This window comes from Mirounga leonina, unplaced genomic scaffold (assembly GCF_011800145.1).
Source record: "Mirounga leonina isolate KUSES-001 unplaced genomic scaffold, KU_Mleo_1.0 Mir_91, whole genome shotgun sequence".
NCBI lineage: Eukaryota > Metazoa > Chordata > Mammalia > Carnivora > Phocidae > Mirounga > Mirounga leonina.
Window position 1 is genome coordinate 26679845 of NW_023270839.1, and position 118865 is coordinate 26798709.

The 118865-nt window shown below is 39.4% G+C and overlaps 1 protein-coding gene, 1 long non-coding RNA gene and 1 pseudogene across 3 annotated transcripts; 1 reads left to right on the forward strand and 2 right to left on the reverse strand.

Moving 5' to 3' along the window:
- Nucleotides 1-31600: 31600 nt before the first annotated feature.
- LOC118003563 lies at nucleotides 31601-33474 on the reverse strand (annotated as a pseudogene).
- A 1960-nt stretch (nucleotides 33475-35434) lies between these two features.
- On the reverse strand, nucleotides 35435-41963 carry LOC118003610. The gene is made up of 3 exons (XR_004677365.1): nucleotides 41887-41963; nucleotides 40602-40718; nucleotides 35435-38729 (listed from the first exon to the last, which is right to left on the reverse strand). It is a non-coding gene; the product is annotated as an uncharacterized LOC118003610 (long non-coding RNA).
- A 73-nt stretch (nucleotides 41964-42036) lies between these two features.
- AP4E1 (adaptor related protein complex 4 subunit epsilon 1) lies at nucleotides 42037-97680 on the forward strand. Of its 2 annotated transcripts, XM_034994650.1 has the most exons (21): nucleotides 42037-42280; nucleotides 44174-44245; nucleotides 48369-48492; nucleotides 52137-52210; nucleotides 52652-52773; nucleotides 55700-55859; nucleotides 57871-58037; nucleotides 61278-61351; nucleotides 66129-66251; nucleotides 66562-66671; nucleotides 69385-69524; nucleotides 70459-70571; nucleotides 70672-70790; nucleotides 75179-75481; nucleotides 77523-77637; nucleotides 81048-81171; nucleotides 84424-84682; nucleotides 88008-88568; nucleotides 91670-91860; nucleotides 93390-93547; nucleotides 94578-97680. In XM_034994650.1, exons 1-21 carry the CDS (start codon nucleotides 42131-42133, stop codon nucleotides 94736-94738), a joined length of 3420 nt encoding a protein of 1139 aa, XP_034850541.1. In that variant the 5' UTR covers nucleotides 42037-42130; the 3' UTR covers nucleotides 94739-97680. The 2 variants fall into 2 exon arrangements, with proteins under 2 accessions (XP_034850541.1, XP_034850542.1); XM_034994651.1 differs by lacking the exon at nucleotides 88008-88568.
- Nucleotides 97681-118865: the final 21185 nt, after the last annotated feature.

Below are 118865 nucleotides of genomic sequence, written 5' to 3' on the forward strand. Positions count from 1 at the left end.
CTTATATTTCTATATGAAATTTAGGATCAACTTGTCAATTTCTACAAAAAAGCCAGCTTGGATTTTGACAGGAATTGTGTTAAACGTGTAGGTCAATTTGAGGAGAATTGTTTTCTTTTAACAATATTAAGCCTTCTGACCCATGAACATGAGATGTCTTTCCATTTATTTAGATCTTTAAAAATTTCTTTGAACTATGTTTAATAGTTGTCAGAGTATAAGAACTAGTGTTGGGGTGGTACAGAGTGGGTTGTTGTCATTAGGATGTTTAGCTTCCCCTAATGCACATGAGTTGCATGGGGGAAAGAAGACCACCAAATAAAAATCTAGGTTCTCTTCAGACAGAACAGAAGTGTATACAGTGAGTAATTCCTTAGGCTTGATTGGTAAATTGGGAACCCACATTGAGGAAAGGGAGGCAGAACATGTTTTAATTTTTACTTTTCTTTCTCTGTCTGCTTTTTTGCAGCTTGTGGCTCTTCCAGGGTAGGGAGGGATGAATGGATGACAGGTAAATGGGCAAAGGCTGGGGCTATTTATAGTTTTCTTTTAGCTGTGGAATGCTCTCTGTGATCAAATGTCTCTCCTTTGTGGAACACTTTTATGGGTTCTTTGGCAAACCTGTCGTGGACTTCCACATACCTTTCTATGCTAAAGGTAATCTTTTCTCTGGGTAACCTTTGGTGATCTCCCCTCACCTTTTCTGTCCTCTAGTTGTAAATCTTCTCTTTTTGGCAGGGTGGAGGCAGGGGATGTGGGGGTGGGAAGGTGGGGTGGCTACTCAGTAGCAGAAAGAAAACAATTCTCCTCAAATTGATCTACACGTTTAACACAATTCCTGTCAAAATCTAAGCTGGCTTTTTTTGTAGAAATTGACAAGTTGATCCTAAATTTCATATAGAAATATAAGCAACCCAGAATCACCAAAACAATTTTAAAGAAGAACAAAGTTGGAGGACTCACTCTGATTTCAAGAACCTCAGCCAAGGTTCTTTCAGAGAGTTCACACCTCGCTACCTATAGCCAGGGTGTCCATTTGGCTCAAGGAATTCATGCACTTTTGACATGCCAAGTGGCTAAAGTGCAGTGCAACTAGCTCTGACTCCCCTCTCCTTGTCTTGTTGTCATGTAGTTCTAGCCAGTCTCCTGCCTTCAGACTTCTCCAGATAAGAATAGGCATTAAGTCTAAGACTCCTGGAATCCTTATCAAGCTCTCTCAGGTCTCCCAGCTCTGCTTTGATAGTTAGTAGCCTGGGGTAGGCCTCAGAGTTTCTGTAACTCAGCCAGCTTTCATCCAAGGAATGGATACTAGTCTCACCTGTTGCAGGCAATTCCAACATCTCTGAAGATTCTCTTGGAATTCTATGTACTTGGCTTGAGGGAGAGTGTGGAGGAGAAGAAAGAAAAAGAGCAGAGCCTTTACTAGCCTATATGACCTTGTGTGAGTTAAGAAAAGGACCTTACTCCTTCAGATACTTTACCGCCATCTGCTGGAAAATTGTTATAACACTATATAAATCTCTTATGACTGTAGGGTGAATGGTGCCCCCTGTAGTTGTGCAATGTACATGTAGCACAGCTGTAAAGAGTCTTTCTAAGAGGAAAAAAATCTCAACACCCTTTCTTCTATGAATCCCTTTCAGTGACTCCTTTTCTAGCAAATTCTTTTTTTATATGTAGATTATGTGTGATAAGGGTTTTATCTTTTTGTAAATCCCGCAAAGATGAATCTAGCGCCTATCCTCCTAGTGTGGAAATATTTATTGCCATTTATCTTCAACTCTGTGGCCTTAGATGAAATTCTGAGAAAACGGAAAAGTCTCATTTTAATTTTTGTTATTGTCATTTGTTGGCCAACTGTTAGGCAGAATGCAAAGGTAACTTACAGGAATCCAGAAATAACAGCTCTTTTGAAGCAAAGTGCAAAATATCTACAATAAACTTTCCCGCACCTAAGAAGTTAGCAGTAACCAAATTTACCTGGACAAGAATGTGTCAAAGAATTTAAAAAGTCCCAGTTTACATTTTAGAGCCAAGTATATAATTAGTGGATATTTGATGAACGAATTAATAAATGAGAAAATGAATGAATGAATAACCAAGTGGAGGTCATTTGAGAATTTGAGTCATTTCTTTTAATGCATCATGTTATTTCTGTGAGAATCTGCCCCATATCAATTGTATTAGTTTCCCAGATCTTCATAAGAAACTACAACAAACTGGTGGCTTAAAACAACAGAAATTTATTCACTCACAGTCTTGGGGCCAGAAGTCCAAAATCAAGGTGTCAAGAGGGTTGGTTCCTCTTGGAGGCTCTGAAAGAGAATTCATTCCATGCCTCCCTCTTATCTTTATCTTCTGGTGTCAGCTAGCAATACTCGGCATCCTTTGGCTTGTAGCTGCATAACTCCAATATCTGCTTCCAACTTCACACAGCTTTTCCCCTGTGTCCCTCTTGTGTCTCTACTCTTCTCTTATAAGGACATAGCCATTGGATTTAGGGTCCATCTTAAATCTAGGGTGATTTACCCCAAGATTCTTAACTTAATTACATTTGCAAAGACCCTGTTTCAAATAAAGTTGCATTCACAGGTACCAGGGATTAGAACTTGGATATCTCATTTGGGAGTGCATCATCCAACCCACTACCCAGTGAAAATCACTTATACTGTGGTCCATACCTCTGCAATACAAGTGAATGATTTTTTCCATAGCTGCTTTCCAGCAGACAGTAGGATTCTATTTGGCCAGTGCAAGTATGGCTTTGACTTTCCACCAATGTCACTACCAATCATGAGGAACACACCCATCACTGCACCCACACTAATGAGGTCATATGAGGTGTCTGGACTTTGCATGATAACAAGCTAAAGAAACTCAAATAGAAAATCACCTTGTCCCTAATATTCTGAGAGGTCAGTCATCAAATTAATTGAGAGGTAAAAAAAATGATAGTCTCTTTGAAAATATGGAGAAACAAGAGGTACACTAGAAGATTCCTTCCTTGTTAGCTCAGTGGTTTTCCTGATACTAAAAATTTTTGGAGTATTCTAATTTCTCAAAAGCCTCTACTACAAAAATAAAGTGAGAAAAATCTTGTTCTTCAGCAAATATGTGTAACCATAGCTTCTGAACTAGAATGAACCCACTAAAATACTTTCTTTTTCTCAGATATATTACCTTTCAGTGAGCAAAGAGGCCTTGTTTCTTCTCACTGAACTGTGATTCAAAGTGCCTGGCCATCATGCAGCTCATCTCAGGATCTGTATAGGCACCAGCTTCTTACCATATATATGCTTTCTAGTCTGAACGAGGGTCCTCACATTCCAACAGGATTCCTCCATGAATGACATTCATTGTTTCTTGCCTATTCCTTTTTCCTGTTGGGTTAAATTCTTCTTTCTGAATAATATTCTTTGTGTTTGAATGAAACATTTTATCAAATATACACACATGTGTAGGGAACTCTCACAAAGCCATCACCAAGATTCTAGACTTAACAATATTTTGTCAACAGTATTATGTAATTTTTTTTTTTTTGGGCTATAATATTTTAAAGAAAACCCTAAACATCATGCCATTTTATCCATACATACATTGGTATGTGCCTCTGAAAATTAGACCCATTTTCCCACATACCACACACAATACCAGTATCATACTCAGTAATAATTCTTCAGTATCCTTGAATACCTAATCTATGTTCAAATTTCCCTGTCTCAAAAATGTCTTCCTGTGGTTTGGTTTCTTTAAATCGGGATCCAAATAAAACCCACACACAAAATTAGATTATTGTGTCATTTCAATTTCCTATGCTAAAGGAAATTGACACTGTTGACATTTTGGAACAGATCATTCTTGGTGTTTGGGATTTCCTGTGCATTATAGGATGTTTAGCAGCATTTTGGCCTCTACTCCCTAGATTCCAGTAGCACTTCTCACATTAAGACAATCCAAAATGTCTCCAGAAATTGTTTAATGTTCCTCCCAGGACAAAATCATCTCTGGTGAGAATAATGATCTAGTATAGTCCTTCTTCTAAGATTCATTTACTTTTTATTTTATAGAGGGTGGGGAGGGACAGAGGGAGAGGAGAATCTTAAGCAGGCTGCGCACCCAGCTCCAATCTGATGCAGGCCCGACGTGGGGCTTGATCTCACAACACTGAGATCATGATCTGAGCCGAAATCAGGAGTCAGACACTTAACTGACTGAGCCACCCAGGCCCCCCCCCCACCTTTTTTTTTTTAATGTGACATTGACTTACAGAATAAATTAGATGAGTTGTCTTATGGAATGTCCCACATTCTGAATTTGTCTATCTCCTTATGGGATCATCTAACTTATTCCTCTATCCCTTTTTCCTGTCATTGGAAACCAGGTTAAGAGAGGCAAAGTTAGTCTCAGGCTCAATATTTTTGAAAAAAATTCTTCAGAGTTGGTGCCATATTGTATCAAATCAGGAGACTTGCATGTCTGATTGTATCATTACTAGCGATGCTGAGATGAATCAGTAGGTTCAGATGGTGACAGGCTGAGCCCTTCATTGTAAAGTTCTCCAACCCAATAACATTTACTTCATGGTTTCATTCTTTGATGAGCTCTACCTGTATCAACTATTTCATTAAACTGAATATTAGAGATTTTCTAATTCTGTGTTTTATAATTTTAAAAAATTTTAAGTTTTTCTTTAAATTCCAGTTAGTTAACACACAGTGTTATATATATATATTTTTAAGATTTTATTTATTTATCAGAGAGAGAGAGAGCAAGGGAGCACAAGCAGGGGAAACAGCAGGCAGAGGGAGAAGCAGTCTCCCCGCTGAGCAAGGAGCCTGATGCGGAATTTGATCCCAGGACCTGGGGATCATGACCCGAGCCAGACAGACACCCAAATGACTGAGCCACCCAGGCATCCCAAAGTGTTATGTTAGTTTCAGGTGTACAATATAGTGATTCAACACTTCCTTACAACACCCTGTGCTCATCACAAGTGCCCTCCTTAATTCCCATCACCTATTTCACCTATCCCCCACTCCCCCTCCCCTCTGGTAACTGTCAGCTTGTTCTCTATAGTTAAAAGTCTGTTTCTTGGGTTGCCTCTCTCTTTTTTTTCCTTTTGCTCATTTGTTTTGTTTCTTAAATTCCACATATGAGTGAAATCATATGGTATTTGTCTTTCTCTGACTAACTTATTTGGCTTAGTATTATACTCTTTAGGTCCATCCATGTCGTTGGAAATGGCAAGATTTCATTCTTTTTTAATGAGTACTATTCCATTGTATATATATGCTACATATTTATACATTCATCTATCGATGGAAATTGGGTTGCTTCCATAATCTGGCTACCGTAAATAATGCTGCAATAAACATAAGAGTGCATATATCTTTTTGAATTAATGTTTTTGTATTCTTTTTTTCAGAGAAACTTATTTATTTAAATTTTAATTCCAGTATATTTAACATACAGTGTTATATTAGTGTGTACAAACAATATAGTGATTCAACAATTCTATAAATTACTCAGTGCTCATCAAGATAAATGTACTTTTAAACCCCTTCACCTATTTCACCCATCCCCTCACCCACCTCTCCTCTGGTAACCATCAGTTTGTCCTCTATAGTTAAGAGTCTGTTTTTGGTTTGTCTCTCTTTTTTTTCTTTGTTTGTTTTGTTTTTTAAATTCCACATATTTGTGAAATCATGCAGGATTTTTAATATTCCGTTGTGTATATATACCACATTTCTTTATGTGTTTATTTTATTGATGGACATAATGGGCTGCTTCCATAATTTGGCTATTGTAAATAATGCTGCAATAAACATAGGGGGTTCATATATCTTTTTGAATTAGTGTTTTCATATTCATTGGGTAAATACCAGTAGTGGAATTACTGGATCATATGGTAAAATTATTTTTAATTTTTTGAGGAAACTCTGTACTATTTTCTGTATCTGTACCAGTTTCTGTATTTGTACCAGTTTGCACTTCCACTAACAGTGCACAAGGGTTCCTTTTTCTCCACATCTTCATCAACACTTGCTTCTTTTGTTTTTGATTTTAGCCATTCTGAGAGGTGTGAGATAATATCTCATTGTATTTCTTATTTACATTTCTCTGATGATTAGTGATGCTGAGCATCTTTTCATGTCGACATCTGTATGTCTTCTTTGGAACAAGTGTCTCTTCATGTCTTCTGCCCATTTTTTAATTGGATTATTTTTTTTTTACGTAATGAGTTGTGTAAGTTCTTTATATATTTTGGATACAAACCCATTATCAGATATGTCACTTGCAAACATCTCCTCTCATTCAGTAGGCGGTCTTTTAGTTTTGTTGATTGCTTCCTTCACTCTGCAGAAACTTCGTGTTTTGATGTAGTCCCAATAGTTTATTTTTCCTTTTTTCCCCTCTTGCCTCAGGAAACATATCTAGAAAAATGTTGTCATGGCCAGTGTCAGAGCAATTACTGCCTGTGCTCTCTTCTAGGAGTTTTATGATTTCAGGTCTTACATTCAGGTCTTTAACCATTTTGAGTTTATTTTTGTATATGGTGTGAGAAAGTGGTCAGGTTTCATACTTTTGTGTGTAGCTGTCCAGTTTCCCCAACACCATCTGTTGAAGAGACTTGTCTTTTTTTCATTGCATAGTCTTGCCTCCTTTGTTGAAGATTAATTGACCACATAATTGTGGGTTTATTTTTGGGCTCTCTATTCTGTTCCATAGATCTATGTGTCTATTTTTGTGCTGGTACCATACCATTTTGATTACGACAGTTCTGTAGTATATCTTGAAATCTGGGATTGTAATATCTCCAGTTTTATTTTTCTTTTTCAAGATTGCTTTGGTTACTCAGGGTCTTTTGTGATTCTGTACAAATTTTAGGATTATTTATTCTAGTTCTGGAAAAATGCTGTTGGTATTTTGTTAGGGATTGCATTAAATCTGTAGATTGCTTTGGGTAGGACATTTTAACAATATTTGTTCTTCCAATCCATGAGCATGAAATATCTTCCTATTTGTGTTGTCTTCAATTCCTTTCATCAATGTTTTATGGTTTTCAGAGTACAAGTCTTTCACCTTCTTGGTTAAGTTTATTTTATTATTTTTTAAAGGATTTATTTATTTTAGAGAGAGAGAGAGTGCAAGCAGGGGAGGAGAGGGGGAGGTTTCCCACTCTATCGTGTGCGTGTACTCTCTCAAATAAAATAAATATATCTGAAAAAAAAAAAACCTCTATCCCTCAGCCCCTAAGACCTATTTCCAATTTCAAAACCTCTCTAAGTGATGTAGCTTCTGCTCCCACTTATCAGCGCCACTGTGTACCATTGTGTAGGTTATGTCCTATACAAGGGCACTTGGACAATGTGGTGTGACTCAGTAAGAACTCAGAACTCAACAAGTTCTGCACTCTAAGAGTGAATCTACTCAGAGGGCGGTCCATTTTCTGATTTATGCAAAGGCACCTGATAGGTTGGTTGCCTTGCTGCTATCTTGCTTCCTGTTACGGCTTTTAGTTTCTGCTTCAGTTCTGGCATCTAGAGACTTCCTTCTCTTGCTTTTGAACTTATTTATGTGTTTAACTGTTTTGTTATTGTTGTTTGTGTTTTATCTCTATAGGTTTGGAATAGGAAGAAAAGCATTTTCATTGACTGAAGGTTATGACCTTTATTGTTACTTTAAAACAATCCATTTCTTTTGTATACCTTTTGTTCTTCCAAATTGCTTTTATAATAAAAGAAACAGGAAGAGTTAAATTATAAACCTATTAAGTTAAGAGCAAAAAGATAAGAGTCAAGTAATGAAGGGTGGATATAATGCTGGGAGCACATTTTTGCTAAGGGGAGCTCCTGAAAATGAAACCTACTTGCCTATTTCAAAGATCAAGGGAAATATGATGGACTATATTTAGGGCATATTATTTGGTAATTGGTATGAACACAAAATATAATTTGGTATTCTTTTAATTTTCCCATACAAACAAAAAGATAAACCTCTCTAAGCCCCATAACATGGAGGGGCACTATGTACTTGTTTTTCTGATATTTGAGTATTTCTATGTACAAGACTGGCTCTTCTAAGTTTGTGTCCCATTCTAAGAATGAGAACATTCCTGATTTATACAAAGGATCTGTTCCTGCCTTCCCTTGTGATAACACCTGGGAGCTGTTTTCTGATCAGTCTCACTGGCTCTATTTGAAGTGGAAATAGAGCTCTCAAGGCAAAAGATTTTAGTTTTCCCTCTGTGCTTTCCTTTACATGATGACCTAGTAAAATGGAGTTATGAATTTTGCTTACCTTGTTTGGATGGATGTGAAGGTAGAAGCCACAGCTTTAGGATCCTAAACCTGCAAGTGAAATCAGACTTCAGAAGTCATCAAGTCCTAGTTTTGAGGCCAATGGCCTTGAGTTTTTTTGTTTTCTCTTTTTGTTGGCCACAGGGCATAAGGAGAGAGCCTATGACTGTGAAAACTACCTAGAGGCCTGGCAGCTGGGAGAGTTACTTGAACGGTATGGGAAAGAAAGTCTAGTCTCCCCAGCCAACAAAAGAGAGCCTCTCTTTTCACCGGTAACTTGATCAACCTGTACATAAGGCATCTACATTCAATTTTGCATAAAGTAGCTGATTTCAGAGAAGCCAAAGTAGGAGTGAAATTAACTTGGTGAATCTCAAAACAACATTATATGGGAAACCGATCCTCCTGTTTTCAGTGGGGTAACAAAGATTACATGAGATGAGATGGATGTGATCAGAAAGAGAAGGACTAATTAAAAAAAAAAAAAAAAGGATGAGTCATGGGGTACTTTTGCAATGTGAAACAGAAATAGTTTACCTCTGTGGTTTTGTTCCCTGGAGAGTCTGGAGATGCAGGATATAATTCTCCCAACCTTAGCTCACTATCCTGGTTGTTACCTCTGATATTAGTTTCTGAAATAGTCTTGTGGGGGTGGGAGACCAGAACATAATAAGGTGTGCTACTGTCTGTCTTTACCCAGGCTCAGAGAAAGGCAACTTACATACCACGTGTCAGAAGAGATTGAAGATTGGGTCGTGATGTTTCCACGGGAACCTAGGTCTGCAAATGGGCTTGTTTAGCTTCCTTTAATTACAGGGTAGCCTAGGTATTAGCAGTTTCCCTGCTCAAGAAATTCCACTAGAAAGAATCTAGTCCCTAATAGGATTGCTGCTCCATCTAGGTCCCCCTACTCCCCCAGTGAACTCCTCCTCCAATTCCTTCATTCTTCCAATTCCCAAGTGTCTATCGAAAACTCCTACTTCTAAGTTATTGTAGAGTGCCACTTGATTCCTTGGGGAAGGAAAGCATGCAGATAGGACTGTGTGTTCTTCTAAGTTCATCTTCCACATTCTATCATATGGATTGAGTGTAACAGCATGAGTCCCAAACACATTTGCAGCAAATCCCTTTTCTCTCTTTTATTGGCCATGGGATAATTTTACCTGCAGTACAAATATAACAGCGATTTACATTTTCCTCCCAGCAATTGGCTGTAGGAATCAAATATTCTCACTAAACTATGCTCACTATATCATAGCTTTATTACGTGCCTGCCTGCAATGCAACTTGATACTCTCCTTCCTGAAAAGAATTTTATTCTTGTGCTTTCTTTGCTCTTTTCTGTATAAACTCCCTTTCATATACTTTCATGTTTTGTTGGAATTATACTGTCCTTTTCCCCTCCTTTCAAAGGCTGGGGGGTGACATGAGTTCTGTGCTCCTCCTTTTCTAGTAGATTCTTTCCCAGCTCCTTTGCTCTTCCCTCTCCCCCACTCCTGCTCTCGTCACTGGCATCCCCATCTGCTTTTTGCTCTCTCTCCTCTCCTTTGCTCAGTCTCATAGCACCCTCTAAGAAATATGTTTAGCAGGAAGAAGGTCTCTGTACACTGGTATTAATTTCTTTCTTGGCTGTATTTTTAGCTTTTGTGTAGTCTCTGAGATTTCTGCTACAACAACATTCCATGGAGGACAGCTGGACACTAGGGACAGGAGAAGGAAAGTTGGGCAAAAACAAGAAGAGCAGAGAAGGATAGGGGCCCAAGGAGACCCCAAATAAGCTAACATGGGGCAACTGGGAGTAAAACCTAAAAATAGACACCCTTTTACAATATTTTAGCATTTTAAAAAATTTCTTTGAGAGAGAGAGAGAGAGCATGAGCAGGAGGGGCAGAAGGAGAGGGGATTTCAAGCAGACTCCCGACTGAGCGTGGATCCTGCCACCAGGCTCAATCTCAGAACCCTGAGATCATGACCTGAGCCAAAATCAAGAGCCAGAAGCTCAGCAGACTATGCCACCCAGGAGTCCCTATTTTAGCATTTTAGAAATGCTTTTTACATTTGTTACCTGATTTATTAGGGGCATAGGTATGCTTTTTTACATTTTGCAGATGAGAAAATTTGGGCTATAAATCAGGAGTAACATAAATGGTGATGATGCAGCTTGTAATGGTGGAGTTGGGATTTGAGGCTTCTGACTTCAGCTCTATTTCTCTCTTCACCATTCTACAGTGCCAGGAAAGGCAAGGGGTTGAATTTAGGGAGAATTCAAGTCACCTGACAATAAACTGTGCTTTTTCACAAATCAAAAAACCAAAAAGTCAAGACGGAAGCTCTAGATTATCATGATTAACTTTCCTGTGGTAACTGGATAATTAAAAAAATTTGCCGTGTTTGTAACAGCAACAAGGAGTGAATTACTTTGCAAATTAGGAATATCCCTTAAGACTCAAACTTAATAGTCAGTAGAAGAACGAGTAAAAGTGTGGAAGAGTAAATCGGCTTAAAGATAAATATAAGATCAACTTTTAAAAATTCCTGAAGCATTGATAGCGATAGACCTAATCTCCAAGTGGGCAGAAAGCTTTGCTGCTGTCCTGTGTGGAGGCAGGAAGATGAACATGAAGACCATTTGAGGTCCCTTCCAGCAAGGCAGGTGAGGTGAACATATCAGTGGATCATTTTCACTTTTTGTGATCCTCAAATCTTACAGATTCTATTATCCTCTATTCTTTCTATGCCTCTGTGACCTGCTCATTCTGCTTTCAAGCACCTCCAGGATTGCCAGGGCAAAAACTTCAGAGCAAGGTGTTTATTGAATGGAACGTCTCTAGAAAACAGACTGCTGTGTCACTGCATTTAGAAAGCAATCATTTAAGATAGTTTTCAGGTAAATGAAAAGACCAGCACAACAAACTCATAGAACTGCCTCTGTCATCGGATCTCCTGCAGCCACTCTGATGAGAAGTGTGTTGCTGTTAGGAATCTGAGCAGAGGCTCTGGCCAGGAGGCCTCTATTTTGCTAGAATCCTGCCCCAATTTAAGGGTCAGATGGCAGTTCTCCCCAAAAATTGCTCTGTAGTAGGGCTGTATTATTAAGAAAATTCCCACAAAGCACCAGAATGTCAGATAAGAGAGCTCTTTGTAAATTAAGGAGAAAAATAAAGGACATCAGCATAATCCTATCTCTAAGCCATATCTGGATAATGTAGAAGGACTTCCAAATAACACCATTTAACTCCTTCTTTGCCAGGAGTACAAGAATCTGCACTCTTTCTCAGCAAAGCAAGTAGCAACCCCTCATGAACTTGGAGAGAACAAAACTGTGAAAAGAGGAAAAAAACGGTGGGAATAAAGAAGATGGGAAGGAAATGTTCCACTCTTAAACACCTGGGGGAAAAAAAGATTTGTAGTGACAAAATTTGCTTAAAGAATGTCCTCAACCCCACTGGGACTTAGAATCCATTGACCCTGACGTTTCTCATCACCCTTCACCTTCACTTTGTCCTTACTTCCCTCCTTCCCCAGCTTCCATTCATGAACCTTGCATATACTCCCAATTTCTTTGCCCCTCTTTCCTTTCATATTTTTACCTGACAAAACCCTAACTAATTACAATAAGTCCTACTGACTTCACACCTCAAAGCGTTGGGGAGAAATCTACAAGCATGCTGACTGGACTCAGTTAAAATTCGAAATCACGGACATCCTGTGGCCCTCCATGTTCCCTGGCTACTCCATCGTATCACCTGATCCCCTAGACAGCTACTTCACACTTGCTGCCCCTTTTTACTCTGCAGGTCGCTTTGCTTACTATCTCTTTATATGACTAATCAGAAGAAACTTCCATGTGCTCCATTACCCCAAATCCTCAAGACTCAGATTTGTTAAATCCTTGCAAAATGGCACTCAGCGGTGTCTTCACACTCCTGCTCTAGTTGTCACTTGCTTAAAGGGAAGAATATTTACTGGAAGTGAAAACCAAGGTCATACCGTCCTGGGCATGCTCCCTGGCAGCAGTGTCCCTTTGTTTTATGTGGCTGTGTCTCTTGTATTTGAAGTTTCATTTGGTGAATGCAAGCCTATGTAAACTAGGGGCCAAACGTTTGTCTCCTGCCTACATTTTGGCTGAACTACATGCAAGTCTCATGTCTCTCTGGGCCAGCTCTGGGAGGATGCGAGGTATACAGTCTGCTTTTGGTTCTCACTGCTGTTAATCCTGTGCAGCTGCTGCCCAGAGCCCTGCCCAAGGTTTGCAGACGCATGTTCCAGGAGTTGGGTTTGACCATATGGGCCAGCACCTGTTTAGGGCTGCGCACTGAGCACTGCTCTGCTTCCTGCCATCTCTCCTCACCACCTCCCACCTCTGTCTGCCAGAGGAAGAGGCCATAGGAGGGCTCAGGAAAACAATACCGGTTATATTCATAATAGCTATCATTTAACAAGCACCTTATGTGCCAGAAGGCTTACACGCCATTAGCTCACTTAATTCCCACAGCCTCATTCTAAGGTCAGTTTCATTGTCCTCACTTTCTAGATGTGAACATCTAGAGGGCCTCAGCTTCAGGTTTGTGGATAGCACCTTCTCTGGCAAGAGTACACATTTCCCCAGGCACAAGGCACAGGGCTGCCCTCATCCATTTAGATTTGTACGGAAAGAAAAGGAGACATTGCCTCTACCTCAGAAGTGACAAAGCAGGCAGAGATAAGCACAGACTTAGAAGCTAACAATTGTGTTACCAATGAGAATACCTAGCTAAGCTCTCCTCTGAGAACATCAGGGTTTAGGTTTCCTCAGAGTGTTCTCCATGACCCAGGGAGGCAACAAATTTTACTTTTTGTAGAGGGTGCAGTTAGGTCATTTCACCAGAACAAAGGTGACAACAATGAGTAGTCAAGTTTTACCACTTTCGAGACTGAAAAGCTCTCTAGCTCTGAAACAGTCTCTTTCTGAGATTCTTTAGTTGCCTGCCAACCCTCCCCCTAATCTTTTAAAAATCTTATAAGTTCTGGGCATCCTGTTGAAATAACCACATTTAAAGATTAGAAGACTGAGATTCAGAGAGGCTTAATATCTTCCTCAAAATCAGCCAGGACATGGGCCCAAATCTTAAGATATAAATTCTAGACAGTCTCTATCATAGAACACTGTAAAATTAAGCTACTAAAAACTCACAAAGAATTGAGAGACATTCCTTAACAAGGCCCCAGGTTCAACATGCCTGAATGTATTTTTTTCTGTGGAAGAGAAACTAGCCCCAATTCTCCATGCAAGTATAGCTGGAAAAATAAATACTGATCTAGTTTGTTCTTATAGTTCTGAATTCTAGATCTTAGAGCTTAGAGTCATAAGCAAATTTTAGACATTATTTAGTCCGAATCCATTGTAAATTTTAAGGATAAGGGAAAACTCAGAACAGCTTTATTTAAAACAAAGAAGTGCCTTTAGATATAATGCTATTTTCACAGACACATTATTGAAAAGTGAATCTATTGAGACAAAAATAATATTAGAATAAGATATCTTTGGGGGTGCCTGAGTGGCTCAGGCGGTTAAGCGTTGTTTGCCTTTGGCTCAGGTCATGATTCCAGGGTATTGGGATCAAGCCCACATCAGGCTCCCTGCTGAGTGGGGAGTCTGCTTCTCCCTTTCCCTCTGCCCCTCCCCAACCTGCTCATGCTCTCTCTCAAATAAATGAAATCTTAAAAAAAAAAAAGGAATTAAAAAAAAAAAGAATTAAAGAAAAGAATATCTTTGAGGCAACAATTGGTCATCTTTATGTTAAAATATCAGTTTGAAATATATTTTAGGATGAAGGTAGAGAAAAAAAGCTATTTTACAAAGATTATGAAAATACAATGAAAGTTTTGGCTTTCATACAAGGTTTGAGTTTGTTTTGTAGATTCTTCCTCATAATTAGATTTAGAGTTTAGATTATCTCATGTGACTCTCTTACAAAAACAGAAGTTTTAGCCAAGCACTGACATGCAAAATAAAAACAAAAAACTTTTCCCTTTAGGGTCTAGCCTAGCTATAGTTTTAGCTGGAAGTTCAGTAATGCACCTACACATACACAGTAATTAAATCTAGCTTCTAACAAACTTGAAGTTAAATTTTAATGACCTATTATAGCTGGCTAATAAATTGTATGTAAATGAGTCATGGATGGAGACCTTAGTTTATATAAAATGTCACAAAACAGCACTGATTGATACACTGCAAAGAAAAGAGGCCTGGAGATCTGTGTTCTAGATCTAACTCTGCCACCATAGATCGATCCTTAGCCAAATCAGTTAGCTTCTCTGAGCCTCAGCTTCCTCATTGGTAAAATATGGTGGTTACACTCAGTAATCGTAACTAATGGGTATAGAGTGCTTAAGTCCCTAAAACTCTTTTCTGTGCATGGTTTAACTTAATTCTTACAATTCCATGAAGGAAGAAGGATAGGTACTGTTACCTATATTATACAAATGAAAAAACTGAAGCTCATGAAGGCTAAAACAAACAAACAAAGACATAGAGTTTATAAACGGTGGAGCTAGGATTCAGATGCAGCCCTTTGCACACAGTTCTGTGTGGGTAGACAACAATGCCTATCACCTCTAAAAGTCCGATATAATAAAGCCGTGTTTAGTCATTACTCAATTATAACCAGACTTTTAAAGGACCTTAAACACTATTCAACAGGTACAACACGTTCTCTAGCCTGCAGGACTGAATGCTCTTAAGATTCCACTGTAGGAGGATCCAATTAAGTGCTAAGTTAATAGCCAACTTTATAGCCAAGCTAATAGAAAAGCCACATTACACTGGCTCTGTCTTGCTAGACCAGCCACTTTGAAGACTTCGTGCTGATTTATGTCCCTTGATAGTTGTTGGAATCTCAAGACTACTGAAAAAAAAAATGCATTCTCCCATTACCCTGTTACTAAAATGTGTTAAGTCACAATAGTAGCCAGAACATTTGTGGGTAAACAATGTAGAATATTCAGCTAGTTTAAGAAATGATGCTGGTTATGTGTCTCCCAGCTCTTTCCTCAGATATATGACCCCAGGCATTTGCTAAATCCTAAGAAGCCATTATTTCAGCAACTCTTGGTTTCCACTTGAAGTCAAGCCAAATATTATATTTGCATGCCATACATTTGTATTTTTCAAAGGGCTTTCACATTGGCTACTTCATTTTATCCTTACACAATGCTAATGTGTAGGCTGAAGTTTTTCTCTGTGGTCTCTAAGACAGCTAATTATTTGTTTATTTAGTCTCTGATTTTTTTACTGCTTTTAACCCACCAGGACATTACTAATGTTAAAGAATGAATACAATAGGGCGCCTGGGTGGCTCAGATGGTTAAGCGTCTGCCTTCGGCTCAGGTCATGATCCCAGAGTCCTGGGATCGAGTCCCGCATCGGGCTCTCTGCTCAGCGGGAGCCTGCTTCTCCCTCTGCCTCTCTCTCTGTGTCTCTCATGAATAAATAAATAAAATCTTAAAAAAAAAAAAAAAAAGAATGAATACAATAGGAGGTCACAGAACCTCCATGAAAATAACAGAATGAACAATAAAAGTGTGCTAATTCCACCCGAAGTTAGTAGTGCTTGTAACCAAGGAAACAACAATAATATAATAGAGCACTATGTTTCAAAAGTTGTAAATCACCCTAAAAAATATACCTAGGTTCAGTAAACAAATTTGCAAATTTGAAAGGATAGCAAAAAATTGGTAGGAATTGGCAAAAATATCTTTGTAGCAGAAATGCCAAAACACTTAAGGATTCTGAGGGAGGACAGAATAATACTAATCATTTTTAAAACATAAAATAGGAAATAATTGAACACAACTTTACCAAAACCCATGGATGTTCAACGTAAGAGAAGAGAATGTGGAGTAAGGTTAATGGGTGTTATGGTATAATCAATGGTCCTTTTTATAATAGACTTTTTTAAAAAAAGATTTTATTTATTTGTCAGAGAGAGAGAGGCAGGCAGAGGGAAAACCAGGCTCCCCGCTGAGCAAGGAGCCTGATGCGGGCCTCGATCTCATGACTCCGAGATCCCGAGATTCCAACCTGAGCTGAAATCAAGAGTCAGACACGTAACTGAATGAGCCACCCAGGTGCCTCAGTTTTCCTTTTTATAAAGAAGAAACAGGAGTGCCTGGGTGTCTCAGTCAGTTAAGCATCTGCCTTCTGCTCAGGTCATGATCCCAGGGCCCTGGGATCAAGCCCCACATCGGGCTCCCTGCTCAGCGGGGAGCCTGCTCCTCCTCTCTCTCTGCTGCTCGCCCTGCTTGTGTTCTATCCCTCTCTCTATCAAATAAATAAGTAAAGTCTTTTAAAAAAAAGAAGAAGAAACATATGCTACTATGTACTTTGGAAAAAATACCTGGAGACATATACACCACTTTATTAGCAGCAATTGCCAAGGAGAGACTATTTATTTGTATGGATTTGATCTAATCTGACACAGAAGTTCTAAATGTTCTTGAAATACGTGTGAGAGTGTTCTCTTTTAGAAGACAGTAAGCTTAATGTCCTTTAAAAATTCCAGCTGGAAAGCTACTGATCCACCTGTAAACTTACTGTCCCTTGAGACATTTTAAGTCAGTGTGTTTCAACCATGGCCCATCAAAATCTGGCTTTGTGTCTCTCATAAAAATCTAATGGATGAGGGAGAAGGAGGAGAGGAGAGAATAAGATCCAGAAGTCACAAGATGGAGGATAAGGTATTATGGTCAGATTTTTAACTTATCCAGGAACAGAGTGAGTAGCATTTTAAGTCCAATGCCAGTCATAGTGTATTTCAGAATACTCAGGGCCTCCTAACTATTTTTTATCTGAAAAGGCTCCAAGAAAAAGCCTAATTCGGTTTACTGACCCTTTGGGACCATCCTGGCTCTGGGGCTGGAGTTGTTTTCTTCATCTGTCCCCTCTGGGTGCAGTTAAGGGGCCACCTAGTGACTGAGCTGGGAATTGCAGCTTCCCTACAGTGCCCTTCCCCACCCCACTCGACCTCCCAGCTACATACTCTAGGAAGCTTGTCAGTTCAGATGTGGAATGAAAGAAATTAGGCTGGCAAAGTTCTCCCTCGTGGGAACCACCTTAACAACCCACTTTGCAAGTCTGTTTCCTTGTCCAGAATCCTCTTTCACGGAGCCTTAAATTCTCACGCTACTTAACAGGATTACCAAGGGAATAAACCGAAATTACATAAACTAGAACATGTAAGTGTAGCTTTAAAAGTTACTGTTATTGTTTTTCTTAGCCAAACCCTTGGAATAGGTCACTGAAGAGTTTTGTTAAGTGTGAGTCTGTCATAAAATCAGAGATGTTAAAGTAGGCAAGACTTGTGAAATCCGTGGTTCAAACCCTTCATTTTAAGAATGAAGAAACAGGCTCAGAAAGGTAAAAAGGAGGGACTTCATGGGGCTGTTCTACTTCCATTCATTTGTTTATTAACAGATATTGTTCACTGTATTTCTACTCAGAGCTAGGTGCTGGGGAAGCAAAGATGGATACGGCACAAGGGGCATTGTGTCCAGAGGAGAGCCAGAATTGGAAGCAAGAGAAAATGAATGTGGGAGTGAGGTGGTGGAGTTGTGGAAAGGACCTGCTCATGCTAGACCCACCAGAAACATTGGGTACGCTATAAGACAATGTGCTTTAAAAAGCACACAGAATGGGGGCTCATGATCTCAGGATCCTGAGGTCGAGCCCCCCCGTCAGTGCTCAGCGTGGAGTGTGCTTAAGACTTCCTCTCTCTCTCCCTCTGCCCCTCCCGCCCACGCTGTGGGTTCTCTCTCTCTCAAATAAATAAACAAATCTTAAAAAGAAGCACACAGAATAAACAAAATGTGGCATATCCATGCAAAGGAATATTTAGATTTAAAAAGGAAGGAAATTCTGACACTTGCTACAACATAGATAAAACTCGAGGACATGAAGCTAAGCGAAATAAGCCAGTCACAAAGGGACAAATAGTGTCTGATTCCACTTATATGAAGTATCTAGTCAGATTCACAGAGACAGAAAGTAGAAGGGTGGTTTCCAAGGGCTGAGGGAGGGGTAGATGGTGAGTTACTGTTTAACGGTAACTGGGTTTCAGTTTGGAAAGATGAGAAAGTTCTGGAGATAGATGGTGGTGATGGTTGCATAACACTGTGAATGTAGTTAATACCACTGGACTGTACACTTAAAACTGGCTAAGATAGTAAATTTTGTTATATATATTTTTTACCACATTAAAAAAATTACATAGAAAGCATCACCTCCCACAAGTCAGAATGGCTAGCATCAAAAAGACAAGAAAAAACAAGTGTTGGCAAGCTTGTAGAGAAAAGAGAAGACTCATGCACTACTGGTGGGAATGTAAATTGGTGCAGCCACTATGGAAAACAGTGTGGCGGTTCTTAAAAAAATTACAAGTAGAAATACCATATGAGCTGGTAATTCCACTGCTGAGTATTTACCCAAAGAAAATGAAAACACTAATTTGAAAAGATACATGCACTCCTATGTTTATTGCAGCATTATTTACAATAGCTAAGATATGGAAACAACCTAAGTGTCCATTGAGACATGAATGGATAAAGAAGATGTGGTATATATATACAATGGAATATTATGCAGCCTTCAAAAAATGAAATCTTGCCATTTGCAACGATGTAGATGGAACTAGAGGGTATTATGCTAAGCAAAATAAGTCAATCAGAGAAAGACAAGTATCATATGATCTCACTGATAGGAGGAATTTGAGAAACAAGACAGAGGATCATAGGGTTAGGGAGGGAAAAATGAAACAAGACGAAACTAGAGAGGGAGACAAAACATAAGAGACTCTTAATCTCAGGAAACAAACTGAGGGCTGCTGGAGTAGAGGGGGTTGGGAGGGATGGGGTGGCTGGGTGATGGACACTGGGGAGGGTATGTGCTATGGTGAGCACTGTGAATTGTGTAAGACTGATGAATCACAGACCTGTACCCCTGAAACAAATAATACATATATATTAATAAAAATAAAAGAAAAAAAGAAGATGTGGTATACATATACAATGAAATATTACTCAGCTATAAAAAAACAATGAAATCTTGCCATTTGCAACATGGATAGACCGAGAGGGTATAAAGCTAAATGAAATAAGTCAGACAGAGAAAGACAAATACCGTATAATTTCACTTATTTGTAGAATTGAAACAAGCAAACAAACAAACAATAGAAACAGACTCATAAATACAGAGACCAAACTGGTGGCTGCCAGAGGTGGGTAGAGGGATGAACAAAATAGGTGAAGGAGATTAAGAGGTACAAACTTCCAGTTATAAAATAAATAAATCACTAGGATGAAAAGTACGGCATAGGGAATATAGTCAATAGTATTGTACTAACTTTGTATTGTGACAGATTGTAACTACACTTATCGTGGTGAGCATTTGAGTAATGTATGGAATTGCTGAGTCACTATGTTGTACACCTGAAACTAATATAACATTGTATGCCAACTATAGTTTGATAAAAAAATAAAATAATAAAAAAGTTGCATTTACTGCACACAAAAAAGAAAAGTACACAGAAAGCAATGATAACTAACTATAGTTCCACACAATATGACATGGAACTCTCACAATGTTGAGCAAAGAGAGCCAGACACAAAAGGAGGCAGACTGTCTGCTTTCTATACAACGCATGTGTTAAAAGTCAGGGTCGTGGTCACCTCTGGGGGATGCAGAGACAGGACAGCATGGGCTTCCAGGGATCCGGTAATGCTTCTGTTTCTCAATCCAGGAAGGAACACTTACTTTGTAAAAATTAATTGCACTGTATACTTATAATTTGTGCAGTTTTCTGTATGTATATTAAAACTCAACCTGTGGCTATTGTTGATTTATGGGACATAGACAAACTGAAGAGAAATTGGTAGGATAGTAAGGGACTTCCTTCATAGGAGGAAAGGTTGAATATTTTCAGGATGGTTAGAGTAGTTTGGAGTCTTCAAATATCTGAAAAAGTGGCATGTGGAAGAGGAAGCCAATTTTGCTTGTTGTACCCAGAGGGGTAGAACTTGGAGGTGATGGGCGGGAGGTAGAGGAAGACAGAATTCAGGTCATTATAAAGGATGCTTCAATTGCAGGGTTAGAATGGGATCTCTCAGGAGATCACACAGTCAAGTGGAATGAGCACCGACTTCCGGGCCAACTGGAATTGGATACGAACCCTGGCTTTGCCACTTTCTCAGAACTACGTCTCTCTATCGAGTCTCAGTTCCACAACTGCAAACTGGGGTTAGTGCTAACTACTTTGATGGGTTACTTTCAGGATTAGTGATAATGTATACAACATGCCTAGAAGAGGCCTTGGCCCACAGGAGGTGCTCAATAAGTGGTAGAAATTATTTTCAGTAGAAAATTAAAGGGAAGGTAGATAATAGCTTGGTAATGTTTTAGGATATGTATTCAGGTACCAGTCCCTTTCAGCCCCAAGAATCTATGATTCTTTGTATCTTTCTTCGTAATATTCTCAAGATCATATAGCTCTTAGGCATCAAGGCTGGCTGTCCTGAGGTGGGTCTACTCTTGTGGGCTGCCTTGGGCAGGAGGGTTACTAGCAGTAAGCCACTGTCCACCAGGGCTAATTAGATGATCACATCAGCATTAGGCCCTGAGGGATAGGACCCTGCTCCTCTTAATTCTGAGTGTGCTCTGGAAAAGTTCAAAGAGGAGAAAATCCGGGAAGGTTGTTCAAGTGGTAGGCTATAAACGGGACAGGTTATAGCTTGAGGATACCATGGACCTCGGGGGTGGAGGGTAGATAGAGAATTGTTTTTAAAAAGTGGATTAAAGAAAAAATGTGAAGACAAGCTTAGCCTGCCTCACCATTTTTCAGGGTCCAGTTCTTACTGGTGGTTAAATTAATAAATCATAATGCGTAAATAAGAGATGCCACTTTGAAAACCAGTCTCTTCAGTTGTAGGCAAAAGCAGTGTACATCTGTAAAGGCAAGAAAAACCCAGGTTAGTTAGCACTTTGGGCTGAGTTTTCCCAAAGCCTCTTTCTTACCCTGACTGCAGGCTTCTTCCTGAAGGAAATGACTTGTTGGAGTGGGATTTACTCGAAGCTCCCTGCTGACCTCTGTTGAATATTTCTGCCTCAGATTTACACCCTGGAAACAAGGAGAGTTCCTGTGACCAGAGACCTGCGGAAACAAACAACCTAGAAAAAGTCTCTCTTTGTCTTAGGCATTACACACTTTGGACAGACTGACCGTTTGAACTTGTTTATTTTCCACAGCGGCTCAAATGGTATATCTTGGCCCAATCAACTTTCGTGTGAAATGAAAAATAAATAGTATGAATTTAGCTCACTAGAGCTTTGGCCTTAGCCAAATGAAAGAAATACCAGCAGCTTCCTTTTGCAAGTAGCAACTTATTTTAGCATTTTCCCTCTTCAGACTAAAGCCCTCGGTAGAAACCAACATTACAGCCCAAGCTCACACAAAACCCTCAGATTTTAGTCATATGTCTCACAAGGATGTTACATCATTTCTTAGTTTACCGAACGGAAACAATGGCATGCTCAAAATGACTAACTTGAAGAGAGGATAATGAAAGGACTATTTACAAAGGTAAACAGGGTTTGGGGGGAAGCAACAAGGGATTGGGCAGTATCCCAGGGTGAGTAGCTGCAAGCAAAGGAAAGGGAGTACAGCAGTTACTTACAGCAGTGGTTCTCAAATTTTGTGTGCATCAGAATCTTCTGGGGGGCTTGTTAAAACATAGATTGCTGGGCCTTACCCTGGAGCTTCTGCTTCAGTAGGTTTGGGGTAGGACTAGAGGAACTATTTTTCACACGTTCTCTGGTGATGGCAATGCTCCTGGTCTGGGGAAAAACTGTGGAGAAGGCTTGAGCTGTGCCCTTCATAGAGAGGTGCAGCCAACCTGAAGAGACCCAGCAGGGAGGATACTGGGGAATCTGATCCAGGCAGCTGAACCACCCTCTCTCTAATCCCCTCTGTAGCTCCACTTCAATTAAACTCAACTGGCAGCCAACAGGCCAGGGAGCCCATTGATGTTCAGAAAGTTCAGCTTCCAGAACATGGATCAGATTGGAGAGTGGATCTGGAGGAGTAAATGGAAAATATCCAGCTCTTCCACCCCAAAATATCTTCAAATACCTTATCCTCACCATTTTTTCATGCGATCTTGTATTTCCATCGTACTTTCCAGTGTACATATAACATTCATATACATGATGTAATGATTCTCACAGTAATCTGCAGGGTAGGTGGGAATGATATTTATGCTCATTTACAAATAAGGCAACCGAGGCTCAAAATTGGTGAAGGCTGAACATCTGATAACAGCTGGGATTTCAATACAAGTTTTCTAGGTCCTAATTCGGGGCTCTTGCTACCACTTCACACTTTAGACATGAGAGAATCCGGCAGTGATGCTGGTGTCCCCCCTCCAGGCTCTTGGGAAGCTGTCCGTTCATCCCTCACTGCCCCATGTGCAAGCCCCTCAAGCTGCACTCTCTTCTGGGAGAGGTGGCCTCCCTTCCTGACTGAGGAGCTCACCCCTTGCTCAAGGGCATATGGTAAATTTAGTCTCCTGGTAGAGTCATTTCTTTGGGTTATTCCCTGGTTTTCAAACTTCAGGGGCCCGGTTACTCAAAGTCTTGATTTGGAGGCTTTAAAGAAGACAATAAACTGCAGCTCTTACCCCCTTTGTGTTCAGAAGCTTTTGAGAAACAGACACATGAATTAGACATATTGAGAGAAAAGTGTTAGCTTTGATGGGAGTGAGGCCAAAGTGGAGGAGCCACACATCAGGGCTTACAACCACACTTCCTATTACTCTACCCTAGACTTCTGTGTGTTTGGGACTCAGGGTGCGGATGCAGTTGTCTGGTGGGCAGCCTGTTTCCAGGACAAGGTGCAGAAGTAGCTGAGCATGCTCAGTTCCTTCCCCAGTGCCACAGTCAGGTAAGTCAGTCCTTCCTTGGGGAGAACCTGGGGAGGATAAGCAGGAAGGCAAATGCTCTTCATAATTTTGAAGAAGTGGAAGTTTCTATTTTATGGACCTGGGAGAGAGAAAATGGCTTCCCCCAGTAACGATGCCCTTTAAGAATCTTGCTCTTAGCACTATATAAGAACAACTGATGTAATTAATTCTGTCATATAATCTAGGTACTGTATTTTTTAAAGACTTGACTCTCATTAGTACATTAGTATGGCCTCAGGCCTCAACATACTCTCACTTCTTTGGTATACCACTTTTGTTTCCTTTAACTAGATTCATTTCTGATCCCTTGATCATTTTCTACAATGCTCTGGACCAGAGCCTGCTTGAATACTAAGAAAGTTCCCATGGTTTCCTTCTGAGAAAATCCCTGCTTTTCAAATCTAGAGCCTCTCTCTCTTTCTTGTCCAGGTAGGGTAGACTATTGGGAAAAGTCCTTACAGAGATTTCCTGGGGACTGGAGTTTTAAAACAAGTGCCTGTGGGAAAATATTCTTCAACTACCGAAGGTGCTCTGTTTTTGCCTTGACTTATTTCTTAAGTTCTTTGGGGAAAAGAAAGTATTACAGGTCAAATCTTTTTATAAGTAAGTGCCACTGGACTGTCCAAATGTGTGGTATGGATTAGAATTTTGTTTCATTGACTATGACCTGAATTAGGTGAGATCTAAGCTGGGCTGTGGAGGACTCTCTTAAATAGAGGTTTTCATTGCAAAGGTACTTGTAGAGGAATTTACCTGGTAAATACCAGATCTCCTCTAGCTAATGTTTTTACCAGACTGATCCCGCCTGGGGAGCAGGAGTGGGAAAACACTGTGGACACAGTCTGCTGGCTAGTGGTCAAGGCAGAGGAAAGAAAACACAGGGAAAGGTCTGTGTGAAATATGAATCTGAGTCACGGAGGGAGAGGAAGAAAATAGCATGTGTCATTCTGAAAAAGCTCCTCTTAGGGCAGTTTCTTTTGGCTGTAATCACTGCCTCTCCCCTGGAGAGAGTCACAGGGCCTCTCTTGGCTCTTCCTGCCACATTTTCAGACTTAAAAGGAAGCCACCTTCAGGCAAATTCCCTCTCCCTCCCTCTTCGTAAGAAAATAAAAGAAAATTGAGAGTCCTGGTCTCTGAAGAACCTGGGTCAGGTTTTCAATGAACTCAGGAGAAGGCCCTGCCTTCAGGGGTTGGAAAGGTCTGCAGTCACACTGAGATTTGCTCCTCTGGTGCCCCCTTGAGTATGAGGGTGGAACTGTGTTCTTTAAAGTTTCCTAAATCCCCACCATTGCAGTCCCCAGAACTCTACCCAGTATGTCTCCTTTTCTAGGCCTTGCCTCTCAGCCTGGAGAGTTTCCTGAACAATTTCTGGTCATTCCCAAGCCTTCTCTCTTGAACTTTTTTTTTTTGGTCACTCCCTATAGGCCCTCATTAAGGTATTAATTTTTTGAAACAGATTCGTTTCTCTTTCCATTTCTGCATGCATCTCTGGTCACTAAGTCCCAGAAAGATCCTGTAGCAAACTGTCCATCAGCAACGGACAAGCATTTCTGAAATTCATTTCATAATTTTACAGTTTTATTAAAATATAGTTTACATACCATACAATTCACCCATTGTAAGCATACAGCCGATGGTTTTTAGTAAACTTACAGTGCTGTGCAACCACTGTTACTATCTAGATTTAGACATGTCCAAAACCTCGTAAGCTTCCTTAATAAGTATTTGCAGTCTATCCTCAGTTTCACCTCCAATTTCAGGCAACTATTGATCTGATTTCTGTCTCCAAAGATTTATCTTTCCTGGTCATATCATATATATGGAATCATACAATATGTCGTTTTTTTAAACTATCTTCTTTCACTTGGCACACTGTTTTCAAGGTTCATACATGTTGTAGTATGTATCAGTGCTTCATTCCTTTTTGTGTTTACAGTTATTTATGTACAGGTCTTTGTGTGAACATAATTTTTCATTTCTCTTGGGTAAATACCTAGTAGTAGAATTTCTAGGTCATATGGCAAATTTGTTTAGCTTTTTAAAAAACTACCAAACTGTTTTACAATGTGGCTTTTCCATTTTACATTCCTATCAGCAATATATAAAGATTTCCCCACATGCTCTTCAACACTTGGTATTGTCTGTCCTTTTAATTATAGCCCTAGTGTGTGTGTAATGCTATCTTATTGTGGTTTTAATTTGAATTCCTCTAGTGACTAACAATGTTGACTATCTTTTCAAGTGCTTTTTTAGCCATTCATATATCCTCTTTGGTGAAATGTGCATTTCCTCATTTTTTAATTGGATTATTAGTCTTCTCATAACTAAGTTATAAGAGTTCTTTGTGTATTTTGGATGGAACTCCTTTACCAGATATATAATTTGTAAATATTTTTTTTAAGATTTTATTTATTTATTGGAGAGAGAGAGAGAGAGAATAAGAGAGAGAGAGAGAGCACATGAGAACGGGGAGGGTCAGAAGGAGAAGCAGACTCCCTGCGGAGCAGGGAGCCCGATGCGGGACTTGGTCCAGGGACTCCAGGATCATGACCTGAGCCAAAGGCAGTTGCTTAACCAACTGAGCCACCCAGGTGCCCTGTAAATATTTTCTTGTAGTCTATGTATTATCTTTTGAACTTATTAAGAGTTTCTTTTGAAGCCCAAAAGTTGTCACTTTGATGAAGTCCAATTTATCAATTTTGTTTTGTGGATTGCACATGTCATTTTCAAGAACTCTGCCTAGCCCAAGGTCATGAAGAATTTATCCTATGTTTTCTTCTATAACTTTTATAGTTTTACATTTACATTTAGATCTAAGATCCATTTTGAGTTAATTTTTGGGTATGGTGTGAGATAAAGGTCTAATTAAATTTTTTTTTTTGTATATGGAGATCAAATTGTCCCAGCATCATTTGTTGAAGACTGTCCTTTCTCCATTGAACTGTCTTGGCTACTTCATTGAAAATCAATTGGGCATAGGGGTGCTTGGGTGGCACAGTCGGTTAAGTGTCAGACTCTTGGTTTCGGCTCAGGTCATGATCTCAGGGTGGTGAGATCGACTCCCGTGCCGGGCTATGAACTCAATGCGGAATCTGCTTAAGTTTTTCTCTCCCTCTGCCGTCCCCACCCATGCTCTCTCTCTTAAATAAATAAATCTTTAAAAAAATCAATTGACCATAAATGTAAGAATTTATTTCTGACTCTCAATCCTGTTCCATTAATACATATGTTCCATAATATATATTGCCTGTTTTTACACCAATATCACACTGTCTTGATTACTGTAGGTTTATAGTAAGTTTTGAAATTGGCTATTGTAAGTCATCCAGCTTTGTTGTTCTTTTTTATTTTTTTATTTTTATTTTTTAAGATTTTATTTATTTGACAGAGAGAGAGAGAGAGCGCAAGGGCAGGAACACAAGCAGGAGGAGTGGGAGAGGGAGAAGCAGGCTTCCCGATGAGCAGGGAGCCCGATGTAGGGCTCCATCCCAGGACCCCGGGATTATGACCTGAGCCGAAGGCAGACGCTTAACGACTGAGCCACCCAGGCGCCCCTTTGTTGTTCTTTTTTAAAAATTGTTTTGGATATTCTATATAAAATTTAAGACCAGCTTGCTGTTTGCACCAAAGGCTGTAGGAGTTTTGCATAGAATCTATATATCAGTTTAGGGAGAATTACAATTTTAACAATATTGATTCTTTCTAATCCATGAACATGGAATCCATTCACTTAGATCACAAAATTGAAGGGAGAAATACAGCACCACAATAATAGTTGGAGACTTCAATATCCACTTTCCATAATGGATAGAAATCAGAAAGAAGATGAATAATGAAATAGAGGTCTTGAACAACACTATACACCAATTAGAACTAACAGACATATACAGGACACTCTACCCAACAACAGCAGAATATACATTCTTGTCAAATGCAGATGAAATAGTCTCTAGGACAGAGTATATATTAGGCCACAACACAAATCTTAATACATTTAAAAAGGTTGAAATTACACACACATACAAAGTGTCTTTTCTGATCACAATGGAATGAAACTAGGAATCAGTAACAGAAGGAAAACCAGAAATAGGTAGGAAATTAAACAACATACTCTTAAACAACCGATCGCTCACAGAAGAAGTCACAAAGGAGATTAAAAAATATCTCGAGATAAATAAAAATAAAAACACAACATATCAAAACTTCTCAGATGCAGCAAAATAGTTCTAAGAGGGAAATTTATAACTGTAAACACATACATTAAAGAAGAAAAAGGATTTCAAATCAATAATCTAACTGTAAATATTAAGGGACTAGAAAAAGAAAACTAAACCCAAAGCTAACAGAAGAAAGGAAATAATAAAGATTTGAGCAGTGACAGATGCAATGAGGAATAGAAAAATAATAGAGGAGGAACACCTGGCTGGCTCAGTTGGTAGAGCATGCAACTCTTAATCTCAGGATTGTGAGTTTGAGCCCCATGTTGGGTGTAGGGATTACTTAAAAAAAAAAAAATCTTAAAAAAAAAGAAAAAGAATAGAGATATCAACAAAACTAAGATTAACAAACAAAATTGACAAATCTTTAACTGGATTAAGAAAAAAAAGAGAGAAGACCTAAATAACTAAAATCAGAAATGAAAAAAGGGACATTACAACTGATACCACAGAAATAAAAGGAATTATAGCAGCCCCCCCCCCATCTGTGGTTTCCCTTCCTGCAGTTTCAGGTACCTGTGGTTAACTGTTGTCCAGAAACAGATGATCCTTCTTCTGACATAGCATCAGAAAGTCAGTGGTAGCCTGATGCTACATCACAGTATCTACGTTATTCACCTCACTTCATCCCATCATATAGGCATTTTATCATCTCACATCATCACAAGATGAAGGGTGAGTACAGACAATATTTTGAGACGGAGGGAGAGAGACTACATTCACAAAACTTTTATTACAGTATATTGTCTTAATTGTCCTATTTTATTATTAGTTATTGCAGTTAAATTCTTTTTATTTATTTATTTATTTATTTTAAAGATTTTATTTATTCATTTGAGACACAGAGATACAGAGAGAGAGAGAGAGCATGAGGAGGGGGAGAAGCAGAGGGAGAGGGAGAAGCAGGTTCCCTGCTGAGCCAGGAGCCCGATATGGGGCTCGATCCCAGGACCCTGGGATCATGACCTGAGCCAAAGGCGGGCGCTTAACCATCTGGGCCACCCAGCGCCCCTGCAGTTAATTTCTTAGTGTGCCCCCAATGTATAAGTTAAGCTTGCCATAGATATGCATGTATAGGAAAAAACATATTATATATAGAGTTTGGTACCATCTGTGGTTTGAGGCATCCACTAGGGGTTTTGGAAAGTATCCCCCAGAGATAAGGAGGGGATTGCTGTGTAAAAGAATACTATGAACAACTGTATGCCAATGAATTGGGTACCCAGAAGAAATGGATATATTCCTAATAACACACAATCTACCAAAATTGAATCATGAAGAAATAGAAAATCTGAATAGATCCGTAATTAGTAGGGAGACTGAATCAGTAATCCAAAACCTCCCAACAAAGAAAAGCCGAGGACCACATGGCTACACTGTGAATCTACCAAACATTTAAAGAAGAATGAACACCAATCCTCTTCAAACTCTTCCAAAAAACTGAAGAGGAGGGAACACATCTAAATTCTATGAAGCTAGCATTATCCTTATACTAAAGTCAGACAGATACTACAAGAAAACTGCAGACTAACATGCCTTATGAACACTGATGCAAAAATCTTCAACAAAATACTATCAAACAGAATAAAATAGCACATTAAAAGGATTATACACCATGACCAAGTGGGATTTATTTCTGGAATGTAAGGAAAATTCAACACACAAAACTCAATCAGTGCAATACATCACATTAACAAAATGAAGGAAATAGCTCATCCAGATTTATAATATAATTAAGAATATGTTGGATTCACATCTGGCATTTTGCTATTTGTTCTCTATATATCACATCTTTTTCTTTTTTGGTTCTTCTGTTCCTCTTTTATTGTCTTTTGTTATGTTTAATAAATATTTTTTATCTTATTTTAATTCCTATGTTAATTTTTTACTATATTTTTTTGAATTATTTTCTAAGTGGTTCCTCTGGGAACTATAGTATGCATCTTAATGTATCACAATCTACTTCAGATTAATAATAACTGGAATAATACTAATCCAGTAAAATATAGAAATTTTGCTCCAATGTAGTTCCACTTATTGCTCCTTCATGTTATTATTATCATACATACTACATCTGTACATGTTTTAAACCCATCAATACAGTGTTATGATTTACTTTATACAATCTTTTGTTTTTTAAAGGAGTTCTTACCAAAAAAAGAAAGAAATATTATAGTGTTTTATATTTACTCTTACAGTTACCATTTCCTGTGTTCTTCATTTCTTTGTATAGTTTTAGTTAATGTCTGGTGTCATCTCCTATTAGTTTGAAGAAATTTCTCCCCCCACCCTTTTTTTAAATAAACTTTACACCCAGTGTGGGGCTTGAACTCACATCAAGATCAAGAGTCACATGCTCTACTAACTGAGCCAGCCAGGCACCCCTGAAGAAATTTCTTTAATATTTCTTAGAAGGCAAGTCTACTAACAACAAATTCTTTGATTATCTTGAAATGTCTTTATTTCACTTTCTTTTTTTAAAACAGTAAAAAGAATACAGATTTATTTAAGTTTTACATAACACAGGAGCCTTCATGAGGGAATGAAGACCTTCACTTTGATTTTTAAAGACCAGTTTTGCTAAATATATAATTCTTGATTTTTCAGTTCTGAAAATATTATACCACCATCTTCTGGCTGCCATTGTTTCTGATGAGAAGTCAGCTATTCATTGAATTGGTTTTCCCTTTTAAATGAGAATTGTTTTTCGTTTGTTGTTTCGAATATTTTTCTCTTTGTATTTTTTATCAAATGGGAGAAATCTTCAGCCATTATTTATTTAAGTATTCTAACTACCCTACCCCCTTTTCTCGCTCTTCTTCTGGGACTCCCATTACCTTTATGTTGATATACTTGGTATCCCACAGGTCGCTGAGGCTGTTTCTTTTTCTTCATTCTTTTTTCTCTCAATTTTAAAGATTGAATAATTTCTTTTAATCTACCTTCAAGTTCATTCATTACTCTTCTGCCATCTCAAATTTGTTATTGAACTCAAGTAAATTTTCAACTATTATACTTTTCAACTTCAGAATTTACATTTGGTTCTTTTTTTAAAAATAGATTACATCTCTTTATTATCTATTTGTTAAGTCATTGCTCTCATATATTCTTTTAATTATTTAAACATGATTTCCTTGAGTTCTTTGAATGTATTTATAATAACTGCTTTGAAATCTTTGTCTGCTAAATCCAACATGCGGGCCCACTCAGAGACAGTTTCTATCAACTGCTTTTTTCCCTGAGTATACATCATATTTTCCTGCTTCTCATAATTTTGTTGTTGAAAGCTGGACATTCTATTTTTTTATTATTTTTTTTAAAGTTTTTATTTAAATTCCAGTTAGTTAATATACAATGCAGTATTAGTTTCAGGTATACAATTTACTGATTCACCACTTCCATACATCATCTGGTGCTCATCACAACAAGTGCACTCCTCAATTGCCATCACCTATGTCACCCATCCCCCCACCCCACTCCCCTCTGGTAACCATCAGTTTGTTCTCTATAGTTTAGGGTCAGTTTCTTGGTTTGCCTCTCTCTCTCTCTCCCCCCCGCCCGGTCATTTGTTTTGTTTCTTAAATTACCCATATGAGTGAAATCACATGTATTTGTCTTTTTCTGACTTATTTTGCTTAGCATTATACTCACTAGTTCCATCCATGTCACTGCAAATGGCAAGATTTCATTCTTTTTTATGGCTAAGTAATATCCCATTGTATGTAAATACCACATCTTCTTTATCAATTCATCAGTTGATGGACATTTAGACTGTTTCCATATTTGGGCTATTGTAGTTGTGCTGCTATAAACACAGAGGTGCATGTATCCCTTCGTAGTAGTATTTTTGTTTTCTTTTGCTAAATACCTAATGGTGCAATTGCTGGGTCATAGGGTAGTTCTATTTTTAACTTTCTGAGGAAACTCCATACTGTTTTTCAGAAAGGCTGTACCAGTTTGCATTCCCACCAACAGTGCAGAAGAGTTCCCCTTTCTTCACATCCTCGCCAATACCTGTTGTTTCTTTTTCTTTTTTTCCATTTGAAAGTAGTTATTGATTAACTGAACAGAGTACAGAAATAATCATGGTAGATACCTTAGTTCATCCTTCTAATAAGCTTATTGATCTGGTCTTCCCTGTTGCCAGCATCTCCACCTTCTACAAAATGGGTGGTCTTTTTCTTCATTTCCCCTCATGGAGAAGATAATTTGAAGGGCCATAAAAAGTTGTTTGCTTCTTTGAAACATTTTCCAACAGAATAGATCTCATGAATCAGATCCTCCATGCAGATGATGCCATATTTACCAATCAATGTGTTATCTGTCAGGGCAATTCACTTCGTGTTGATTTTGCCATAACCACACTTGTAGATCAATTTATTCACTGACTTCAGGTTTGGGTACCCCCATGCTATATATGGTTCCACAATCCTTAGCATGTTAACTGAAGCCTTGTTGAGCTTAACAAAGGTGCCATTGAAGATCTGGCGAAGGTGAAGAAGCTGCAACATCTTTCAAACCTTTGGGCTCACACCACTGATACCTCTGATGCTGATGACAAATGCCAATTTGGTTTCTGCAGGTATGTAGAAGTTGCCAGCTTTTTTTTGCCATCCTCACCATTCAAATCTCAGTTCTGTACATCTACCTATATTCCTTGTGGTAATGGTTAGCTTTTTCATAGATAAGCTTCCTCCTTGCATTTCTTTTGGGCAAACTTCTTTCTTAAGAGTTTCTGGCACAGCAGGAACCTTCTTTTCCCTCTCTTCTCCACCCTCCCTGGTTCCAGCTGGAAAAGAGACCTGCTGTTTCTTGTGTTGTTGATTTTAGCCATTCTGACAGGTGTGAGGTGATATCTCATTGTAGTTTTGATTTGTATTTCCCTGATGCTTAGTGATGTTGAGCATCTTTTCATGTGTATGCTGGACATCTGTATGTCTTCTTTGTAAAAATGTCTATTCATGTCTTCAGGCCATTTTTTAATGGGATTATTCATTTTTGGGTGTTGAGTTTTGTAAGTTCTTTATATATTTTGGATATTAACCCTTTATCACATATGTCGTTTGCAAATATCTTCTATTTAAAAGGTTGCCTTTTAGTTTTATTGATTATTTCCTTCATTGTGCAGAAGTTTTTATTTTGATGAAGTCCTGATAGTTTATTTTTTGCTTTTGTTTCCCTTGCCTCAGGAGAGATATCTAGTAAGAAGTTGCTATGGCAGATATCAAAGAGATTACTGCCTGTGTTCTCTCTAGGATTTTAATGGTTTCATGTCTCACATTTAGGTCTTTAATCCATTTGAATTTATTTTTTTTTAAAGATTTTATTTATTTATTTATTTGACAGAGAGACACAGCGAGAGAGGGAACACAAGCACGGGGAGTGGGAGAGGGAGAAGCAGGCTTCCCGCTGAGCAGAGAGCCCAATGTGGGGCTTGATCCCAGGACCCATGACCTGAGCCAAAGGCAGATGCGTAACGACTGAGCCACTCAGGCGTCCCTTGAATTTATGTTTTGTGTAAGGTGTAAGAAAGTGGTCCAACTTCATTATTTTGCATGTTGCTGTCCAGTTTTCCCAACACCATTTGTTGAGGAGACTCTTTCTCCCCATTGCATATTCTTTCCTGTTTTGTTGAAGATTAATTGACCATGTAGCTGTAGGTTCATTTCTAGGTTTTCTATTCTGTTCCATTGATCTATGTGCCTATTTTTGTGCTAGTACCGAACTGTTTTGATCACTACAGCTTTATAATATAACTTGAAGTCCAAAATTGTGATGCCTCCAGGAAAGCTGGACATTTTAGATAAAACTCTGTAGCAAATCTGGTTTCTGATTTCTAGCCCCAGTGATAGTTGTTGCTGTTTTTCCCTTTGCTTGTTTTTTTTTTTAAACCTGCCTGGACTAAATCTGTGGCTGTCTCCCTCACATTGTGTGCTTACTGATGTCTTTGGCTTTTTAGGGGTCATCCTGTACCTGCATAGCTTAGTGGTTAGTCCAGGATTCATCAGAGGTTGTGCTCAAACACCCAGAGCCAGTAGGACTTCCATTCTCTGCTATTAGATATATGTGTGGTTTGGAGAGAACGTTCACATTTTAGGCAGTTTTCACATCTGCTTAACTTTTACTTTCCAACAGGACCTGTTATGTTTCCTCTGTGTACATGCTGCCTCTGGTTGGCCAGTGATGGATGGAGAGCCACTATCTATGACTATCTATTTCCTGATCTCTTTTTTATATTACTGGCTAATCCTTGATCAATTGCTTACCCCAATCAGGACTGCAACCTCAGGCCAGGAGATGCCACTGGATTTTTCACATTTGTCTCCATATTAAAAGAGGTTTTCATGACTTGCTCCACCTTGATAGATTACATCACCAATCAAACTTATAGGGCAGTAGAGCATGGAGGAGTAGCCTCTGGGACAAATGACACAGACCATTTTTACCTGATGTGTAGAATTTTTAATAATTGACACTTCTCAATTTGTTGTGTGCATCTGATTGATTTCTAGAGCACTGAAATGGATATTTTTGATAATTTTGCCTTATACTTGTTTTCCATAGAGAGGATTTGTTTATCTCCTTTCTTCATCAATGTGAGAAGTCTTGCCCTGAAATCCATTTTTATGTTAGATAAAACTGTGTTTATCAAGCAGGTATTTATGAGATACCAGCTTGTTGGTTGGTAAAAAATCTGTTTCATAGGTTGCAAATATTTGGGAAATGTTGAGTTAAACAAAATTAAATGGGGTTCTTTATTATAGGACTTCACAGGGTCATGAATATGCCAAGATACATTGCACATCTGTAAGAGCGGGGCTGTGAGTAGAAAAAAAGTATGCAGCATTTCCCACTTAATTTAGCCACAGAATACCTTTTACAATGAATTTCTTTTAACAAGTTAAGAAACACTGGTAAATGTTAGGACAAATGAACTGCTTAGACTTTAGGATAAATTTAGGGATTAGTTTTAGTGGAGATGGTCATCAATGGGTACTTTATATTCTCACAGATTATTGCCAGTAGTGGGGAACTAATAACCAGATGTTCTTATAGTGTGTCTTTTTTCTCATAATTCTTTCTCTGATTCTGCTTTAATCCCTGACACTCTCAGCTCCCACAAATCCCATTTCTGAGGCAAACGCATTTAATCTATCTTGACAGAGAAGGTAGAGTTGGGACCTGGATGGACCTCTGCGTTCCTAGTTCCTTGCTTCCTTCCTAAAAAGGTTTTAATTTTCCTTATGATTATAAAAGTAATATATTATCATTTTAAAAAATTCAATAAATACCAAAAAGCATAAAGAAAAATATACAGAGTAATCATAATTCCACCATCCTAGGCAACCACCTTTAACATTTCAGTATTTATGTGTCCAAATATTTTTCTATGTACACCCTTTAAGAAATGTAAAATGAGTGCTTATTAAGTGTCAGGAATTGTGCCAGGTGCTAAGAAAATGGTGGTAAACACTTGATCCCTGCCTTCAAGTTGCATTTAGTCTAGTGGGGAGAAAGACATTAAATAAATCCAGCAAATAATTTTATACTTACAAATTGTGGTAAGTGTGAGATTGACATGTATTTTGTCAAAGACAGACTCAAACCATACATACATTTTTTTTTTAAGATTTTTATTTTTTTGACAGATAGAGACAGAGAGAGAGAGGGAACACAAGCAGGGGGAGTGGGAGAGGGAGAAGCAGGCTTTCTGCTGAGCCAGGAGCCCGATGCAGGGCTCGATCCCAGGACCCTAGGATCATGACCTGAGCCAAAGGCAGATGCTTAACGACTGAGCCACCCAGGCGCACCCCCCCCTTTTTTAAGAGAGAAATCGGGGGAGGCACAGAGGGCGAGGGAGAGAGAGAATCCCAAGCAGGCTCCACACAGGGCTCAATCTCACGACTCTGAGATCATGACCTGAGTTGAAATCAAGAGTCAGACATTTAACCAACTGAACTATCCAGGCACCTCCATACATACATATGTTTTATAACCTGTTTTCTTCACTTACATCAACGTATCATGAATATTTTCCCATGACAATAAATATAGATTCTGCACTAGAATTGAGAATAAGAAAAACATGCTCCTATCCCTGAGGGTTTGGTTCTAACTGGGGAGAGAGACATATAAATAGATCATTTCAATTCAATTTTAGTAGGGGTTGTATAAGGTACAAACATGGGGCAGGGAAGGCTTCATAGGGGAAGTGACTGCTTGAGTTCTGTTTTAAAGGATAAATAGAAATTTTCTAGTTAAGAGTGGAAGAATATACCAGGCAGTCAGCATGTGCAAAAACATGAAAGTTAAAAGCGTGGCATAATTAGAGAACCGTTGGCAGCTTGATATTGCTAAAACAAAAAAATGCTAACCTAAGCTTAGTAGGGTAGAATGCCAGAGAGGCAGGCAATGGGAAAGCTACTAAGGCCTATGTCCCCTGGTAAGGAGTTCGCATTTATCCACTTGACTATTTTGAACTGAGAATAACATGATCAGATTTCTGAGATAGAAAGCTCTCTCTGAAGGGTTGGCTGAAAAGAGAAGAAATTGGTGATAGTGGGTGATAATTAGATTTTCACAATAATCCAGGACAGAGACGGTGGCAAGGGAAACAGAGCAATTGGAGATGTATTAACCATGTTATTAGGGGTAAATGGAAGCAAATTAGCTGGAGTAGGAAATCAGAATTATCGGTGAGAGCTGACAAGAGCTTCGCAGGTAAAACATGACCAAATGCTAAACTCAAGAGCAAAGGGATGAAGAAAGCTAACTGGAGTTTAGAAGTTGAGGGACTTAGGAATAGGAATAGCATAGACTAGACTCCCCTGGAGCCTAGGGGAGAGTCTGGCTGAGGACACAGGTGAGATCTGGAGCCATGGATATTTGTATGTCCTTGGAACTCCCCTTTCACGTGGTTGCCAGACACATTCCCTGGACAGCATGACAACCTTGCAGTAAGTGAGCATGAACAACTGTTGTTTGTCTTTAATGGTCCCATCAAGTGAAGGCACAGATTTTTTGGGAAAATGTTCTATGAAAGAATGATTCCCTAGAGATACATCTTGAGAAGAAGTGGGCTGAATTCTCTGTGGTCACGCGGTAGAATCTAAGACTTTTGGAGTGAAAGCTAACATGTATGTATAATATATTCCTGAAGAAATAGATTGTAGCAGTTGTTTCTAGGGAAGGGAAGTGGGCAGCTGGGAGACAGGAAGAGAGGAAGATTTTTCTCAGTACCTTTTATACATTTTGAGTTTTGAATGAAGAGAATTTAACATCTATTCAAAACAAAAGTTTTGAAAAAGGAAGCTGAGGAAATGCAGAAGAAAAACATTACCTTTTCACACATCTGTATATATTTCCAAGTGACACAGTCCTGCTTGGAAAGTGGTGGGGCTGCTGATATTCATGTGAGGAATAAATTAGTTTGACCCACTGCAGTCTTAGGACCACCGTACCTTCTTAAAATGTACTGAGACATTTCTCTGCCCTATTTTCACCTCAATGAGAGCCACCTTCCTCCCTGACTGGAAGAAGAGAGGAAATCTACTTCTAGAGGGTTTAATTTAATAGGTTCAATCCCGTCATTCTGAATGAAATGACCTGGGATAAAGGTGGAGATGGGAAAAGGAGAACGAAGAGCCCATATTTAGAGAAAAAATGGACAGTCTAAAATTACAAGCTTCAAAGAGAACATCCATATCCCTTTCATTTCATGGCAGGACTTGGAGCCAGAGTCTATGAACAGGGAGCCACAGGCAACCTCTTCATTGTCAATCCATAAAAATAAGGGGAAAATGCTCCAAGCTCAAAGTCTAGATTTAGGACTGCAATTTCAGTTCTGCCCCTAAGGTTGTGTGACCTTGGTCAAGTGGTTTCCACAGCCTATTATATCAGTATCCTTTTCTGTAATATTAGGTGATTGGATACATGGATGACACCCAAATTTCTTCCAATTTCCACATCCTATAATTCTAAATCTTAGCAAGTCTTGTTATATAATTCTCTAGCTTTTCCTACCAGGCATTTCACTTCTGGCTTTTGACATTTGTTTCTTACCTCTATTATCAACTTCTAGCTTTGCAAGATGGAACCTAGAGGAGGAATGGTAGAAATTGGTGGGGCTTCAACAATCTTTGTGCCCAGATCACACACTGGGTAGAAAGCTCTGGAAGTTGTTCCAGCAACTTCTCCTTCATAATCAGGTCAGTTGGAGATAATTTTGTCTTTTTCCCAAATTTCTCTCTTTTCTAAGAACTCTTCTGTCTTCTTCTCTTGCAACCATTCATTTTACCCCTAAACTCCTTTTCTGTTCATTGGCCTGTATTCATGTATCAATGACATGACTGACTAATACATATAATTACTTCAATAAATAATTGAGTACCTACCATGTACTAGATAGTTTTCAAACTTTTTGGTCTTAGGACCCCCTCTGCATGTTTGAAAGTTATCAGGGAACTCCAAAAGCTTTTGTTTATATGGGTTATATCTAAATATATTTACTAAATTAAAAAATAAAACAGAAAATTTTGAACTATTAATTAATTTTAAAATAGCAAAAAATAGACCCATTATATGTTAATAACTTTAAAAAGACGAAAAACAGCTATATATTCAGAACAAAAAGAATTAGGGAGAGGAATGGCACTGTTTCACAATTTTGCAAATCTCTTTACTGTCAGGCTTAACATAAAACAGCTGGATTCTCATGCCTGGTTCTTGTTGCTTTGGGGTTTGTATTAGTTTCCTGGGGCTGCTGTAACAAATTACCACAAACTTGGCTGCTCAAAACAACAGAAATATGTTCTTTTGCAGTTCTGGGGCCAGAAGTCCTACATCAGTTTCACTGGGCCACAATCAAGGTGTGGCAGGGAAGTGCTCCCTCCAGATGCTCCAGAGGGAACTTCTCTCCTTGCCCCTTCCAGAATCTGGTGGCTGCTCACGTTCATTTGGAAGGAATGAAGCCAGTCTCTTCCCCTATCTCTGCATCAACTGCTCTTTTGTGTGCTGGCTAATCTCCTCATGCTTCTTTTTTATAAGGACATTTATGATGGCATGTAGGCTTCACTGGGATAATCCAGGATAATCTCTTTATCTCAAGATCCTTAACCCAGTCCCACCAGCACAAGTTTCACCATTCACCGGTTTCAAGGCTTAGGATGTGGACATACCCTTGGGAGCCGTTATCAGCCGATTTGATGTTTATGAAGAAAATCTGGTCTCACACAGATACGCAGTTTGGGAAAAAAAGAGTATTTTTATAGCCTTTTCAAATAATTGTGGATATTCTTCTTTAGTACAACACCAAAATTCAACAAGAAATAGTCTCTTAAAGGTTTGTTGCAATGTGGAATTTGAAAACATATCAGTGAATTTTTCTCCTGGGTTACATTAAAATCACTGGGCTATAGGCACTTTAAATGATCTTTCGTCCATTCATAATTTTATAACATCATGCACTGATCATTTGGAAGATACTGGTTCACTGAGTTATAAAGATCTTCCAAATGCGGACACATTTAATTATATATGATCAAAAAATAACATTCATTAATACCACCTCCAATCTTAACAAAACAGTTCTCACATATTGGGAAATTATAAAACTCCTGGTGGCAGAAACACATTCTTCAAAACTGTAATTTTCACATGAAAGCTTACATTTTATCAGTGGCAACAAATTCAGTTATTTTCCTTGAAGTGACAGACTTGCTGTTCATTTTCAAGAAAGCTACTGTTTGTTAATAAATGAAGAAAAGTGGCTGGTTCAGCTTTCAAGTCAAACGAGTTCACAAGTGCTTTTCCCTGAGGAACCCTGGTTGTGCATCAGAACTGCTTGATGTGTACTTCCAGTTTAGTCACACACTGTATTTAAAAGGAATGTACTGGGGCGCCTGGGTGGCTCAGTCGTTAAGCGTCTGCCTTTGGCTCAGGTCATGGTCCCAGGGTCCTGGGATCGAGCCCCCCCCCCCCCTGCATCTGGCTCCCTGCTGGGCGGGAAGCCTGCTTCTCCCTCTCCCACTCCCCCTGCCTGTGTTCCCTCTCTCGCTGTGTCTCTCTCAGTCAAATAAATAAATAAAATCTTAAAAAAAAAAAAATAAAAGGAATCTACTGAGAGGTCGAGATTTAACAAAATTAAGAATTCTTATTGCTTTATTAAAGATATTCTAAGGTAAACTGGCTTTCCCCCTCCCCCAATGGGAGTGTATGGTGATGAAGAGTACAATTTGCAGCCTCTGCCTTGATTTGTGCCAAGATGCCAGCAGTTTTGCCCAATTTTGCTTTTATGCCATTAGTGCAAATATTAGCACAGTTGTTCCAGGATAAACTTACTTTAAAAAAATTGGTCAGTGAAAAAAAAAAAAAAATTGGTCAGTGCTCTATTTCAGCACTACTTGTGTTTATTGCCAAGCATTTTATAAAAGATCTTTAAGTATTAGTGCTGACACTGGATAGATACAAGCAAAGCAACAAGCCTAGCTTACATCTCATCTATGTTTATATAATTTTTTTGTTCATCTTCAAGGAAATATAATTTTGCAGATGAGATGTTATCACAGACTTTACATTTGCAACTAAATTTCTTTTTTTTTTTTTAAAGATTTTATTCATTTATTTGACAGCAAGAGAGGGAACACAAGCAGGTGGAGTGGGAGAGAGAAGGAGAAGCAGGCTTCCCGCTGAGCAGGGAACCCGATGCGGGGCTCTATCCCAGGACCCTGAGATCATGACCTGAGCTGAAGGCAGACATTTAACCAACTGAGCCACCCAGGCGCCCCGCAACTAAATTTCTAATTTATTGAGCTACTGCATCTATGGAAAGTAGCTTGGCCATGATTTCTTTGATGGATTTTTCATCCAGCAGGCATTTCCTGAGTAATGTACAGGCTTTATTAGTCTCTCAGTTATCATTTGCCCTTTTGCAGCCAGTGCAACACAATAATTTAACCTGTACGATGCTTCAGTGGGTTTTTCATTTCTGGTTTGAAAAATAACAAAAAAGCTCTGACTTTTAAAGAGCCTACTATGTTTAAAACATTCAATTCCCTTTCCTTTCTTACAGTTTCGCCCAGATTCTTCCCTTTACCTGAGTCAGAGAATCCTCTGATATTGAGGTCAATGTCATATTTTTCAGCATCTTTAGATGTGGGAAGATTGAGAAAGCAAGTCTTCTAATCTCCCTTTTGTAAGCCAACCAAAGAACCTAAAGTTAAAAAGGGTAGAGACAAAATTTTATTTTGAATAAAATATTAAATTCTAAAAGAGTAACAGTTTTAAATAAAATTTAAACGTCTAGAAACTTTTCCAATAAATTAAAAATTATTCTTGCAAAGCAAGTCGACAAAACGAACTTTTTTCTTGTGTTTCTTCATAGGTGCAAGGACAGTTTAGGGATTTCAAAAAGCCATTTATTGGGGGGGGTGATTGATGGGGTTACAGAGATTGGGTATAAGGGAAGATAGCTTGTAAGAACAGACTAGAAGTACTAAGGAAAAACAGTTAATCTCTGAAAGCGCACATGTTTATACCCTAAGCCTTAGAAGGTTCCAGAAAACAGAGGAGTACTCAAGCACACGTTTCACCAGCCAACAAAGCTCTTAAGTCAACTATCCTCTTGAACACTTCTCTGTATACTCCTTAAAGGATGAGAGCGAAAAGAGCAAACATTTAAGTAGTATTAGGCATGGAGCTTTGACTTCGTGGACCCCCTGGAAGGGTCTCAGAGACCCTCAGAGGTCCCCAGACCGCATTTTGAGAACCACTGTACCAGGTTCTGTTCTGGGTAGAAGCTGGGGTAAGAGCAATGGATAAACTATCCCCTCCACAGGGAGATAGGGTATTTCTGTAGCGGCCACTGCGATCAGCTCTGAAATGAGAAAGGACGGAGCGCCGGCTGCGAGTAGGGCAGGAGCACCCAGCCTCGTCTGCCGCGCAGTCGGCCGGGGGCGGGGGTGGCCTCGCGACCACTTCCTTCCCCTTCCCGACTGGTCCCCCAATCCCCGGAGAGGAGGGGTGGTTGGGAAGCGGCAGCGACCGCGACACCCCGGCGCGAGGAAGCCGCGGGACAGCCGCGCACTCATTCGACACCGCCAGGGTAACCAGCTCCCTCAGGGCCCGCGCCGCCCCGCCCCTCGGGGTGCGGGGGGAGGGGGTGGGGGCGGATTGGCCGCAGTGCCGCGGCCCGCGAGCGGAGGCCGAATGGGGGCCAGCAGTGTGCGCCTCCCGATGCGGTCTCGCGCGGCGCGGAGGCGTCTAAACGGAAAGGGAGACCTTGGAGGGCGAAGCGTGAGAGGGACCGGCCCCAGCGGCTACCTTAAGAGGGACCGGGCGTGAGACGCCGGGGTTGCCGTCGAAACCGGACCGTGCGGTACCTCTGTTCCTCCCCCGGAGGTCACCACCGCGCGCCGGCGGGCTAGCCGCCCTTCGCCGCGCGGACTCTCGCGCCCTCGGGCGGCCTCTCTCGAGAACGACACTGTCCTTGTCCACGCTGGACGCGAATAAAGATTTCTTCTTCAAACAAACAGGAAGTGTCTACGGAGGCCGGGCCGGCGGCGGGGCAGGGGCCGGGCATGAAGCCGGGCGGCGACCAGATCGCGGGCGGTGGCGGCGGCGGCGATGAGCGACATAGTGGAGAAGACGCTGACGGCGTTGCCGGGACTCTTTTTGCAGAACCAGTCGGTTGGCGGGCCGGCGGGCGTCAAGACGTCTTTCTCCTCGCGGCTGGGCGGCCTCGTCCGCGGCATCACCGCGCTAACCTCCAAGCACGTACGTGCTCGCCGGGCCGGGAGGTCGGGGGCGCGGGGCGGAGGCCCCCCGCGCTGGGAGGCCCGCGTCCGGCGGCGAGCCCCCGGGGCCGGCCCTCCGGCGGGGCTTACGGACTGCGTGTGTGTCAGTCGGTCCTTGCGTCTGTCTGGAAGCGTCGCTTTCCTTCCCGGACTGACAGCTGGGAGGCCGAGTTTCCACAGTTGGCCGTGGCACTGAGTCATTATTACCCGGGGCTGGTCTCTTTGATCTTTGAGTCTCCGTGTGTTTCCTGAACGTTGAAGTGGAAAAGTACCAATACGTATTCCATAGGTTGTTCGAGGATGAGATGAGCCCTCAAGCGAGTGAAAATACCGAGAGCTGTGGGAGTGTCAGCATTGTTTACCTTCTACAAAGTTTCTTTGCAGCTTCTTTCTCTCCAGTTCTTTCACACACCGGAACAGACCCTGCCCTCTGAACCTGTTGTTCAGCGTCGTTGGGGAGCTTGAGGTTCTTAGGTTAGACCAACCGGGTGGGCAAAGAAAAAGCGTTAATTCTCCCAAAATGTAAAATCTGTTATCTCAGCCTCAGATGGGCTTTGAAAATGACTAGTTATATTAGAAAGTACTAAGTTTCCACAAACTTTGATAGTTGAACGGATTGTGTAAGATACTTCGTTATGTCGTAATTTGCTCAAAACTTAATTTATGAAAGAGGTTATGTGTTAGACACTGACGAAAAAGAGTAAAACAAATTTTCTTTTCCCCAAGGGATTGGGTCCTTCATCTTGGGCTTAAGACGGGTATAAGCAATATACAATGACATATAAGTGCCCAGAGGGAAGGAATGACAGGGAGAAGGATTTTCTTCAAAGTGCCCTTGGGGTTTAAAACATTGTTTTTAAGCTGAAATAAGATGATGCTCTGCTGGATGCTGTATTTCTGCTTCACATTCAGAAATCATTATTTATGGACATGATACTGTTTGTCTTAACATTTTGTCCTTTACTAATTTCTGTGAGATTCTGAGTGAATTTTTTTTTAAATTATTTTTGGTCTTAAATTGCATTTGAAACTGTACATAAGATATCTAAATGTGGCAGAACCTCATGAGTAGTTCTTGAGTAAGCTACCTAATGGACATCTGCTGATTCAATATGTAATTTAAAGATAGCATTATGTTAGCCAAAGATGGGGCCAGTATTCAAGTGTGCTAAGGAGATGAAATTCAATGCGGGCAGTAGAAGTAATCACATTGGTGTATTTGTTGTGTGTATGAGAGAGAGATGAGAAGTGAGGAAAAGGATATGAGGAATAAGGAGAAAACAAGAGGGAAGAGTATAGCTTAAGGGAAGAAAACTGATTCCTATTTCTTCCTTCTTTCCCTATTTCTCTTTTCTATGAAGACTTTTTACTTTTATTTATTTATTAAGATCTTTTTATTTTTAAGTTACCTCTACACCCAATGTGGGGCTCAAGCTCAGAACCCCAAGATGAAGAGTTACATGCTCCACTGACTGAGCCAGCCAGGTGCCCCAGGACTTTTTACTCTTAAAGGCAAGGTGTGAGAACCTTATCCTGGACCAGTACATGAAAAATTTCTTCTCTCTCCACCTTTAATTCAAAACAAAGCAAAACAAAACAAAACAAAATATTTTCTGCTAAACTGTCCTTGAGGGGACAGTAATTAAGTGAAGGAAAGAGGAATGGTGGATTATTCTTTCCAGGAATGACTGGGAGGGTTTGGAGCAATGCCTTTAGGCTAATCTTAAGCACGTAATTTTTAGAACTGTCCTTTAAAATGATGTTTTTTTTGTTGTTGTTGAAAGTATTATGAATTATATTTTTCTTTTTAAGAAATACTGTTATAGTTTGAAAAAACCATTATTCGTGCTTTTAAATACTTTCACTTTTTTAGGAGGAAGAGAAACTAATCCAGCAGGAACTGAGTAATCTGAAAGCAACTGTTTCTGCTCCTACAACAACACTGGTAAGTTTGCATAGTCAGTGCCAGTACATTTTATATTTGAAATCTGGTCCACTATGGAGTCTGTAGTGGCGTCTAATTGATCAGTTGCTAAAATCTAATTTATCATAGTCACAATCAGTTATGGATGGTAGCAAGTCAGACATCAGCTTAAGCTTTTTATTATTGACTGGCTGCACCAGAGCAAGATTTGCTTGAGTGATGTCAATTCAATGCCATCGTGATGATAATTACATAAATGTGGCAATTCTCATGGGACCCCAGTGCTGATCTTACTGTTTTAATGTTGTGCCCTGGGAAAAGGTTACGATATATCCTTTAAGGTAATATTTTCAGTCCTGAATTGGTATATTATAGATCTCTCATTTTACTCTTCTACATCTTGGAATATAGGTGAACGAGGTAGAAGAATGGTGTTCTTGCTGTAAAATAGTGTATTGCATAACAGCTAAATCAAGTTCCAGTTATTTTAGAACTTGAGTTCCATATAACTTGATTTCTCAAACAGCATTCTTTTAGCAGCTATTTAGTGAGTAGCCACTATATGCAGACCACATAGGTCCCTACATAGTTAGATTAAGATCTAAGTTTTTTCCTTTAAATTTTCATGTGGTTTCATATAATGAGATTTTGCCAAGCGACATTATTCAGCTAATATGTAGTGAGTGCCTTCTATGTGTAAGTCACTGTGGGAGTATTCTCCCTCTTCTAATAAAAATATAGGGGTGATCATCATTTTGCATGAACACAATAGTGTACATAAATAACATTTCTTCTTTGGGGGGTTATTTTTATTATTTTATTATTATTTTATTATGTTATGTTAGTCACCATACAATACAGCACCAGTTTTCGATGCAGTGATCCACAATTCATTGTTTTCGTACAACACCCAGTGCTCCACGCAGTACGGGCCCTCCTTGATACCCATCACTGGGCTAACCCATCCCCCTACCCCCCTCCCCTCTAAAACCCTCAGAGTCTTGTTTCTCTGAGAAACCCTTGTTTCTCAGAGTCCATAGTCTCTCATGGTTCATCTCTCCTTCTGATTTCCCCCCTTCATTTTTCCCTTCCTTCTCCTAATGTCCTCCATGCTATTCCTTATGTTCCACAAATAAGTGAAATCGTATGATAATTGACTTTCTTTGCTTGACTTATTTCACTTAGCATAATTTCCAGTCCCATCCATGTTGATGTAAAAGTTGGGTATTCATCCTTTCTGATGGCTGAGTAATATTCCATTGTATATATGGACCACATCTTCTTTATCCATTCATTTGTCGAAGGGCATCTTGGCTCTTTCCACAGTTTGGCTATTGCGGACATTGCTGCTATGAACTTTGGGGTGCATATAGCCCTTCTTTTCACTACATCTGTGTCTTTGAGGTAAATACCCAGGAGTGCAATTGCTGGGTCATAGGGTAGCTCTATTTTTAAATTTTTGAGGCACCTCCACACTGTTTTCCAAAGTGGCTGTACCAACTTGCATTCCCACCAACAGTGTAACAGGGTTCCCCTTTTTCCACAACCTCTCCAACATTTGTTGTTTCTTGTCTTGTCAATATTTGCCATTCTAACTGGTATAAGGTGGTATCTCAGTGTGGTTTTGATTTGAATTTTCCTGGTGGCTAATGATGATGAACATTTTTTCATGTGTCTGTTAGCCACTTGTACGTCTTCTTTGGAGAAGTGTCTGTTCATGTCTTTTGCCCATTTTTTGACTTGAACATTTTTAAAGTCTAAGAGAATGTATATATTTCCTTTTATGATCATAGAAATATTTGGACAAATGAAGCTCAAAGCATAATTAATCTGATATATTTATGTGTATATATGTATATGTGTGTGTGTTTAGATATGTATATGTGTGTATATGTATGAAATCATTGTGGTATTTATTCATGATACTTGATAGAAATGTTAAGCAGAAATGGTATCTCTCCTTTTACTTTGTTTGATTTCCATTTTTTATAATTGACACATCTGGAGAAATAAGATAAATAGGTAGAAGTTAGGGAGCCAGAGTTTAGAAGGAAGATTTTGTAATAATAATGGACATCCAACTCTGGGCATGCTTTTTTTTTTTTTTTTTAAGAGAGAGAAAGCAAGAGAGCATGATAGGGCAGGGGCAGAGAGAGAAGGAGAGAGAGAATCTCAAGCAGGCTCCACGCTCAGCATGGAATCCCTTGCAGGGCTCCATTCCATGACCCTGAGATCATGACCTGAGCCAAAATCAAGAGTCAGATCCTTAACCAACTGAGCCACCCAGGTGCCTCTCTGGGCATGCTTTATAGTCTGTTCCTGAGGTGGTTGGGTAGAGGTTGCATGACAGTTTGTTAGAGAAATTGTAAAAAAAATTTCTGCTTTGGGGAATGGACTTTCTTCTCTAAAACTAGGAGAATAATAATGTATGCAATATAATTTTAATTAAATAGATCTCATAATGACCTTTGAAAGACTCTGAGATAAAAAGTTACAAAACTGGGGTGCCCGGGTGGCTCAGTCGGTTAAACGGCTGCCTTCGGCTCAGGTCATGATCCCAAGGTCCTGGGATCAAGCCCCGCATCCGTCTCCCTGCTCAGTGGGGAGCTTGCTTCTCCCTCTCCTGCTCCCCCTGCTCACTCTCTCTCTCTCTCTGTCAAATAAATAAATAATAATAATAAAAAAATCTTTTTTAAAAAAAGTTACAAAACCAGGGATGATACTTAATGGATTAGATGAATACTTTCACTCCTTATTGATGTGGAGGCCTTTTTTTTTTTTTTAAGATTTTATTTATTTGAGAGAGAGAGAGAGCATGAGAGAGAGCATGAGTGGGGAGGCAGAGGGAGAGGCAGGAGCCGACTCCCCACTAAGCAGGGAGCCCAACGTGGGCCCCGATCCCAGGACCCTGGGACGTGACCTGAGCCCAAGGCAGATGCCCACCGACTGAGCCACCCAGGGTCCACAGATGTGGAAGCCTTTGAAGAAGAACTTCCAGTATCTTTTAAGCTTGTTTTTTTCAGTATTTAGTAGTCTTAACATACTAATGAATTAACTTTTATTACTTTAAACATAAGTGACCTGAATTTTGTGTAATATACTAACCCTAGGTAATTTTTAGATATTAAAATAGGCTGTGGGCTTATTTTGAAACACATTTTATTTATATTTTTTATTTATGATTAAAATTTGCTATAAATATTGAGAATGCAAATATTACTATGCTAATAAAACAAGTTGTAGAATCTCCTAAAACAACTTACTAGCTTGTGTTGTAAATATTGAAAGACCCAGTTAAAAAATTAAATATTGGAATAGTAATACTATTAATGATACCATGCCCTTCAGTTCCTGATAACTGAGAGTTATTTAAAAAGAATGCCTGTAAAACAAACTATTGCATATTATGTACAGCAAAATAAATCTGAAGAAAGTTTGGGTGCAATTTGGTTTTTAAATGTAAAAATTATTTTCTTTACAAATGATTACCAACTTTTGGGAATTTTATGGATGTTTTCATTTGGCAAAGTATATTAAAATGATGTGCTCCAATCTAGAAGCCAAGTCATATTACGATGGGTGAAATTTTGTCTGAAGACCATGCGTCTCATATTATAACCAAATTTTACACAGGGACGCCTAGAATTAGAAAGAGCTATAGTTGGGGTGCCTGGGTGGCTCAGTCAGTTGAGTGTCCAACTCTTGATTTTGGTTCAGTCATGATCTTGGGGTCATTAGATCGAGCCTGGCATTGGGCTCCATGCTGAGCATGGAGCCTGCTTAAGAGTCTCTTGCTCCCTCTCCCTCTGCCCCTCACCCTGCTTGCGCACATGCACGCTCTCTCTCAAATAAATAAATAAATCTTAAAAAAAAAAGAAATAGCTACAGTTGATTTATTTTATAATGTTGCCACTAACAAGATGTTAAAATAATTTTACTATAATCAGTACTTTTGGTAAGCTAAGTTTTGGAGCAACTTTTATTTATAAAATTTGACTTCAGGTTATGAATTTATAATATGTGTATGTTTTATTTCTTCAATGCCAGGATTAAGGGATTTCCCTGTGAAATGATTGCAACATAATTTTAAAAAAATCAAAGTATTCTATTTATTTATGCAGTTACTGGATATTTTGCTTTGCAGAAAATAATGAAGGAATGTATGGTGAGACTTATATATTGTGAAATGCTTGGATATGACGCTTCCTTTGGCTACATACATGCAATCAAGTTGGCACAACAAGGAAACCTTTTAGAAAAAAGAGTAGGTATGTATGTGTGTAAGATTTTTATACTTAATGTTGCCCTTAAAGTTCCAGCAGCTATGTAAAATCAATGATGGTGGGTATATAGTGTGTTTTTAGAACACTGCCTTGTAATTTCCAAAGCTTTAGGAGAGAACACTTCAAAAACTCAAACCTATAAGTGAAATCAGTCTTACTGATCCATAGCATTTTGGAAATTTGGAGAAGATTAAAAATTGCCTGTTTTTGTGATAGTTAGATGACTATCTGTATTTGTCAAAACTCATTAAGCCATACACTTAAAAAATGAGTGAATTTTCTTGTGTGTAAATTATACCTCAATAAAGCTGATTTTAAATTCTGTCTGACCTCATCAGTTTAATGATCAAAAATGTTTCTTTATAGAATTAAAAACTGAAATTGACTTGAATAATTTTAAATATACTGTTTTTAGTTTCATAAATGTTAGCTGTGAGGATTAGAGGTATCTTTTAAAAAGTGTTTTGTCTCTTTAATCAACCTTTAGGGGTATTAGGAAATATCCTTTAAATCAAGGACTTAAATCTTTTACTCACGTAGGTTCAGCTGTGTATCAGAATTCAAGAAGGAAACATGTGAGAGTAATATAGGAGTACAACATGTTCTTTATTCAGAGGAGTTGATAGTGTCATGTTTTCAAGGACCAGCATTCTTCACAAATTATATTCACCTCTGTCAGATGATGGGGTGGGGGAGGGAGATATTTTGGTAAAGATTCTGAGACTAGGTGCACCCAGTATTCTATTTATTGAAACTCACTCCACTCTTCTAGATTTGTTGTATTCTTCCCTTCAAGGGGAATGTCCTCTGGCATCCTGTCTGTCCCTCTTTGTATTCCAAATCAAGTTTTAACTCTTCTGTGATCACTTGGGTGGCTTTTACCATCTGTCATCTTATGGTGTTGCCTTTTCATGTATTAATGTTTTAGCTCTCGAACTAATTCTAAGATCCCTAAAGGCACGGAAATTTTGAAAACAATGGTTGGTGCTCTAATTTTTTACAGCTGTTGCTATGTTGTGCTTCTTAGACTTTCATATAATTTTTTTCATTTTCTACTTAATTTAAAAAATATATAAAGTGTTATATTTTTCAAAAGTTAAGACCTTATAAAAAGGTTTAATCAAAGAAGTCTCACTTTTATCTCTAGCCGCCCTTACCAAGTTTGTTCCTTACTCCCATAGGTAACTATTTTCATTAGTTTCTTTTTTTTTTTTTTTAAAGATTTTATTTATTTATTTGAGAGAGTGAATGAGAGAGAGAGAGCATGAGAGAGGGGAGGGTCAGAGGGAGAAGCAGACTCCCTGCTGAGCAGGGAGCCCGATGCGGGACTCGATCCCGGGACTCCAGGATCATGACCTGAGCTGAAGGCAGTCGCTTAACCAACTGAGCCACCCAGGCGCCCGATTTTCATTAGTTTCTGATTAATCTTGCCATTGTTTCTTTTTGTAAAACAAGCAAATGCACCTGTATATTTGAACGCGCTCCCTTATACTAAAGATAGCATGGCTATATAGATTATTCTACACCTTGTTTAGACATCTTCATACTTTTATACAGTTGCATCATTTTCATTGGATGGATGGATAGGCCATAGTTTTTACAGGGCTCTATTGGTGGACATATGGGTTATTTTTTATTTTTTGCTTTTGTAAATAATGTTGCAGTGAATAACCTTGTACATGTGTTATTCATAGTTATAGAAATTTTAACAGAGACCTCAGAATCATTTTTATTGAGATTTATGATCGTAGGGAAATATTTTATTGCCATGCAGAGGGACATATATCTGTAGGTATCATGACATTTTTTATGTGTGCTAATGAATAGAAGTTGTTTTTTTTAAGATAGTATTTAAACCTTCTGTATGTCTTCACTCTGGTGCTATTGCCTCTTCAGCTCTCCTGAGATTTCTAGGAATAGCTTTGGTGCTTTCTCTGATGGAGACACCTTCTTATTTTTTATAGGAATATTGTTGAATAAAATACATTTCAGTACATTAGATCAGGTATTATGTTAGGTGCTTTATCTTGCGAGAGAGGAGAAGACTGAGGCTCAGAAAGGTTAAGTCACTTGTCCAAGGTCATACAGCTAATAAATGGTGGATCCTGAATGTAAACCCAAGTTTCTATAAGTCAAAGCTTGTGTTCTTATCCTGTATGTCACTCTTTTATCTCAAACATATTCCATAATCATAGTCATTATTCTGTGTCTTCTGGAACCTTTTCATCTTTTGAGTCACCAAATATTCTCTCCCCTGTATCCTGAGTGTCAAAATAGTTAGGATATTTTTTATAACAGATAGAATTAAGGTTTTTTTTGAGATGGTCTTTGAATTTGTTTATCTTCTCATACCTTGATATTGGTGACTTGGGTGTGGGTGATATTATAGCTGATCACATGAGTGCTCAGCAATCTGATAAGACTTAATCTCTTTAAATGCTCCCTAGGGTTTTTCTCAATTCTTTCTTGCCCCTGGGTATATTCTTTTTTCTTTCTCATGCTGCTACTTCTTGGTTGTGAGAATAGGTAGTTTCTAACAGCTTTCCCATGATTCCCAGCAGACACACACACACACACACACGTGTGTGGATAATGGTGGGCACAGTTGACATTAGAATTCCTAATGAGAGGACTGAAAGAATTGGGAAGAATGGAAAACAATGAGGGTGGAAGTCAGGGAATAAGACCTCAGTGTAGACTGTGTGGAGAGACAGGACAGCATAGGTATTAAAATATGAGCTAACTCCTACTGACTGGGTTTGAGTGTTGGCTCCACCATGTAATAGCCATAGACTTTGTGCAGTTACCCTTTTTGGGCCTCATGTTCTTTTGGGGAATAATAATACTTAATAGAGTTGTGAGGATTGGATGAGGTAAGGCTTGTAATGTACTGACCCATAGTAACTGTCTTACAAATGTTATCAGTATGAAAGGGTGACAAGAAAATGACTTGGAGTATCTAGAGTCCATGTACATGGCATCTGTCATAGTATTAATGTATTTCCTCAATCCTAAGATGTACTTTTTATGTTTTAATATTGAAATAAAAATGCTTACTTAAATCAGTGATTACGTTTAATGTGGTAGACGGTGCTTCTTTCCTCAACAACTGTTATTCCTTCAATAGTGTATCTTCATATTGAGAAAATAGGATATTGTTTATGGTTTAATATATGATTTACACTATATAGGTTGGTATTAGGTGGCTCATTCAATAATAACAAATAGCCAGTAACTCCCTAGTAACTATAGTAGCTATTAGATTTTGAACAGTTGTATGTTTGGCTACAAGATAGAAAATATTTTGATTGATTGTGTAGAGATATGCACAGAAGATAGAAGGCATATATTTCTTATGTCATTTATAGGACTTTAAGTTGGTACAGATAGCTTCTTTTCCACTTCATGTATATTCTGTGATACATAATTATGAAAGATTTTAGGATAAAGAACGTCTGAAATCTTCCTGAAGTTTTTGAACCTCATATTTTGCAATCTGTCTTTATAGTTACCAGTAGCTGTTAACTTGGACACTTAAATTTTTGAATATATTATTGCTTTGTTTAATTTCTTGGGAGAAGTTCATTTTTGGCAGGTAATAATGAGACTTTTCCCCTCAAATTTTGTAGGTTATTTGGCTGTTTCTTTATTTCTACATGAAAATCATGAACTGCTGCTTCTCCTTGTGAATACAGTTGTAAAGGTACTGTATTGTATGTTGGTAAATATGATGTCTTAAATTATCCTTCCAGGCAGCTGACATTTCACCTCAATCATATTGAATTAGATATTTTTGGAAGAAGCCAGACTTACAGAATGGGCTTAGAAAGATATTTTGGATCAGTTTCTGAGTTTGTAAAAAATGAGGCTAATAATAGAACTTAATCCAGTTGTAAGGGTTAAATGAAACATGCACCTGCTGCTGTTATTACGGTTTCATTTGAAAGCAGATCTCTGAAGACTTTTAGTCAGATGCCCTTTTCCAGCTGTTGTCTTTTTCTCCAGGATCCATACTGAATGTACAAATTAATTATAAAGTTAGTAGAAAACTGTTAAGTATGTAGGACCATTGCCATGTTGAACTCACTAACCCCAAGTTTCAAAATTTGCACTGAATGTTTTGTTTGCTTAATCATTACATCAGGATTTGCAGAGCACTAACCTGGTAGAAGTGTGTATGGCACTTACTATCGTCAGCCAGATTTTCCCTCGAGAAATGATTCCAGCTGTTCTTCCATTAATTGAAGATAAACTTCAACATTCTAAGTAAGTAAATTATTTTTGGATATGTGGCTATACTATATATTTCAAAACAAAAATTCAAACTAAAAAATTTATTATAACTTTAACTTAATGCTGTTAGGGTGGACGCTATTCTTTGACTGCCAGATATAATGCAAAAAATCCCTGATAGCATCGTCCTTTATTTTATGTGGGTTCGAGAAAATGCCAGGCAGATTTCTAAAGTTAAACTGAGAGGCAGTGAGGTTTAGTGTCAGGAATCCGTGGCTTTCCTCCCAGTTCTACCACTAACCAGCAGTGGTCCTGTTTTTCCTTTGGCTATATGGGGTTGGTTGAAGCATGTTAGTTTTCACAAAGTTGTTTTGAGGATAAAGTGAAATAATGGAAAAAATCTGGCAGTGGTTCAAGTACTATGAATGCAGAGCTTCAATGTATTGGGGTTGCTTTCATAGCAAAACTGCAGCGTTCAAATTCTATTTTATAGAATTATATATCCAGATAAACCTTAACTTGTAGTATTTTGCTAATCTTATAAGATTAATTCTCTTTATCAGCTTGACTTAACTTTTTCACCAATTATTTTTTTAAAAGATTTTATTTATTTATTTAAGAGAGGGAGAGTGAGAGCGAGAGTGAGAAAGCACAAGCAGGGTGAGGGGCAGAGGGAGAAGCAGGCTCTCCACTGAGCAGGGAGCCCGATGCTGGGCTTGATCCCAGGACTCCCGGATACTGACCTGAGCGGAAGGCAGTCACTTAACCGACTGAGCCACCCAGGTGCCCCGGTTTTGTTTTGTTATTTCATTTTTTTTCTGTTTTCAACCAAGCTCTTAACTTCATAACCTTTAGGGCTAGGAAGAAGTTTGCAATCACTTTTTCCTTTTTTTTTTTTTTGTGATTACAGTATTTTAGTTATATATACATTCTTAATAATTTTGTTATTCATGCAATATTTATTTTACATGTCTCTTTAAGCTAGTATTTTTAGTATTCTGAGATTATAAAATGTTGTCTTATGATTTGTATTCTTTCAGAAATTTTGGACCATGAATCTTCTGGCTAAAATGATAGCTTTTACTAAGAATTATAGAATAACTTCATAGGCTTTTCAGACTTGCTTTAGTGTTTTATTTATGTCAGATCTGTGTTCAGAACAAATGATGGCTATAGACAATTAATTACTGGAAATAAAATACTATTTTTCTTAGATAATTACAGGTTGATCTGATCATAGCAGAGCATTATTTTTATGCAATTTTTCCATATCCCCACTCTTTTGTGGTAATCAAATACTGAGCATTTGTATGAAATCCTTCTGAGAACTGAATTTTTTCCTTATTACCTCCCATGTACTCTAATTTCAAAACCCGGCCTCTCCTGTCTTCCACCAGTTAGACTTTTTGAAACTCTGCTTCTGCTGTTATGGCCATACCTAACTCCATGCAGAAGAACATGGGTAAGAGCTATAGGTAGGCCAGTGGATGTGACAAAGAAGATGTGACTTGGACTTGACTTTCGAATTTCACCATGTCAGCCTCTGTCCAGGTCTCCTGATGTCTTTTGTTAGGCCTGTGGATTCCTGAGCCTGTTGAGTGTTTGCCTTCTTTTATCTTACTTCATTTATCTACTCTCTCTCAGAACTGAAATTGGTTAACACTCAATAGCAATACACTGAGATGTAGTTTACAGCCACCATAGTATTAATAATATTAATGGCAAATCTTGTGTTAGTCTGCTTTTGCTCTCTCTGTAAAAATAATTTTCCATCATGGCATAGTTTGGCTAGGAAGATAGTGAGTTGCTTGTTAATGGAATTTAGAAGAAGGTAAGTTTGACATTTGTTAGGAATCTTATAAAAGGTATTCTTGACTGGAACACAGAGGATTGCATTGAATAATCTCAATTTTGAGATTCTGTGATTTAAGATAACAGAAATACCTAAAAGCAAATGTTTCACTTTTGTGACATTTGCTGCTGTTACGAGCACTGCCAGCATAGCCTGCAAATATGAAATATTTAGAAATAGGGATGAGTGAGAATAACAAGGAATATACCTCCTTGGAAATTACATTAGAATATAGGATTGTTATTTTTGCTTCTTGTGTGCTAGACATTATCTGTTACAAATTAAGTGTAGGGTTAGTGTATACTTTCTTCTTCATTGTTTTTTTTTTTTTTAAGTTTTTACTTATTTGAAAGAGAGAGCAAGCACAAGTGAGAGGGTGGCGGGGGGGAGAGGCAGAGGGAGTAGCAGACTCCCTACTGAACAGGGAGCCTAATGCAGGGCTCGATCCCAGGACCCCAAGATCATGACCTGAGCTGACAGCAGATACTCAACCCAGTGAGACCCAGATGCTCCTACTTTCCTCTTCACTGTAATGACATTTTTGAAACATGAGCTGGGCAAGGGGAAGAGTAACATCTTTTAATGTGAGTCTCCCTTTCTGTTGCCCTGCCTCCCTAAAGTATTTGGAATATGCTTGCCCATGGTACAAAAAAAGAAATATTAAAAGGTAGAATGTTAATGAGATTTTCAATAATAATAGACTGTTTAATATTACTAGGCAGAATTACCTCTTATAGATTAGAACTGTTGATTCTTTTCCCAGTTTCTAGAGAGATGATTTTCAAAAGTGGAATTAGGGAATTGAGGAGTTTGTTTTTCTTCCTTGTTTGTTCTGGTTTCAAAAATAATAAATACGTGCTTGTTACCAAAAATTATGTAACTAAAGATTTTTATAACGTGGGCAATTAGTCTCTTGAGGTCTTACCTCCTGGAGATAACCACTTTTTATAGTTTGGTGGATTAGAATAAAGAAATAATAAATGTATAATTCTTTCTTTTTATATTAAGGTAATAGCTGATACTTTAAAATCATCTCATCTACAGTCTTTTCAAACTAAATGCATGACAAGTCAGATGGTTTGTTTAGATTTTATTTTTTATCTTTAGGGAGATTATACGAAGAAAAGCTGTTCTGGCGTTATATAAATTCCACCTCATTGCTCCTAATCAAGTACAGCATATTCACATTAAGTTTCGGAAAGCACTTTGTGACAGAGATGTTGGGGTCATGGCTGCTTCTTTGCACATATACTTTAGGATGATTAAGGTAAGTTGGAAATTTCAGGAGGTACTGAGTAGTTGCCAGTAGAAAAATGTAATTATGGAATTAAAAGAAAACTCAGATTTTTCAGTACAATGCTTATTTAACATTTCAAGTTTTTACTGTTGACTTTTTAATAGTAATTTTTGCAAGTTGTTTGATAGCATGAGTTGTAGGCACATTACAGAATTAGTCTGTTTTTTTAAATGACTAGATTTTTTTGAGTTAACTAAAGGTGTATGGAAAAATAGTAGCTATAGAAGAAGATTGAAATTTGCAGATTTGTGGTTTTTCGAGCAGTGACTTTCTTTTAAATTAAAAAAAAATAATATGTTTATTTATTTTTAAAGATTTTATTTATTTATTTGACAGAGAGAGAGACACAGCGAGAGAGGGAACACAAGCAGGGGGAGTGGGAGAGGGAGAAGCAGGCTTCCCACCGATCAGGGAGCCCAATGTGGGGCTCGATTCCAGGACCTTGGGATCATGACCTGAGCCCATAAAAAAATATTTTATTGGGGCACCTGGGTGGCTCAGTCGTTAAACGTCTGCCTTCGGCTCAGGTCATGATCCCAGGGTCCTGGAATCGAGCCCCACATTGGGCTCCCTGATCTGCGGGAAGCCTGCTTCTCCTTCTCCCACTCCCCCTGCTTGTGTTCCTTCTCTCGCTGTGTCTCTCTCTCTGTCAAATAAATAAATAAAATCTTTAGTAAAAAAAAAAAAAGAAAAAATATTTTATTTATATATCAGAGAGAGAGAAAGAGAGAGAGCACGAGCAGGGCAGGGGCAGAAGGAGAAGGAGAAGCAGACTCCTTGCTGAGTGCGGAGCCCAACTCAGGGCCTGGTATGGGGCCTGATCCTTGGACTCTCTGATCACTTAACCATCTGAGCCACCTAGGTGCCCGAAGCAGTGACTTTCTTTTATACAACTTTATAGCTTATAGAAATGAGGAGAGCCAGTGGGGGTTGTATAAGGTATATGGACTACAGTGTTGACTCCTTACATTATACTGTGTCAAATGTTATATCTTATTTTTCCTCTAATGTTTACTAAACTTTGAAAGAGCTATTATTTCCCTTCCAAAAATGTGCCCTTGATAATTAAATAAAAATTATAGTGAAGAAGCTGATGTTTACTTTGAAGAATGTATATGTAATTTCCCCAGTCCAAGAGATTAGTCAGATAGATAAGCAAAGCACACTCACTCAGAAACACAGGTATGTTTAAATACTATAGGGTTAATTAATTTTTTTTTAAATTTATTTATTAGAGAGAGAGAGAGTGAGAGAGAGAGCGCAAGAGGGGGAAGGGTTAGAGGGAGAAGCAGACTCCCCGCCGAGCAGGGAGCCCGATGTGGGACTCGATCCCGGGACTCCGGGATCATGACCTGAGCCAAAGGCAGTCGCTTAACCAACTGAGCCACCCAGGCGCCCGGGTTAATTAATTTTTAAAAGGCAGATGCACTGATTTGGGGGAGGTTTGAATGGTTGAGTAGTCTTGACTGTGCCTTGTGCTCTTCCACCCAGAACACATTTAACTGAATAATAATAAATATATTATTTATAATTATCGTTTACATGAGAAGTCTTTTGCAAACAAATTTCTGAGATTGCAAACAGGCCTTGATATTCATCAAAGTAGAAATAACACTGCCCCTTTTCAGTATGCCAGTTCTTTTCCCTTTTTGATATAATTGCTGATATTGTCTAGTAAAATTTCTATATAAGATGTAATCACAAGAATTTATGAAATGTGATTAAGACTGTGTGGGGACAAGTATTGGTGGAAGCTTTTTGGGGGATGATACAGCTTTGGATCAGGTAGCCAGAGTAGTTTCATCAAGGAAGAAATCAAACTAATTAGATTAGAGTACTGTTTCATTAAATGTGTACATGAAACTTCTAAGTGAACATACACTAAGTTAGATTCTGTATGGCATTTTAACCAGGTCTATTTTATATTTGATAAGACATTATTATTAACAGAACATTTTTTTGTTTTGTTTTTTGGATATAGGAAAATTCATCTGGATATAAGGACTTGACGGGGAGTTTTGTAACAATATTGAAGCAAGTAGTTGGAGGAAAGCTCCCAGTAGATTTCAATTACCACAGTGTGCCGGCACCATGGTTACAAATCCAGCTCTTGAGAATACTAGGACTTCTAGGAAAAGATGATCAAAGGTGAACTGTTCTAAGTAAACTTGATACCCTGATAGCCTATCACCTAGAAGTTTCATAAGTCAGATTCTCCCAATGTTTAATTGGCTTAATAATGATAAATAAACCACTGTAAGAAGTACATAACAGGTTGCTAGGATAATCCTGGCTCTCTGCTTATCTAAGTCCTGCTCATAGGGACTTCTGAGGCTCCATATCTTTCACGAAGCCTTCTTAATCATTCTAGCTTAGGGATTGGGAAACTTTCTGTAAAGGGCCAGACAATAAATATTTTAAGGTTTGTGGGCTGTATGTTGTCTGTTGCAACCATTCAAGCCTGCTGTTGTACACCTCAAAAGCAGCCATAGACATTACATAAATGAATGAACATTGTTGTATTCCAAAAAAAACTTTTTATGGACGTTAAACTTGAATTTCATATAATCTTCATGTGTTGTGAAATATTATTCTTTTGATTTTTTTCCCCCAATAATTTAAAAATGTAAAAACCATTCTTATCCTGCAGCCATACAAAACAAACGTTTAGCCAGCATAGGCCTGCAGACTATAGTTTGCTGACTCTTGCTCTGGTTGGATGTGAGTGCTTCGTCTTAATTCATTTGTCTGAGTTACCCTTTTAGCCAATACTTTCTATTAAACTTCTTATGGGTGTCTATTCAGTTATATATATCTTTTGTAACTTTTTATTTTGCCATAGTTTTTCAAACTTACAGAAAAGTTGCAAGAAAGTACAAGAAGCTTCCTTATACCCTTTACCTAGAGACATCAGTTATTTGCATTTGTGGTATTATTCTTTCTCACTCTCTATATATGTGCATGTGTGCACACATATTTTAAAAATTTTTTCCTGAACTGGTCAAGAGCAAGTCCAACTAGATTTTAGTTTCCTTGAGAGCAAGGACCATGGCTTGAGTCCTTGATGTGTTTCTGTCTTAAGAAAATATATGCTAAAAAAAAATTTGCTAATCAGTGTTTTGACTTTATGAAAGATGGTTCTTCTCTCTGCAGTAGGGTACCTTCTAATTCTTTAGCGCTTTACAAAGGGATTGTCTTCTAGGCTCTTGCTCCTAGTAATGCCTTGTCAGTGTAATGTCAGTGTCCATGTGCCTGCGAGCTCCTAATGAGAGCTAATTGGACTGTATCACTTCTGGTACTGCTATGTTACTTTTTCCTGGGTTTCTGAATCTCAATTCCTGATGGAAACCTAAGTAAAAAAACTAGAGGTGATGGGAGTAGATATGCACATTACAAATGTTTGTCCTAATTTTATTTTATATAATCCAGCCTATCCTATTGTGTAGCTCTAGTTGGAGTTCACTGGAATTCTGTTTGTTTTTTTTTTTTGTTTTTTTTTTAAGATTTTATTTATTTATTTGACAGAGAGAGAGATAGTGAGAGCAGGAACATAAGCAGGGGGAGTGGGAGAGGGAGAAGCAGGCTTTCTGCCGAGCAGGGAGCCCGATGTGGGGCTCGATCCCAGGACCCTGGGATCATGACCTGAGCCGAAGGCAGACACTTAACGACTGAGCCACCCAGATGCCCTGGAATTCTGTTTTAAAATCATGAATTTCATAGTAATGCAACCAGACCTCACTGGTCTAAAAAGATCCAGTGACAATATGTTGTTTACTAAATTCATTAACTCATTATTTTTCTTCTTTCCTTTATCTATGAATTTGGATTTTCAAATTCATGAAATGAATTTGGGTGAATTTATGGATGAATTTGGGGAATACGTACAAAGTTACAAAAAATATGTACAAAGAGAGAGCTTACCTCCAGAGAGCTCAGTTGAATAGAATTAGGCTCAATGAAATAAACAAAGAGTGGAACTCTTATGATGTTGTGGAACATTAGAATATTTTCTCCTTTGTTCCAACTCTGACATTTTATGTTAACACAAATCTTGTGTTTCTTAAGACATGCTAAGCTCAGTGTGGCAAAGTAAAAATGTTATTTTATAACAGATTCTAATGTATTTAATGAAAGAGCTAATTTAATGGAAAAGTCTTCTTATATTTATATTCTTTTATGTCTGTTGTTTGAATATTTTCTTGTGTTTTATAGCATTCTTAGATTTAGGTTATTAATGTTGCTTGATCATGTCTGCAGATGTTTCCACATTTTCATGTGGTTAATTATGACTCCTATGCCAAACATTGGCTTTTAAAATTGAGAAACTAGACTATAATCTAGGTGTAGTATTACCAAATTTGGTGCGGGGGGAGGGTTGTAATGTCTGCTTTGTGGTTATTGTCTGGAGAAAGTGCTTATGCAATAAAATGAAGGATTTTAGAATATGGTTCTGGATTCTCACTGGATAGTTATACTTTAGTCAAGACAGAATAAAAGCACATGCACTTCAAATTAAATTTTATAGCTATATATTTGGAAAAAAGAAGTTTTCTGAAAAAGATGTAACATCATGTGTTATTTGTGTAGCCTCACATTATTTTGATCTCTTTGTTTTACAGTGTAGTTTCTCTGCAAGACTACTGCGTGTATTGTATGTTGATGGTAGTTCTTTTTTCTGTTCATGCTTTTCGAATTTGTAAAACATAGACAGAAATGCCAGCTAAGAAGCCACAGTTTCACACTGACCTCTTGCAGAGGACTTTTCTAGGTTGGGAGGCAGAGTGCTCTACAAAGCACTGCATTTTCTTAACAGTATCTACCTCAACCCAGCTACTGTAAATGTAATCAGTAACCATAAAGGCATAGGTATGATAGAAACCCATTTCACAAAATGTAATTTCTTTATATTTTACGTAAATGAAAGTTAAAATTTTTTTTCCAGAGAACCTGGTGCTGCTTAAAGAAAGACTAGTATTTGAATATTTTTAAAAAACTATGTGGTTACTCTCTGGAATAATCTGGGTGTGTGAGGTATTACTGTAGTAACTTGAAACAGGTAGCATATTTTATTATAAATAAAATTATAAAAGGTAGTATGTTCAACCAAACAAAAGCCTGATTCTTAGACTAGGTACAAGTAGAGGAAAGAGTTGATTGACTTAGGGATATCTCTCCATTGACTAGTCAGCTTTGATAAAGCAGGAAATTAAACTCAAGAAAAAGAACAAATGGAATCTTGAAGAAGTGAAATTCCCATAATTTCATAAAATGAATTTCTTTCACTTCTTTTCTGTAGATCCTCAGTTTTAAAGAGAGAGAAGTTTGAAAAACTGTTTTATTGAGTTATAATACTATAATTCTACTGCAAATAAAATATCTTTTAAACAGGACAAGTGAATTAATGTATGATGTTCTTGATGAATCCTTAAGAAGAGCCGAGCTAAATCACAATGTCACATATGGTAGGTAACATATGTAAATGCTACTCTAACGATTAACAGTGTTTTTCAGGATTGTAACAAAATGTGTGTTAGAATACTATAAATTCCAAAAGAATTGTATATGTTAATTTTTAAGATGGTTCTTTGGGTTATTATTTTTCAGTGCAAGCATTAGATAACTAATAGAAATAATTTGAAATTATGGCATTGTTTTAAATGTTGACCTAAATTCATTATTAAAATTATCTCTCTCTTTTCTAAATATTTTAAAGAGAATTGTTTTTATATTGAAAGTATTCACTAAGCATCTAATTGACTGTGAAGGTTAACACAGTAGATCTGTTCCATACTTAGGAAGACAGTTCTTAAATAAATCAGTCAACTAGTCATCAAATATTTCTTAAATTTCCGTTTTTTGTCAGGTCCCTGTGCAAGGTGCTTGGAGTACAGTTGTGAATAAAACAGTATTCCCATTGATCTCACAGACTAGATGGAAAGGGTCAGGTGGTGTAAATGTTACAAAGGAGAATTATAGGGTGCTGTGGGAGAAAGAGCAGCTAGCCTTAAGTAAGAGAAAAAACACGAAGGTTTTTCTGAAAAAGTGATATTTAAGAAGACAACTGAAGGAAGAGTAGAGTACAGACAAAGATATATAGCATATATATGTATGGAATAATAAATATATAGGCAGTAGCTATATGTTGCATACAATTTTATAAAGTAATTTAGTGATATGAGATGAGTAATTTGGGGGTGGAGGACTTAGGAAAGTAACCCAAAAACTTCCAATCTTAATAGCCAGGGGGAGGAACTATTAGTTCTTTATTGATTAGTTTGAAAAAGCTCAGTAAAGAAATTGGGGTATTTGGAAATACTCAGAAGCAAAGTAAAACAGTTTGAATTTTGCATGTACTGGAGAAGAGCAGTAAGGAGACACTGAGAGGTTAACTCAAATGAGAAGTCATTTCTTAATCTAGTAAAATACTGTGAAGTAGGGGAGGAAGACCATTGTTCTTTCAGACAGTGGTAAACTGAATCTTTAAGGACATTGATTATAGAAACGTAGGGCGGACTAGAGGGCAGAAATTGCACTAGTTTACCTGTAAGAAAAATGCTTGACAAAGATGGAATAGGAATAAGGAGAAAGGATTGCATGTGTAAGACTAGTACGAGAATGATAATATATATGATAGTGAATTGAGATGGTAAATTTTGAAGGATAGATTTATGCTTTGCATGAATAAATGGTAATTAAGGCAATAAAAGTGGTTTATTCACTTGTTCAATCAGCATTTATTGAAGGCTTACAGAACAAAAACTTGTTTTGTAAACTAGGTACAGATTGAGGAAAGAGTTGATTGATTTATTTTTCCATGATGAGTCTGGGAGATTAAAGGAAAATGAGGTAGACACAGTCCCTGCCCTTATGAGTGTATAACATAATGATCAGTTGATATTATCTAGGATCCTACTGTCTAATGAGAAGAGTCAGGCCAGAGGTAAGGATGATCCTTACTGGCAAGGTGGTTTGGCTAGGTACTGTCAGAAGCTCCAAAGAAGTGTCAGAGTCTTTGCAGGCAGCCAAGTAAAAAGTTTTGTTTGAGATATAATGAGCATGTAGGATTAAGAGTTTAAAAGGCTCTCAAGGAATTCTGTTTAGAATCAATTAAGGATTTGCTTTTCTTTTTCTTACAGAAAGTTTTTGTTTTTGTTTTTTTTTTGGTAATTGACATTTCAGCTTTAATTTTATTTTTTTGAATAAGTAATATATGCACATGGTTCAAAATTCAAAAGGTACACAAAGGTATACAGTGAACAGTAAGTGTCCCTTTGACCCTTACCACCGACCACCCAATTCCCCTTCTTGGAGATAGCCACTGTTACCCGTTCCTTTGATTTGGAGAATGCTGTATACCTGAGGAAATATTTTTTAATGTTCTCCACTAGGGTATCTCCACTAGAGTCCAGCGATACTCAGGGACCAACACCAACAGTTTGTTTCTTTGTAGGCTGTCAGTCCAGTGTTCACCTTGCCATGGAAACCTTATAGTTTCTTTTGTTTTATTTATTTCCTTTATTAAACTTTCCATTGTTAGGGTCCCCCCCTTTTTGTATTGATATGGTTTATAACTTACAGTTATTATAGATAACTAGACTGTTATCTAGTAGTGCTAACATAAATATTTTTTTGCTTAAGAATGTGAATTTTAAATTATGAACTTCATAAGGGAAGAGACTGTGTCTATCCCAGTATCTGGCACTAGTTCAATCAATGAGTAATATGTTTTAATTGGATTAAAAGAAAAGAAGATTACTTTTATCAGTTGTCTGATTGAATTTTAGTCTTTATACCTTCTAAACCATATTTTTATGACAGCTCCATTATTACAACTTACCTTAAAGTTAAATCAAGACATAAATCACATCAAAGACATTTATTGACTACTGTTATGTACCAGGCATTGTACAAAGTGATATAGAGCATACGAAGAAGTGTAAAATACAATCTTTGTCTTCAAGGAATTTACAATATAATGGGAGAAATAGCTTATTTATGAAAGCATAATACCAGTATAAGGTAGAATGCTAAGGGGTGGTGCAGGGAATAAATATTACAGGAGTCCAGAGGTGGTAGAGATCACTGTGGGCCTAAGGACACACATAAGGATTTATTGATGTAATGAGGCCCTGAAAGGTAGGTAGGATTCAGATAGCCAGAAGGGAGGTCTAGGGGGTCTAGGCAGAGGGAACATGAGAGAAAGTGCAGAAGTGGGGATGTTTAAAACTGTTTCAGAGAATATTGACTTACCAGCAGCCTGCATGGACCGTTCATAGTGGGAGCAGTGGAAAGGCCATATTGCAGAGGTCCTCTTGTGAGAGCCAAAAGAGTTTGGACTTGATACTGTATAAATCCAGAGGTATGAAAGTTTTTTAGGCAGGGTACTGATAAGATGAGAGTAACATTTTTAGTAAGCTATTCAATAAATTGGGAGAATTATATAAAATGGAGTACAAGGAACAGAACCATCAAAAGTAGATAGAAGTGCATTTCCCTGTTTTTCCTACTTAGTGGATATTATATGTCAAATTAGCATATGACTCTGAAAGGTGGAGAAATGAAGGTAAACTGGTTAGGGACCTTGGGATGCAAGGAACAACACCATGGTTGAGTACCCTGGGTTTTCTTTTTGCCTCATAGTTCCCAGACTGGGTACTGGAGAGCCAGCAACCTGGAAATGCTGACAGGCGCAGACAAAAATGCCCCAAGAAAAAAGCCTGTTGTCCTAGCCAAAGGACTGACAAGAAAAGGGCAAAATAGCAAGATAGCAGTAGCTTCTCTATTCCAGCCAAGCATCACACACAGCAAATTATGTCATGGCAGAAAAGACTGAGTGGGAAGCCAAGAATTCCACGTCACGAGGTGTAACCAGCTTCTTAGCCCTCCACTGGACTTCTGGTGGAGAATCCCAAGAGGAGAGCCAGAATTTCACCCCTGCCAGGTGCACTGTCAGTGGAGATGATGTGGGAAGCCTGGATTTCACATATTTAGGGATGGGGGTTAACGAAGTACCTCTCCCCTCTTTGCTGGGGTGGTGTTAGAGGAAGCTGGTGGAGAGTCGGAGCCTTCACCACTGGTCAGCGATACTCAGGCCACCTAGCAGTGTCAGTGGAGGCCATGTAGGGAGCACTAATGAAATGCCCCTTCCTTTCCCAGGAGGATAGTATCAGCGGATGTTCCCATCCCCTATCCAGAAGGAAACAAGGAGGCAGAGTGGAGAACCTGGGCTTCCACACCCACTGGGTGGTACCCACATCTCCCTGCCAGAGTGGGGTCAATAGAGACTTACTTCATATGAAAGTAAAGTCTAATCTGAAGGATACGGGATCAGTGGAACTTCAAATTTTGTGCATAACCCTATCCAAAATACATATGATAAAACCACAGTATCACAAATGATAGAATGTTATTAATTTTTAATTTGGTCATTTTTACTTGATGATACTTTGGTTAGGACCTGGGTTGCTCTGGAAGAGAAAACAAAACTTCACATTGTGTTTTTATGTTTAGAAATCTTCAGAAGCACTTTTTTGAAACTATTATAGAGGGGAGGCAGCAGGGAGGCTTCTATTTCATTTTGTGGACTTATACTTAGATTTTTGTAGAGTTGAGGCATAAAGGGACTTAGCTCCGGTGGAAAAATAATTTTAAAAACCTGTTAAATTCTTTTTCAGCTCATTTATGCCTAAGTTGACTAATAAATGCAATTTTCGAACTATTAATTTTACCTGTACTAGCTTTCCAGAAATCTTATAAGCATCTAAATAAGTTAAGATTTTAGATGAGTAATGAGAAGCTTTTGTACTAACACAATTTGATAGCAGGAAAGTTCTGAATGGAAGGAATCTGTAAAGGAAACCATGTCAGTTACAATAGAAAATGGAGCATCATTAAGGACAGGGTTTTTTGTCTTTTTTTTTTTTTTTTTTAACCACTGCTGTATCCATACTATTACAACAATAGGAGGTGTTCAGTAAATACTTGTTGCATGAATGAATTCATCATTTTTATCTATTAATATATAAATAATTCTCTTTAGATTGTGCTGTGGTAACATAATCCTAATTACTGTTTAAGCCTGAAAACAACAAAGTTCCCAACTTTGAAAATTTTTCATAAATAAGATTTTTTTACTAAAACTGACCTTTTAATTAGTTTGTTTTGTTGTGAGTTCTATACAGGTATGTTTTTTAATATGTCTAAACATGATCCCTGATATTTTGTATTTTCTTTCTCTAGCTATTCTGTTTGAATGTGTACATACAGTTTATTCTATTTATCCTAAATCAGAATTACTTGAGAAGGCTGCCAAGTGCATTGGAAAATTTGTTCTGTCACCTAAAATAAATCTCAAGTATTTAGGTAAGATGATTAGATAATTTTTAAAAAAGATTTTACTTATTTATTTATTTGAGAGAGAGAGAGACGCTCGCATGCACCCATGAATGGGTGGGGCAGAGAAGAGAGGGAGAGGAAGAGAGAATCTCAAGCAGACTCCTTGCTGAGGGTGGAGCCCAACACAGAGCTCGATCTTATGACCCTGAGATCATGACTGAGCCACCCAGGTGCCCCAAAATGATTAGATAATTTTGACAGAAATTACAAAGAGAGCTCTTGAAATTTGCTGGGTATTTGTTTTCAGTCAACTGAATAATGTAATCTTTGTTTCTAGGACTGAAGGCTCTTACCTATGTTATACAACAGGATCCCACTCTGGCTCTTCAGCACCAGATGACAATAATTGAATGCTTAGACCATCCTGATCCCATTATTAAAAGAGAGGTAAACTAGTATTTTGAATAGTATATGCAAAGTGTTAGAACTTTTAAACTTTTTTTTGGTATTATGGAGAGAATCAAGTAGTGGGCGTGTTGTGTGTGTGTGTGTGTGTGTGTGTGTGTACACACAGTGTATTTTAACTTTTGAGTATATTTTATTCTTTCTAAAAAGTCCTTGTATCAGTATCCTCACAAATGGATTTAAACTATGAGTTGGAGGAGTTAGGTTCAGTTACCTGTATGGACTCATTAATATCTTTTTGGTTCAAGAGGAAAACTGAATCCTATTTCCAGGTCTTTCTGTTAATGCAACTTAAGGTGTAATTTATGACTATTAATATTTTTTCATATTCTCGTTAACATCTGTAAGGTGGGCTAATGTTTTCTCTATTAAATATGTAGGAATATTGAAAGAATTAATAAAGACATCCCCAAAATGATTTGAGCTGCTTGGAAGGAAAGGGGTATAATTTACTTAATTTTTTTTCAACTTTTTCCTTTTGTAAAATAGCTTCAGTGTCCACTTGAGTGTCTATATAAGTATTTATGTTAATTTTCATTAAAGAAATCATTCTGTGCCTTCATTTAAAATGGTATATGGGACCTAGTTGAGTAGATATTTTTATTTTTGATTTTAAAAATAGTAAAGATAATTTATTAAACATCTAAATTACTTAAAAGCAATGAGTTAAAAATATTTATTGAAAGAAAACTATTTCATTAAGCAATTGTAATTTTAAAAGATAAGATTATACATTTTGAATTTTAGAAGGTGCTATTTATGAAATAAAAATATTTTTGAGAAATTGACATACATATATATATATATATATGGGTTTTTTTGTTTTTGTTTTTTGAAATAGAGAGCAGAGAGTGAGGGGCAGAGGAAGGGGGAGGGAGAGAATCTTAAGCAGGTTCCACACTCAGCACAGAGCCTGAGGCAGGGCTTGATCTCATGACCCTGAGATCATGACCTGAGCCGAAATCCAGAGTTGGATGCTTAACTGAGCCACCCAGGTGCCCCATATTTTTTATTTTTGCATTCATATTTTTAATCTTCTGAAAATTGTTACCTGCCTCAAATGAATCTGGGAAGTTTACAGATACACTAATTTCTATGTGTAGGCATCATAGAAAAATCTTTGAACAGATAGCATGCATTTTCTTTGTGTGATTGGCTACTAAATTGAACAGAGTTGACTTAGGTACAGTGTTCTTATTGCTATATTTAATTTGGGGGCTCTCATTTAAAAATGAGGGTCAAAGGGAAAATAAAGTTATCATGTCTGATCTGTTTAAAGTGATCAAGTCTGATCTGTTTGTCTATTACCTATAGTGAGAAAAGTAGTTCAAATTCTTTGGGGAAGATACTGAGTATCAGTGGTGCCCAAGAAGGCACTGTAGTACTGTCTCTTTGAATGCCACTGTCACATCTAACCTCTATAAGTAGTTGCATACCAAGAACTTTGGTCCCTGGGTATGGAGTGACCTGTTGCTTCGGACTGGGATTCCCTTTTACCTGGTTTTATTACCTTTGTTTCTTACAGGGAGAAAGAAGACAAGAAGGAACTAGTATGAAAGACCTCTAGCCATGCAGTTCCTAATACCATATCCCATACAGTCCTGGAAATGCTAAATTATATGGTCTTAGAGTAGGAAATAAATTGGGTGTAAATTATCTAAAAATATATAATATATAGTTTAGAGTCTACAGGGAGCATGTCTGAGACAGCTAGATAAATTGAAAACTATTGATAGGGAGACCTGTGTTTTTGTAGATTTTAAATGGAGTTAAAGATTAACTGAAACAGTTATCTTTTGTACTTGAAATCCTGGCTATAAGATTGCAAAATTATAAAGAGCCCTAAAGGTATTTTGGACAAGTTTGACAAGTAGGGTATGTGGACATTCTCTTGCAGCTAACGTTGTTGATCCTAAAATACCAGTAAATGATACCTTCTCAGTACTGCCCTTGGTCTCATATTGATTTCTGGGAATTATAATATTTTTAGAACCTTAATGTAGGGCCTCAGAAAGCCCAGCCAAATGGGAGCTTACTGTGGTACTGGTCTTCCTTCATCTTACTTGAAGAAGCAAGAGGTATATTCCTGAGCACTGAGAAGGTAGGGCTATAACATGGTTTTTCCTTGCTGCCTGAGATTCTGAACATAGGCCTTGCTAAGGCTTTGAAGCACTTGAGCCACCAATCTTTGTCTGTCCGTTAGAGGCCGTTTGCCCTCAGCTGACAAACCCACTCAAGGGCTGTTTTCTATTGTTTGGGTAGTGTGGAAAATATAGTTTGCAAGACTGAGTTTTTATGTGTGTATGTAATGTGTGTGTATATACGTGCACATACAGGCATAAGTAATACAGGTTTAAGAAGCTGTTCTATTTTTTATAGGTTATATGCCTTTTAACTTTTTAGTCTTTACATGGCCTCTTATGTAGAAGGAGTCAGATTATACTTATTGAGATCAGTAGAAGGCTTTTAGACTTTGAAATTGATCATAATTTTTTTGACACTAAGTTGGTTCTACCTTTCTTAAGTTCTGTTTCAGTTAAAATGTGCATTTCTTCAGCACCTGTGAACCGACTGCCCAGTTGATCTATGCAAAAGTGGGAGAATCAACTCTATTATAAACCTGTATATTGCTGAATTTATTGGAGTTATCATGCATAGTTTTATAATTCTGTTTTTATTTCTCTTTCTTAAATAGACTCTGGAGCTTCTTTACAGAATTACTAATGCACAGAATATAACAGTGATTGTCCAGAAAATGCTTGAATATTTACATCAGAGCAAAGAAGAATATATTATTGTCAATTTGGTTGGCAAAATAGCTGAGCTTGCTGAGAAATATCCTTTGTTTAGACCATGAGTCATGAATACCTTTAGAGAGGGAGAAGCAGACTCACTGCTGAGTAGGGAGCCTGATGCGGGGCTTGATCCCAGGACCCTGGGATCATGACTTGAGCCAAAGGCAGACGCTTAACTGACTGAGCCACTCAGGCGACCCAGTGCCACCTTATCTTTGACTTTACTTTATACTTAGTTTCTTTTCTGGTAAAAGTTCTTGTTTTGCAGGGGGACCTTGGGATTAGAGATCAGCATGCTAAAATTTATCCTCTGCACTGTTGTTTATACTGGAAATTGTCACAGTAAGGTAGTTGGGAACTCCATTCACATGTCACCTTTCTTCCACATTTGCTTTTTAAAAGTCAGAGTAACTTTGAAGGTCACAAGGAGATTCCATTCTTTTTAAGATGTCTGTTATTTAAATCTAAGAAAGAGTAAATGCACAGTGTTAATCCACTTGTCTTGGAAATTGCTTAAGTATAGTTTTGTCCTAGCCAGTGCTGTAGCTCTGGCCAGCAGAATGATAGAATTTTAGACTGAGCAGAACAGATTAGAAAGAGGTTAAACAGCTTTTTCAGGTAGACACACCACATTTAGCTTTTTTGAAGTGTAGATCGTTTTCCATTATTTGTTAGTCAGCTGGAACATTTCTTTAAATTATTTCACACTTATTTATTGGATGCTTAGTTATATACAAAGAATAGTGCTAGATGAAGCAACATGAACTTAGTTTATTAAGTTTATTAAATAAGCTTTTATTGAGCACCTATTTTACATAAAACTGGCGTATAGAACAATTTATTGGCAGAGGTTAAAAGCAAAAATGACAAAGTAGGATGGGTTGGGGGTTATTCTTTAATAAAAGGTTGATGCAGAAAAGATAATTTTAAGAAGTGGCATTTGGAAGTGTACTTGTTCTTAACACTGTGGACACATATGCCCCTGATAATGCATGGTTTATTCAGACAATGAATGCTGTGTTTTCAGTGGGAGGAGATGTCATGCATCCTGATATTCCCAATAACTTTATGAGACTGCTTGCGGAAGGTTAGTAAATTACTGCATTCTGTAAAATAGAGATCCAAAAATTAAATGTTTTCTTAGAGAATTTAGTGGAAGTTAAGATGATATATCAATTTCTTTGTAGGTTTTGATGATGAAACAGAAGACCAGCAATTAAGGCTTTATGCAGTTCAGTCTTATCTCACTTTACTAGATGTGGAAAATGTGTTCTATCCACAGAAATTTCTTCAAGTTATGAGTTGGGTAAGCGAAGTACATTAGATCATAAGTATTTATAACATTTTTTATAAAACCAAATACTAACAATGTATTTCCTTCAGAAGTCATTCAGTTCTACTCGGCATGCTGACTCCAGCTGTCAGTTTTCTTTCCCAGTGGCTAGTTTCTGTCACTTAACTATCCACTTGTCTGTTCATTCTCCCTGCCATCTCACTGATCTGGTCTTTTAAGTATAGATAGTTGGTTAGATATCTGTTTGTGTCTACAATACATTTGTTGTGTTTTCTGTGTGAATGTTAGAATATGTGAACACCATGCATCTGTGTTATGTTAGTTTTCTGTTGCTGTATGTTACCACAAACTTAGTGCTTAAAACAACAGAAATTTATTGTCTCACAGTTTCTGTGGGTCAGAAGTCGAGACATGGCTTAGCTGGGTGCTCTGCTTAGGGACTCTCAGAGTTGCAGTCTGGGTGTTGGCTGGGGCTGCTGTCTCATCTGAATCTTGACTGGTGAAGGATCCACTTCCAAGCTCATGTGGTCGTTGGAAGAAATCAATTTCTTGTAGGTGTAGGACTGAGGGTTTGAGATCCAGACTGTTGACTGTAGGCTACTCTTAGCTCCTAGAGCTGCCTTCAGTTTCTTGCATGTGGACCTCCCTACATGCCTTCTTGCTTCATCAAAGCCAGCAAAGGAGATCATCTCTTTGTAAGAAGAAGGTCACATTTTATGTAATATAATCATAGGTAATTGCACGCATACCATCACCTCTGTGTATTCTTTGGTGTGCATATGGGTGAGTTTCTTTAGGGGGAGACTTGGTGAAGTATAACTACTGGATCATAGGATATACATATTTTAATATTTTATACTTTGGCCAAATGTTAGCATTTTAACTTAAATTTTACCCAGACTTTTATTTATTTTTCTCAACTACAGGAAAGTTGAAAGACTAGTATAATAAATACCTCTATACTTTTCATCTGTATTCCCAGTTAATATTTTTAACCACCTTTGCTTTACTGTATCTGTATCTATATGTAGATCTACCTAAATACAGTTTGTTTTGCTGAGTCATTTACAATAGAGTTGCAGACATTATGACACTCCATAAAAAATTCAACGTGAATCTTCTAAGAATGACATTGTCCTGTCATAGAACCATTATTACATTGGTAATAAGAAATGTAACATTAATCCATTAATATCACTTACTATATAGTCCGTGTTCACATTTATCCATTTGTCAAAAAAAGGTCTCTTATGGTTCTTTTTCTACTATTCCTAATCCTGGATCCAGTCAGGGTTCACAAATTGCATTTGGTTGTCTTTTTAGCCTCTTTATTTTATACTGACCCTCAGTTTCTTTTTGTTTTCATGACAGTGATTTTTTTGGATGAATACTGTTGACTTACAGAATATCCAGCATTCTGAATTTGCCTCATTATTTCTGGTTTGGTTAAACATTTTTTTTTTTAAAGATTTTATTTGTTTATTTGACAGACAGAGACACAGCGAGAGAGGGAACACAAGCAGGGGGAGTGGGAGAGGGAGAAGCAGGCTTCCCACCAATCAGGGAGCCCGATGTGGGGTTCGATCCCAGGACCCTGGGATCATGATCTGAGCCGAAGGCAGACGCTTAACAACTGAGCCACCCAGGTGCCCCTGGTTAAACATTTTTAGTAAGAATACTACATCAACAATATATACTTTCCACTGCGTCATCAGGACGCATATAGTATCAATTCCTATAGTCACTGGTGATTTTAAGTTTCATTGTTTGGTTAAGATGATGAATTTTAGATCTCTCCATTGTAAAGGTGCTCTTTCTCTTGGACATTTACAGCTAATCTGTAAGGTGATTCTATGTGGCTATGCATGAACATCTTTTCCTCAACTGCCTTTCACCAATGGTTTTAGTACTGGTAATCCTTGCCTAAATGGGTTATTGTATTGGCAGCCATTTCTTTTTTTTCTCCATGTCAGTCTGTATATTTATAGTGCTTTTATTTCTTTCTATAACATACAGATTCTGTACAAGTTTTGATAGATTTATGCTTAAGCATTTCATTTTATTTAGAGCAGTAGTAAATAAGTTGTATTTTTAATTTTGGTTCCCACATGTTTGTTGCTAGTTTATTCAAGTACAATAGATTTTTGTATTTTGATCTTGTCTTTGCAATCTTGCTTTGCAATCTTTGCAACCTTGCTGAACTCACTAATCTAGGATTTTTTTTTTTTTTTTTTTGTAGATTTCTTGAGATCTTGTTAAGAATTTTTACATCTCTGTTCTTGAGATTTTTTTCTACTCTGTTGGTTTGGTTTTGGTCTGAAGTCAGGAATGCTCTTTCCTCTTCCATGTTCTGGAAAAATTATATAGAAGAGTGTTGTTTAATTTTTAAGTGTTTGGAAAATTTCCTGTTACTGATTTCTAGTTTGATGCCATTGTTGTCAGAGAAAATACTCGATGAATTCAGTTCTGTTAAGTTTGTTGAGGTTTGTTTTATGGCCCAAGTTACATCTTACTGTATGTTCTGTGGGTGCTTGAAAAGAATGGGTATTCTGCTGTTGTTGGATGGTGTGTTCAATAAATGTTGATTAGATTCTCTCGGTGATGGTCTTGTGACACAGGTGTTGAGATCTCTAACTATGTGGCCTCCACTGACACTGTGAAGGGGTCATCTTGCTATGGCTGAGCAGTGGTGAAAGTCCTGACTCTCCACTAGGCTTCTGTTGACACCACCCTAGCGGAGGTGGGGAGGGGTCCCTCTTTGTACCTGGGTAGAGGTGAGGTGGCTTCATATGTGGTCTTCATGGACACTGTGGAGGAGTGGTCCTCTCTACAGCTTGGTGGGGATGAAAGTCTTGGCTCCCCGCCTGGTCTTCTCTGTCACCACCCTTGTGAGGGAAAGGGGGTGCCTCTTACAGCTTTGTAGGGGTGGAAGTCTTGGCTCTCTGCCTTTGCTGTGTGGGTGGGTCTATGGTTTTTTTCTGTGTAGTGCTTGACTGGAGTAGAAGGGTTATTGTCTGAAAGTTTTCTGGCCTCTTGGCTCTTTGGCTAGAGGGCAGGCTTTTCTTGAGGCCAGTTTGTCTGCGCCCAGTGGTGTTTCCAGGTTGCTGGCCTACCAGAACCCAGTCTGGGGTTTATGAGGTAGCAGATAACCCACTGTACTATCCCAGCGTCCTTAGCAGTCAGCCTTCTTTTCTCCACGTATCGGTGTCTTTTTTTTTTTTTAGATTTTATTTATTTATTTTTTTGACAGAGAGAGACACAGTGAGAAAAGGAACACATGCAGGGGGAGTGGGAGAGGGAGAACAGGCTTCCCACGGAGCAGGGAGCCCGATGCGGGGCTGGATCCTAGGACCCTGGGACCATGACCTGAGCCGAAGGCAGACGCTTAACGACTGAGCCACCCATGCGCCCTGCTGGTGTCTTTTTATGTATGCTTTATATATAACATCAAGGGTTTTTAGGTGTACTTATTGGGAAGAATAGGGGAAAATGCATCTACTCCATCTTCCCATTGATTTTTGAACTGGGATTTAGATTACTGGCTTTTAGATTTAGATTACCACGCAAAAAATTATCTTGCTACTTTAAAGATTGAACTTATTTAGTTCTATTTATTTTTCCTCCTGTTCTTGTTACTAGCTATAAATTTTTCCTTCCCTGTCACCTCACCTGCCTGTTGTTTTTTTTTTTCCTGCTGATGCCAATGTTACACCAAAGACATGAAAAAACTCCATAAGTAGCACTTAGGAAAGATCTCACACTCTATGAATTATCAGTTTATGATTCTTAGGCCAGTAGGATTATTTATTTAGGTGATTATAAATAATCACCTAAATAAGTTAGATGTAAGAAAAAAGATATGTAACATAGATCAGTGTTCCTCAGAGTTTCTTCTGTGGATCATCTATATCAGAATCAGCTAATGCTGGTTCAAAATGTGTATTGTAGATCCCCACCACAGACATACTAACTCAGAATATCTGGGGGTAGAACCTAGAAATCTGTATTTTGATGAAATACCTCAGGTGACTCTCATGCATATTAGCATGTGAGGACCCCTGGTTTAAGTGCTCATTGCAAAATAAGTAACAGAATGTGGACATGCGTGTAAAAAGCAATAACCAAACCTGAAAATCAGAAGAAAGTGAACTTGTAAAGGTATGCTGCTTTATATATTGTTAATGATAAAGATGTGGAAACCTTTTTGTATTGACTTCCAATTCTTATATAATTTTGAATCTAAAATGTGTAATTTTATCCTTATCTAATAATTCGCCATGAGAGTATGTTCAATCTAGAGTAAATTGACTCCAGCAGTAGCTACTTTGTTTGGATCTCTGAGTACAATTTGCTCTGTAACTTTATATTTCTATATAAACATCTCTTTGTTTTACTCATAGGTGTTAGGGGAGTATTACTACCTCTTAGATAAGGACACACCAGAGGAAGTCCTAACCAAGCTCTACAAGTTACTTATGAATGCCTCGGTTTCTTCAGAAACAAAAGCCTGGTTAATCGCTGCTGTTACCAAGTTGACATCCCAAGCACACTCTTCTAACATAGTCGAGAGATTAATCCAGGAATTCACCATATCTTTGGATACTTGTATGAGACAGCATGCATTTGAATTAAAACACTTACGTGAGAATGTGGAACTTATGAAGAGCTTGCTTCCAGTTGATAAGAGCTGTGAAGACATGGTGGTAAGGCATCTGTGTTTTAGCTTCGTAAAAATTGCATTGTCTGTAAACAGAATAATTCTTGCATTTGTGAGGTATCTGGAGTATATCAAAATACAATTTCCGTAACACTGAAAATGAAGGTCGGAGTTTTTCCTCACATTAGTATGACAGAGAATTTGAGAGCTTCAGGTGAGTAGTGATCCTGAATAGTTGGGACTAGAGGAGTATATCTTCTGGAGAACTGCAATGAAGGCATTTATATCCAGTGACAATCGCTTTTAACATACGGTAATTCAAGAATTAAACGTTTTTAGTTTCCTTTGAATTTTTCTAATATGTTGTTTAATTATTACTGTTTTTTCTTTGAGAATGTAAAAAATAGTTCTCTGTTGCATTTTGTCCACCTAGTATCTAAGTTCTTTCCCACTTTGGAACCTGATCACCCACCTTTCCTTCTCCCACCTCACTTTCAGCTGCCACCCTTTTTAACCTAATGGGCTCAGTTACTACTCACCCTCTGAGTGTATACTGGTCTCTCCCCTAGACTGGCATAAATTAGGAAGTTGCCAAAAGGAAGCCAGATTTGTACAAATTTTTATTTGTCAGGTGTCCTATAGTTGAGAAAGAGGAGAGGAGGGGTAGCATTCCCACTAATTTTGACTCAGATTTTCATGGCTTGTATTCATTTTGAACCTTTGTTCATTGGTTCTTTCAGATAGCTCCTCAAGGGCAGAGGCCTTTTTCATGTTTGGTAGGCATTCCAGAGCCATTCATTGAAATGGTGAATATATACGCTACACACGGTATTAAACTAGGAAGTAACCTGTTTCCTCTTTCCTCCAGTAGAAGATAGTGATGATGACGTAGCTTCATTGTGTAAGAATCTTATTGAAACTAAACCTTTCCAGATTCAGAGTGTGACTTGCCGCTTAACTGTTAGAGATTCACCTGCCCTTCTAATTATCTGAGTTGTTACCGTACACTTGGCTAAAGCAGGAGAAGCAAACCTGTGGCTTCTGAAGCTACCGCTGCCATATCCTTTTGTATAGATCTCACTCTTTGCTCACTTTTTCTTTTCTCCTTTTCCCCTTACTCTTTCTTCATCTCATTTCTTTTCACTTAATCATTCTCTCGTACCTTTCTGTTCCTGCTGAAATTAGGTAATTTTCCATAGATTTGTGAAAAAGCATTTTCAGGTAGAAGAGAACAGGATGGTTAAATCAAAGGCACTCTGAGAGTCGGAATAATGGCCTCCCCACGGTGTACACACCTTCATCCCTGGAACCTTAAATGGTAACAAGGACTTTGTAGATGTGATTAAGTTAAGGATTTTGTGATGAGATTATCTTGGATTGTCCAGAAAGCATGATCACAAGAGTTCTTATAAAAGTGAGGAAAGAGTCAGAGAGGAGAAAGCCAACCAACAATAGAAGCAGAGATTGGAATGATGTGGCCACAAGCCAAGGAATGGTGGCACCTTCAGAAACTGAAAGAGATAAGGAACTTACTCTCCCTTGGAGTCTCCAGAAGGAACTAGCCTTGCCAACACTTTATTATTAGCCCCCAGCAGCAAAATGCAGACCCTGTAGCTCCTGGTGTAGGTGTCTCTTCTCTAGTAAGTTACAATTCTCCCATCCAAGTACTAACCAGGCCTGACCCTGCTTAGCTTCCGAGATCAGATGAGATCGGGCATGTTCAGGGTGGTATGGCCGAAGACTAGGTTACAATTCTCATGAGGGTGGGAACTGTCTTTGTGTCAGTCATAGCACCTAACATATGATTTTCTTAACATATTGGATGCTCAGTTTATTCTGCAGTGCAGTGAAATTGATCACAACTACAGATGACTTACTTTGTTACATTCTTAGCTAACTGTGAATATAGATGTTTTAGAAAGGTAGAGAGTTTGGTAGCACTTGGTAGCACTTTTAGAATTGAAGTTCAGTTTTACCCTTAAAAATTATTTTTGGGACATATGGATTAAAATTAGTTATGTGAGTATACAGTTTACTGTTTAGGGTAAATTTTTTTAATTTCTAATTTTTGCTTCACTTTAATACAGGTAGATGCTTCTTTATCTTTTCTGGATGGTTTTGTGGCCGAAGAACTTAGTCAGGGGGCAGCACCTTACAAACCTCACCACCAACGGCAGGAGGAAAAGCTTTCTCAGGAAAAAGGTAATTTTTCATGGGTCTGTAACAAGCTAAATTGTAGGGACATCATTTTTTTAATGCAATTGACATTATAGTCATGTAATATAAATAACTGAGGATGTTTACTTTTATCATCTCTCTTTAAATCTGCTTGTGACTTGTTTACCCTGGTTAGGTCTTTGGATACCCAGAAAAAAGAAGTTAGCCCAGAGATATTTCCCAAAGTCATAGGCTCCATATACATAAGCGCCTAAGATAGCCATTCTGGAATTTTGAAAGAACTCGAAGGTGGAATTATCATGTTGGGTTGCTGTGCTAGACAGAGGGTTGATAGTTATTCACATGAGCATATCTATAGAAAAGTTTGAAAAAAATATCTGGTCACCATGGACTTGTGAGTTTCATTTTCATTCTGAGCAGTCTTATATAAACTGTTAGGATGCTTCCTCCAACAAAGTATCTGATCAGTGAAGTTAGAAACAGCTAAGAAAAGAAAGAATAACTTTACATTTCAGAAGTGTAGCCTGTCAGGGAAAGATGCCTGTCATGATTTTGGTAAAGAGGAAATCACCGAGATGTTTGGATGATGGATGGGAAGTACGCATATGAATAAAGAGAGACCACTCCGTATTCCCTTTGTAGGAGTTCAGAATGGTAATACTGAGAAGTTCAATGCTGAAAGCTCTTTTTCTCCCCATTTATCATCTAATGATTTTGTTGAGTACTTTCCAGGCTCTGTGGTAAGCATATGAGTACAATTAACTGGTTGATCTTAAAATGACACCGAAAAAGTATAAGTTGCAGTTCAGCCATCTACTTCTTTCTCCTGACTCTTTCTGCATACTGTTATTTTCCTCCTGCTCCCTACACACACATGAACTCTTACATGTCTAGTTAACTTTTAAAAAAATCTTTGGCCCTTCCAGTCATTCACCTCTGTAAAGATCTTGGGAAATTTTCACTGAAGAATGAAAATAATGTGGTTTGAAGTTCATTCTCAGACTCGAGCCTTTCCAGGCCATCCTTAGATGACAGTGCTTAATTCTGTTGTCTCAGGTTTGGAATTGTGTCTGTCTCCAGATGCTGTCCCCTTCTATGTCTAGTTTTTTTTTCTCTCCACTCTTAAACTCTGCCTTTGATTTTGAATTCTTTCTGCTCTTTGCTTAAACTCTATCTTTACTTGATCTTTGGCTTAAACTCTCTTTTTTTACTTGTGCATAGGAAACATTTCTTGAGCTCTTCACTGCTACTTCTTTAACACAGAGGCTTGATAACTGTCACAGATGCTATTAAAAAGAGGTCAAAATGGGACAGAAAGTTAAACTACATGATTGAAAAGCTGAAAATGGGAGGATTTTCTAGTTGAAAAGGACCTTGGAAGGATTTAGAGAAGTGATTTCTTTTTTTTTTTTTATTATGTTCAGTTAGCCAACATGTAGTACATCATTAGTATTTGATGTAGTGTTCAACGATTCATTAGTTGCATATAACACCCAGTGCTCATCACCACACGTGCCCTCCTTAATAACCACCACCCCACCCCCCTCCCTTCTATAACCCTCAGTTTGGTTCCTGGAGTCCACATCTCTCATGGTTTGTCTCCCTCTCTGATTTCCCATTCAGTTTTCCCTCCCTTCCCCTGTGGTCCTCTGCACTATTCCTTATGTTCCACATATGAGTGAAATCATATGATAATTGTCTTTAAAGAAGTGATTTCCAAACATGATTATGAATCAGAATCACAGAAGTTTTAAAAAATGATACAAATTTTTGAGCCCTACTCCTGTATCTTTTGTTTCTGAATCTCTGAAAGCTTGGCCATATGTGGGAAATTCTACAAAGTCATCTTGATCCTGGTTATCAGATCAGCATTTGGAAACTGCTGATTTAGCCTGAACCCTTCACTTTATAGATAGAGAAGTTAAGGTCTAGTTCATGTACCCAGTTAATACCTGATGTATATCAAGAACTCAGTTCTCCTGGTTATTAATTAGCCTATTAGTTTTTTTTCTACTGCACATTGATTTCTCATCTATATCATTCTTTTAGATATAGAATTTATTAATTCTATCCTAAACTAATTTATTTAATTCTCTTTGGATTAGGTGCTGTTTCCTTTGGAGGAGACAGTATAATAGAATACTTGAGAGTGAAGCTCTAGAACCAGGGTATCTGCTTTCTTATCTGGCTCTATCATTTTTCCTATTTTTGTAATCTTTGGTAAGTTCATGGTAAACTGCCACAGTTTCTCTTTTGTAAAATGAAGATAATAATTAGAGAAGTTCACATTTATATTTTATAAGGCACTTTCTATGATTTAAGAAGGTCCTTTGTCTTAAAATCCAGATAGTCCAAAAAGATAAAAATATGCCAGTTAGGATTAGGTATAGCTACATAGCATATTAGAAAACAAATAAATAAAATGTGTCCTTATACAAGGCAGAAAATTACTCCTCTTTCCCATTAAAGAAATTCCAGAAATAGGCAACCTAGGATTGATGATGGCTTCATGAATGTAAAGGAGGAAGGGAGAGAAGAAAGATGTTTTTTCTTCCAGGAAGATTCCTCCCAGAAGTTGTGCACAGAATGTGTACATAATTTCATTGGCCAGAACTCAAGCACATGGCAGAGGAGTCTGGAAATGTCATTTCTTTTCTGGGTGGCCATGTACCTAGCTAAGAAGCAAGAGTTCTGTTACTTAAAAGAGGAGAATGGATATTGGCATCTGCTCTACCACAATAACAATATGAATTTTTATGGCTCTTGATTGAATTCATTTGGGTATACAGATTCAAAGGAATCTGAACCTGAGTAAACCTTATTCTTTGCAGTAAGGGAAATTTCACATTGAGGGCTCCATTAGTCCATTCAGTATAGGAATGTGCCTAAGAGCATTTTGTTAAGCAAAAACACGGTTGTCTCTTCATTCATAGCTCATTAAACATTTTTGTCTGGGAGCAGCAACTTTTCAGTGGCCTGGTTTATCAGTTATCTTTCCTAATTGGATGTTCCTTTAGTTTCTAAGGGAGGTGAAAAGATAAAAGTGAAGTATCATTTGTCTTTGATCAACTAATGGCATGTAGACGGTAGTCGACATTCAATAAATCATAGCTACTTTATTACTATTACTGTAATTATTTGATTAGATCATCTCCAGAGTCCCTTCCAGCTTAAAAATTGTCATTGGAGGGGTGGCTGGCCAGCTCAGTTGGTGGAGCATGTGACTCTTCATCTCGGGGTTGTAGGTTTGAGCCCCATGTTGGGTGTAGAGATTACTTACAAAAATAAAATAAAAAATTAAAAATTGTCATTGGATTCTAACCTTTAGTTATTTTATATCAGTAGTGAATGGTACCTTTGATAATTCCTGCATTTCCCTCCTAACTTTTGCTTTGTTTTAAATATGAACTTCTGTTATTGTTTTAAAATTCTAGTTCTCAATTTTGAACCATATGGACTCTCCTTTTCTTCATCTGGCTTCACTGGACGACAGTCTCCTGCTGGCATTTCTCTTGGTTCAGATATATCTGGGAATAGTGCAGAGACCGGGCTGAAAGAGTAAGTTCCTTTCTTATTAAAATTGAGAACATAGGAGTATTTAAATGTCTTTAAATGTAGTAGCATCCCTGAAAGCTGAATTCTGCATGGGCTGTTTATTGCTTTCAAGGTGTTGATGTTGTACAAGAGAACTTGTAAGGGAGCTTGCTTACTTCCAAGACAGCATAATGTATATAGACTTTACACATAGTAATGATGTGTGTGTTATTACTGTGTATTGTGTGTATGTATGTGTATGTATGTATGTTTTATGTGTGTTATACACACATTTATACATATATATATACACATATATGTATACACATACATTTTTAAAGAAGTATGTGAGAATTTTTATATACAGGTGAATATTCAGCATATCATTCTACATTCCTCATAATCTTCTACAACCATTTCATTGGAAGATTGACAGTACAGAGATGAACATAAAATAAGATGACTGACTACATTTAAGTAAGCTGTATACTTTGCTCAAAATGCTTCCAGAGCTTTTTTCTTGCCACCGTGAAAATTGATGATACATTTGTCTAAATGTCTTATATGAAGCGAAATCTTCAGTCTTTTTAGGTAGATTTTGATTTTGGAAATATAAGTTAATTTTAGAAACGTGATTAAGTTAAAAAGTGAGATAATATATATAAAGGGCCTCATAAAATCCAGTGCATAGTAAGTGATTGATACATGGTAGCTGCTACTATTAATACTAATTGTCATTGCCATTATTATCAATATCCAAAAGCTGAGTTAACCAAGTGAAATTAGTGATCACTCTGGATAATTTTGGTTATTGATGTGATGTAAAGTAATGAAAATGGCTTCCTTGTTTGTGAAGGAGCTTCTAAAAGAGTTAAAAAAAACTTAAAAAAAATTATTTTAATTCCAGTGTAGTTAACATGCAGTGTTACATTAGTTTTCGGTGTACAATATAGTGATTCAACAGTTCCATATATTATTCAGTGCCTATTAAAAAATGTTTTGAGTAGTGGCAGCTTTGTTGGAATAAATGTAATAAAATCTCGAGGGTAGCAACTTTGAAAGATGACAGTTGAATTTTGAGTCCTCATATGTTCATTATGGAGTCAGTCACTTTATTTTATGTTGCTCTTTGCATTTGTCAGTCTTCCAGCACGATGGTTGGAAGAAGTATTTACCAGAAGACTGACACATAGATTATAAGGAATATAGGATGATATACTGAATGAAATTCTCTTTCTTAGCCTTTTTTCCTGCTCTGTTGACACCCTTTTCTTTCCCAGACCTTTTAATTTTGGTATTCCAAGTATGGGGAACAGATACGATTTGTGAGCATTTGAATGTAGAGGTGATAGCAATTAAGTGCCCCAAACAGAACAGTGGGACAAGGGAAGGAGAGGACAGGAACCCTCTAAACCCAGGGAGGAAACTTAGTCTCTTTTACCTGCACAACAGGTGACAGCATCTCTTTGTTTAGTACTGAACTGAGATCTGGGGGACTTGACAATCCTTGTAAATCCTATACATAAACATGTACTACTCTGAGAGAAATGACATTTGGCAGAGCTGCTAAGGAACAGTACATATGCTGTGTTACCATGAAATGCAACATGAGGGATGAATATAAAATTTCTTTCCAAAGAGGACCACAGCTTACACATGATTTCAGAATTGGGAACCTATGTGGTAATTGACAAGGCAAATCAGTTTTAGAGAGCAGACAGCCACTCTTCTGCAGTCTCTAGCAAGTTGAGAATAAAGTAGTAGCAAGCCCAATTTAGAATTTCTTACCTTAGGCCCTATTTGGGGGCTATCTCAAAAGGGAATTCCTAGAGCTGAATTAAAGTGAGTTACAGAATTTACATCTGTGTTTGAATGATCTGATTAAAAACAATACAAAGGTATGCCGTGTAAAATCACGAATTATATTATTGTCAAAACCCAGGCAAAGATGATTCATGTTTAAAAAAATTCTTTTACAATACGTTTCATATCATAAAGAGGCATATTTTATGTTCTTACTTTTCCTTTTTTTAAAAAAATATTTTATTTATATATATATATTTTTTAACATGTTTTTTTTTTTTTTAAGATTTTATTTATTTATTTGAGAGAGAGAATGAGAGACAGCATGAGAGGGAAGTGTGTCAGAGGGAGAAGCAGACCCCCCGCCGAGCAGGGAGCCCGATGTGGGACTTGATCCCGGGACTCCAGGATCATGACCTGAGCCGAAGGCAGTTGCTTAACCAACTGAGCCACCCAGGCGCCCTTTTATTTATATATTTGACAGAGAGAGATAGTGAGAGCAGGAACACAAGCAGGGGGAGCGAGAGAGGGAGAAGCAGGCTTCCTGCCAAGCAGGGAGCCCGATGCGGGGCTCGATCCCAGGACCCTGGGATCATGACCTGAGCTGAAGGCAGACGCTTAACAACTGAGCCACCTAGGCGCCCCTATTTTTCCTGCTTTTTAGGCTGCTGATATGTAATCCATGACAGAGAGAATTTATGTTAATAGTAGGCATGTATGCAGATGAAATATGCCAGAAAAATCTTTAAAGTAGCTTGAAGCTCCTTTTAGGCGTATTTTTCCTCTCTTTTCCTATTTTGCCTGTTGTTGTGGTTTGGATTCCCTGGGAAGTGCATTCCATGATGGATTTAGTATGCAGAATATAAAGGAGTGCCCTTGTAACTACCACCTGTGGAAGGAAGGAGAAAGAAACAGATTTGGGCACAGAGAGAAGTTAAGATGCAATGCAGTCTAACAGCAGTCTCTGCTGACCCCATGGGGAGCTCAGAAGTTAGAGTGGCCCTTCAGAGTTGTCCTGAGTTGGGTCCACATGGGTGGCCAGGACTCTGTACTTCTGTTCATCAGTCACTGGGTGTGGGCTGCCCAGGGAGGGGGCGATGTGTCCCTCTACAGCTGAGGCAATCCCAGGGAGGGCTTAATACGAAAACTGTATGTATGTATGTATGTATGTATTTGAGAGAAAGAGGAGTGAGAGAGTGTGAGCAGGGGGTTGGGGGCAGAGGCAGAGGGAGAGAATCCCAAACAGGCTCCATGCCCAGTGCAGAGCCTGATGCAGGGCTGGATCTCACAACCCTGAGACCATGACCTGAGCCGAAATCAAGACTTGGACGCCTAACCGACTGAGCTGCCCAGGCATCCCTGAAAGCTGTTTTTAAGAGGCCATGGCAATGATGTGTTTTTAAAAAATGCCTCAAGAAAGTAACTCTTCAGCAGTTATTTAAGTTGACTTGATTTCATTCTTAATCTCTTTAGGACAAATAGCTTGAAGCTGGAAGGTATAAAGAAACTGTGGGGGAAAGAGGGTTATCTTCCCAAGAAGGAAGGCAAAACTGGGGATGAAACTGAAGCTCCGCCCGTTCCTCAGGAGAGTATAATAATGGAGACTGTAGACCAAACTATAATAAAAAAAGACCAGTGTCAAGTCCTTATCCAGTCTAAAGAGGAGAAAGAAAAGCAGCTGCTGGCATCATCATTATTTGTTGGGCTAGGATCAGAAAGTACAATCAATTTGGTAAGTAGTCCATTATATTCCTCTGGGAATCTGTGTCCCTGTCTTGTACAAAAAAACTGGCTCTTTGAAGGTTCTTGGCTTCCATACACATGGTGGAAAATGGCTTCCCCATCTCCAGAGCCACCAATGACACACTTTTTATATTCCTGAAAGAGAAATTCTAATTGGCTTAGCTTGAGTCAGGTGTTTTTTTGTAGTCCAGTCAGCTGGGGCAAGGGTCAGGGTCCAAATAAAGTTACAAATATGACCACAGGTATTACTCCCATGGGTGGATAGGACAGTTCTCAGTGGAAGGGGGCTTGATGGAAGTATTGGCGATAACAGTAGTTTAACAATATTGATATGTCTATGGAAAAAGTACTTCTCCAAATGGTATTTTAAATAGTAAAGAATAGGAATCAGTTTAGATGTCTAATAGTAGGAGAATGGGTCCATAAATTATATTGGCTCAGAATATTACTCAGCCATTAAAAATGATAAATACTGCATTGTAAAATAAAAAAAATACATGTGATATATTAAGCAAAAAGGCAGAATATAAAGTTTTATTTGTACTCTGTTTATAACTGTTAAGATAAAAGTGTATTGAGACTGAAAGGAATTACACAAAATGAAAATTATACTCAGGCATTATGATTATGATGATTTTCAAAACTTTTTATGTTGATATATTATTATCATAGTAAAAGAATGAAAAATTGGAGTGAAGGGCAGGTGCTATTTTGAGCATCTGAGAATTCCCGTTTAATTTTCCATTTGGCGGACTGATGGACCTTCCTGGTACAGACTGTGATTAGAGCTACATTTTTGTCAGTTTTACATCATTCCAGTTCTTTCTTCCTTCTCCCTTGGTGGGATTTTCCCTCCATCCCTATACTCTTTGCCTTTTTCTCTCTCTTTTCTAGACCCCATTTCTATCAGACTTGATATTCCCTCCTAAGGAAAAAAAATTTCAATCTAGATGTATTAATAAGTAATGTATCTTAATGCTGTTTCAGCATTTGCATTTCAGCAGCAAAGTGACTTATCTTGGGTCTTTAAGGTGTTCCAGCTGGCTGTGGTAAGGGTACCCGTGAATGCCCTGGCACCGTGGGGCAAGTTCTCAGTGGTCAGAGTGCACCCAGGCCTGTGGAGCCGTGATTTGTGAATCCTATGGCTGGTGTTGGAGGATTCCTGTCCTCTCAACAAAGTGCAAAGCTTGCAGTTAAACAGTCTTTCTCAAGAGAACATTCGGTGTGACAAATTAATTATCAGGTGTTTTTTTTGTTTTTGTTTTTATTTTGTTTTTTCTTTTTTTTGTGATGGGCTTGATATCAGAAGTGTAATTCCATTTAAGGTATACTAGATCCTTTTTGGGTTAATTTTTTTTAATGTAATTCACTGTAAGGATCAAGGCTTTTCCCCCCATCTTTGCCTTCTACTTTATCTTCATTTTTATTTTTTTAAGTTTTTATTTAAATTCTAGTAAGTTAACCTACAGTGTAATATTAATATGTTTCAGGTGTAGAATTTAGTGATTTAATACTTAAACAACACCTGGTGCTCATCACTACAAGTGCCCTCCTTAATCCCCATCATCTATTTAACCCATCCCCTCATGCCCCTTCCCTCTGGTAACCCTCAGTTTGTTCCCTATAGTTAAGAGTCTGTTTCTTGGTTTTCCTTTCTCTTTTACCCTCATTTTTAAAAGTTATTTTCTCTGAAGCCTAGGTTGACTGTTTCTTTTCTTTAAATATTTTAACAAAGATGTCACTCTAGTGTCTTATGGCTTGTGTAGCTTCTGATTAACAGGAGATTAGACAGTACAGAAGAAAAAAAATATTAAACTTGAAGACAAAGCATCAAAAGTACCCAAAATGAAACACAGAAAAGAGGAAACAAAAAACAAATGAAAACACTCAGAGCATCAGTGACCTGAGGAGCAATACTGAACAGTCTAATATATGCCTAATTCAAAGTCCCACAGCTACTTGAAAATGGAAGTCCTTCACCCACCCACTTGTTTTCATTTTTGTGTTAATAAAATTTTAGTTCTTTGATGACTTCTGAATCGAAAGATAGGAGACAAACTCATCGCCCAGAGTTGGAAGAGGTATTGGGACTTGAGGGTGCGAGAGGGTATGGAAGAGAAACTAGAATTTGGGTTAACTAGAATCCTGTGAATGGCAGCCACACCGCCCCAAGGAGGATGGAGACGTGGATTTAGAGTAGTGCCAATCTGCACTGATTCTGCATAGGACTTTGGAGGGCAAGGGGGAACTGTGAGCCATCACTGTATGCTTATGCAGATTTGCAGACCATTCCCCAGGAGTGTTGGTTCAAAGATGGCAAATTTGCCATTCCCGTTTCCTGAGTCTGTAGGAAACATAATTAGTCACTGATAGAGTTCTTGCCTGCTGTGTGTGTCAGCCACTGCCAGTTGGTCCTTGAAGTAAAATCAGTTTTTCTCATCTGTTTATTGACTTGTGGGCCATGAAATCATGGTTATTATAGACTACCAAACCAGAGTTTGAGCCATCCCTGTATTTGAAGGTATTTTCTCTTCTATAGGACAACTCTGGAAACTCAAAAAATGGCTAGGTTTCTCACTGTTTTTATCTTACTTTATTTTTTAAATTTTACTGCTTTTTATTTTTTTTTAAATTTTATTTATTTATTTGACAAAAAGAGAGAGAGTACAAGCAGGGGGAGTGGCAGGTAAGGGAGTGGGAGAAACAGGCTCCCCACTGAGCAGGGAGCCTGGTGTGGGGCTTGATCCCAGGAATCTGGGATCATGACCTGAGCTGAAGGATTAATCAACTGAGACACCCAAGCACCCTATTTTTATTTTTTTAGAGAGAGTGCACGCAAGCAGTGGGGGAGGGATAGTGAGAGTGGGAGAGAGTCTCAAGCAGACTCTGAGCTCAGCACAGAGCCGATGCGGGGCTCAATTCTATGACCCCAAGATTATAACCCGAGCCAAAATCAAGATTCAGACGCCCAACCAACTGAGCCACCCAGGTGCCCATCACTGTTTTTAATTTGTTCAATTCTATACTCTAGCATTCTGAATTTGAACAAGTTTTTAGAATTGTTCACAAATGACTTTTTGACTTTCTTTTTTTTATTTTATGTGTTTTTAATGAGAAATAAGATTTAGCTAATAGTTCAAAATGAGGTAGCTGTCAGAATTTTAGGGCTTAACATTTTATTCATCTCTGATTCTTTTGTTAATCTATGCCTTATAGTTAGACTTTAACAAGTTAGTAAAATGCTCATTTGAAATGATAGAAAAAGGTTTAAAACTCATGACTGGTTGAATTATCATTATGTTTTATTTTTGCAGCTAGGAAAGGCAGATACCGTATCTCACAAATTCAGAAGGAAATCAAAAGTCAAGGAAACCAAAAGTGGAGAAACAACCGGTGCTCATAATATGACCTGTTCTTACTTTAGTTCTTCGTCAAATGCAACTTATGAAGATGATTATTATTTGGATACTTTGCAGGATAGAGGAGACAAAGAATTAAATAAACTTTCTCTCAACTCTGAACTTTCGGATTCTGAGTCACTCACAGAGCTGCCCTCAGTTGAGAAACTCTCCAATTGCAAGCTGTCTTCATCACCTTCTTTGTTTACTGATAACAGCATGGAAGGTTTTCAGCCTTCTCAGTCCACTGCACCCTCAGTTGCTAATGAAACCTCTTTAGCTTCTTCTTTGCTGGAAGAAACTTCTGAACACATGCATTCAGATCTTGTGGAGGTCTGTCATAATGAAACCATATCATTGTCTTCTTACAAAATTTGGAAAGATGATTGTTTATTCATGGTCTGGTCAGTTTCTAGTAAGAGTGGTTTGGAATTGGAAAGTGCTGACTTAGAAATTGCTCCAGCAGAAAATTTCAAGGTAAGACAATGAATGGTTCCTTATTTCTGCCTTAAATAGACAATGCTTACTTAGTGTTTCTGTTGTTCGATCTTCTGATGGTTTCTTCCACATCCTTTTCTCTTTAGTAAAAAAAAAACCCCAAAGGTGTGACAGTTGTTTTTTTTTTTTAATTTTGAGAGGGATGAATTATTCAAAAGAGACAAGGAAACAAAGATTTTCCAACTGTATTGGGGAAGGCCATAAATATAAAGCAAGTATTGATAGAGCACAGTAGTTAAAAAGGTAGGCTCTTGACTCAGAATGCTTGGCTTTGCATCTTGCTTCTGCTACTTATTAGCTGTGTTTCATGGTCAGGTTATGTAACTTTGAGTTTCCTCACATTTAAAATGAAGATATTAATAGCATCTGCCTGTTACTGTGAGAAGATGAGTTAATATCTGTAAAATGCTTACAGCAGTACCTGGCACATGGTAAGGTTAGCGTGTTTTATTTTCAGTGTGTATTTTATGGTTTTTTGCTCTCTTTAAATGTCTCATTCATTCTTGTTATAAACACTGAGACCAAGTTCTCAGTTTAACAAAGCAGAACGTCAAGGAGTAAGAATATTGAAGGATAAATGTGTATACTGTCTGCTGCCTTTTTCTTTCATTGATTTATTATTCTATACGGAGTGCTTGGGCATCAGTTGTATTTCTTCCCTAGCTCTAAGAGATTGCCATTGTGATTTCTGGAAATATGTTTAATTACATTCTTATATGGATGTCCTTGGTGGAGTTATAATGAGATTTGACCAGGAGATCAGTTATTCCACAAGACCGACCGAATTTCTTCTTTGGGCGAAAATGTGTTGAATGGGATATTGCCAGAACCGCTGACCAGGGCAGAAGCTCCTGACTCTAGATGGGCATTAAGATCACCAGTGGAACTTAAAAAAAAGTAAAATAGAGTCCGGTCTCAAAATGGAGGTAAAACCGCCACCCCATCACCCCCAGCCGGATTCCGGCCGTTGCTACTGGCGCCAGGAGGCGGGGGCCATGATGCAAAGGAACCAGAGTAGTTGAGAAAACCGTTCCTTGGTGGTTTGAGCTTTGAAACTACAGATGACAGTTTAAGAGAACATTTTGAAAACTGGGGTACACTTACAGATTGTGTGGTGATGAGAGATCCCCAAAAAAACCTTCCAGGGGTTTTGGTTTTGTGCCTTACTCTTGTGTTGAAGAGATGGATGCAGCAATGTGCGCCCGACCACACAAGGTTGATGGGCGTGTAGTGGAACCAAGGAGAGCTGTTTCTAGAGAGGATTCCGTAAAGCCTGGTGCGCATCTCACAGTGAAGAACATTTTTGTTGGTATTAAAGAAGATACAGAAGAATATAATTTGAGAGACTACTTTGCAAAATATGGCAACACTGAAACCATAGAAGTTATGGAAGACAGGCAGAGTGGAAAAAAAAGAGGATTTGCTTTTGTAACTTGATGATCCCGATACAGTTGATAGAGTTGTTCAGAAATACCACACTATTAATGGGCATAATTGTGAAGTGAAAAAGGCCTTTTCTAAACAAGAAGTGTAGTTGGCTGGATCACAAAGAGGTCATGGAGGGTGGATCTGGCAACTTCGTGGGTCGTGGAGGAAACTTTGCAAGTGGTGGAAACTTTGGTGGAAGAGGCGGCTCTGGTGGTGGAGGTGGTGGCAGCAGAGGTAGTTGTAGAGGAGGTGAGGGTGGATATAAGGGATTTGGAGGTGATGGTGGCAACCATGGTGGTGGTCCTGGTTATAGCAGTAGAGGAGGCAGTGGTGGTGGTGGACCAGGATATGGACACCAAGGAGGCGGGTATGGAGGTGGTGGTGCAGTATATGATGGTTACAATGAAGGAGGAAATTTTGGAGGTGGTAACTGGTGGTGGTGGGAACTATAATGATTTTGGATATTATAGTGAACAACAGCAATCAAATTATGGACCCACGAAGGGGGGCAGTTTTGGTGGAAGAAGCTCGGGCAGTCACTATGGTGGTGGTTATGGATCTGGTGGTGGAAGTGGTGGATATGGTAGCAGAAGGTTCTAAAAAAAATTCAGAAGAAAAGGGCTACAGTTCTTAGCAGGAGAGAGAGTGAGGAGTTGTCAGGAAAGCTGCAGGTTACTTTGAGACAATTGTCCCAAATGCATTAGAGGGACTATAAAAATCTGCCACAGAAGGAACGACGATCCATAGTCAGAAAAATTACTGCAGCTTAAACAGGAAACCCTTCTTGTTCAGGACTGTCATAGCCATAGTTTGCAAAAAGTGCAGCTATTGATTAATGCAATGTAGTGTCAATTAGATGTACATTCCTGAGGTCTTTTATCTGTTGTAGCTTTGTCTTTTTCTTTTTCTTTTCATTACATCAGCTGTATTGCCCTGTAAATTGTGGTAGTGATACCAGGAATGAAAAATTAAGGAATTTTTAAAAACAAAACAAAATCCAGTCCTATTGCTTGGGCTCTACCCCCATAGCTTGAGTAAGGGTGTAGATTGAAAAGGGAAGGCACGTGTGTGTCTGTGTGTGTGTGTACTTTTTTTTTTTTTTAACTCCCATAGTATTTTTTTTAATAAATTAAATTTTTTTAAGGTTTTATTTATTTATCTGAGAGAGAGGGAGAGAGCACAAGCAGGGGGAGGGGCAGAAGGAGAGAGAGAGAAGTAGACTCCCTGCTGAGCAGAGCAGGGAGCCCCACTCCAGGCTTGATCCCAGGACCCTGGGATCATGACCTGAGCCGGAGGCAGACGCTTAACCAGCTGAGCCACCGAGGCACCCCAGCTCTCCTAGCTTTAAACATCTGGTGCTAGCCAGGATTGAGAACCAAAAGATACAAGTTAAATAATTTTCATATTGTTGTTGCTAAATTTTACAGAGATTTTCACTGCAATTTGTTACATAACTTTTTCCTATATACTATTTCTTCATTATCTGTGCTAGTGAATTTTTCTCAAGTGAAGTTGTCATTTTCATAATGTGGTTTGTTTTTAATATCTTACGATAGTGTGTTTTTGTACCACTTCAATAAAATAGAAAATTGGTATTCATATGATAGTCTGTATTGATCCTTCTTCAGTACTTTTATTACTTTTATTTACAGATCACTGAGCAACCTGGATGCTGCTTGCCTATAACAGAAGCAGAAAGCATCAAAACCTTTCAATATAGCGTGCAGATGGAGAAACCTTTTACAGAAGGGAATCTTTCTGGTTTTATAAATTATCAGATGATGGATACTCATTCTGTTCAGCTTGAATTTTCTGTAAACTTATCACTATTAGATTTCATTAGGTAAATATTTTCTGGAAAGTTAATTCAAGTTATTCATTCATTCAGCAAATATTTATTAGGCCTTTTCTCTGGACAGAAACACTGTGTTAGGTGCTGGGGAGTATAATGATTCAAAACTAGATACAGTCCCTACCTTTAGGGAATGTTCAGTCTCGGTAAGAGACATTGAACAATCACATGAATATTTATGTATGATTTCGAATTGTGCTGTGAAGAGAAAGCAAATGGTACAAAGCAATTATAATATGGGACCTGATTTAGGTTGGGGTTGATTAGTAATCTTGGAAAACCTCTGAGAGAAAGTAATATTAAAGTGTAATGTTTAAGCTGAAATAACTTCAGAGATTCTGCCTGGCTTTTTTTTAAAAAGCTTTTAAAGTTTCATTTATATTTCATTTATTTGATTAATTATTTCATAAAATCTGTTTATTAAGCTTTAGAGATCTGTAAGAAAATTACTCAAGGTTATTGAACTTTTATTAGAGTTATAGTCAGTATTTAGCATTATACTAGACACTGTGCAGTGTTACCAGAATAATTGAAGACAACGTCTTCACTCTTCTGCTCTCATTTAGTTTTATGGATATATTGTACTGTATTAAAACATTTTTTAAAATGAAGGCTGCCTGAACCAAGAATGCAGAATGCTAGTGAATATCTTTAAATTTTTTTAACCTTCACACATTCATTTGCGTTACACTGCTGTAATTTTTGCCTACTCTTTAAAATCTTTTAGTAAGAACGTGTCTCTCACTCTGTCAAAGAATATATTTCTGCCTGTGGTGCTGTTATAAGATAGAATCCAGCCTTCTAAAAACTTAGACTGTAAAGGTATATCCCGTCGTGAGCATTAGTGACCTGAAGAAGCACAATATATGCAATAAACAGTTCTTCTGTGTGTATTAATAAAATCCTATGTATCTTTAAAAAATAATTTCCCTAATTATAAAGTAAGTGCATAATTATTATAAAAATTCAAATGCTATAGAAAATATAAGTAGAATATAAAAGTTCCTTATAATTCTACCCCCAGAGACCCAGTGTTCACTATTTGATCTTCAGTCTCATGAACCATTTTCAAAAATACATTTGTTAAAGTCCTTTCCTTGGTCTAATTTACATAAGGTGCTAGATCTTTGTATTCATACTCTTATACATGATGTTGATAGTGTCTTATTATCCCCAAATCCAAAGTAGACATGAAAGAAAGTTTTATATTTTGAATGATTCATGAAATTACTTGGTAAAATTTTACTAAATGACTAATACTTGGACAAAGAGAGAACTGAGTGATTTATTGAAAAGACATTTACACTTTAATAACATCTTTTTTGAGAAGTATTTTCATCAGTTTGGAGGATGATGGTAAGCATTCTAATCATAGTTAATTTAAAAACATGAATGTTGCGGGACCCAGATTTACAATGATTATGTTCTATTCCCATGAGTCATTTGAAATGTATTTGTTTGTTTGTTTAGAATTAATTGCATCTTTTGGACATAAATCTAATTTTAAAAATTATTTTCAGACCATTAAAAATCTCAACTGAAAACTTTGGCAAACTCTGGTTATCCTTCGCAAATGATGTGAAGCAAAATGTAAAAGTGTCAGAATCTCAAGCTGCTCTGCCTTCTGCCCTAAAGACCCTGCAACAGAAACTAAGACTTCATGTTGTTGAAATTATAGGTTCGTAGAGTTACGAAAAGGCAATCTTGTGTTTATAGGGGCTTGCTCACAGAACACAAATCAACTTTCATGAGTATCGGATTTCTTAGAGCTGTATTTCCTGTTATGAGTACCTTTCAAATGAGTGTGTTGTTCAGACATTGTTAAATAATTTTTTTGTATGGTAAAGCATACATAACAGAAGTTTCCATTTTAACCAATTTTAAGTGTACGGTTCATTGACATTAAGGACATCCTTAATTGTACAGCCATTGCCGCCACCACTTCGAGAACTTTTTTCTCCTCTTTAGCTAAAACTCTGTGCCCTTTAAACACTAACTTGTCATTCCCCTCCCTCTCTACCTCCTGGCGACCACCATTGTTATTTCTGTCTCTATGAATTCAACCACTTTAGGTGTCTCATATAAGCGGAATCATGCAATATTTGTCCTTTTGTGACTGGCTTATTTCACTTAGCCTAATGTCTTCAAGGTTCATTCATGTAGCATGTGTCAAAATTTCTTTTCTTTTTAAGCCTGAATACTATTTATTGTATGAATATACCACATTTTGTTTATCCATTCATCTGTTGATGGACACATGGGTTGCTTACCCCTTTTATCTATTAGGAATAATGCCGCTGTGAGTGTGAGTGTACAAATAATCTGTGTTCAAGTCCCTGCTTTCAGTTCTTTTGGTTATAATAACAATTCTATATTTAATTTTTGAAGAAACTGCCATATAATTTTCCATAGCATCTGTACCATTTACATTCCCACCGGCAGTGCACAGAGGTTCCAATTTCTCCACATCCTCACCAACTGTTGTTATACATACACGTGAGTGTGTGTGTGTGTGTGTGTGTATGACATGTATGTATATCTTATATATATGAGTAGGAATTCATTGTGGATTTAACTTGCATTTCCTTACTGATCAGTGATGTTGAATATCTTTTCACGGGCCTTTTGGCCATTTGTATATTTTCTTTGGAGAAATGTCTATTTAAGTCCTTTTGTCTTAAAGATTTTTAATTTTTGCTTTGTTGTAGGCAATGAAGGGCTTTTGGCCTGTCAGCTACTGCCATCCATCCCCTGCTTGCTGCATTTTCGAGTTCATGGTGATGTATTAGCCCTGTGGTTCAGATCCTCCTGCTCTACTCTTCCTGACTGCTTACTCTATCAGTGTCAAAAGGTGATGGAGGGATCCTAGCAGAAGCTCTGCTTATATTTTACTCCATCAGAATAAATGGTTTACATAAATAAACTTACTTACCAAAGTAAAAACTCTTGGTACTTCTAGTGAAAATGGGGATTATTATAAGCTGTGGTTCTGTGTGTTTTCTTTATGAGTCCTGATCAAGAAAGATCCCCAAGGAACTGTATCCTTAACCTTTTACTCAGGATTGTACAGTACATTTGGGTCCCCAAAAAAGTGACCTAAACTAATGTTATAAACTGCTAATGATTTATATGTCACTTAGTGTAGAGGGACTGAAAATATTTATTTTGTTATAAATAATTTTATAGCAAATTTACTCTAGTGCTAGCTGATTTGTAGTAAAGCGCAGGTCTCAGTTCTCTGCATTAATGGAGGGGAGACAGACATGGCATTGATAATCCCAAACCTAATTCATATTTGGCTTTGGAATGCAGTGTAAGCTTTTTGATAGGCAAGTCATTACTTTCAAGTATGTTTTGCTTAGATCAGTATTGAACTCAGTTGGCACAGCGCACAGCACACCCTAACAGTTCAGGAGATCCATGAGCATGCTGGATATTGGGGGGATTCAATTTGTGATAAAGTTTTTATTATAGATAACTGGTTACACATGCTTGTAGATAATTTGGCTACAAAATTTGTTTTCCCACTTGCATTTATTTTTAAAATTCAAAGTGAATCACTGTATTCTTATTTTAAAAACCCAGAGCCATTTACAAAATATTGTCATGTGGAAACACAACCTATAAGAGCACACAGGTATAAAAGGACTTCTTAGTTATGGTGAATATCTTAGTTGCCATTTAGGTCCATTTAGGTCCTTTTGACAGACCAAATTTTGTGAGTATAAATGGCAAAGCCATCTTATCTTTCCTGGCTTTTGAATCCACTGGGACTCAGTGGATACAACCAAAGCAGTGACTGCTTAAGTATACCATACAGGTTCTTCAGCAAAATATCTCATTTTTATGTTGTAGTTTTGCTTTTATGGCCTCTGTCAGAACTCTTATCAGTAGAAGAGGTTAAGCCTAATATGAATGATGGACCACTATCTTGAGATTGTACATTAAAGTTAAAAACTGAAATAGTAAGTATTTTATAAAATCTTATGGTGCATTATTTCACTTTTTCTGACACTTCACCATGGAGACTGTTCTGGTAATATAGTTTTAAGTCATTGCAGTTAATTCTCTGGTTAATTGGTACTGTTTATCACCCAGGTGTGGAATTCTGGTTTAAATTGTCTCACTAATCATAGCTGATGAAGATACTAAGGGGATTCCCCGGAGCTGAGATTTCATTAGTTTTTCATGTCTAGTGTTTTCCTCCCTAAAAACTAAAGCACTATTTTTAAAAATTAATTTTGAAGTTACTCATTTTTAAAAAGTTAACACCTTGTTAATTTTATGCTTTTAAAAACATGCAGTAAAACCTTGCTACAAGAGCAATGGTAAGTGACTGGAATTTCCTGCCTAGGTTTCTCCTTTTGAGTAGAAGATCAGATTCATCTTCAGGTTCCCAGCAGTGTCATAGTGAAGGGAATGAGCTCTCTCTGGGGTGTGGCAGACACTGGTGGCTAGACTTATCAGCTTCTTTTTTATTTCTACCTCTGTCAACAAAGCCCCCCCTGATTCTGCTCTTACTCTGACAAAGAAATAGGACGTACCCTCTCACTTTGTAGAGGAATGCAGTGTATGGCAAAGGAGGTGCTTTCATTTTTTTCTGTCCTCCTGTGTGCTTACGTGATCACCAAGGCTGGGTTGAGTACAGAGCAGTGGGTGCAAGGTGCCCAGCAAGCAGATGGACAACCACCTGGGAGAGATTACAGTGAACTACGGTGCTGCTTGGCTGCAGGGCTGTTCATGAGTGGCAGCACCAGTTGTCATGAAAGACGTGGCTTGGCCAACAGAGCTGTCTAAGGGTGGGACACGTGTAATGGTAGGTCAGGGCGGGGGGCATCATTTTGGCCTGCCAAACGGAACTTAGTGCCACTTTTGTTCTTTCTGAACTCACTAAATGGAAAGTAGGGTGACAGAGGTTCCACAGAAATGATTAGTAGAATCAGTTCTACTAATTAGTAGAATTAGTAGAAACAATGTTTATATTTTTATGGTTTTAAAAACAGTAGGAAAGAGTAAATAGTAAAGAACTTCAGAGCAGTATATATTCTGCCTAAATTAATTCAATGTTTTAAATTCTAAATCAGGCATCCCAACCTTTTTTGCATTGCTGGAGCTATGACTATAAAGTAGGGAGAATGATTTTTGTGGGTAGGTGATCACGTGAAGGGGCAGCATCTGGAGTAAGAGCTATGGTGGGGACGCTCAGCTGTGTGAGAATGCGGCAAGGGTAAATCGGGGTGGGGGGGGCGGCGGATACAGGGCAGACAGCAAAGCTTTAAGAGCAGGTGAATGAAGAAGGATCAGGCTCCCGCCAGAGTAGTCCCTGTGGAGGCGGGCAGATCAGGCTCAGGGGAAAGTGGGCCCCAAGTAAGGGTCCTGAAAATGCTGCAGATGGAAGCTGAGCAGTTAACCAAGTGCCAGTGTGCCAAGCATGCCAAGCACAGCATGTTCTCTGCAGAGGGGCATTATTTTAAACAGTAACCTACTAGCCTCTACCAAAACAGTTGTGCTGAAAATGCAGTATTGCATTTTTTCCTTTTATTTCATGTCAGTAATATTATAAAATACTGAGCTCTTTGTCTTCTTTTTTATGGATAAATGTGGTCTTTGTCTCATGGTCGTGAGCCACTGAAAGTGCACTGAACCTATTCCCATGTCTTTAAGGTGTTTTGCTCTGTTAAAATTTTAGGAGGGAAAAATGCAAGTGAGAATGACAGCCTAATAGGCATTAATTACCTTATTTTGGAGTTGAATTCTGTAATTGGAAAAAATTCAGTTAAACATGTAATAAATACAAAATGATCTATACTGTTCTTTGGTCTGTGTATTTTTTATTATCTAAATAGCTGAGTAATAAGTAAATCCTATTCAGTAATTTGATAGGGTTAGTGAAAAAGAACAGAAGCAACTGGAATGGGATGAAAAGAGTAATTTACTCATTACAGTCCCAAAGAATGTGGTCTAATTGGTTAAAAGTAAAGATATTGCTGTTTCTCTGTGATGTTCAAAGAGAATTTTGTGGGCTTCAGACAGCTCAGAATGTGGATTGGTCCTCAGGTGCATGTCCATGTCGCCTGGATTCATTCTAGCCTGACCAGAGCATTCAGAGCAGTGTTGTGTTTCTGTGATGCCCTCTCCTTACAGCCACCACAAGATGCAAGAAACACAGTAAGTCAGATGGTGACTTAGTGATCAAAGACTTTGAGTCTTCTGGCCATCTCTTCATGTGTATCCTAAACACAAAGCTAGATCAAATGTGGCATTAAATCTCACCGATTTGTGCCTCCTATTGGCTATAATGTATAGCAGACAAATTCGGAGACTTGCAGCCCCATCTTTGGGGCACTGAAGGTAAAGGAGATTTAAATGCACCACACCCACTGCAGTAATTGAAAAGAAGGGGCTCTTGAAGGGAGGGGTGGGTGTGTGCTGCCACATGGGCCAGGATTAATGATCGTATGGAAGTTACTTGTTTATATGTGTGCATAATGAGACGATGAACTTTATATGGTTAAGGACCATGTGTATAGTTTATGTTCCCTTTGTCTAATACATAATAGGCACTCAATAATAGGGGCTCAGCTTACTGAATGAATGACTAAAAATACTTGTCCCCTCAAAATAAGTAATCTGAGACCAGGTAATATCCAGGGATTGATTTTAGCAACCCCGTGGCTCTCTGAGAAGTAAAGAAAAGTGACCTGATGTACTTTACATATAGATACAAGTCAGCAGAAAGGGATTCTGGTGAAACCAGCTTGTGCCAATTTCTGCCTTGTGGGAGAGGGGAAGCATGAGTGCTTGATGGGACCTTTACCGGCCTGAAAGCTAAGTCCTACGAGAAGGCGCCATGCCATTTAAGAAATCTCTCTGCAAAAACAGTGTGATTACAGATACTATGACTTGGAGGAGGACTTTTCTGCATTATGGCAGATGTCCATGAAGTTGTATTGATATAAAAGAACTTGTTCTAGGACAAAAAACAGTGGACATTTGATCAGTGAAGCTAAAGATAGGTAGCTAATGAATATGATAAGGCAGATTTACCAGCTAAGTTAGCATTGCCTGTTTCTTTAGAAGGGTGAGCACTGTGATAATGGGAGGGACAACTATAAATTGACAAGGCCGACAGCATCAGGAAAGTTGGGGAAGAACAGGTCTTCTGAATAAGCAACAGGAAACAGAATTACTTAAAAGGAAATGTGTTTTCATATGCATCACCTGGGAAACTTCATGGTAGGTGCCTGGATCCAAGATAGGAAGGTACCCAAAAGATGGGTCCAGAGAACCCTGAGAACTTAAAGACTGTGGCCTGGATACAGGGAAGACGGACCTGGTCAGGGAGAAAAGATGGGTGATGTCAAACAGCATGAGTTTCCTGGAGCATCTGTAATGCTGAAAATATAGTGAGTTCTTTTAAGTGGTTGCAGTTAGATTGTGGGCTTCTTTCCAAGAAAGGAATCAATTTCTTTTAGTTATTTTAAACTATTTTCCTGAGTGGATGAGTACTTTTCATTCCCCAGAACATATTGTCAATGCCACTAAATAGCTGACCTTAGGAATTTCTTCCCTGATGCGGTCTGGCAGGACATGTGCCAAGTGGGCAGAGACTAGACCCCAGAGATTTTTTGTATTTCTGTGAGGGAAAGTACTTGGAAATCTGTTTGCACGTCTCCATCCCTTATATTGTGTGACAAGTAGAAAGTAACAGAGGCAAGGTGTGATATATTCTGAGGGGAAGGGTTTGGTCTGAATTGCCACTATATAATTTAATGAAGTTAAGGGCAAAGCCAGTGAGTGGAACAAGCCAGTCCCCACTGATGATCAAGGTGTAAGACTTGATAGGTCAAGGTTAAGAATATATTTTTTCATCTTATTTGACTGATAAATAGTAGCTGGGGTTAAGTAGAGGAGTTATTGTGAGCTATGGGAAAAATAAAATGATTTGGACCCAAATATTGGACCAGTCTTTATCTAGAGAAGTGATAAGGGTCTTTTGTTATTCATAAGGAGCCGTTTTGAGCAGACCTGATTTTATGCTAATGAAGTGACTCAGAGTGGTGTGCCTACAGACCCTCAGGATGGGGTTGGTCACCAGAAAGACCCAAGTGATTAGAGGGATGGAACTTTCAGCCCTGCTCACCTACCTTTGGGAAGGGAAAAGGGAGGGGCAGGGTGGTTGGAGATTAAGCTCTCGATATAAAAACTCCGGAATAGGATTGATGAACTTCCCATGTTGGTGATGCACCCCAGTTCCATGGGGACAGAAGTTCCCATGCTCAGGACCCTTTCGGACCTTGCCCTGTATACCTCTTCATTTGGCAGTTCTTGAAAGGTGGCCAGTCAGAATTGAAAGGTGTTTCAAGTATAAAGTAGAGATGTGTTTGAAGTATAAACATTGGATTTCAAAGACATAGTGCAAAGGTAAAATAATTTTTATATTAAGGATATTGAAATAGTATTTTAGGTATATTAGACTAAAAGTATATTATCAAAATTAATTTCACGTGTTTCTTTTTTTTAATGTGGCTACTTAGAAAGCTTAAACTCCATATATGATTGCATTATATTTCTATTAGCGCTATCTTGGATCTAACTTTCAACCAAGATCTCTATAGCCCTATAAAGATCAAATCTAGAAAAAACAATCAGTGGTTATTCTATCCCTTCCTTGCTCTAATCCTGATACTAAATCCATTATTCTTAAACTTTAATGGCAATTCGGAGAGAATTGGAGTTTGTTCTGGTGCAGTTAACTCACTTGGAATCAGTTTGATCCTTTCAACACCTGCCTTTAAGTTTTCTTTTTTTTAAAGATTTTATTTATTTATTTGAGCCAGAGAGAATGAGAGAGAGAGAGAGAGAGAGCACATGAGAGGGGGGAGGGTCAGAGGGAGAAGCAGGCTCCCTGCCGAGCAGGGAGCCCGATGCGGGACTCGATCCAGGGACTCCAGGATCATGACCTGAGCTAAAGGCAGTCACTTAACCAACTGAGCCACCCAGGCGCCTGCCTTTAAGTTTTCTTAGGCGGATTCCAGAGCAGTCTTTAGGATTCCAGAGCAGTCTTTAGGGTTTGGCCATTAAGGCAACACCCTTCTGAAGATACTACCTCTATCTCATGAGGGCACTTTGGCTGGTGGAAACAAATGATTCCATCCCAAATTGTAGCCATCCTGGCCTCCCTGATCTCTTCAGATTTTTCCTTCCCGATCCTGTGCCCTGGAACTTTCTTCCAGGCAGTCAGCTGTACCTACAATTAGGGGATGCAATTAGCATTGAAAGGAAGAGCCCCGGGGCACCTGGGTGGCTCAGTTGGTTAAGCGACTGCCTTCGGCTCAGGTCATGATCCTGGAGTCCCGGGATCGAGTCCCGCATCGGGCTCCTTGCTCGGCAGGGAGTCTGCTTCTCCCTCTGACCCTCCCCCTCTCATGTTCTCTCATTCTCACTCTCAAATAAATAAATAAAATCTTTAAAAAAAAAAAAAGAAAGAAAGGAAGGAAGAGCCCCTTATTGTGGCAGTTAAGCGCTGGTTAAGAAAGCACAATGGAGTAGAAGAGGACTTCTGGAATCTTCCCATCAGTGTGAAGCCTCTGAAGACTTGTGTGGACAGACAATGCCAGACAGGCCAGGAGGGCACAAGCCTTGGCCTCTGCCTGGAACAGCCCCAGGCTAAGAGCTCTGTGGTAGGCCAGCCTGAGCTGAACTCTCCCCAGCACTGGGAGTGGTATTTGGGAATGTTCTTTGTTGGAGAATACTGTGGACTTTGAACTGCTGATTTGTCTGTGCATAATAGTAGGGTTTTTTGGGGAGGGTGGGCAGGGGAAGAGGGTTGTTGTTTCTTAAATAAAATTTCCTTCTGTGGACATTGAACTTGTAAATGAAAATGTCAGCTCGTGGGCTCTCCAACAGAGTTGCCTCTCCCAACCTCTTCCTTTTATTTCAAGGGCCTAAGTCAATAAAGTGGGTATCTCTCAAGAGTTGTCACTGTAATGCCATGTATCTTCTCAGTACCGGCATTTTTCTTTGTTAGATGTGTGCATGTGTGTGTGTATTTTTTTAATGAAGTGATTCTCAACTAAATTATTTCTTGGTTTAAGAAGTACTATTATTTGTCTGAGTTTCTATTGAAGTTCTATTGTACAAAGTCATTACAGGTGGGTCCTTTGTGCACAGAAGATCAGGAATGGCACCTGCCATCTCGTTTCTAAGATCAGGACAGAGCTGCCATCTATCACATCCCTCCTGCCTCTGGACTCAAGCCTCAGCTTCAGAATCCTTCCTACTGTAGCCCTTCAGGCATCCGTTTCTTCAATAGTAGGTAATCTGAGTTACCACTCAAAATGAAGCCTATTTGTCCTGTGTTAAGTAGAATGTAATTAGTTTATAACAACTTCCTTCTCATTAGGGGCTTCGCAACTTGTAGACTGCGAGGAGCTCTCTGCCTTACCTCTTCATCTGACTTATCTCCTGTCCACAGTGACTGTCTACCCCTAATTAAATCCAAAAGGCCTCCAAGGAAAAGTGATTTGCCATCACAACAAGGTGACATTTATTGAGTGCCACTGGGTCAGAAACTGTTCCAAACACTATTATGTGCTTAATCTCCCAAACGCCTGTGTTCTCTTATTTTATTGATGAATAAACTGAGGCTCAGGGAGCTGAAGTGACTTGCCTGAGGTCACACAGATACCTAGCAGTAGAGTTAGGACTTCAGGGATTTTATGTTCATCCTTGAATGTCCTCTGCCTATTTTCTTATTCCCTTTTTCCTTTTCTTCTTCCCCACCTGTGGCTTTGGTGAGGAGCAACTGGCCCCTTGGGAGTTCTGCCAGTTGGAGGGTACCATAACTTCTGTGAGCAGACTGACGGGGGATTTTCTTTTCTGACTGGAGAGAGACCTATTTTGTTTTTTCTTTTCTTGGTTACTTACAGATTTGAAGGCACTCTGAATGCTGAAAGTCCAGCTAGTCTAAAGAAAACAGAAATGACAGCAATTTGTTTTTAATTTGGCAGTTGGGTCAGGAAATTAAATAATGCTATGATTATTGTATTTAATTGAAAACTATTTTCAACAAGTTAACATTGATGATTGATGATTCACCATTTTTATTGGAAAACAATCATCAAAAATGAGTGATAAGCAGATTAATCCAGCATGCATATACAGATACACAGACACGGAGGTACATACATAGTTATTTAATGAAATAAACATGTTTGACATTATTAACCATTTTATTTGTATATGTGAAAGATCTTTTTTGAATTAATTATTTCAGCCACATCAATTATTTTTTATTTCTTTTAGAGAGAGTGTGCACGTGCACGCCAACAGTAGGGAGGAGTAGAGGGAGAGAGAGAAAATCGTAAGCAGGCTCCACGCAATGCGGAGCCCCACTTGGGGCTTGATCTCATGACCCTGAGATCATGACTTGAGCCAAAATCAACAGTCGGACTGAACCACCCAGGTACCCCCCCAGCACTTCAACTTTCAAGGAGGTACCTCTGGGTATATAGTTTCTCCGCCAGTCTTGCACAGTGTAGAATCATCAGACCACCCGTTCCTGACTGGAGTGCTGGGGGCAAGCCCAGGCAGGGCTGTAGGGCCAGAGTTCAGGGGATGTGAGTATGGGGCCCGGGGATGGGCCAGCTGACTGAGGCCCAGTGTGAGGTGTTACTAACTGGTCCAGAAAAGTGTGGCTGCCAGTCGCAGAAGCCCAGAGAGGAGAGGGGGCAAGCCTGGTCCTCATGCCAGGCTTCCCCCAGTTCTCCCCAGACCCCATGCTAGAACACAGGGGGATAGGAGCCCTACAGGATTGGGATACAGGAACAGAGCACAGAGTTGACAAAAGGTGATCATCTTTGCTCCTTCCCTTACTTCTTTTCTTTCATCATTTGAGCACCTTTTATAGGTCAGTCATGATGCTAGGTCCTGGGGAATGAGATTGGATCCTGGCCCTTGGGGAGTTCTTGATTTGGGGGCACTATCCGAATGGCAAAGTGCAGTGAGGGTGGGGACACAGATGTCTGCAGGAGCCCCACAAGCTGTTCGGAAGGGACCTTCTCCCCAGTAAGGGTGTGAAGTGTATTTCTTTCTAAGAAGGGTGACCATGTAATTTATAGTGGAAACTAAGATACTTTTGAAAGTGAATGAGTGCTTTATATATAATTTAAATTATAAAATTTTTGAAATACTCATTGGTCAACAAATTGGCTTATTGGTGGATTAATATAATAGATAATTAAGCTGTTTCTAAAAAATTTTTGGAAAACATAACTATTTACATTAAAGCAAAAGTTAATGTCTTTATATTGATTATATGATCATTTTAAAAAATAACATAAGCAGAATTATTTTTCTTGTAATATATTCACATTTCTTAGCGATTTCTGTCCTCAAAACTTCAGCACCTATTCTGTCCAAAAAACAGAGGTGTTTTTTGGAAGAATGCATTAGAAGATATATCTTATTAATTTTTTCCTTAAAATTGCCTGCAGTCATCTTCAGAGTTACATTTTGTAGTTATTACGTTTGAAATTGTTGATATTATTCTGTGAAGACTATAATATAGTCCTTCGATTTTGGCAGTTTTTGAGATATAATTCACATAACATAAAACCCATCATTTTAAAGTGTACAATTCAGTGTTTTTTGGTCTATTAACTATGTTGTACAGTCATCATCACTATATAATTTCCATCAACCCAAAAGGAAACCCTGTGTCTATTAGCTCTCCCAATTTCCCCTCTCCCCAGCCTCTGGCAACCACTAATGTTCTTTCTGTGTCTATGGATTTACCACTTCTGGACATCTTATAAAAATGGCATCATACTGTATGTGGCCTTTGTGTCTGGCTTCTTTCACTTAGCATAATGTAATCAAGGTTCGTTCATATTGTAGCATTTAACAATACTTCCTTCCTTTTTATGGTCAGATAATATTCCTTTGTATGGATATACCACATTTTGTTTATCCCCTTCCATTTATGGACATTTGGATTGCTCCCACTTTTTGGCAATTAGGTTTTGTTTTATTTTATTTTATTTTTATTTTTTTGAGAGAGAGTGGGCATGAGTAGGGGGTGGGGAGGGGCAGAGGGAGAGGAAGAGAAAGAATCTTAAGCAGGCTCCACGCCCAGCACAGAGCCCATCTCAGAGCTCAATCTCATGACCCTGAGATCACGACCTGAGCTTAACTGAGCCAATGAGGCACCCCACATTTTGGCTGTTATTAGTGCTACTCATAACAGTACAGATTTTTATGAGAATTATGTTTTCAGTTCTCTTGGGTATATATCTAGGAGTGGAATTGCTGGGTCATATGGTAGCTCCATGTTGAACTTCTTGAGGAACTACCACAGTTTACCACAGTGGCCACACCGTTTTACATTCCCATCAGCAATGTGTAAGAGTCAAGGCAGCCCAAGATGGGACACGCTACAACCTAAGAAATGACTCTTTACCCAGGCAAGTGACAGTGACCGCACCCCCTTATATGCAGCCCTGGCCACCTCCCTCCAGAGTCAGCCTCCTCTTAAACAGCCACCCAGAAATTCCCCAGAGGAAAAAATAATGTCAAACAAAGTGACTACAGTGAAAGACTCTTCCAAAGCTCTAAAAGCTGCCATTACCCAAAACAGGCATCCAACACATTCATTTATGACTTGCCATAAATACTAGCACCAGTAATATTATTTTCATATGAGGGGTTGACTTCACAGCACTTTAGAAAGTTACAACATCATAAATAATCTATGAATATGTTATTTCATCTGCTCTCATAATTTGTCTGCTCCATCAGAGTTCTGGCCAATTTTAGAAGTTTCCATGTAAATATATAAATATAATGGCAAGAACAACATGAAAATTGAACAAAATGAGGTCAAGTATCACATTTAATCCACAAACGTCATGATAGAATATGAAATTGTTTTATGGGTGGCTAAAGTAAATCTGTTCAGTGGGGGAGGAGATGATGTGTGTTGCCACCAGTCCAAAAAGAAAGGATGCCTAACAGGGAAGCAAGCAGCAGGCCTCCTTAGAATCTCTTTTTTTCTAGTTAGTGATGTACCTCATTAAATGCTTTGGTGCTGCCCTAAAATACTAGACCCAGTACATTTAACTACATATAAATTTATACTGACACTCTAAGAGTAACAGAAAATACTATTTTATAACACCTAATGCCCTATGACACATCTGGAAATGTGCCATAAAAGAAAACTAATTCCGAAATGGAGTTGTTCCCATCGATTGTCACTAAAAGTCATTCAGGTGCAAATGAACAGTTTGGGCCTGACTCTATGAAGGTGTTAATTAAGGGCACAGTTACGGAAATGGGTTAACAATGATTGCTAACACTCCAGCATTCTTAAAAAATATGCCTAGGGTACGATCTGTGATTCTTCTTTCCTTGAGTCTGGAATCCTCTCCTGCTCTCCTTTTCCAGCTACTTGGGATTCTCTGGGGAACTTTCTTGATGCCTTTGATTCCCAGATGTGCTATGGGTTTGGCGCAGGCAGATTCAGGTTGAGGAGGTTCAAGCGCAGTACTCAGGGCACACACTGGGGAGGGTTCGGCTGCTGTTTGAGTGTCCATGTTGTGTAGGCAAATCGGTGCTAGAGTAAAGAAATCACTGCTTAGTGGTTTGCTGGCAGCTCACTTCCTCCAGACTTCCTCTCTAAGGCTCCAAGTGGACTCAGTATCATTTCCAAGAAGGTATGGAAGTGGCGGCAGTAAGGGTATTGATTTGGAGGATGCATGGGACTAAGAGGAATGCCTAGATCTGGAAAACTTGGTTCTCCCTCCTCCTGAGACTTCTGTTTATAAGGGCAGGAGATTTGGCTTTGGAGGGCAGGTACCTGCTGTGCAAGTAAGCAGCAACAAAGGGGGAATGGGAAAAAAAACCCCAAAAACCTGATGTGCAATTTAGCATAAAAGAAACCCGTGACATCTTATATTTCACCCATTCTTTTTTTTTTTTTTTCAAAGATTTTATTTATTTATTCATGAGAGACAGAGAGAGAGAGAGAGAGGCAGAGGGAGAAGCAGGCTCCCAAGGAGCAGGAAGCCCGATGCGGGACTCGATCCCAGGACCCTGAGATCATGACCTGAGCTGAAGGCAGACGCTTAACCATCTGAGCCACCCAGGCGCCCTTTTTTTTTTTTTTTTAAGATTTTATTTATTTATTTGAGAAAGCGAGAATGAGACAGAGAGAGCATGAGAGAGGGGAGGGTCAGAGGGAGAAGCAGACTCCCTGCCGAGCAGGGAGTCCGATCACCCATTCTTTAAATTTATTTATTTTTTGTAATAATGAAAGTTCCAGGACCACTTTGGATAGTGAATACCAGTGACCAAAGCTTTTATTTATTTTTTAAAGATTTATTTATTTCAGAGAGAGAGCATGCACACATGAGTGGGGGAGGGGCTGAGGGAGAGGGAGAATCTCTCTCTTTTTAAGATTTTATTTATTTAGGGACGCCTGGGTGGCTCAGTCGGTTAAGCGTCTGCCTTCGGCTCAGGTCATGATCCCAGGGTCCTGGGATCGAGTCCCGCATCGGGCTCCCTGCTCCGCGGGGAGCCTGCTTCTCCCTCTGCCTCTGTCTCTCTCTGTCTCTCATGAATAAATAAAAAATAAAAAAAGATTTTATTTATTTATTTGTCAGAGAGAGAGAGAGAGGCAGGCAGAGGGAGATACAGGCTCCCTGACGAACAAGGAGCCTGATGTGGGACTCAATCCCAGGACCCTGGGATCAAGACCTGAGCCGAAGGCAGAAGATGCTTAACCGACTGAGCCACCGAGGCGCCCCAACCAATACCTTTAAACACCTCCTGCTGGAGAGTTTTTCTCTCGTCCTGGTTTCAGTGAAAATTCAGCAACCTCTGGGCCCTTTTATAAAGCACAACAGGGGGCTTACAAGAAAGAGGACAGAGTTAGGAACAGTCACAAGTAGATACATCCGACAGGTAAGGGGTGAAGGGAAACACACCAAATATTCAGGAAGGTTTGAACACTGAAAGTGAGGCACAGTGAGCTTTTTCTAGAACCTGGTAGAACTCAAGGAACCATCTCCGAGATAAACACCCTTATTCAAATGCCACAGACACACTGTTTCCCTAAACACAGAGACTTGAGGCCTAGCGGTTTTTATGCTGCAGCAAAAGATTTGGGTCAGAACCAAAGTTTTAAAGACTTTTTATTGAAGAAGTTCAAAGATTCATTGGCAAGCAGCCAAGTGTGGTCTGATTTGTTTGCATTTCCTCTGGGAACTCTCAGGCAAGTGAGGAATTGGCCAGCCACGATTGTGAGGGTCACCCACTCCCCTGTGGGTCCTTTCTTCTTGGCATTTACAATGTAGGGGAGGAGAGTCAGGAGGAACCCATTTCCTACAAAGGCCTGGTTTCAGCAGCCCAGTCAAGCTGCAGTTCTCTCCTGGGTGAAGGGGTTACAGTCTTCCCTCACATCCACCTGGCATGAATTAGTCCACAAATGAGATCAGTATTGCTCAGGGTGAGAGGCAGCGAGAGGAGAGGTGGGAAGTGAAATGTCACCACTTCTTCCTTCCACTAGTGGTGGTCGGAGGACCTGCTCCAGGTTTGCAGGCACCACACATGCGTGCTCATGTGCTGGTTTTTCTTGTTCACATTCTTGGAAAGCTTAACGTCTACCAAGAATCTTTCAAGCATTCCTCTTGTTTGTAGTTAACTTAAGAGGGTTTTGGGAAATTTGTCAACTGGATTTGACTTTAAAAAATGAAAAAAAATTTTTTTTCTGTGGTTTTGGGAATTTGAAAAGCAGGTGCTTGTGTCCCACACATGGGTATACATATACATACAGCATGAAGACCCCTCTCCTTTTCTTGGGATTTTGATCACATTGGTAGGGAATTGGGCAAAAATGTAAAAAAGATACCTGATTGCAAAAAGGTAAGGAGGAGGGCGCCTGGGTGGCTCAGATGGTTAAGCATCTGCCTTCAGCTCAGGTCATGATCCCAGGTCCTGGGATCGCGTCCCGCATCGGGCTCCCTGCTCCTTGGGAGCCTGCTTCTCCCTCTGCTTCTCTCTCTCTGTCTCTCATGAATAAATAAATAAAATCTTAAAAAAAAAAAGGTGAGGAGGAGGATTTAAAGAGGTGGGTCTTTGGTTCTCTTAGACTGATGAATCCGAGATTCACTGCTGAGCAGAACTCACAACCTCATCAGTGGTTTTAACATCCATGCAGGTGGTGAAGCCTGGAATCTGGAGATCATACATATAAAGGCATGATAGGGCATTGGGTGAGAGGGCAGGAGACCCAGAGTGAATGTACCATTGAGGATTCTGAGAAGATTGTGGAGCAGGAAGCACCAGGAATCTGTCTCCCCAGCTAGACAACACTTGCACTGGAAGAATCTGTCTGATCTCACTATTTTAGAACCCTGGAGTCTATTGAATAAGACAGTCTTGCAACTTCCAGAGGAAGGCTTGGATGGTTAATTTTGGTCAATTTCAGCTCTTAGTACGGTAGCAGCTATCCTAAAGATTCCACACACACACAAAACAAAACAAAACAAACCAAACCTGTTAGAACTTATATATGAATTCAGCAATGTAGCAGGATACAAAGTCAACACACAAAAGTCAGTTGCATTTCTATATGCCAACAATAAATCTGAAAAGGAAATTATGGAAACAATTTACAGTAGCATCAAAAATAAGAATTAACAAGGAGGTGAAAGCCTGTACAATGAAAACTACAAAGTGCTAATAAAAATTAACTTCGAATGGCTCAAAGACCTAAACGCAAGACCTAAAGCTATAAAATTCTTAGAAGAAACACAGGGCAAAAACTTCATGACATTGGATTTGGCAATGATGACTTGCATATGACACCAAAGGCACAGGCAGCAAAAGAAGAACTGGATTTCACGAAAATTACAAAAAAAAAAATTTGTGCAAAAAATTTTTTGTACAAAAAAAAAAAACCACTATCAGCAGGGTAAAAAGGCAACCCACAGAACAGGAGAAAATATTTGCAAATCACATGTCTGGTAAGAGATTAATATCCAGAATATATAGAGAATTCCTGAAACTCAACATCAGTAACATCAACCTAATTCAAAAATGGGCAAGGGACTTGAATAGACATTTCTTCAAAGATATACAAATGGCCAATAAGCACATGAAAGATGCTCAACGTCATTAATCACTAAGGAAATGCAAGTCAAAACCACTGTGAGATACCATCTCACACCCATTCAAATGGTTAGTATCAAACCCTCAGATAATAACAATGTTGGTGAGGATGTGGAGAAATTGGAACCCTTGTGCGCTGTCGGTGGGAATGTAAAATGGGACAGCTGCTGTGGAAACAGAAGAGTGGCTCCTCAGAACATTAAAAACAGAATGACCATATGATCCAACAATTCCACTTTGGGGTGGAATAATTGAAAACAGGTCTCAAAGAAGCATTTGTACACCCATGTTCAAGCAGCAGCATTCACAATAGCTGACATGTGGAAACCACCCAAGTGCACATGGGTGGATGAACAGATAAGCACGATGTGGTACAAACATAATGGAATCTTCTTCAAGCCTTAAAGGGGAAGAACATTCTAATACATGCTACGACAGGGGTGAATCTCAAGGGCACTATGCTAAGTGAAAGAAGCCACAAGTCGACAAATACTGTATGATTCCACTTATAGGAGGTACTCAGAGTAGTCAACATCATAGAGACAGAAAGAATGGTGGTTTGCAAGGGCCAGGGAGAGGGGGGATGGGGAACTATTGTTTAATGGGTACAGAATTTCAGTTTTACAAGATGAAAAGCGTTCTGGAGAGGGATGGTGGTGATGGTTGTACAACAGTGTGAATGGGCTGAATACCACTGAGGTGTGCACTCCAAAATAGTAAAGATGGTAAATTTTATGTTCTGTGTATTTTACTACAGTAAAAAAATTGGGGGAACGAAATGAATATGGCTGCCACGGTGTGGAGAAGCAAGACGGAAACACTCGAAATTCCCTGCCCCTGACAAATAAATGATGAGCGAAGGGGCTCCATCTACGTAGAATGGAGGGAAGCAGCCTGTTGATTTCAGTGAAATCAATTTCATTGATTGAATTTGGGGAATCATCAGAGTATGGCTTCATAATCTGAGCCATCACTTGGTTGGTCTCTCCAGAAATGAGCTGCCATTGTCTGATCAGAGGCAAGAGGTCTGGGGTAAGCCCTCACTTTTTTTTTTTTTTAAGAGTTTATTTTATTTATTTGACAGAGAGAGACACAGCGAGAGAGGGAACACAAGCAGGGGGAGTGGGAGAGGGAGAAGCAGGCTTCCCGCTGAGCAGGGAGCCCAGTGCGGGGCTCGATCCCAGGACCCTGGGACCATGACCTGAGCCGAAGGCAGATGCTTAACGACTGAGCCACCCAGGCGCCCCAGGCCTTCGCTTTTGTAGGGCCTTACTCAACCCTGGCCAGGAGGGGCCTGGTACACCAGCACCTTAGTCCTGTCCTTTGCTAGTGGACCCAGAGTGAGGGGTACTTGGCTCTTTGGGGAGGCCTGTGAGCGCTCACCCCTGCAACATGGCTGGAGCTCCCTCATTCCTTTTTTGCTTCATTGGCTACAAGATCCCTCTCTGAAAGGCAGCCTCCAGCTTTCTTCCTCTGGCAGAAAGCCAGCTTCCCTTTGCTGCAAGAGAGCTTCGATAGGGACCACCGAAGGGGTTGGGTAGCCCTGATCAACTTGCAACCATGTGGGACCAGATGTCGATGTGCCGGGGAGCCTCTCCCTGTGTCTCTGTGTGCCCTGGCTCCCTTCTTCCTTCCTGTCTGGGAGTCCTGTGGATGGCTGGTCTGAGCCCACACTGCACTTTAAGGTCACTTCTCCATGAGCTGGAAGAAAGGCAGGTCTTTCTGCTCCCTTTACCTCCAACTTCCAGAAGAACCCTGCCCCTCACCAGCATTTCCAGAGGGGGCCTTGGAAAAAGGGCCCGAGAGGGGCCTAGCAGAGGATGCCATCTTTAATGTGCCTTCTTCTTGGAGCAACTGGACCAAATATAATTCTGGAAATTACATTTCCAGATCAGCATCCCAGGTCATTTTCCTTAGACAAAAATTTTCAGAGAGCCACCTTAGAAGGTAACTCATTAATTGAGAGATGAGATAGAAAAAATCCATGGCAAATGCAAAACTCACAGCGTGGCCAGGACAGCATGGGTCACCTCCTGCCACCTCCCCGACAGTTCCCGTGGCTCTCGGCATTGGAGCGAACGGATGGTGTCCACTGCAGTGAAGGCAGTGGTCCTTCTGGCCCTTGCAGCCAGTGAGGACAGGGCTTGTGATAGCCCCGGGTGATGGCGTACAAGAGAACAGCGAGTGTCCTGGGGGGCCGCGTGGACACAAAGGGAGAATGTGAGGGACTCAGTCTCAAAGCTGCAAGCGGTAGGAGGGAAAAACACATCCTCTGAGAAGCAGAGATGCAAAGGATGGCAAGTCGAGCCCTCTATACTGGGGTCAGCGAACTACGTGTCTAAAAACCACCAGGGAGTTTGTTCATAATGCAGAGATTTGGCTCAGGTAGTTTTGGGGGGGTGGACTGTGCATTTTTAAAGGAACCATTCCCTGACCCCGGGAATTCTGATGCAGGTGGTTCAGGGTCCATGTTGAGGCCCTCTGCCCCACATGATACCCGAGCTCCTTCTGTGGCACCCCCAGCACACGGCCATCGACTCGGCGTCCAGTGCTGGGGCAGCGAGAGGACGAGGGAGCTGCCAACTGCAGGCGTCTTGACAGCCTGACATCCTCATGCTTAGCCGGATCCAGCTCCCCACAGAGGCCACCCGTCAGGAGGCGGCCGAGGCTTGTTCTCACGGGAACAGCACAGATGACGCTTGAGGCTCAACCTGGTTCTGCACAACGAGTTTCAGTCACGCAGGCTACTAGGATGTGCTTGCTCCAAATCTCTGACCATCGTGCACTTTCGATATTGAGAAACTATCATTGTGATATTGGGCAGGGGAAGAGCAACTTCGTTATTGCTCGTGAGGCCCGAGTGGGGGAGGGAGGTGATAGCTAGAGGACCAGGTTTCCTTCTGTGGGGGTGAAAATATTCTAAAATTGTGCACTTCTGGTTGCACACATCTGTGGATATACCCCAGTCCACTAAATTGTGCACTTTAAATGGGTGAATAATATGTTTTATGAATTATATCTTAATAGAGCTGTTTAAAGAAAAAGTTCATTACACCAGGGGGCATAAAATACACTCTCTACAGACGCTAAAGATGTTTCAAAGAGGGGTGCCTGGGTGGCTCAGGTCACGATCCCAGGGTCCTGGGATCGAGCCCTGCATCAGGCTCCCTGCTCAGTGGGTAGCCTGCTTCTCCCTCTCCCACTCCCCCTGCTTGTGTTCCCTCTCTGGCTGTGTCTCTCTCTGTCAAATCAATAAATAAAATCTTTAAAAAAAAATGTTTCAAAGATGTTTCAAAAATACACTCTCTACAGACACATGTTAAAGATGTTTCACTATTCGTATTTGTATATACGAATATAGTGTTATTTCAGTGACACAGTGTGTTTACCACATAGAGGGAAATAGATTTTTACCAATCGAGGGGAAAAAGAGATCTAAGAACTCCATAAAATCTCATGTGTTGGGGGAATGGCTTTATTTATATAGTTTAAAATAATTCTGATAATTACCTATGATATTTGACTCAAATCAGTAATGACTTACTTACGACTTTGCTTAGTACCCTGTTATCTCTACAGAGATACATTACTGAGTCTGACACATCTCAGTTTGAAATGTATGTCTCAGTAGATGGTTGGTCCTGACATTGAATCCCAGTGGGCCCCAGCTAAGCTGCTGCCTGACTGGCTTTCTACCTCAGCTCACATTGTTCCATTCTCTGGTCCTTATGGAGTCCTAATTTTTTAAAAAAGATTTATTTATTTGAGAGAGAGAGAGAGAAAGAGAGAATACAAGCAGGAGGAGCAGACGGAGAGAATCTCAAGCAGACTCCATGCTGAGTGTGGAACCCGGCATGGGACTCGATCCCAGGACCCTGAGACCATGACCTGAGCCAAAACCAAGGGTCGGATGCCTAACCGACTGAGCCATGCAGGCGCCCCTGGAGTCCTAATTTTACCTTGCATTTTCTAGCTTAAAGCTTTTCCTTTCTAAAATCATGAACTTCTATCTATGATCAAAAGTCCTGAAGGGGATCATTGAGTCATTTCTCAGTCTGTGTGGAAGCTATTGCTTCATTTCACTAATGACTAGTTTCCCTTCTAAGAACCATACAAGGAAAAAATGCCCAGAGCTTCTCTCCTATGATGCTCAGAACACAGAACTATGGAACAAGAAGGATTCTTAGCGATTTTGGGCAGCTCTATGTTCACGGGCCGAGGGAGGCGAAGTGCAAGGAAGTCACCAGGTAGCAGGTGAGCCGAGACTAAACCTTCTGACTCATGGCTCGTCCCATGTTCTACAGTTTGCACTGCCTAGGAAAGCCACAAAGAAAACAAACCCCCGGATACCTGTCTCCCCCAAACCAAACCCACCATCTAGTTCTAAAATCAAGTCGTAGCTGTTTCTGAACCACCAAGCAGGGGCTGCCCCATCCCACCACTGAAGGAGTAAGACCTTCTCCCCAGGGAAACGCAGCTCTGGGAGGCAGAAGGAACCCAGTCACACAGAGAGAAACAGCCCACAGGCTCCTCCTTCCCAAGTGACAGAGTCTGGAAGAGTGCTTTTCTCCCTCCACAACACAACGGATTGCTGCTCCCCGGCTAGCCTCCAGCATCCGCTCCGTGCCAAGCTCTGGCTTCCATCCAGCCCCTCCTCGGGAGCCAAACCCCAGACTCTCTTGTCCTAGGAACTGGTCCAGAAGGGCTTTGGCAGTCGGCAAGGAGGAGCTTTATACCACAGCCTGGGGGGCCCGGCTGCCCAAGCTCTGGCTACCTGGGTGGGTGGCTGGGACCCCTACTCTGCAGAGCCCTGCCCCAGCACTGCAAACGAAGGGCAAAGAAGGGAAATGACAGGTTAGTAGCAGCACTGGGGGGCTTTTGGGGGCGGGGGAGTGAGCGATAGCTTGCTCTGGCTGGTTCTTCCTTCTTCTGGGTGCGGAGGCGTTCGATGACACCACTACCTGAGTGCCGTGTGCTTTCTTCTTCAGTCCAGCCAAGGAGTTAGGTCCTGGGCTCCTGAAGCCGCGCACCCTCTTCGCGCCTGGGATTCTGCACTCCAGCAAAGCTGGCGCTGGGATAGGATTTGAGGGCGTGCGGGCAACTTCTCTGTGCCCTTCCTTGGAGGGAGCAGTGCCTGTGGTCTCTAGTGATGGCCTCTCTTGGGCCTTGGAGTTTCATTATTAGGATTGCTGGGACGGGTTGGCCAATTCTTTGGTTTCTATGTGGTAGATTTTCCTGGCCAGTTTCAAAGGGCAGGCAGGACAGGTGGGAGTCCGCCTCTTCCTGCAGCCCGTCGCTGTGTCCCTCAACCGTTGTAAGGCACCGTCAAGGACAAGGCGGCACTTTCATATGTTAACATTTCTCAAAATTGAAAACCCATGGACCCCGAAGACCTACAGACCCGCTGCAGAAGTACATTCGGTTAAATTCTTGATCATTCGGCATGAATGACACTGTAAGCACCAAGAGAAACATCCTCCAGCTACAAAGTCTCTTCCCCACAAGATTCAGAAGGTACTTACCTTGATGTTATTTGAGAAAAAAAAAAGGGGCCAGAATGGACAAAAGTCCCAAACTCCCTTTAGAACTCATGGCCTCTTCCCTCTTCCCTGCTACCACGCCTTCTTTCCCCGCGCCCCTGCCAGAACTCTCGGGGGCTCCTAGATGCCGTTTTGAGGAATGGGTTGTAGAAGAGTCTTCCCCCTAACAATAAAAAAAAACCTCCAAGGAAAGAGCAGGAGGTGGGTCTGGTCTGTGGCCCCCACAGCACAGTCAGACTAAATAAGGGAAACTGGCCACGCAATTTGGAGTTGGGAGGGCCATGGGGACCCTCTCCTTCAAGGCCATCTGATTCAGGACTCTGTTGTCAAGCTCCCTGTCCATTACTGGACAGCTCCTGCTAATGCAGTGTTCTCACAGCCAAAGTTAGCTGACCTAGAATTTTCACTGATTGGTTGTGCTCTTGACACCTGAGACCCTACTGAATTAAAAAACAAAACAACCCCCAAAGATGATGGGGCAGGGGGCACACAGGCCTGATTTGAGCTTTTTTTTTTTTTATTTGACACAGAGAGAGAGAGACAGTGAGAAAGGGAACACAAGCAGGGGGAGTAGGAGAGGGAGAAGCAGGCTTCCCGCTGAGCAGGGAGCCCGATGCAGGGCTCGATCCCAGGACCCTGGGATCATGATCTGAGCTGAAGGCAGACACTTAACTGACTGAGCCACCCAGGCGCCCTGAGCCCGCTCGCTCTCTCTTTTTTTTTTTAAATATAAATGGATGTAAGAAATTCATTGAGGAGCCAATGAATGTACTGATTTGCTTCTGAAGGATGTACAGATGGGGGAGGTGGGAGTTTGGAGGAGAAGCACAGATGGAGGAGTCTTTTCATTTTGATTTGTCACTGAGCAGAGACCTGATGGTGCCGAGGGTGTTGAGACTCACCAGATGCAAACCCAGGGAGGAAGGGCAACACAGACACACGGCAAGCACAGCCGGCAGGAAATGTGTTTCTGCAGGGCTCAGATGCCTGAGGAAGGACACACAACCAGGGATGGGGGATTTCAAACCCCAGTCCACGGTCCTCCCAGGCGACAGACCTGGGTGCTCACAGATGGCTGAAGACCTAGGGATGTGTCCCGATGATGGAGGCAGACTGCTCCTGCCACCCCCACTCTTAGAGAACGAGTGTCGTCTACGCCCTTGCTTGCTGAGCCAGGCACTGCTCTCTGAAGTGCACGCCGGGCCTGCTCGGTGGAGTGATTTTGTCCCGCTTCTCTTGAAATCTGTGTTCTTTTTGGTGCCATCTGAAGGCAGATATTCTAACTTCCTCATTGAAAATTTTGTAGAGTTCTGGGGCACCTGGGTGGCTCAGTTGGTTAAGCGACTGCCTTCGGCTCAGGTCATGATCCAAGGGTCCTGGGATCGAGCCCCGCGTCGGGCTCCCTGCTCGGCGGGAAGCTTGCTTCTCCCTCTCCTACTCCCTCTGCTTGTGTTCCCTCTCTCGCTGTCTCTCTCTCTGTCAATTAATAAAAAATAAGAAAGAAGAAAGAAAGAAAGAAAGAAAAGAAAGAAAGAAAGAAAGAAAGAAAGAAAGAAAGAAAGAAAGAAAGAAAGAAAGGAAGAAAGAAAATTTTGTAGAGTTCTGAGCACAAATGCACATCTAGAGAGTCCTGTTTTGGAAAGCATCTAGCATCTGCTGGTCTCTGTCATATATATATATATATATATATATATATTTTTTTTTTTTTTTTTTTTCAGCCAAAACAGCCTTTCAGGGACACAGTGATGTGGGTAGAGTCCTTAGGATAAATCAATAATGTGATTCTTTTTTTGGTTCACTAGATTATTATGTAAAGTGTTTGAAATTTGTAAGCTTTTTCGCTGGCTGATGAAACTTGATAATCACTTGAGTTTATATGCCAATGGTTATGTTTAAAATGTACACATGGGATTGACTTGGGCTATTTTTAGAGGCATGTGGGCTACTTGGGCCCGGGTAGCCCACTCTCCCTGGGTACTGTTGATAAGCTTGAGATACACCCAACTGGCCACACACTAGAGAGCCCCTTGGCTGCCTCAGTGGGGGCGGTCTAAGGCAGTAGAACAGATTTTGGTCTACACTCTGCTTTTGCACTCGCTGAGACGTGCTGGTGGAAGTGCTGGTCCTTCTCTGACGAGAACAAGGAGGACCCAGTTTCCTTAGGGACTCAATGGACTGTCAGAAACTGATGTGTGTGGTAGCCTGTGGAGTGGGGAGAACCTGGGGACCCCGCCTTCTTCCCTGCTGTTTCTCAGATGGACAGAAGATAGTCCCACCCAGTCCTGGTGGGTCTGAATTCTCCGGGTAGCTGCTTAGTGAAAAAAGGACCTGCTGCTTCTAGAACCATCTCTCAAACTAGGAAGGAGTCCTTAATCAGACGAGTACACCAAGGCAGGCATTGAGGACACCATGTGAAAAATCAGCTATTGCTGGGCTGCTTGCTGTCTAGTGGGCGACTGGGAAGGGAGGAGCCTGTCAGCTGCAGCTTCCATTGCTGGGACGACCCCCCCAGCCCACATGAGCACAGGGCATCCACGTTCAGTCCTCAGGTCTGCGAGGGGGGGCTGGGGCTGACTGACCTGGTCCCTCTTCCCTCCTGGACATCCTTCCTATGAACTAATTTTTATTTTATTTTTTAAAATTTATCTATTTGAGAGAGAGAGCAGAAGTGAGCATGAGCTGCGGGGAGGAGCAGAGGGAGAAGCTCCCTGCGGAGCCCGACGCAGGGCTGGATCCCAGCACCCTGAGATCACGACCTGAGCTGAAGGCAGACGCTTACCCGACTGAGCCACCCAGGCGCCCCCCTATGAACTACTTTTCAGTGCTGGCAGCTGAAGAACTTAACTGATGGTTTGCACTGATGTTGACATGAGGCGGCATGGCCACCGGAGGCTCACAGGATGTCGCCTCACAGCCTCCCACAAACCGTTTTCTGAAGGGCTGAGCCAGGGGCTGGGCTAATGCGGTATACTGACATCATCAGCAGGTACAAGAAGCAGAGTGGGATGGAAGGTGATGCAGGAAGCAAGTCTCCTAACGTGGCGTCCTGCAGACAACATGAGAAGGCACACAATACCCTGTCCTGATGTTTGTGAAGAGCTGACAAAAATATGTCAGAAGCCACAGCGTGAAAACGGGGCTGGGAGCTGGTCAGAGAAGGCGGCCACATGTCCGTGAGCGAGCTGGCCATGCCCCCCTTCTCGCTCCCCCCGCCCCACCCCGCAGAGTCTGAGTGTCCTGCTCCGCATTGTCTGCCTTTCAATCCCATTGTTCTTAACACTG

Excerpts from the sequence above, each read along its gene's own strand:
- AP4E1 (XM_034994650.1), top strand. The coding sequence starts at position 42,131 with ATGAGCGACATAGTGGAGAAGACGCTGACGGCGTTGCCGGGACTCTTT. Across the intron at positions 66,672-69,384 it reads ATCCCATTATTAAAAGAGAG|ACTCTGGAGCTTCTTTACAG; the intron begins GTAAACTAGTAT and ends TTTCTTAAATAG. Across the intron at positions 93,548-94,577 it reads TCATGTTGTTGAAATTATAG|GCAATGAAGGGCTTTTGGCC; the intron begins GTTCGTAGAGTT and ends GCTTTGTTGTAG.